This window comes from Anastrepha ludens, chromosome 2 (assembly GCF_028408465.1).
Source record: "Anastrepha ludens isolate Willacy chromosome 2, idAnaLude1.1, whole genome shotgun sequence".
Classification (NCBI taxonomy): Eukaryota; Metazoa; Arthropoda; class Insecta; order Diptera; family Tephritidae; genus Anastrepha; species Anastrepha ludens.
The window spans coordinates 54,675,875-54,820,053 of record NC_071498.1 but is presented as its reverse complement, the minus strand read 5'-3'; the positions used below and the strand labels follow the sequence as shown (position 1 = coordinate 54,820,053).

The 144,179-nt window shown below is 36.0% G+C and overlaps 3 protein-coding genes and 1 non-coding gene across 6 annotated transcripts; all 4 read right to left on the bottom strand.

The window, feature by feature from the left end:
• Positions 1-4,441: 4,441 nt before the first annotated feature.
• On the bottom strand, positions 4,442-48,402 carry LOC128871362 (esterase B1). 3 transcript variants are annotated; one of them, XM_054113332.1, is made up of 6 exons: positions 48,012-48,402; positions 47,514-47,905; positions 12,866-13,178; positions 6,916-7,627; positions 6,678-6,853; positions 4,442-5,165 (listed from the first exon to the last, which is right to left on the bottom strand). In XM_054113332.1, exons 2-6 carry the CDS (start codon positions 47,555-47,557, stop codon positions 4,716-4,718), a joined length of 1,695 nt encoding a protein of 564 aa, XP_053969307.1. In that variant the 5' UTR covers positions 47,558-47,905; positions 48,012-48,402; the 3' UTR covers positions 4,442-4,715. The 3 variants fall into 3 exon arrangements, with proteins under 3 accessions (XP_053969307.1, XP_053969308.1, XP_053969309.1); XM_054113333.1 differs by having other exon boundaries at positions 48,037-48,402; XM_054113334.1 differs by lacking the exons at positions 47,514-47,905; positions 48,012-48,402 and adding an exon at positions 13,307-13,380.
• A 17,058-nt stretch (positions 48,403-65,460) lies between these two features.
• Trnay-gua (transfer RNA tyrosine (anticodon GUA)) lies at positions 65,461-65,554 on the bottom strand. The gene is made up of 2 exons: positions 65,518-65,554; positions 65,461-65,496 (listed from the first exon to the last, which is right to left on the bottom strand). It is a non-coding gene; the product is annotated as a tRNA-Tyr (tRNA).
• A 736-nt stretch (positions 65,555-66,290) lies between these two features.
• LOC128862597 (uncharacterized) lies at positions 66,291-74,229 on the bottom strand. The gene is made up of 3 exons (XM_054101325.1): positions 74,217-74,229; positions 72,661-73,220; positions 66,291-66,404 (listed from the first exon to the last, which is right to left on the bottom strand). Exons 1-3 carry the CDS (start codon positions 74,227-74,229, stop codon positions 66,291-66,293), a joined length of 687 nt encoding a protein of 228 aa, XP_053957300.1.
• A 1,982-nt stretch (positions 74,230-76,211) lies between these two features.
• Positions 76,212-141,748, bottom strand: LOC128871346 (esterase B1). Its single transcript, XM_054113331.1, has 7 exons — positions 141,408-141,748; positions 132,774-133,011; positions 79,926-80,238; positions 79,683-79,833; positions 79,053-79,613; positions 77,339-77,514; positions 76,212-77,272 (listed from the first exon to the last, which is right to left on the bottom strand). The coding sequence occupies exons 2-7, from the start codon at positions 132,854-132,856 to the stop codon at positions 76,811-76,813; spliced, it is 1,746 nt and encodes a 581-aa protein (XP_053969306.1). The 5' UTR covers positions 132,857-133,011; positions 141,408-141,748; the 3' UTR covers positions 76,212-76,810.
• Positions 141,749-144,179: the final 2,431 nt, after the last annotated feature.

The following is a 144,179-nucleotide window of genomic DNA, read 5'->3' as shown; positions in this document are numbered from 1 at the left end:
TTTCTGGAACTCTATTTTCGGTGTAGACATCAAAGCCATCTTATAATTTTCCATTACTTCTTTCCGGCTGTTAAAATGATTTCCTAGTGGTTTTTAACTCGATCAAACAGAAAAAATAGCAGAGAGCCATATCAGGTGACGCCCAAAATGATGGATCTATGCGACGGTGCGTTAACGTGGAACAAAACTCAAGAGTTGTTTCTCCTACAAATACTTTCTTTTCTGGCGAATTGTTTCACGTAAACGTTTCATGACGCCAAAATAATAGCCCTACTTGACCAACTGGCGAACTGTTGTGGTTCGCCCGTATATCAATGAGCAAACAACAACAAGATGGGACGGGATCTTCAAAATGAAACGACTAAAGAGCGAAACAAAAGAAAATTAAATCAGCCTGGGATATGTTGAATGAATTCCAGTTCATCCAATTTTGCACGACGTAAGGACTAAAAAGCGACTTTCTGGTGTAGCTAAGCAACTTCTGGCACTTCTTTGAAGCCTCTAAGTCTTTCGGCTGACATTGGCAAATTTTCTAGTGTATTTCTACCATGAAAAATCTATTCATAAAAAATCATTTGCTGTTTGGAATCGGCTCAAAACTGTAAGAACAACATTCAAGACACACACCGCACATTGGAGGTGAAGCTCGGCCAAACACCCAACAAATTATAAAACGAATTTCTGGTATAAGGATCCTTGAAGCCTTTTGTGTAGCGCTTTAGTAATGCTGCTCTCAGAAATGAGAGGTTAATGAGTGCAAAACTTGAATCAAATAAGACCAAAAATTGTAGAAAGATCGAAATTTATGACCGAATAATTCGAAGAGATATGATTACGAGAGTTTGTGAAGGGCAAATAAAAACATGTTTTATTACATTTTTCTATCCTGAAAATCCACTCTGTTCGATTATTTAAGTAATTTTGCAATAGATAAACATCTACCTGGCACGTAATCTTCCTATAAATTTTGAGATCATCTGCTGCCACTAAGCGGTAAACTCAATCCTGCTAATATTACATCTAGAAGCGCATCCGCCAGCGACTATTATCATCAACTAATCACTATGGCTTCATTGGTCTGGTTTTTTTGGCTAAACGTGCAAGTAAATGGACTGTGCCTTGTGTTGCAAAAATTTCCAGAAATAATTTGTTTACTACGCGAAGTTATAAGTTTATAAGTTTCGACTGCGCCGCAGGCCCTTTAAATTGACTGTTTATCTTCTTCATCTGGTAAATAGCAACAGTATTTTCAACATAACGTCTAGTTTTTGGTCTCCCAGTCCTTTTTCTATTCTCGACAGAATCAGTTACTTCAAATTTTCCCACCAACCTTTGAATTGTCGACTGCATGGACTCATTCATTTCCACCAAAAGAGTTACGAATTTTGCGATATGTTGTTCTTAATGATGGACCGTTTCCATAAAAATTTAAATACTTTTAACAAGTGTTTCGACGAGGCTTTTCGCCTCCTTGTAGACAAAAAAAGAAGACAATCTCTCTTCGCTGTGAGTGTATTGGTTCCAGTTGGTTGGTTGACTACAATATTCCCAGGGATAGTAATTGGTTTGTTGGAAACTGATTCTAATTCACTGATAGCTAAAGGAGTAGTGAATTTAGAAATAAGGGCTGGATTACTCAAATGACTTTCGTTATTTGGAAGAATCAATATGTTCGGTAAAGTCGTCAAAAAATTTCTTCTCGCATCACTCTTTCTGAGCTCATAAACTTCCTTGCTAATACAAAATGTTGCCAATGCCATGGCATCCAACATTTTGCAAAAGAAAGCAAAAGTCCATCTCCTTGTTGGCCGTTGTGATGTGAACTGTGTGCCTATTTTATCCATGCAATCGACGCCAGAATTGTGTGATTTATAATAAATAAATAGGTATGGTTTTTTTGCTTCGCCTTCACAATCTTTGGTATAATGAACGAGGGAAAGTAAATTAACCACTCTATTCTTTTTTGATACATTGCTGCTGATTGTAACAAAGTTTTCATGAAAACGGGAAACAATGACGAAAGCATTTTTTCATTTCTGGTGGAATGCTGCGTTTTTTGGATCGTATGGTGCCAACTAATGCAAGTCATATAGCAGTGAGGCGCTTAACTCTATTCAATGTGACGAAAAAGTTATCGACAGTTGCTGTACGGCCGCTGTTCGTTTACCATCACATTTTTCCTTTGATCAAAGTTACGCTCCTCTCCTTCTAATCGACCTCAATATGGTTTTCATTCCAAAAGTTATTTTGATTGTGAATCACTTACCCATCAGATTTTTATGGCGTATTTTACCGAATTTGCTGGAATATATTGTGTGAATTTAGTTCGGTCTCCATATGGAAAAAGTTGTTCGTCAATAGTTATATAATTATCCTTGAGATTTCTATTTAAGAAATTCCATTTATCACGAATGGGTGCATGTATCGTGTGAAAATTTTGAATCGCCGATGGAACATTGCTGCTCGAAGAATGGACAAAGCTTTCGAATGCCAAAAAACTTCCTACATATTTTTGTGTGTCATCCATGGTCAAAAGAATATGAACAAATGCATCAAGATCAGTGCTAGTCAGATCAATCAAACTCTTTGTTTTGCTTCACTTCCATATCGATTTGTTTCCGAAATGATAATGAATGAAATATTGGATGTAAACAATTTTGAACAGAATTTTGATGCCTTGGCATGGAGCAAAGCCGCATAAATGTCGAATAGCCGCAAGTGGCTCATCTTTCCTCCACTTTATTGCTGTCAAGTATTTCATTTGGAACGATTACTTCCTCCAGCTCAATGTCGGATGCATCTTCCTCAGGCAAATAATCACCATTTCGATCGTCATCAGCGCCACCAAGTGGATCCACTACATCATCGTTATATTCGCCAAAGCCGAAGAAAGTCGGTTGTAATAATAAACTTTTACGGTACTAAAGAATGATACTTAAACGATGTCGTGGATGTTGTTAATCCACGCCAACAATTTTGAAAAATATGTTCAAATGATTACGTTTTACTCCTTCTCAGACCATAGGTACTTAATGTACAATATTTCATTACCAACTAAGCAGTGTAAGCCGGTCATAAACTGCAGACGCACAAACTGGCGTGTGTTTGAAACCACACTGGCCAACAAACTCCCTGGCGCGACATACCAAATTGACTCCGATCTACAGCTCGACTCAGCGGTTGACGAGCTGATCACAGCATTTCAACAAGCTGCGAAAGCAGCATGTCCTGAGAGAACAAGAAGAGGCAAACCGAAACCTACATGGTGCTCCACGGATATAGCAGACCTTAGAAAGGAGCGCAGATCTATGTATAACGACGCGAGGAGAACTAACTCGTGAGATAGATACAAAGAATGCCAACGAAGATTCAAGTATGTTATAAGGGCAGCAAAAACAGCGCCTTGGAGTGACTTCTGTCAAAAGATAAAAAGTGCTTCGGTGACTAGTAGGCTCTGGAAAGTCCTGTCAACGAGCCCAAGCAACCTTAGCTACCTCATAAAAGAGAGCGGCAATTGGACAACTAGCATTGCAGAAACACTAGAATTACTAATGCAGACATGCTTTCCAGGTTGCCTGAGTGTGTCCCACAGGACAACCGCTTCAACCTAACTTAAAATACGTTTTAATTCCACATTTTTGCCAAGATGAATTTTGAAAACCACAGTAAACAATATTAATATGAGTCTCACATAAAAATATTCTAAGTGAGTTATGGTAAAATATGTCAAGCTTGCCAATTAAAATGTCAGAAGGTCTGTCTGACAAAACTAGAAGTGCCCAAGGTCGGAAATATAAATAGCAGCCCATGTATGTGCTCAAAGACTCGGCACAGGTTGTCCAAGGAGTAGGCACACTTTGACGAAAAAAACGAGTTCATCCTTTGTGATACCAATGTGAAGGAAGACCGATGGAACCAAAGGAGAGGGCGGAGAGAGGTGAGGGAGGAGTGGCTAGGAGGATTGTGATCAAGTTCATCAGATTTTTAATGTCAAGGGCTGGTCAGGAGAAGGTGATCAGATGATTCCACCTCATCCTCCATATATCCGATGCAAACTCGGGGTAATTCCAAGTCTCGCGTACACACCTTGCGGAGAGTGCCCTGTGATAACACCCACGAAGTGGGAGGGCTTCGATTTTGTCAACCTAAGAAAATCATTCCAGCACCCCCGATCCGCACGTGACCAGAAGGATTTCGCGACCTTAAAAGTTGGTATACTTACCTAGCTCTCGCTGAGTTGGAGCGAAACCCATCCTTCCAGGAGCAGACCGCACATGGTCAAGGGGATCCCAATACTTTCCCTTCACTTTACATGTGAGGCTCGGTATAACTATTCATTAGTTCAAATCTAACCGGCGCTTTTCAAACAAAATTGGAAATTTCCTGTAAACAGCTTGTTGGCTACACAATATTCAAGCATACTGTATTAAGTAGTAATTAATTATTTTTATTATTTTTACTAAGTGTATGTACAAAAAGGTGTTTCGACTGAATATGTATAGTTTAATTGTGAACTGCCCTAATATTATTTGGTTCGGTATTTACAAGCAAAAAGCTCCATCCCAACAAACACTTATGTATATATACTCGCATATACCTATATGCATATGACTATATAATAATTCTTTAACTGCATAATTTTTGCTCTCCAAACAAAAAAATCATTGAGGTAGACACCCGCTATGCTGCAAATATTGCCACGTATTTAAGTCATCTCACAATTTTCCCGGCGCGTAGAATTCGCTCCATATTTTCAGTTTGTCCATACCAGGTAAATCGATGAACTCAACATTCTCACCAATATTCAGGCATTTGATTTCACCCACATCACGTGTGATCGGCTCGAATATCAGATTCTCCAGCATATCACAATTCGGATCACTGTTTGCTGCAAAACTTGTCCAAATATCGACCATTGTGCGTGTCACTTCGTGTTCTTTGGAGCCATGAACCGGCCGATGTGAGAACATGGCATAGTAGAGATAACACAGATCATCACCATGGCAGGTGCCACGTACATTGCGGCCACACAAAATATTACGAACGGCATTGCCTTCACGTGAATCATAGTCGAAGCGGTAGACGTAGGTAGGAGCGGTGCTGTAGCGCTGACGTGCGAGCAATGTACGATAGATGGGTAGCCAGAAGTCGCGGTAGGAGCTCAGCTGTTGAAGTTGAAAAGGGAGTGAGTTAATATATGTATTAAAATAATGTACAGAAAAGCGTATGGTATTTGAGAACAACTTCAGAGTAAAACTAATTTTGAAGAAAATTTAATGAAACTTCACGAATTTTTTACACAACATTTACTTATTATATTTGTATCTATAAAAGGGCTCAATAAAATTTCGAGTAGTTGCAATAACCTCTACGATCCGGGTCCGTAAACGATTGCATGCCCGAATCAAATGCTCTTTACTCATATTGACCATAACGGCTGCATTTAACCTTCAGAGAAGAAATGGTGTTATGAGGATGCCTATTGGTTTCAGTCCCAAATGTTCTTCTTCTTGATTGGCGCGGTTTTGGTCGAGATTAAAAAAGCGCGCCAGTCGTTTCTTTCCCGTTCTAACCGGCGCCAGTTGGGACCACCAAGTGAAACCAAGTCATTCTCCTCCTGATCTTTCCAACCTACAGGCGGCCTTCCTCTTTATCTGCTACGAGTAACTGGTACCGAACGATATGACCCAACCAACGTATCCGCTGTATCTTTATTCGCTGCGCTATGTCTATTTCGTCGTAAAGCTCATACAGCTCATCGTTCCATCACCTAAGATACTCGCCAGCATCAACGTGCAAAGGTCCAAAAATCTTCCACAAAATATTTCTCTCAAACACTCCAATACGTTAGGACGGGGGTAATGAGAGCCTTGTAGAGTGTTAGATTTTTTCGCCGAGAGAAGACTTTACTACTCAGTCGCCTAAGTAGCACTTGTTTGCAAGTGAGATTCTACGTTGGATTTGAAGGCTGACATTGTTATCGGTGTTAATGCTCGTTCCTAAATAAACGAAGTCCTTTACAACCTCAAAATCAGAACTGTCAACAATGACGTGGGTGCTGATACGCGAGTACACCGACTATTTGTTTGATGACAGGAGGAACTTCGTTTTTGTCCTCGTTCATTACCAGACCCATTCGCTTAGGATCAACTACTCGGCCATAAGTTCGATGTTCTCAGTTCGATTGATCAGATAACTTCTTGTTGTCATGTTTACTCGAAAATAAACTGTCGTCTACGCATAACGCAGGACTTATACCGGAGACCTTCATGGACAACTCGACGGATAAGACCCTTAAAAACATTAAGCTCACTAACAAGGGCCCTCAGAGATTGCTTGCACTTGTTAAATAAATTCTGCAGATCGGACAATGTCAGAACGTTCCTTGCATTTTGCGTTTTGCAACAGATTCTGCATCGACGCCTGATGCTTCCAACTAACGAACGAATAAACGGACGTTATTAGGAAAATAAGAGATTTCTAATAGGTGTGATTTGCACATTAACTGCATCTCTCCATTTCTTGAGTTAAGTTGTAGTCTCCATGCCTTGTCTGATAAAGAGAAAAACGAAAAATAATGGGTTCGGAAAGTTATAGCCACATATATGCATGCCCTCAAATACCGTACGCGCGCTGTATATTATATAGTTTGTTGTTGTTTTTAACACTCCACTCACATCCAAAAACTGCATCATTGTCTTACGCGAGCACTCCTCATCACCGAAATAAATCTCCTTGAGCCTGAGGCCACATGTCTCAGCCTTCTGTACATCGTCATGAATGTCCGCATCTGGTGGCAAGAGATTCTTGCAATTCCGCACTTCATCGAGCGTTGCTGGACGTCGCGTAATCTCTACAAAAATACGAATGATTATTAATTTTTATATCGTAATTTGCACCTAAGGTTTTACTCACCTGGATAAAATATTAAACCTTCGAAGCTGGTGCCTCCAATTATTATTGGTATATTATTGCTCCACGACTTTTTCATTAGCTCATATGGATGTTCATTCATCACACATTGTTCCGTCCAATATGGTTCTACAGTTGGCACAAAAGCAAATGGTATCCTGTGGTGTTTCTCGTCTTTTGTCAGTACCATTGCATTGCCACGCACTAAATCGGGTCCTTTTGTGTTTAACAAAAATTCACACACCTCCTTATCTACGTCCGCTCCTTCATAGCCAAGTGCCTTGGCCAGCCGATAAGCCCATCGCCTATTTGGTTGATTCGCCCAAGGACATAATGCGCTACCAGACATCACAATTCCTTTGTGTATCAAGCCTTTTGACTGTTCGCTGAGTATACAAATGTGTGTGGAAGCACCACCGGCGCTCTCACCGAAAATGGTCACATTGTTGGTATCACCACCAAATGCTGCGATATTTTCCTTTACCCACCGCAATGCCAGTATTTGATCTTTTATGCCTGCGTTGCCCGGTATGTTTACATCGGGATCGTCTAATGACAGAAATCCAAACGGGCCGAGGCGGTAGGCGATAGTCACAAGCACGATATCTTTGGACATCAGAAAGTCCGGACTGTACATGTCACGTGAGGCTTCGCCAATCTGAAAGCCACCCCCATAAATCCAAACCATAACCGGACGAGGCTTGTCGGGATTTATCTGTGAAAAAGAAATAATAGTATGTTGGAAATAAAATAAAGCATTCGTTACATATTTGGAAGTGGTATTTGAATATGCTGTTCTCTGGGAACTGATTGAAGAAGGAAATGACAAGCAGCAAGGAATCGCTAAGACACTCAATGGCCTTTACTTTTGACAAATTCAGCTTTAATCTACAAGATAGAAGCTGAAAAGAAGGCCCATTACCTGGATATTCTTACAGCATTAATGTGAAATTTTTTTTAATTATGTATGGATGACGAACAAACGACCACTGAGTTGAGGTTGTATCATATTAACCGCTTCAAGCTGGTGATGAATTTCAACAGGTGACAGCAAGCGTAGCAGATAAATGGGAACCACAGTACCTATTATCTTGTAAGTGCACCCGCTGAGGCTTTAACTTTAGACGATCCCTGAATCATCCTCGACCCACAAGTGGCCTAGATGATTTCGCGGTCTTAAAATTCCGTGTACTCGCCCAGTAATCACTGAATTGACGTCATGCCTGCCCTTCCTGGAGCAGACCACATTTAGTCAAAGGGATCCCAATCCTCTCAATTCAGGTGAAGCTACTGCATAAAAGGTTAGGCCATATATTTTTAAGACAACAGCAAGACGCATAAAAATAATTTAGTGACTTATGTATATACAGCACATCGCATGGCGCAGAAGCATCGCCGATGACAATATGCGGTGAATCTGCTCGAAAGAAGGCGAAGACAGTCCCATCGGCCGAAACGGTTGTGGGATGGCCGATTTTTTGGGATGCGAACAGCGTTATCATCATGGTTTTTTTAGAAGGAAAATTGATGAATATCTGGGCAATACTGAAGCGAGTTATTGGACCACTTTCAAAAAAAATTGCAGTAGACACGGCTGCATTTTGCGAAAAATAAGGTGCTGTTTCACCAAGATAGTGCAAAAGCGCATCTGCCTCCCTGCGACCTGTTCGCTAACATGAAGAAATGGCTCGCTGGAAAAAAATTTAATCCAAACGAGAAAGTCATCGTCGAGACAGATGCGTATTTCGGAAAGTTCGACAAATCATATTTTTTGGGCGGTGAAAAAAATGGCCGGAGCGTTGGGAGAAGTGTATCTTTCAAAAAGGGGACTATGTTGAAAAATAACAAAAGGTTCAAAAAATGGTGTCTTCATTTCTAACACGGGTACTTATTTATATTATATAGGGTGGGCCATGTAAAATTTGCTTTTTGAATTGGCTATAAAAAAAAACTAATCAATATTTTTTCAAACTCTTTTTTTTATTTTGAAGATTAAACATTGTCATTTATAAATGAAAAATAATATTGTTCAAATAACTGCCACAACTGGCTTCACAGTAGGCCATTCGATCAACCCAATTTTTAAGCACATTTTCGATTGTTTGAGCTCCAATTTCATGAATGGCAACTTCGATTTCGTGTTTTAAAGCATCAATCGTCTCTGGATGGTTCGCATAGCATTTGTCCTTAACAGCTCCGCACAAAAAATAATCCAACGAGCTTAAATCACAGCTCCGAGGCGGCCAATTGATATCGGAATTTCGGCTGATTATTCGGTTTTCAAAAACGGTAGCCAACAGTTCGAGTGTAACTTTGGCAGTGTGACCAAACAGTGACTCGTTGTGGATGCATTTGCTTCTCTACAGAAACGTGTGGATTTTCTGACAAATCCGACAATTTTGCTTATTGACGTAGCCACCGATGTGAAAATCAGAAAAGAAGACTCACCACTTTGGAAATAGGTTTTCAATATTTCCCAATTTTGTTCAAGCCTATAGCGTCCCATTTCGTAAATGTCAAACCTTTAAGTAAATTATGAACACATTTGACATGTCCTTTGTGTTATCATTCTCAAAAAAATAGGTGGTTCAAAAAGCAAATGCTATATGGCCCACCCTGTATATATATTATGTTATCCTACAAAATTATAAAGTATGTATATATATAATTGTAAAAATAATCGGAGATATTATACAACGCCGAGGAGACCGTTGATTTATAAACTTTGACAGATGGGAATATCTAGTAAAATAACGAACCTGATAGAAAATATCTACGAGAATACTAGATCTGCAGTTTGAACGGTGAAAGAGGTATCCGGCTATGTTGAAACCTGCACTGGTGTGAAACTAGGATGTCTCTTGTCGCCATTATTATTCAATTTACACATATATATATGTATATATAAATGATTGTACTATTATTTGGGGGACTATTGTTTGAGGGCATGAATACACGTCTTCTCCTTTATGCCGACCATATTGTTCTCCAGGGGGATAACCCTAAAGCCATGCAATCCATGATTACTAACCTGGAGGGATACTGCGCTGAATAGAATATGGAAGTAAACCCACATAAATCAGAGGTGACGATCTTTAGAAGAGGTGGACGACTTTCCCAGGCAGAAAAATGGCGGTACGAAGGTGAAGAAATTAAATTGGAGGCCAAATATAAATACCTTAGTGTCATTCTCACACCCAAAATGGCATTCGGCAAGCACTTTGAAGCCAGAAATACTTCAGCAAAAGCTGGTATTAATTGCACATGGAACGATGTTTTAAGGAAGCCATTCATTTCATGAAAATCAAAATCGAAGCTGTTCCAAGCGGTATGCAGAGCGATACAAACCTACGCAGCGCAAGTTTGGGTGTATGCCTTATTCGATGAAGTAAATAAACTTCAACGTTATTTCATTAAAAGAATCCTGAAACTACCCGAGTTCACTCCGAATTATGCAATAACATTAGCAACTAATTTAGAAGATAGCCAAATGTATTCTTTAGAACTAAACATTAAGTATATTTGAAAAACCATTTATAAATACAATTACAACAGACTCCCACACAAACTAACACAAGGCATCTTAAGTAAAAATGTGTTTCGGCTTAAGCATCTGAACGACATGGGAATGGAGTTCGGTCTGAAATTTTAAGAAAACATCACCTCTACAGACTGGCACATTCGCGGTGTGCAACTTCTTATCAAAATGAAAATAAAAGATCACAACATGGCAAGGCAAAAAGCACAGTCAAGCACGACGCGAATTTATAAACATTTAGACTACTCAAAATATAAAATTAACTGCATTTCAAACTAAAATAAATAATTGGCGTGTACACTTCTGTTAGGTGTTTGGCCGAGCTCCTCCTCCTATTTGTGGTGTGCGTCTTGATGTTGTTCCACAAATTTCAAACTGCAACTACAAAATATACGATTCCCACATTAAAGAAGATATGAGACTAACTGGCACTACAACAATTTTCAGAGCAAGATGTAGTTTACTAAAGCTAAATGCAACCACATATGGAAATACCCAGAAAATATGCACCCTCTGCAATTTAAACGAGGAAGAAGAAATGCCGCACTTCTTAGGAGGATGTCCGGTACTGAAGGAGATCAAAACAAGATACGTAAACGCAGCGAAGCTAAATGAAGCGGAAGCAATAGATATACTTAATTGCCACAATTGGTAAGGACTAACTTGCTTTTATACTCATAGAGAATTTCTTATTGCAGAGCTTAATTTTTGTTAATTTTTGAGCTGTGACAGAAATTTGTTATTTCTTTCTATATTTATATATTTAAATGAATTATTGTATAAATGATTGAAATGTAAGTTGCAATATTTATAAATAAATAAAGAATTACTACTACTATTACACTTTAAAGAACTAGGTAGGTAGGTATGTAGGTAAGATGGCAAGAGTACCCCATGTACACTACAAGTAGCACTTACGTGCCGTTTTGATACTATAATGTGGACCACTACCTGTGAAAGGATTAAGGGGGCGATAAAACCGTCTACAGCCATCCAGTGCTGTTGATGTAGCGGAGGAGAGAAAAGGGATCTAGGCTGAAGAATTTCATCAAGTCATCCCCATAGGGGACGCTGAGGAATCTCAAGCGCCTAGCCGCCAGAGCCGGACATTTGCAGAGAAAGTGTTCCACAGTATCTTTCTCTGCAGGATCCCCACAGCTTCTGCAATGGGGGTTGTACGGAATTCCAAGCTTCTCCGCATGAGTGCCGATCACCCAGTGACCAGTGATCACCGCAATGAGTTTGGAAATTGAATGGCGGGGGGTTCCCATCACCTTAAGCGTTCTGTTTATATCGTATTGAGGCCACAGTGCTTTTGAAATGGCACACGATGAGACAGACCTCCATCTGTCTTGCGCTTTTGTTAGAAAGAAATTGTGTAGTTTCCCTTTAACGACGGTCAAGGGGATACCGATGTCTGAGAAGGGGGCAGCTGGATCCGGTTCTTAGAGAACTAACTATGTATATACCAAAATTTTCAACATTCAAAAAATTTCAGAATTATTAATTTTTAATTATTAGTTTTTTTTCTTATTATACTTGAATCTCCTTTCTCAGTGCAAATTGGATCACAAGTAAATTAAGTTCTTTACTACTTTAAAAGAAAAATGTCTAGTAAAATTTAACAGTGACAAAATTTAACGCTATAAACATAAATTCAAGTATGAAATATAGTCAGACAAGGCCTCAAATCTAATGCTAGCTTTTTCTACACAAACATATTTTTTTCAAAAAGTTTTTCCAATTTTTAAGCAATGGCCGTGCTTTTGAGCTAAAGCAGAAAGTAATCTCGTTTTTTCGTAGATATATCGAGCTTCGATGTTAAACCCAGGCCTTTCAGGTGGTCATAAACAGTTGAATTCGATAAATTTAACCTCTCATCAATCTCACGTGTTCTTATTCGCCGGTTTGCAACAACTTATGCCTTTATCGCGTCTTTATCAACTTGAACCGGCCTTCCAGAACGTGGTGCATCTTCGACATCAAAATTGCCGGATCGAAATTTTGCAAACCAGTTCTGGCATTGGCGTATCTTCAGCACATCTTCTCAATACACATCGCATAATTTCTTTCTGGCTTGAACAGCATTTTTATCTTTTCTATAGTAAAAAACTAACACATGACGAAAATGCTGCTTATTGCTCTCCGTATTTAAAAGGGCACCGACCAAAAAATACTGCGTAAAATCAATTGAACTTATGGACACACGAGCCTTGCTATATCAGCTGTGAAAACATATAATGACAATGCGACTTAAGTGTGAAGTTAGCTGTGAAAAAATGCAATTAAATCCTCTGTCGGGAGAAAACGGAATCACTTTCCGAACAACACAATATTTGCGTATACATATACATACTTATAAACATATTTTGCCCAAAACAAGTTTATCAATTCCCAAATGCATCAGATACTCACATTCTTTGTAAAAACATTCAGGTACAAGCAATCCTCGGATCCTTTATATTTGCGAAATAAAGCATAGGTCTGCAGTGGTTTCTCGGCGGGGCCAGTGCCATCTAGAATACCATTCCATGGTTCAGCTGGTTTCGGCGCACGAAAACGCAACTCCCCCACAGGAGGTTTGGCAAAAGGGATGCGTTCAAAACTGAAATAAGAATCACCCCAAATGGTGAGACGTTTCACGCCCTTCACTTGGCCTTTGGTGGTCTTGACCACTTCGTAAATGCTGGTTGTGTATTTACTTTGGTGATACTTGAATTCGAGAACCCTGAAAATAAAATGGAAAATAAAATGAAAAATTAAATGAACATTAAATGCAAACGTTACTGAATTATTTATAGTGATTTTATGTAAAACTCAAATGAAACCAGTCACTTTCTGGTGATAAACACGCACATATTGTGTAAGCGATGACAAGCGAAACGTGATAATCGCAAATAATATGTGGCAATAAAATCGCAAATAAGGAAAATAAAATATTAATTTATACAATACAATCGCTTTGTGCTTTAGTTGCATCTACGACTATGTAGCGATGGCGATAGCAATTCGTATAGCCATTTGAGCTATCAGCGGTTTTTTAAATGGGCGCGCACATTTTTCTCCAAACTACGCCTTTTCAGTTTTATTTTTAACCCATTTACTGTAAATTGTCTATAGAAGTGTGTATTTGTTGTGCCGGCACTTCTCCATAAGTAGTCAGCTACTTGTCATGCCAAAGACTTAAGGCACAAACCTGAGCAAGTGCAGGGAGTTACTGATGACAAGTCATTAACGTGACATAAGTGTAAAAAAACATCGTAAAATACTACCTAATAGTGAAGCTAATCCCGAGATCCCGTCATACTAGGTATTTTTTAAGTATCTCGGTATGATTTATTAGTTTTTTTTTCAATTTAAGTGTGGAGTAGAGATTTATACAATAATAAAATTTGTTTGAAAGAAGATTATCATTAATAAAAATTAGAGAATTTCCCTACTGCTTTACTTCCAAAATACTTTACTATTTTACATACATATTTGACATTTAGCGAAACATAAAATTTCGTTTTCTTTGACTCAGATTAATGCTTTTACCCAAAGAAAAAGTTTAGAGACTTTTCTATCTGATCGATGCTCTTAAACTTAAATGTAAGTACAATACGATTTGAAAAATGTATTGATCTTGGAACTACATAGTTTCCGCAAAGCCTATTTGCTTTTAACTAAAAAAAAAAGTTTATATTCCAGCACCATATGAATATTTTAAGCCTTCTATATCTTAGTAAAATTAAAAGGCTTGAGGGGGTATTCTAGTCTAGAAATTTGAAAAAATCGAAATTTTTTTTTCAACATTCAATAGTTTAAGTATTCAAAAATATCTCCCTAAAAGGATTTTTCAAAATTCAAATTATTTTCGAAGTTACAACTATTTTAGTGACGCGACAGCTAGACTGGTTTGAGCGGACGGCTGTAACAATAGGCAGGTAACGTAAAACTTTAAATGTGTTTTTCTCGAAACTACTTCTTTCGATACGGTCGGCACGATATCTCAAGTTCTAATCAACCGATTTGCCTACAGTTTATCATGAATATTCTTTAAATATGTCTCTATCGCATGACGTACGAAAAACTGGAAATTTCAATTTTTTAATATGTGTAAACAATTCGAGAAAGCTTAAAAATAAGGGAAATATCGACCTCAAGTTTTGAGTAGCCGCCATTTTATGAAAAAAAAATGTTTCCCCTTTTTTTCTGCGATATACGATAATGACATTGATATTAATTAATAACTTGTCATCTTTTTTTTCAGATGACCACAAGGGTAAAAACCGTGACGACGAGGACACTGCCATTTGTTTTCCCCGTCCACTTCAAGGACGCATAATTCCATGAAAATTTATTTATGTTTTTAAATTCATTTTATGTGCTCTTAATATATAAATAAATAAATGATAAAAAAATGGATAGTAAACATATCAATAGCTTTTTTTTTATTCACCGTCAAAAAATGCTCGAAGTTCGGACCTCTAGAACCCCCTTAAAGAAATTTGGCCAAATTTGAGAAAGTTATATCTCTGATGAACCCCAAAAGTTCGGGATGACATTAAAAATCTAAAGTATTACTAAAATTTTGGGATTGCATTAAAAATCAATAGACTTTTATAACTTTCTCCGGATTTAAGAGTGCTATAACCCGGGATCAATCCCAGATTTACATGATTATATTAAAAATCAAAAGTATTACTGATATTTCAGCGGATTTGCGAATATTATAAGCCAGGATGAGTCCCGGAATTTCAGGACTGCGTTAAAAATCAAAAGTCTTACTGAAATTTCACCAACATTAAGAACTTTACAGCCCGGGATAAGTCCCGGAGACTCGGGATTTTTCGAAATTTCGGAATTGTATTAAAAATAAAAAATCCTACTGAAATTTTACCGACTTTAAGATTTCTATCACACTGGGATTGCATTAAAAATCAACTTTCTATAACTTTCTCTGGGGATCAATCACGGTTTTACGGGATTATATTAAAAAATAAAAGTCTTAGTAAAATTTTAATATACCGACTTTAAGAAATTTATAACTCGGAATAAATCCTGGAATTTCGGGATGGCATTAAAAATCAAAAGATTTATCAAAATTTTATCGAGTTTTCAAGAGAGTTATAACCCGGAATCAATCTCAGATTTATGGGATTATATTAAAAATAAAAAGTATTGTATTACTGAAATTTTATCGACTTTAAGAAGCTCGTAACCGGGGATAAATCCCGGAACTACAGGGTTGCATTAAAAAAATCCCGAAATTCTGGCATCGACAATCAATAAACCGCTACTAATATTGACTTTGTATCAAGGAGCTCTCTAGCTTTTATGCATGAGCAGGTAAGCAAGGTACTCGATTACTTAGTAAAAGTTAGCACAAAATTGCTTATTCGCCACTTGCCGTGCAAGGCAAATATTTTTATGCATTACAGGTTTTAATTTTGTTAATTATTTTATTGTTTTTGTCATAAAACACTATTGTATTGTAAGTAGTAAAGCAGTTTTAAATTTGTATTCACGTAAACAACTAAATGGGGCACAATCAACTGCTTCAGCAGCAACTATAACTGCCAGAAAATTGATGCAAACATATTTACATATACGTGACCTATTATCCCACCTCTATATGACTTGATTTATCACCAAAACTCATTGATATGTAGCGGAAATTATTTGTGCATTGTCTTATACAAGCAGACTGAAAATCTTAGCTTAACAGAAAAATTAGTTTGACAAGTGCACGGTAGTGCCGTCTGCAGGTTTTAAAAAAGGTCTATTGTTGATTGTGACTGGGATCAAGGTAGTGAGAAAGGGCTCAAGGATTCAGATCGATGAGTTCCAGATCGAACGACTGTTGTTGTTTTGGATGCTGTTTAGGACCGCTTTTCTTAAAAACACCTTCACTGATGCATTCTCGAACGACATTGTAAAGCTGTTTGCTTGCTTGTATGTAGCCTATTAATTCCGAGGCAGCTCAAAGAATTTATTTAATTAAAGTTTTACCTGATTTCAGTCCCAACAGCGATGACATTTGATCAGAATTTAATAGAACGGCTGCAGAATTGTGGAACGAAAAGTATAGCTTTTCGATAGGTTAGTCAACCAGCTCAACTATAGGTTAGTCAATGAGGCCTTTGACAGCAAATGATAATCAGCCCTATCATGCAATTTATCATAGACTGTTTTTCGTAGAAACTAAGAAATTATAATCATACAATTCAAATAGCTCCAAACATACATGAGAAATTCATAGAGTAACATACAACGAAGACACTCGTAACGTCAAATCTCAGAGTTTCGAACAATTTTTCTACTACGACGTTAGACTAACGGACAAAAATTACAACTAAAAATCAAAGAGGATTTAAGGGGGTATTCTGGTCTAGACGCTTTCATTATAGGTATTTTTAAAACTAAGATAAAAAAAATAAAAAACATTTTTACTATCCATTTTTTTATGGTTTTATTAATATTGTAAAAGTATAAAAAAAATAAATAAAAAAAAAAATAAAATAAATCGTGGAATTACTGGCCGGCGGAGTGGGGACTATATAAAAAACGGTGCTCCATAGTTGACATGATTCCAACACTTAATTTAAAACAAACAAATTAAAAAAATTCTTCATTAGTTACGATGTCGGTATCGGATTACGCCAAATCAAAGAGAAAAAAATTCACAAAATGGTGTCAACTTGAAAGAAAAAATTTTTTTACTCTCTTTTTTACCTTTTCCAATTTTTTTAAAAATACTTCAAACTTATATTTTTTCAAACCAGAGGCAGGCGCGATAGACAGATGTATAATAAAAAAATCGTATCACACTTCGAAGTAGAACTTGAAATATCATGACGACCATCTCAAAACAAGTATGTAGTCTTGAGAAAATCGCGTTTGAAGTTTGAGCAATAATTCCAATAGAATAACTGAGATCATAATATTTACTACTCACTCACTCTGGATATGTATATATATATTTCCAGGTATATATTATATAAGTATAAAGTATATATATGTATATGTATAGAATAAATAAATGTTGTGTGGGATACAAAAGATTTTCTGGAAAGAACGAGTCCTCAAGTCGTCCGGTAACATCTGCCGTTCATTGTGCGATTCGCTCCACTTGGCCGGCTTAGATGTCACGTCACAAAATCCGCTGTATCTCCGAAAATAATTCGAATTTTGAAAAGTTGAAGGTCTGAACTTTAAAAATATGCAAAAAAAAAAATCGAAAGGAAACAAAAAAAAAGCTGTAAAATGTAAGTCCTATATTAACTAAACTATGAATAAAAAGAAATATGTGAAGTATATGTACTTTTATGTGGAATTCCTTCTTGATTTGCCGTTTTTCATTGGCACTGATGTCGAGATTTACCCACGGAGGACACAATCGTGTTTTTAATGACGCCAATACATCTTTTAGTACATAGCTAAATGTCCACTGGCCCATTAGCACGTCGAAATCTTTACTAATTCAGTGTTAATAGCCTCCCTCCGCAAGAAACCGTAAAACAGGGGATGGTCGGAGAACTAGAGTTGTGGACGAAGACCTCGCTGTGCTTACGCTGGCTTCAATAAAACTCAAAACGTATGTAAATGCAGCTTTATTTAAGCGGTAATTTTTGATAAACCTATTTTAAACCGTATTTAAGTAAACTGTTTCTTAAACAAAAAGGCAATCATTTACATTGGTTCGTGCATATCGAGAGGGTTGCTTGCATCTCTCAATATTTTTCACTCAATTTTGATACTCCGTTTGCTTCTCTCACTTTCTTCCTCTAATAATACAACCGCACATATCAACGAATAGATTTCAGCTCACTTGATAAAAAACTTAAAGATTATTTGCTGAATTGTCTTGTTTACGTTGAAGTGAGCTGTTGTCGAAATATCAAAATTCGACATCTGAGTTTGGCAGCACTTTTTTCGTGTTCACATGCAACCCACGATAACAATTTGTTTGTATTCGTAGTAGACATTCGTGTTCGAAGGTTTTCTACGACGATTTCTATGATAGAGCTGAATCTTTCCCCACGCCTCGATGAACTATGGCAGTAAATGCAAAAAAAAAAAGCAATACGGCCAAAACTTCATCAAAAGTATGCTACGTATGCACTTGATAGCTGCTTTAGACTATTTCTCAACTTGTGAATACATACACGAAATTCTTTTGAATGTAGAAATTGCGCGCCACTGCGAAGAAAAAAGTTATAAAGTATCAAAGAAATCTATCTTCAACTTCAAACTTACACTTCTTTATAATAAAATTTAACATATGATACCATAAAACTGCATACCAAACATCCATCGAATTAGAAACCGTGGATTTGAGAGGGAAAGATTAAGGTATTTTTTCCCAACTTTGAATAAAATTTTAAAACTAAATTGATATGGTTTTTATTAGACAAAGAGCTATACTTTTCTACAAAAATAATAAGTACTCAAAAAAATAATCAAATAGTAATATGTTTCGTAGTTTGAAGCTGTTCGGTTAATCAAATTCTACTTACAGTAAATTTTGAAGTCTTCCATATGGTTCCACGTAAAAAAAAAAATATATATGCATACGATTTGTCTGCCGTTGATTGATAGATAGGGTTAGATATTGATAATATTCATAGTGATATTGACGATAGTGATAGTGATAGTTCTATACGACCTAGCGATGATGAAAGCGAAATTGACTATGGAGAAGAAATTATACCTCAATGGACTGAAGTCGGCATTCCACCTACTATAGAACCGTTTTCGAATCAAACGGAGTTAAATATTTTTCCACAGAACGGCGTTGAAGGATCACTGGATGTGTTTCTTCAAGATAATTTCTACGAAATGATGGTAACAGAAACTAACCGATATCACCGTCGAAAAATACCTTAAAAAGAAGAAAGCGATAAAATGGGCGGATCTCACTATTAGTGAAATCAGGAACTTTTTAGGACTACTAATTCTCATATAATAAAAACATTTTTCTAATAGCAGTCGCCCCTCGGCAGGCAATGGCAAACCTCCGAGTGTATTTCTGCCATGAAAAAGCTCCTCATAAAAATATCTGCCGTTCGGAGTCGGCTTAAAACTGTAGGTCCCTCCATTTGTGGAACAACATCAAGACGTACACCACAAATAGGAGGAGGAGCTCGGCCAAACACCCAAAAAGGGTGTACGCGCCAATTATATATATATATATTATATAATCCTATTGCGCCACCGTAGTCGAATGGGTTGGTGCGTGACTACCATTCGGAGTTCACAGAGAGAACGTCGGTTCGAATCTAGTTGAAACACCAAAATGGCTCTCTGTTACTTTTACCTATTCGGAAAATTGCATTTGGCCATGACAGGAAAACGTTTGGCGTCCGTAGGGGTCATCTAAAAGGCTCGTACCGACATCCTGAAGGACATTCCCGTGAATTACCTGAAACACTCTTTCGAGAAACTTTTATCTCGGGAAAAACAGTGTATGGATGCCGCAGGGGACTATTTTGAATAAATAAACTCTAAGTTATCGGAACAGAGATCCTGTCCTTTCTATTTTAGGTCAGTTTCTTTTGTTTTTTTTTGACTTCACCTTTTCTGTCCCAGTTCTTGAACCACTGTATGTCCTACTATATGTCTAGAGTGTCCTGAAGTAGTACTGAACTTTATTCACCAACTTATTATCTCAAATATAGTTCAACAATGAATAGTCACTAAGTTTTGATTATTTTTATTGCTATGTTTTTTACAGTATTTTTTCTTTGTTGCTTTTTTGTTTTAAATTATTACAAGCACGACTTCTGCACATGTACATATGTCGATATAAATTATTTCAGCTATTCCCAGTACAATGTTCACATACTATAATTACCCTGACTTTGCAAAATTAAAACTTGTTCGCACGCCTACCGTTTAATCTAAACCTATTAGCAATCCAAAGTTCACAAGCGTCGATAAGAAATCTTCAATTGAATCTCATTAATTATGACAGTTCCCAGCAAACATTCACAATCAGAGTCATGCAGCCATAGTCAAAGATATTTACAAAAAGCTGAAATCGTCACAATGTTTACTAGATACCTTTGTTTGTTGTTGTTAAACAAGTTTATTAAAATACTTTATTGTTATTAAAATCTTCAGAGTATGCAAAGGTAAATAGTGCGAATTCAAAGAAAATAACGACATATTGCGCATTAAAGCAATCGCTTGAATTTATGCTTCCAGTCGTCTAAAATAAGTACACAATATTAAAAAAGTTATTTGGTTGTGAAATTAAATGCTATTTTATATTAATATTTTCTAAAAATATTTATTAGTATTCCATTTCATTGTTTTCGGCATCGATTACTGTTCCCAGTCTGGAAAAAATAAAGTAAATCAATTTGTGTAGCAATGGAATTGTCAGCCTACTCCAAATTTTCGATTGTGACATATCTTTTTCTCTTCTTATTGATTGTCCTTATTTGTTTGACAAAAAACCAAATATTTTCAATAATGTTTAGATCTGGATTTTGAGATGGCCAAAGTAAAACAGTTTGATTTACTTCACTCAAAAATTTTGTAGATAACCAACCATTGGGCTGTCGTTGTTTGAAAAAAGGTTGCTCGCTGATGTGAATGCATGATTATTAAGAATGCCAATGTATCCGGCTGGGTTTAGAGTACAGTCAATGGGCACAAAGTCTCCATGCTCGTAGAAGGACATTGGTTTTTTATGAAAGGCAAGGCGGTAGGATTTGTTCGCTGGACTTATATCGATCACCTTACGTACAACAAAAGCTTTGATTTTTGTGCTTTTTAATCTGCCCCGTACTGTTGCTTCACTTACTGCTTTTCCAATCAATCATACGCAGTTTGCTGCGAGGACAAATAACATTTTTAACAACAAAAAACAAAGGCAAATTGTGACAATTTCAGTTTTGTGTAAGTGCTTTTAACTATGGGTGTAAATGCGTCATAATAAGCTCGTTTGAAAATCTGCAGTGATGGTGCTTCGCTTCTTTAAAAATGCGAGTGAAAATATAAGTCATATTTGGCTATTATTGGTTTCGTAAACGACTGATTTCGGATCAAGACTCTTTTCAGTCCAATAAGTCTGAATCCGAATCCTTTATGAATTTAAATGACAAATGCCATACAATATTTCGTCTTCTTTAAAATACCTTTACTGCCTCGCGCGTTGCGCTTATTTCACATCAAAATTCTGCCTTGCAAATTCTGAGAAACGTACGGATAATGAGAAGAAGTGCGCACCTCAGAAGGTTAAGTACTACAACTTACAGCCAGTGGCTTATTGACAAATTTATTTGTATCTTATTCAATTTTAGTAATGAAATCATGAAAATTTTGTGAACAATATAAATTCAACTTCCAAACTTTATATAAATAAAAAAAAAAAAAATCAACGAGTTTCAAGGATGTCAAGGATGCCGTTTTATAGCGACAGTAATCGAAGTTTTGTCGGTAAAAGATGGACCGCAGACAACAAATACCGGTTTTAGCTGAGTATCAGCGCACTTAGGCAATTAGGCAATCAGGGCAATTATTTATTGAAAAAAAAAGTGTTACATTCCTAACTCAAATATCAAGACAATAAGAGTAACTGCGAACGCATTAGTGGCAACTAGCACTTCAACCTGCCTTTCTTGTTCTTCTCCTTAAAAATTCCATTATTTGTCATTCAATGTTGTCATCGAAAATTTTTCTAATCTGCTTAAATTAATGAGAATTAAGTCTAGTTGGGGGCTCTCGCCTAGAGTTGTATTTTGGCTCTATAATATCATAATAAAGCCAATCCTGTTATGTGGAGTCGTTCTCTGGTGGAACTCACTGGAGAGGACGACATCAGTTTAAAAGCTAGAGAGAGTACAGAGGTCTGCACTCATTGGAATCAGTGGGGCGCTTCGAACTACTCCTACCCTGGCGCTTAATGTAATTTTAAATATGGTACCTATAGACATCGCAGGCAGAATTGCCGCTGCACGTACCGCAATCAGACTGAGGAGCTTGGGCTATAAGCTCAATCTCACATATGGGCACTCAAGCATCCTCAGAGACTTTGAGTTCGTCCCCTCGTCAGATCAGTGTGTGCTCACACTTAGTCCAATCGAAACTTTCTCCACCCACGTTCCACCAAGGGAGGAGTGGACTGGGGGCAACACTTGGGGACAGGGCCTAGTTAACCTATTCACGGATGGCTCGAAGCTGGACGGTAGGGTTGGAGGAGGAGTATTCTGCAAAGAGCTCCCCATCAAACTCAAATTCAGGCTAGCGGATCACTGCAGTGTGTTCCAAGCAGAGGTGGCCGCAATTTAAGAAACAGCTGACTGGCTACTTACTTACGTAATAACTGTTAAGAAGGTAAATATTTACTCCGATAGCCAAGCGGCAATTAGGGCCCTAGGCTCTATGATGGTGCATTCGAAACTGGTCAGGGAATGCCTGGTCTCCCTCTCGAATGCATCATAATTCTTCGATATAAAGATAATTTGGGTACCTGGTCACAGTGACATTACTGGAAACAGCGAAGCCGACGAGCTTGCCAGATAAGGAACTGTGAGGTAGAGTGCCCGCGAAAGGAGAGGATCGGGATCCCCTTTACAACCTGCACTCTACTCCTGGAAGGATGGGCTTTGCACCAACTCAGCGAGCGCTGGATAAGTACACAAACGTGTAAGGTGGCGAAGTCCTTCTGCCCACGTTTGGATAGGAGGCATTCGAAGGATATTCTGAGGATGACGAAATCTCATCTCTCAAATTTCGTGGGCATCCTCACGGGGCACTGTCCGCGGGATATACATGCCGTGAGACTCGGAATTACTTCAAGTCCTTTTTGCGTCAACTGTATGGAGGATGAGGTGGAATCATCTCAGCACCTGCTCCTCAGCTGGCCAGCTCTCGCGGGAATACGATTCAAGCACCTTGGTTCTCACTTCTTTTCTGCGCCTGCTGATATGGCAAGTATTGAAAACTAAAATCTGATGAGCTTCATCGGGAGCATAAAGAGGTTAACACAACCGCTGACTAGTCACCGTTCGTAGTCGACAAACACTCAACCTTCCCCATTCCTTTCCCCTTCGTCCTCTTTTTCCCTTCACCTTTTTCCCCCCTTTTGCAATGGTATCACAAAGGATGAACCAAACTTCTTCGTCCAAGTTGGCCCACCACTCATTGAAAACATATCATACATACATTTTTCTCAAACTAAATTTTAATAAATACAAAATTTTAATGCTAGGAGTATTAATTATAATTAATTATAATTATTCGTGGAAAGTATAGGAAATGGATAATATAGAATTATGCCTCAAAAGAACTTAGGCTGTTTAGAATTTCTTTCACATTTCTTTCGGAACTGACCACGAAAAGAATATTATTGTGTAAAATTTAGCAAGGCCAAGGATTCAACCCGGACCGTCACGCCGACAATGATGATGATGAATTTAGGACTTCTCCTCGAAAGTTATGGAAAATTATAAGAAGAACGCATGAAACCTGACTAAATAAAATGTCCATTTTAAATTGCATTGCACAAGAAACTTCTTTTTTAACAAGATTTGAGAATATATGAATTCTGATTTGGTAAAATTAAGTTAAGAGTATTAACGAATATGAAAATTCAAATCAATTCAAAGTAACTGTTTAAGCTACAAATTGATACTTGTGATCTGTTGATGAATTTCTGGTTGTCCCATTTAAATGGCGTGGAGGCACCAACAATATTCATTATATTTTCTGAAAGCACTTGTTTGGAATAACTATATCTGGAATCAAATTGAAAAAGTTAATGAAAAATTGAAAAAAGGGGTTATGCTAATAGCTCACAAACTGAATAAAAGGTCTATTTTTGAGCTGTGTATTGATATGAGTTACTTACATCCGGGTAAGTGTCACTTCGAACTGGAAAGTCTTACATATTCACAAACTCTCTAAGCCAGATGTAAGCTTGAGTTTAATTTGGGAGTAAATCAGTGAATCGATTTCGAAATGTTCAAGCACTCAATTAGCTGACGTCGCTTCAAAAACGATAATCACTTAGCTTCAATTCTGGCATCAATTGGATCTCGCAGGTACTCGTGTGCAAGCCAAGTTGTTTGCTATAAAATTGATGAGCCTAATCGTTAGCCGTGAACAGTGAACCTTTTCAATTTCACATTTTGTTGCAACTTGGCAATTTTATAGTATATTGGCAGGGGAGGGGGTGATATTTGGGTTGTTTGCAAACGCTTTTGCAAATTGAACTTTTTTTTTTTTCAGATTATTATTTATCAATTTTTTATGGATCTTTAACTCGAGATTTACCGATCATAGATAAAAATTTTGTAGAATTGTAGGGAACGAATTAAAGTTTTGGATGGATTAGGCACGTATTGCGCATGCCGAAAGAGCGAAATGCTAGGAAAGCTTTTATTCTAATACCCACTGGAGGAAGAAAAAGAGAGCGCCCACGAAAGAAATGGTTTGGTGACGTCGAATCAGATCTTATGGAAATGAACGTACACGAATGAAGAAATGAAGCCATGAATAGAATAAAGTGGAGAAAAATTGTTGATGAAGCTATAGTCCACTACGGACTGTGAAACGAAAAAGAAGAAGAATTAAAGTTTAACAATATCTGTTTTGAAAATGGCGGAACTTATTTTTATTACAAATATTCAAATAATATTTTTTCGTTCGGTTGTTTTACCCGAAGTGAATAAACAAAATTTATAAAGCAATTTTTTTTAAGCTGGCAGATGTTTTAAGAAATGCTTAAAGTAAAACAAAGTGAGTTTGGATTTTCTCAAGAAATTAATTTTTTTTAATTTTTGACTATATGGCTCATGTGGTAGTGCACGCAGGCTACTCAAACTTTTTCACAAAATACTATCGCGAAAAACTCACTTTGAAATGATAATTTGTTGTTTTAGTGTATAAATTCAAATGAAATAAATGTTTTTTTCATTTGTCGTTATTACCCGTTTCGACACCACCTAAAAATTGTATCACTTTATTTTATTTTTTCCAGTATCTAGACATAGTCCAAGTGTCTTTAACTAAAGCAGAAATTACGCGGTTTCAAAAATACCAAATCATGTCATTAAAAACTGTTACAAAATCTGAAATAATGAAGATAAGCTAACGTCTAATGTAGAAGGGGCACAGATTCAATTGCCCATTTAATTCATCCAATTTTGTTTTCGAATAATTTTTTTACAAAATGAAAATAAAATATGATTTTTAGTGACGGAAATCTTTATTTTCACCTTTACACGCTGCATTGCTTGTCTGCTTGTACAAGGTGGGGCAAAAGTAACCTTGCGATGTTTTTTGGCTATAATTAAAAAAAAAATGAAAAACTTTGATTCTTCTTGTGGATTATTTTTATTTGGTATTTTAGTTCTTTTTACATCAAGTCGAGAATATGATGTCATGTAAATGGCCGCCGCCACAGTTGATTGCCATTTGAGCCCTTTTTATGGCATTTTCCATCACTTTGACCAAAACTTCCGGCGATAGGTCCTCACATTCTTGACGGATATTGTCTTTAAGAGCTGCAAGAGTCTGAGGTTTGTTGACATAAACCCGCGGCTTCAAAAAGTCCCACAAAAAGAAGTCTGGAGCGGTCAAATCAGGCGATCTTGCTGGCCAGGGCAAATCGCCAAAACAGGAGTTTAGGCGCCCGGGAAATGTATCCTTCAGCATATCGGTTGTGGCACGTGCAGTGTGTGCCGTTGCACCGTCCTGTTGGAACCACATGCTTTCCAATCCCCTTCGAAGAAAAAAGGTCCGATGACTCCTCCAGCGAAAACAGCACACCATACAGTGACTCTGAGCGGGTGTAATGGCTCTTCGTGGGTTACACGCGGATTTTCAGTGCCCCAGAAGCGTAAATTTTGCTTATTTACGTACCCGCTAAGATGGAAATGGGCCTCATCACTCATGATTATTTTTGATGAAAAATCATCTTCCTCTTGGTGGTGATTAAGGATGGCTTGAGCGTATGTTAGACGCGATTGGCGGTCAGCACCTAACAGCTGATGCACCGTCTGGACTTTGTACGGAAATATCTTCAAACCTTGTACCAAAATTCGCTGTAAAGACCGTCGACTGATACCCATTTGCGTGGCACGTCGTCTGGTCGATGTCGACGGCGCTTCCATGACATCCTCGGCTACAGGAGCAAAATTCTCTGCAGAACGGCTACTCCGGGGTATGCCACGCCTGGCAGCATCTCTTGTTGTGCCAGTAACTTCGAGGCGAGCGGCTAAACGTCGCAGTGTTTCACCAGTAGGCATTGGACGGCGAGGAAATCTGCGACGAAATTCACGTTGTGCCAAAGTCACCGACCGATTATTGGTCAAATAAATAGTCAGCAATATTCCGCGTTCTGGAGCAGTGTAGCGTAACATTGTTTATTAACGTGTATTTCCCATGTGTTTACTACACAAACGTCAAAACAGAACTGACATTAGGGGCCAATCGCAAAATGTATAGCATTTTCTGATAGGAGGATTACTTTAGCGCCACCTGTTAGTATATACTGCGGCTGTCTAGTTCACGAGACCAAGAGGTCATTTGCAAATTTGATCAATATTCTGATAGGGTGATTAATTTTGTGCCACCTTGTATTTGTTGGGGTCTATTTGAAGTCATATGCGAACAATTTCGATACTACTATTCGTTGTTGTTGTAGTATCAGCTTACATTGTCAGTGCAATGTAGATTACCGGTCGTCTTCGTCTAACTCATCTAACGGTAGGCCAAGGAGACTTACTGTTTCGACAGGTTATCTCCAGCGGGGAGGAGTGCTAGATGTGTGGATTTGATGGGGCATGAGAAAAGGTGGGGGGTGAATTCACATGCTGGACACATGTTTACTATGTCGGGGCCAATTCTGGATAAGTAGGAGTTTAATCTGCTCAGAACCTGTACCCAGAACGAAATTGTGCTAAGGTTACTCGGGTCTCTAAGGGCAGCTGGAGCTCTTTATTTCCTATGGGTGGTGGTTGGACTTCGATTACGGCATTCGAGGGTCGGGAGCTTATGAAGGTGGTAAGTTTCTCCCGATGAATGCGGTTAATTGTCTGTCTAATCACTGTCCAGTCCAGTCGATTTGTTTTCCTGGATCTCGTTAGAGTACTTGAAGAGGTGTCTCCTGACGTGCTTGGGAGGTAGCTCTGGTTCAAGCGGGTGTTTACATGGGGGCAACCAGCGGTAGCACCCTAGTAGAAACTGTTTGCTGTGCAGTTTGTTGTGCTCCTTCAGAGGTAGCATCTGTGCCTCATTATGTAGGTGTTGTAGAGGATTGTGTATGACTAATTCTAGGCGCAGCGTAATTTAGAACCGACAGCTCAGTTCCTTTGAATGGTCCCAGGAATATTTCTGTGTCTTTGCCTCAAGTACTGTCGACTAGCGATTTGCCTTGTTGCGGTTTTGGACTTTAGTGGCAATTGCAGTTGTGTGCGCAGAGAAGGAGAGCAAATTATTGAAAGGTACTCCCAGGTGGGGTTTTTACAGTCGGTATTGGTGTGTCATTGACTTTAACCTTGAGTTGTAGTTTGACCTCTTTTGTCCAGGTGGTAAAGAGGGTCGCCTTTATATGCTAGAGTTTTTGGTCTCGAACTATTACTGACGAGTGCCGACCAATCAAATAATTTACGGACCACCTCTTCAGCCCTGCCGGGAGTGTCGACTGCATAATGTCATTCAGTAGCGTAGAGTGGCTGACTGTGTCGAATGTCTTCTTTGCTACTGTTCATTTCTACACCTCATAAAAACACTTTTTAAGAATAAATAATGCTTTATTGTTTTATAGATATGTGCATGTATGTATGTAGGAATGACTGGCGCTCACTTTTTCGAAATGCAAAAAATTATATAATAAAACGGTGATAACATGCAATTTATCTTTCAAATAAATTGCCTTAAATATCTAAATTCATATAATGAAATGTTGAACCAATAAACAACTCTATTGGTTTACTGGCCGTTTTTTTTTTCTGTATGAAAGTTCATATATTTAATGCATGCCAGTAAGTGGCTTATTTAATTACTTAATCGCTAGTTACATATATTGTAACAGTCATAACTTTAATTAAAAATTCTGTACAATCACAGCAGGTATTCGCATGATTCGCTTTGAAAAATCAAGTAAATTTCATTTGACAGCCAATTTGCATTCCTAGTGCACTTGGCATGACTAATCGAGTTCGGTTTATCTGGGTACCACTTCACTTAAGTATTGAAAAAAAAGAAGTAGAATTAGTTGAAAACTATATTGCTAACAAACTCGCAAACCCTGGATCCTTATAAAGTAGGTTCTGCGGTTTTGGCAAGACCCGCACCCTGACAAACGAAGAAAGAAAAGCTCACAGGGATACTCACTGGGACAATCTACAAAATTTGAAGTACTTCAATGTCCTACAATGTCCTACTTGTATAAAGGAAAACTTTGTAAGAATGTCATGAATTCTTATTTTAGAACAACATTAGGATTTTCACGACAATTCTGATGAGCCATTTCGGGACCTGACTATTTATTCAATGTAAAATACGCAGAACAAAGAACGAAACTGCAATGCTCATATTGAAGCATTACAATTATGAACAAACACAATTTTTGTAGCGTCAAACAAAAAAAAAGAAAGAAACAAACACCAAACTCAAAAATTTTCGCATTTTGAGTAAGAAAAAGCACAAAATTTACTGCCAAGAGCAAAACATCGGCAACACTGTACAACTAGGCTAGGGTGACGTCGCGCAGTCTCTGATGAGCGCAATCTTGTTTCTATGATTCTTGCATGTATCTATGGTTGTCAAAAAAAGATGATTTTAACCGAGCGCAAGGAGAGAGCGTAAAAACAACAAGTTTACTCTTTTACTCTGTGAAAAGAGGAAAGCGAAGTAGTGTTGGCTGTGACCAGGGTAGACTAAAACATATATTTAATATGATGTACAAAACTAGCGCGTACACCCTTTTTGGGGTGTTTGGTCGAGCACCTCCTCCTATTTGTGGCGTGCGTCTTGATGTTGTCCCACAAATGAAGGGACCTACAGTTTCAAGTCGACTCCGAAGGGCAGATATTTTTTATGAGGAGCTTTTTTATGGCAGAAATAAACTCGGAGGTTTGCCATTGCCTGCCGAGGGACGACTGCTATTAGAAAAAACTTTTTTTTCTCCATTTTAGTCTTTCACCGAGATTCAAACCTACGTTCTCTCTCTGAATTCCGAATGGTAGTCACGCACCAACCCATTCGGCATACACGGGAATACACTCTAACAAATGCGAATACATAAAATTGACTAGGATTAATGTGTTTTGAATTTCCCAAAATGAGAAAACGTATTCAATAGTCACAAATATAAAAATCCAAAATTACGAAAGACATTTCCACGCCATTTACATCAAAGAAAAATTATAAAAAAGTAATATAATTTGACTAAACTATGTTGAATTTTTAAATTTTTTGCAATTTAAATTCAGTCTCATAAGAGAACTTCCGGTTAGTTTTTTGTCTTTAATTTATTTGTCAGTACTAAACCTAGGAAACTTAAGATTACATTGCGATACTTAATGAGACTTGGTAGTGCATGACCAGTGTGGGCGAGGCATATAAATAAATTTTTTTATGAATTTGGCTGATAGTTTAATGTTAATAAAGTTTTTACTATTCGTAATCATCAGTCATAGCATTGCAGTTCGTTGAGAGCCTTAGCTTCCTCCACAATTCTTCTCCTTGCATCTCGATCCGTAGCCAGACTACGATATTTGATCACCCCTATGCTTCTGAGGTCGTCGTCAACATCGTCTAACCACCATTTCTGCGGCCGTCCTCTTCGTTTTTCACCAAGTATGCGCGCATGAAGAACTTTGCGAGCTATTCTTTCATCTTGCATTCTGCAAACGTGCCCTAGCCATCAGATGCGCTGCGATTTGGCAAACCTCACAACGTTTTCGCCTGGTAGGAATTCCTCTACCTCGCTGTTATATCTGATGCGATATATCCCATGTTCTTTTCGTACTTTCACTTTCAATGTCTACGTTTCGCATCCGTACGTTCCCACGGGTGGAATCCGTGTTGTATATAGATACTTTGATTTTCGTTTTCCTACTCAAAAGCTTGCTTTTTAATACATAGTTTAATGTTGGCAAAATATGTTCTGAACACGGTCTTGGATAGCAATCCTTCTATCCTCTGTTCTACTGAGAAGCAGTCCGAGGTATTTAATTTCATTCACGCTTTCAAATTCGTGATCGTCAATTCGAAGATCTGGCACTTTTCTTAACGTGTTAAGCCTTGCGAGGTACTTCGTTTTGTTTTCGTTGATCTTTCAACCGTAAAATTTTGCTTTTGATCGGTGTACTTGAAATACTTCTCTGAGAACATTTATATTTCTGGCGACCAGGTTATCAGCAAAGCCACATATTTGCGAACCATTGTTGAATATAGTGTCTGATGGATCAACCTTCTCAATTATGTGGTGCATGATCAGATTAAGCATGAGCGTAAATAGCGCATCTCTCTGCAATTACTCCTGATTCAACTTTGAATCGAATGCTTTGCCTTAAAAAAGCGCTTTCGAATAGGTCTCAGCGAGGGTTAGACTTACTAGCAAAGCTAATTTTTTCGGTATACCGTGCATGCGTAGGGCGTATTCAATTTCACCTCTTTCAGTACTATCGAATACTTTCAAAAAATCAATAAAGAAGCTGATAAAGATAGGTTGATTTTATACTAATAAAACTTTTCAAATATTTGGCAAACTACAAAGCTTTGGTCGGTCGTCGACCTTCCATTGCTAAAACCACATTGATACTCGCCTAATATTTGGTCGGCGTAATCATTCAACCTATGGTGTAAAACGTTCGTGAAAATTTTATACGCTGTACTCAACAACGAAATTCCGCGATAATTGTTACAGTCGCGTCAGTCACATTTTTGTAGATTGGTACAATTATGCTGATCTGCCATTCTTTGGGTATACTCTCAGATTTCCATACATGTTTTATATTACATAACAAGGCGTTCTGCAGTTCCGTTGATCTATTTTTGATGAGCTCGACAGTTATGCTATCTTCCCCACCATTTTTTCTTTGCCATTTTTTAGCAAATTTCATCAATTGTGCGTGGTTCGATCAAAATTTGTGCCGATTGAATTGCGTTAGATTGAGTGCTGTTGCTATTGATGTCATCGTTTTTAATATTTAGAAGGTCTTGAAAGTAGTTTTTCCATCTTGAGAGAACTTTTCCATCTTCTGAAATAAGGTTACTCTGCGCATCCTAACATTTGTTTAGTCTTGGAATGTGTTCTGATCTTTTGTGCTGTATTTTAAAGTAAAATATTCTCGCGTTACCGGGGCCACTTATATCTATTTGCTGTATTTGTTTTTTAATTGACTCTCTCTTCTTCTTTTGGTTAAGCTTTTTTGCTATATTTCTTTTTTTGTGGTATTCCATCTTGTGTTTGTGGTCCTGTGTTACGTGACATTATCCCTACCCTAGCAATGTTTTTGTGCGATTGCTTCTCCACATTCCTCAACATTTTTAATATTTTTTTTACATATGTAAGTTTTGTTTTCAGCTCGATTTTGGTAAACGCGATAACTGCCCAAGCGATTTTAGCTGGGCTGCTGGAACTGCTCAACGTCATTTTGCACAGTCGTATTAGTTTTACGACGATACCAAATTCAGACATCGCGGCATATAGGTAACTAATTTTTGTACTGTTGTATGCGGATTTCAACAACGAAAATATGGTGCATGTCGATTCTTCTTTCATGCGTTTTTTCCAAGACTCGAGGTATTGCAAATATCTGGTCTAGAATTTTCCAGGCTTAAAGCCGCATTGAGTTCACTGAATTGGTTTATGCCGAGCATCAGTCTCGATAGAACCATATAATTAGTAATCATTATTAATTTCATCAAGTTAATAAAAATCGACGACATTTGATTGCAACAAGACGGCGCAATTTGCCATGCAGCGCGCTAAACAATCGATTTATTGCAATATTCAAGTCACCACTGATGCCATACGGACAAATTTATTGGAATCATGTAAATAATAGCCACGGCGCACATACGAGGGGGGCCTTTTATATTTCGGGATTTGGCAAGGTGTTGCAATCTGGCAACTGATAGCTGTATCGCAAAGTTTGACATTTTTTGGCTTTTACGTACCCAGAACGTTTTGAAATACCAGTGCTATTTGTGTTGTTTACAGTAACTTAAAAGATTCATCTCGGTCCAAAGTGGAATTAAATCGTGAACATTTTCGTGCTACTATTTTTTACAACTTTCGACGGGGATTAACTCAGCAACATTGCATGGATGAACTTAATTCATTTTTTGGCGATGAAGCTCCACCAAGGACCAGTGTTTATCGATGGTATGGTGAATTCAATCGTGGTCGTAGTTCACTCCAAGACGAATTTCGTGAAGGTCGTCCAAAATCAGTTGTTGTTCCGAAAACCATTGATGCTGTGCGCGAACTGATATTGCAAGATCGTCATGTGACCTATCGTGAGATTGAGACAATCTTAGGCATTAGTGGGACCAGCATACATTCAATATTGCATAAACATTTGACTGTCAAAAAAATTTGTTCGCGTTGGATCCCACACAATTTGTAAATCGCTCAAAAAAAGGCTCGTGTCGATTGGTCGAAGGAAATGCTCAAAAAATACGATCGCGGGTCTTCGAAACACGTCTATGACATCGTGACAGGTGATGGATCATGGATTTACGCGTATGAGCCCGAAAGTAAACAGCAGTCGACTGTATGGGTGTTTCAAGATGAGCCAAATCCAATAAAAGTTGTTCGCGCACGAAGCACTTCCAAGCAAATGGTCGCCTGTTTTTTCGGAAAAACTGGACATGTCGCAACCGTACCACTAGAACAACGCAGTGCAGTAAATTCTGAGTGGTACACAACCGTTTGTTTGCCAGTTGTATTCCAAAAAATTAGGAAAACCAATCGCCAAAGACGGATCACTCTTCACCAGGACAATGCGAGCTCTCACACATCTCGAACATCGAATTAATGGGTCATCCGCCGTGTAGTCCTGACTTGGCACCGAATGACTTCTTTTTATTCCCGTACGTAAAAAACAAACTGAGAGGTCAATGTTTTTCGACACCTGAAGAAGCGGTTGCGGCATTCAGAATGCATGTTTTGGAGGTACCTCATTCAAGAGTGGCAAAAGTGCGTCGACAATTGGTTCAAACGCATGCAAAAGTGTATAGATCTTCATGGAGAATATTTTGAAAAACAATAAAGTGATTTTCGATGATTAAAATTTGTTTTTGTTCTCTAATCCCGACATATTAAAGACACCCCTCGTATGCCCTATATCAAATTAAAAAAAAAGATGCCATGAAATGTTCTAAAAATTTTAACAAAAAAAAAATCAGCCCAAAAATGTTCGGGTTTGTGTGATCATTTACAGTTCTCAAGCTCTTCAAAAGAACACTGGTGGCCCCAGCGCAACAACCGCATACATATGTACATGTATTTTTGTTTTTGTGAACTAAATGTAAACATTTTCATGAGAATTTCAACAAACAAGCAAAGCAACAGCAAAGAAGGAGATCACTTTCACAATCAAAACACAAAATCGCTAAATCAGCTGTTCTGTTGCCACGATCTTGAATTAATTCGCCCGTATGTTGATAATACAAACGTCAAGATTCAATGTAGACGGCATCTTTGTTATTAGTGAATTTAGCGAAATCAGCAGTTTTGAATGAGTTCAGCACAGAAAATAAGCAAGCCGCTGCGTGAAAAGTTACTCGTGTGTGAATCAATCAAAGTATATTTTAAATTTTAAATTAAATTAATTTAAATTAAACAAAATAATAAAAATGAGGTGACGTGTGTTAAATTGTGAAAACACGAATGATAATAAAGCCACCAAATGCAGTTGGCTTTCTTTGGCTTCTATTGACTTTGACTTATTCTTCCTCTTCTTTTCGCTTGTTCTATTTGTGCGCTGACGTCTCGTCTCAGGGATAGCGAAATCTTGTATTGTATTAGTTTTGACGTACACGACAAAAATTTGGGAATTTTCCGCACAGCGCCTTTAGTAAGGTAACCTTTTTTAGAATGAACGTTTTTACCAGCTTTTTCATTACTTTTGGTTCGCTGGCATTAGTAAGTATAAAATACCTTTATCAATACCCACATCCAGTATTATGCTAGTTCATCAATATGGCAACGTTGCTCACTTGTTGAATCACAAAACGCGGTAAAAAGCAATAAGAAATGTTATTGATAAACGTAAAGTATTACACAAGCAAAGTACAAAAAACAATGTCAATGTACGACAGGTGGGCCCTATAAATATACGCATACATATACGCATACGCGTACATATACATATGTAGATGTAGAAATTTGCCTGCGTTTATTTACTAGGCAATAGGAAATTAATGAAAGCGAAACGCCATCGAACAAATTGTACATATATTTAAACATAAAATATCTACAAATATCAGCATTTGCATGCACATTAGGGTGAGCTAATCTCCGTACAAAAAAAAGTCGGTACAGATTTGTTAATGGAATTAATAAAAATATATATATTTTTTTGGAACTTTGACAAAATATTTCAAGAAATACTAAGATTAATGTGAGATTAATGCGCCCACCGTAGCTGAATGGCTGTAACTACCATTTGGAAATTTAGAGAAAATGTAGATTCTAATCTCTGTGTTAAGAAAACAGTTTTTCAAATAGGGGTCGCCTCTCGGCAGGCAATGGCAAGCCTCCGAGTGTATTTCTGCCATGAAAAAAATCCTCATAAAAATATCTGTCGTTCGAAGCCGCCTTGAAACTGTAGGTCCCTCCATTTGCGGACTAACATCAAGGCGCACGCCACAAATAAGAGGAGGGGCTCGGCCAAAAACACAAAATAAGAGAGTACGCGCCAATTTAATATATGTACCCAGACATCTTATTAATTTGCCCCCGTTCATAAAAATTTTTTAACATTACTAATATCATCTAAGGTCATTTTATGAAGCAAATATTTTTAAAAACTGAATTTCTTTGAAAATAAACCTCGATTTTTGAAGGTATTTTCAAATCGATTCAGCTCATGTATATCTTAATAATTTTCTAAAATATTTTGGCCGAAGTGTTATAATACTTAGTCGTGCCATAAATTCTGTGACAAATTTTACAATGCATACGGCAAGAACAAATTAATAATAACTCAGAACTTAAGAAAACTTAATACTTCTAGAGTATTTGTTTCCCGCACGATCATTCGTTTCTCCCGAATGTCTGAAATGACAAACAGAAAAATAAGTGGCCATCTTTGCGAGATTCGGAACAGTGCAGCCATAAATGCCGATCGAGAAAGGATTCTCAGAAATCCCCTTAGAAAGCAGAAAATCATGCCTAGCGAAATGAATGTATCGACCAGATCCATGTCAAGACTAATTAGAGATGACCTCCACATGCAAGTTTTCCGTCGCTCAATTGGTCATCGTTTGGCAATGCGCTTGAAGGAAATTAGACTCGACAGATGCAAGCACCTTCTTCATTGGCACGCGATCAACGACCATGAAAATATTCTTTTCACAGATGAAAAAATGTTCACTGACGAAGAAGATTTTAATGAGCAAAACGACAAAATCTGTGCTAAAATTTCTAGAGACGCAAAAAATGTTATTTCAAGTGTTCAGCGTGGCCACCTTCCAGCCTCCATAACGGTTTGGTAGGGGGTGTCTGGTAAAGGCGTTACATCTCTTCATTTCTGCAAAAAAGATGTTCAGACCGAGGCAAGCGGTGTACCAAGAGGATGTCTTAGAAGGCGTGGTGAAGTAGTGGAGGAGTACTCTCTTCAATGGAGAGCGTTGGATCTTCCAGCAAGATTCCGCTCCTGCCCATAAGGCAAGAACGATCCAGCAGTAGCTGAAAAACAATATTCCTGTGTTCATAGCCGCAGAAGAATAGTCGACGGGAAGTCCAGATCGGACTTATATAGATTAAGAAAAACATGTATGTATATAGTTTAACCCTAGAACACACACCCGGGTTCAAATGTATCCACTTTCAACTTTGAAGTGTTGTAACTTTTGAACCGCTATACCTCTATACCGCTAACTTCGGATCTAGGAAGACTATTTAGTTTTGAGCTCAAATTCAAAATTTGAACCAGATCGGACTATTGGTTCAGGAGCTACAGCCTTCCAAACACATTATATACGTAAACACACACCCGGGATACGTTTGTACCCCAATAGTAAAAATCCTCATAATAATAAAAAAAAAAACATTTTTTATAATAGGTCTATTTATAAGTTCGTGCGGTTTTACAACAGATGGCGTAACTTGATTATTATTCCATCGATCCACATTTCCAAACATTCATTGGAGAGCTACTGTCGTAAGGCACAAACGTCAGTATAAGTTTTTTATTTGAAGCGTAAACAACAATATTTTTACCACACTTGAAAATGTCGAATTTCGTGCCAAATAATGTGTTTTTGCGGGGAATTCTTCTTCATTATTTTAATATGAAGAAAAAAGCAGCCGAAAGTCATCGTATCTTGGTGGAAGTTTATGGTGAGCATGCTCTATCTGAGCGAACGTGCCAGAAGTGGTTTGCACGCTTTAAAAGTGGTGATTTTGGCTTGGAAGACGAAGAACGCGAGGGTGCGCCGCCAAAGTTCATGGATACCGAATTGGAGGAATTGCTCGATCAAGATCCGGCTCAAACGCAAGAAGAGGTTGCAAAAACTTTGGGAGTTGATCAATCAACCATTTCCAAACGTTTAAAAGCCATGGGAATGATCCGAAAGGTAGGCCATTGGGTGCCGTATGAATTGAAGCCAAGAGACGTTGAACGCCGTTTTATGGCATGCGAACAACTGCTTCAACGGCACAAAAGAAAGGGTTTTTTGCATCGAATTGTGACTGGCGATGAAAAGTGGGTCCATTACGACAATCCAAAACGTCGGGCAACGTATGGATACCCTGGCCATGCTTCAACATCGACGTCGGCGCAGAATATTCATGGCCTGAAGGTTATGCTGTGTATCTGGTGGGACCAGCTGGGTGTTGTGTATTATGAGCTACTGAAACCGAATGAAACGATTACGGGGGATGTCTACCGACGACAATTGATACGTTTGAGCCGAGCACTGCGAGAAAAACGGCCGCAATACGCCGATAGACACGACAAAGTTATTTTGCAACATGACAATGCTCGGCCACATGTTGCACAAGTGGTCAAAACATACTTAGAAACGCTCAAATGGGATGTCCTACCCCACCCGCCGTATAGTCCAGACCTTGCGCCATCCGATTACTATCTCTTCCGATCGATGCAACATGGCCTGGCTGACCAGCACTTCCGTAATTACGATGAAGTCAAAAAATGGATCGATTCGTGGATTGCGGCAAAACCGACCGAATTTTTCACAAAGGGAATCCGTGAATTGCCAGAAAGATGGGAAAAAGTAATATAGTAGTAAGCGATGGACAATATTTTGAATATTAAATTTGTAACCATTTTACGTCAATAAAGTTTCAAATTTCGAAAAAAAAACCGCACGAACCTATTCATAGTCCTATTATTATTTTTTTATTTGAAAAATTAAAAATATTCATTTCACACATTATATTATTGACTTTTATTATAAAAATTATAAAAATGCATCTTATATCTAAGGAAAATCATGGCAAATAGAGCAATTTGTTGATGTGACCGAATGTTCAAGACACATTGGCTTCTTACTTTTGGCGCACAGCTTTCTGGTTTTTCTACGGCGTTTTTCCTCTTGTGCGTAACATAAATAGCAAGATCCGGACACAGGTTTTGGCGTGCGCGCTGCGGCAGATGTTGATGCTGTTGTTGACACCATTGCTTCCAGCGGTCGGTTGAAATATGCTTCAATAGCAATTTTAGTCGAAAAATTTCGCGTCACTTGACGATTTATGGCTCTGGCTTCAATAATGGGCATACACAATGCTTCAGCCAAGCTGCGCAGGATCTGCTTACGCTTGTTGTTTGTTCTCCAAGGCAACATAGGGTTATTCAAATCGCAGACAATGTAGGCTGCAAGAGCTGTAATGTCCAACATGTTGAAGAACATCGCTAGTGGCTATCGTTTTGTTTGCCTTTGTGTTGGATATTCCGCAAACATTTGGCCCATTCGATCAACACCACCTTTGGTACGATTATAATATTCTATTATTTCAGGTTTCCCACTGTCAGCTATTTCAGCATCATTATGCATGGTCGAAAGCAAAATTACTGCTTTATTTTTTTTGGGAACACAAAAGCACATTGTCACATTATTTTTGAAGCCAAATGTCGTTGAACCAATTGTCCTGTTTTTGTGCTGCTTCATTTCTTGAGGAATATATGATTTGTTTTTGCGCAAAGTTCCAACGATCGTGAGCTTCCAGGTGAGAAGCAGTTCTGCAACTGGCAAGGTCGTAAAAAAATTGTCCATTGTAATGTTTCGGCCACTTCCTTGGTATTTGGCAGACAAATCCTTCACTACTCGTTCGCCTTGGTTCGTTTCCCTACCAGTTTCTGCTTGGCCAGTATATATTTGTCCATGCAGTGGATATGCATTTGTGGCATCGCAAAACCACCAAACCTTTACACCATATTTAGCAGGTTTTGACGGTATGTACTGCGTAAACCGTGTGCGTCCACGGTAAGGAAATAATTGTTCATCAATCGTCAAGCATGAGCTGGGCTTGTAATGTGCAGCAAGATTATTGTTCATCATCGTCCACAACTCACTGATCGGTGCTGCTTTATCAGTTAGTAAGCGTGTTGCACGAGTGTTTTTATCGTCAAATCTTAGGAACCGCAATATCGAACAGAAACGGTTGACTCCCATTGTGGCGCGATATAAAGGATAGTTTTTGACGCTCCATAAATCTCGAACATGTTCTCCATTGCTATGGCTCGCACCAATCATAATAAGTATGCCAAAAAATGCATACAGCTCTGTTATTGACACAGGCGTCCATGACTTAGGAGTTGTGTTTGGATGCGCATTGTTGTAAGCATTATAAGTTTCTTTTGCTAACTTATTTGTGTGGCGCATAATTATATCAGCCATTTCAACGTTCATGAAACATTTGAATGTTTGCTCTATTGACAACATTTCAGTGCATCTAGCTGGTTCAGAACGTTCTCTTATAATATTTTGTCTGAGTACCTGACGACTTACATTTGGTTCTTTCATCCACTCAGTACCATCACGTGCAACAAATTTTTCGCCACTAGCAGGTAATTCATTATTTTCTTCTACTTCTTCTTCTTCATCGTCTTCTTCATCATCCTCATAGTCCGTATAATCAGGTAATACTTCTGCGGCACTTTGCGAAACTTCAGCATCGTCATCAGCAATTTCAATGTCATTGAATTGAATTACTTCTTCATCTTCTGAGTCAAAGTCATAGGGAGCGTCATCGTCACAAATTTCATCAAATAAAGATTGTATATTATATATGATTCTCGCTGTTCCTCAGTTAGCCTGCATAATAAAAAAAATTAGTATATGTTTACATTGTTGCTTATTTTACATTTTTTACCTTCTATATGCTGCACTTGATAAATATTCGTTTCTTCTTGAAGTCAATTCGTATCCAGTTATTTATAGTTTCAGTTATATTTATTTTCACTTATATTTTCACTTCTTACACTTTTGAGCACCAAAACAATAATGAAAATATCAACAGGCAGCATTTATAACAACACCTCGGGTGAAAACAACCCTTGCAGCTGCATATAAAAAACAAAAACCAGTTATACCAGTGTATTTGCTACCTACGTACCCATACCTTGCGCGACATTTTTGCACATATCTTTTGAACCAGGTAGAATATTTCAATGAAATAAAAACCAAAATGTGTATTCGTTGTTACTCTACAAAGTATATTATTATAAATTATATTATTCTGTTTTGCATTTATCAGGACAACAACAAAAACAAAAATCCACTGTTGCATGTCCTGACTTTATTTGCCCATATCGCTGGAACCAGTAGGAATATTCGAATGAAACAAAAGACAAAATACTTGTTATATATTAAAATATACATTTCAAAAAAAAAATCATAGAAATCGGTTGAATAAGCATTAAAAAAACCGCAAAATAAGGTCCCGGGTACAAACGTATCCCGGGTGTGTGTTTACGTGGTATTTTCTGGGTGTGTATTCTAGGGTTAAGAAAAACCACATAATTCATTTTCAAAAGCTTTTTAAAAAGCTTCATGAAAATTCCAAAAAATGCTATACAATTTTTTAGGATTTTCTTTTATTTTGTAGTTCACAACAAAGTCTCCGAATTTAGGAGTTAAGAAAATTTTCCCGACCGCCTTGAATTTTTTATTTTTCAAAGAAAAAAATAATACTTCAATGCATTTGTTTAGTAATAAATTTTAGAACACTAAAATTAATATATCTCCCTCATTAATTTTGACTAGGCTTGAATTAGCCTCACCCAAGAAACCTTAAGGGGGAAGTCTACTGTGAATTTTTCAAAAAATCGATTTTTTTTTATTAGCTTAAAAAATACTTTGAACCCTCTTAAATAAGGTACAATATGTGTTACAGCTGGCTAAATTTTTCTTCGTTGAAATTTCGACCTTTTCCCGAAGCGCTCCAAAGCTTTAAACGCTGAAAACTGAAACTTTAAACGCATTTTTCTCGAAACTAAGTTTTTGTATACGGTGTACACGATATCTCGAGTTCTGATAAATGAATCAGCTTAAAAATTTAATTATATATTCTCTGTAATAGTGTCTCTCGTCTGACATAGGATTTTTTTGATATCGTTATTTGTTAAATTGTTATAAACAATAGTAACATCAATTTTAGGCAAAAAAAAAGAAAAAAATTTCAAGAATTTTTTTTTCAACGCCAAAATTTTTTATCGACATAATCCTACGTCAGACGAGAGTCAATACTATGTATATGATAACAATATTTTGTTTTTTTGTTTTAGATCACCGAAACGTAAGATTTCATGTACACCGTTTAGGCACCTAAGAAAAGCGGACCTGCGCCTGCAGAAGTGCCACAGCGGTCATTTTGAATATTTTGACTTACAATTTTTTTTTCAAAAACTTAAATATATAATAAAGATAAGAGTTTAAATAGATTTTATGTACGAGCAATATTTTGTTAGAAATAAAATCCGGAAAATAAGCCTGTTTTTTCCCTTGTCACAGTAGACTTCCCCCTTAATAGTGCTGAATTTGAGGTACATAATCTCTATTCCTATGATTAAGTGAAACTTTTGAGTATTTTAATTCAATGTTTTGCATTCATTACAACCCGGCCGCTGTATATTGAAATGAATTGTTGCGACTGCCTTTCGATAGTGCACGGATTCGTAACCCATTATGGGCTGTACTAAAAATTTGTTTTCTAATATCGTTGGCAACACGGCAGGGAATGGCAAACCTCTGAGTGCATTTCTGTCACGAAAAATCTCTCCACAAAACAGCATCTGCCATTCGGCGGCGGAGTAAAATGTTTCTCCGTTTGCAGAACAACAGCAGGACACACAGCACAAATTGGAGTAGCGCCACGGAAGAGTAGATCGATACCATTCATTTAGTTTATATGAGATATGATTAAAAAAGCCTTGGTTTCTTGCTGTTTTATAAAAAAAACTGATATTTGTAATGTAATTGAAAGTGGTGGAAACATCAAATTTGTGTGGCTTGATCTTTCGATCTCGATTTTTCAATTATATAGGAGTAAATTTTCATATAAATTAGATTTCTTGTTTGGTTAAGATGCGTACTCTTGAATTCCATGATGCTGCCAAGTGGCAAGAATTATTGAAAAGACGACTAAAATATTAGAATATGGGTGTCAAATGAAAGGTGAAACTTAATTCAGTAATATATTTTTGGAATAGAGCTGCCACCTGTTTTTTTCGTATAACATTTTTGTTCATATAACAAATCAATAATTTAATATGTTGCAACTCCATGCCATAATGATGCCACCTAATTTTTTTGTATGTACTCAAACAATAAATTGGCCATTTAATATGTTTTAACAGCAATTTTTTGGTGAACAGTGATGCCACCTAATTTTTTGTGTGTAAAATATTTACTAAAATAATAAATTGACCATTTAATATGTTTTAATAGCAATTTTTTGGCGAACAGCGATACCACCTTTTTTTTTTTTTTTTGTTTGTATAAAATATTTCCGTGAATAATAATATGAATCATAGGAGCCAATATTTCGTTCCCAATATTTTCAAAATTTGAAAAATCTTCATTGCCTAGCACCTGCTTACTGCTGAGAGCCATAGTTATATATTTTTATTAGAGAGCCAATGTATTATATATCTTTTAATGTTGAGAATGTGTGCAAATGACTTCATACGTTAATAAGGAAATTTAGGCTTATTAAATTTTGACAACATAACATTTTTGTATCAGTAGCATTATATTATATGTCATAATTTGCTGCAATGACAGAAAAATTGGCAAAGGAGCTGCAGGTTGGTAGTATTGAAAGTGAAAGTTGATGAATGAAATCTTATACGCCATTTGAAAAATTGTGAATTCTGTCAACTCATCCTTTTATTTTTGCTCTCCTACTCTTCCAACAACCTGTAGCTCCTAAAATCAGATAATTCTTTTAACCGCTTATTCCATGGCAGTAACATAATTGGAAAAAAATCGCTGCCTTATTTGCTACCTTTCATATAAAAACTCTACAATTTTCGTTAAATGAAACCAATTTAAGTTAAATTGATAATTCTGCGTGAAATTTGCCTTTATTTAGGCGACGCTATCTGTGATATGGTATCAAATAATTTCAGATAAGAGCGCCACAGTTCCTATAGAAATGTGCTAGTAATCATTCATAATCGCTTTTTGACAATCATAGATTGCAATACAATTTGAAGGTCAAAAGTATGGCTGACATATGAAAACTTTCAAGTTTAAGGTTTGAACAAAAACTAACATTATACGACTCAGATTTTCGCTTTCGCGAGGAAGATACATCGGTGCACAAGTTCGTAGTCCCACTAAAAAAATTGTGCAAAAAAGGTTAGAAATTTGCTAACTCATTTCACGCATACCATATTTTCCAGAGGTGCACTGAAGAAATTACGATAAGATACGAGTTTGCCCAGTAAAGATATTTTGCTAAAGTGAAATCGAAACCAATATTTGAATATACTTTTTAATACAATTACATTCAAATTATATTCACTTGGCACGTTTTCGAAAAAAATGTTTTAGGTAGATTGTTTCGTGTTTTTTCATAACAACTGATTTTGCCAGAAAACTCACACAAAAGTAGAGTCTCGGTCTCCTAACGGATATACCTTTCTTAGGCAGACTCCTCCCATAAGCCGGCACGTTTTTCTGTACCGCAAAAATATTGATTTCCTAAATGTTTCTCTTTTAAGCGGACAACCGTCTCATAATAGAACGCCTGATATTTCAGTTCTCGCTAAAGATATTTTAGTTCTCTCATAAGCGCACAGCTTGCAAACTCTGCCTTGTAAAGGGTTTTCTAATAAGAGGTGTAATTTTGATAAAAGATCAATGGTTTCGTTGCTTGTGTGGCACGTAGCGCCGCCTTGTTGAAAATAAACATTGACCAGATCAATACCATCCAATTCCGGCCATAAAAAATCGTCGCCGATAGCGCAATCCATTCACCGCAACTGTTGCTCCAGCTTCATTTTCGAAAAAGTAAGGTCCAATGACTCCGCCGGACCATATTCCGCACCAAACAGTCACACGTTTAGGATAGAGAGGCGTTTTAACAATAACCTTGGATTTTCTGAGTCCCAACTCCGACAATTTTGCTTGTTGACGAAACTACTGAGGTGGAAATGGGCCTCATCACGCAAGATGATTTTTCAATGGAATTCCGCATCGTTTTCATGCATTTCAGTGACCCAATCAGCAAAGACCCGACGTTGTTGATGATCGGCCGGCTTGAGTTCTTGTGTTAACTGGACTTTATAAGATTTAAAACCCTAATTTTTATGCAAAATACGGTGCAACGACGTTTGTGGAATGCCTAATTCCAAAGAACGACGAGGAATGGACAACCCGGGTTTTCTTCAACACTTTCGGCTACAACAGCAATATTTTTGGTTGTTCTTGAGCGACGTGCACGAGTTTTATTCTTCACATCACTAACTTGTCCCAACAGCTTAAATTTCTTCACCAATTTCTGTATTGCGGTCCGATAAGGTGCTTCACGATGACCCAAAAATGTTCGAGTTTTACGATCCGTCTCTGCCAAACTTTCACCATTTTCATAGTGAATTTTAATAATTTCAATGCGTTTTTGAAGCGTGCAACGTTCCATTTTTATTAATGGCGTAGTTTCTACTTGTCAAATATCAAAAAAATACAGTTTCAAAAATGGCATTTACCGAAATAGCGGGCTATTCAAAATAACACTTGGTATTGGAAAACTCTTTAGTTTTTAAAATCAATAATTTTGTTATATACTGTTTATTTCATTCATAAATCCCACGCTTTAAGTACACAAACAGTGAAATGTTGTTCATGGAAAGTTGTTTTTGAGAAAACAGACTTCCCTAAGGACGATAGGATGGTTATACGGCAGAGGATGAGCTTCCACTATCGACAGTTGCTCAGTTTACCAATATTTGTAATCTAGCTCAGAAACAAATTAAAGTTGACGTCGAAACTATCTTAATTTAGGCAATCAAGCCTTCACAAAATTATGAAGAAGTAAAAAATATCAACTTTCGCCGGCCAACGCTTCTGATGATGAACTGCAAAACGAGATTGACAACCAGTTGACTTTTTATAAAGAGACTTATTTAGCAACGAGAAAACTAAATGCTCTTTCTTTATGTCACAAATAACACAGTGACTTTAAAGTCCTTGAATTGCGTACTGATCTGCAAATATACCTCCAAGATATTGAAATTCAAGAAAAAACTCACGAAGCTAAAATTCCGGACTTTTTTAAATGAATTTGTACTACTTGCAATCAGCTGCGTTACCAATACCACCCAAAAATGATAGAATACAAGATGGAGCCTTCCGAATTCGCCGTGTCGTAAGAATCCATAAATAAACAAGCAAAAGTAAGAGGAATTTCTTGTTTCTGAAGAAGAAGAGTAGGCGAAAGCAATGGAAACAGCCAAACGCAGGAAATTATACGCACACACGCATACTTTCTTGCCAAGCCGTCTTCTGCATAAAAACGCAAACAAACTGCATATGGAGGCTTTATATTAATTTGTGTTTTCGCAAAGTACTTAGTCTGTTAACAAACGGTTCTTCGTTTTCATTAGTTTGATTAGTTTAAATCTCACAATACTACCAAGCCATTCACTGAATTTTCACAAACATGTAATTTCTCCTACTTTTGCTTGTTTTGCTCATTTGTTTTGTATTGCGAAGGGAGCTGCCGTCAGATTTGCCAAAATCGCGAAAAATAAAGTAACTGTTTTTTAATGGCGGCTCCTTAGATACTCAATTCGCCTTGGATACCACCTTTAATAGAGTCGTCTGCATATCAAAATCCATGCATAACAAAAATTCTTTTTTTACATTTCTCGTGTTCCTCTATCGCAATGAAAATTCTGTTTATTTTATCAAATATTTATGTGTATATCTGCTCTGGTTTTGGAAATAAAACTGATTAAATATCAAAGTTCAGTCAAAGATTATTTTAACTCACGCTTTTCTCATAAGCGGACGCCTCCCATAAGAGGACAAATGTTTCAGTCCCTTACCATAGGTGTTCGCTTAAGAGAGAGTATACTGTACTTTATTTACCTTTCTATTAATATTTAAATATTTTTTAACAACGAATTGTCTAACAACCCGAGGCCGAGTACGTCCAAGGTTAACCTGGCATGACCAAGTCATAGCCGACCTGAAAAAGCTACGAGTTAGGAGCTGGAGATCCATTGCTATGAACCGCGCAGATTGGAAGAGGATTGTGGAGGATGCTCAAGCTCACCCTGAGCTGTAATCGGTACCTGATGACGATGATGATGAATTTTGTGAACAGTTAAAAGTTGTTGAGATAAATTTTTAAATATAAGGTTAAAGTATAATTTTTAAAATGAGTAAAATTCAATTTTTCAAATTCAAATTTTGACCTTAAATATTTGCCCCCCTTTTATATTTCGCATTTTTACCGCATTTCACAGTTGTAATCAGCATAAAAAGTTCTCTCGCAGTTTTGGTTTTTTCTATATCACAATGGATCCTATTCTTTACTGGTCCCTTCGTATCAAGTACAATTTAAATATTGCGTACCTTGGTTGAACTTTCAGAGATTCTAGGCACACCCTCGTATCCAATGTGTTCAGAAAGTGACTTAGCCAGTTAATTAAAAATTTCCATGGGAAGTTTACTCAAACTTGTATTTTTTGTAATATTCTTAAGTTAACCTCCATAAATACTTAATTTATTCTCAATATAAATATATCCACGAGAGCGGCTTAAGCCGGTGTGCCCGTGTGTTATTTGCTTTTTCTTTTTTTGGTTTGTTTGTTTCTTAATTTACCTACTTTTTGATTAAACCCAGAACCGGTTACTGAAGAAAGAGCAAATAATCGACCATCCTAGCTCACATAACTACAAGTATGTATACCTGTATGTATGTATGTATGAACATATGTGCATATATCACCTACAATGCCGCGCACAAGTGCTGTTCAAACCTTTATGGAAAGTTTAAATGCACAAGAAACTCAAAAACCACGAGAAAGAAAATCAAAAGCATACAAAAAAAATTCAGCAAACAAAATAACAAAAACAAAACTTTGTGGCAAATTATTACAAAATCTAAACATTGTAATTTGCCACCTGTTGTGAGCGTCCACTCTTGTATTGCTGCTGGTGGAATAATCGGTGTCGGTGTGGGTCATTGTGCAAATTTTTTTAGCGAAGAGCGGATGTGCACATATCCAAACAAACTTACAAATGTAGATATGCGAGTAGGTACCCAAATTTTCGTTGCTGTGCTAGCTCTTGCTCTGTGGTTTTTTTTTTTGTTGTATTTGAGTGTGTATGAGTATGTAAGTGCATGCGTGTAAATAAAAACGAGTATGTACATATGTATATGTGTTGCAATTGGCGTTATACTCACTTAAAGGTCAACTTTACTATGTGCATAATTGAGAGCGACTCCATGTTGGGTAAAATCTTTATTCACTCCACGCACTCAATGACAAGGAAAATTGCAATTAATTTTGATTAACGATTTCTTAAGAGAACTTTTTGGCGTTTTTCAAATTGTAATTATTAAACTTTGTTTATATGTTGCTTAATTTATTTCTCGATTATTATTTACAATATTTGAGTCAATATCGGCTGCTTTTATCACGAAACTTTATTTTGGTAATTTTAGTTTTTAAATTTTTTGTTTATATATTTTTAATAATTTTTCAGATTTTATATTCTTTTTAGTATTTCAGTTTTTTTATTTTAATGTATTTACTCTTTAATCCTTTCCTTTAGTATTTTTTCATTTCTGATTTGCTATAGAAGAAAGCGGAAAATAAACACTCGTGAAACCACAAAAACAGGCACAGAAAGAAAAAAAAAAAAAACAAACAAAAAAATATATATCAAGACGCTGATTCACGTTATTACAAAATCCACAAAGTTACCAAAATGAGTACAAAAGCCAACTTATTGTGTAAAAAGTTGGAAAGTGTGCCAACGCGTCACGATCAGATGGCAATTAGCTAGCAAACTGGTTGCTTATTTTATATTGTTGTAGTCTTATTACGCTAACACCAGTGGCTGAATGTTATATTCACGTATTTGTCTTTCGTTTCTTTTTACTCAAATGATTTGTTGGCAAAAGTGTTTGAAGCAAGCAATAAAAACACAGGGCAACGCAACTCAATCAAAGGCTGTAATAAAATGGCTAAAACACCAAATAGCACTTGATCTCCAAACCTCTTTCGCACAACGTAAACGAAGTATCAGCCAACACTGTGAGCTGTTGGATTGTAACTGAAACTAAGCATTCAATACAGCGGTGAGTGAAGGCCGTGAAATGTCCCAAGATGCATTTATTCGCCCACCCCACTCAATGTTGGAGCAATGGCCCACTGAGGCATTTGCCCAAAGCGATCAAGCAAAGTGTGCCATAGGTATGTATGTAAGTGGAAAATAGTTCTCTGCATTGTACTCGCGTAGTGTAACACAAGTTGAGCGCTGAACTGCCTCAATTGTTTGTGGTTATTGACTTTACTATACCTGTACACTCAATCATGCATGCGCTCTGCTCTCGCGATATCTTTAACTCTTTCGTTTTTTCGCTCTTTTCCGCTCTGGCCGTCTTTTGCAATCTCTTTACCGGCTTGTGTTTGATATTACCGGCTGCTTTTTATTAGTCGGCCATCTGTTTTGTTGTGGTTTGTGGATTATGTTAGTAGCGCTTGCCTTCTGCTACTTATTTATGTACGCGATTTGTATCAGGCGGCAACGTATTTTATGTGGATCTTCTCCAAAAGCTTTTTTGACTTAAGCTGAGGTCACAGTCAGTTATCAGTTGTAAGTCTATTTCATTTTGTCAGGGTATTAGGAAAAGTGTTTAATGACTTGCATGCCTCATACAACCTGATTATTTCTCGGTGCCATAGGGAGACATGAGTAAATTAAAAAGGCTTTTCCTTTTGATTCCAAACATTTATTTTGCGTCGTGCAATAGAAAAATAGCAGGCCAATTTACAAATAGAGGCAAATAGCCCGGCAACATGGCATTAATATTTTATTAACACGCGCTCATATGATCCTATTTGCTATTATATATTTGAGTAGCTATGAAAATATACTTAGAAGTTCAGTGGTTCAAATTTGTTTACTCGAATTGTTCGAAAAATATTTATAAAAAAAAAAATTTTTAAATAAAAACACGATCGTTCTTTAATAAAGAATGTAATTGTGAATATACTGATCAAATGTAAAAAAAATACTCATGCTGGAGTTCGAGTTATGAGTCCGTGATTTAAAAAAAGTAGTTTCAACAAATGCGCGTTCAAAGTTTTTGGTACGGAAATCATTGAAGATAACCCGATAAGGGTTCGCCTATATGCCACAATGTCTGAGTTCGGTATTCCCGTAAAACTGATTCGACTTTGCAAAATGACATTGAACAACACGTCCAGCTCTGTCCAGCTCCATGCATTTGCTGCTAATATTGACATCATAAGGAACTGCAAGCGAGATGTTACCGCAGAGAATCTAGTTGACTGGGTCGGGCGGTTACCGAGGGCCATACGAAGTAGGAAAGGGGCAAGTATCCACTAGAAAAGATACAAGGTGTTTTGGATCCAGCATTTCAGCGAACAACTATTCCTTTGAAATTGTCAAGAATTTATGTATCTTAGCACCGCCGTCACAACAACAAACGATGTAGCCTGTAGATAAACCGACAAATCACGCTGGTGTCACTATGGCCTTAATAAGCAAAATGTAGCAGAGACCTCTCTTGCCCGACAAAACTAAATAACACTCTACAAAAAGCTCATCTTGCCCGTCCTACTTACTCTTTGGCGCTGAAGCATGGGTTGTATCGCAGACTGATGCAGCAGCTTTTGGAGTACTCGAGAAGAAGATACTTCGGAAAATATTCGGTCCTCTTCGTGTTGGCGATAACTTCTACCGCAGAATGAACGACGAGCTTAATGAACTCTACGACGGTGTGTAAATAGTAAAGCGCATCAATATTCAGCGCTTGCGCTGGCTGGGCTCCGTCGAGCGTATGGATGCAGAAGCTCCATCAAAGAAAGTGTTCGGATGGTAAGTTAGAGAATAATGACGTAGAGGGGAAACATGCATCCGATGGCAGAACCATGTCGAGGGAGCCCTATAATCGCTTGGAGAATGCGATCGCAAAGCAGAGACGCCTGGCGACACTTGTTACAGTCGGTATTAATCCGGCAACGGGTTGCGATAGTAGATCAGGCCGTATATGCAGGAGCGGCACCTTTTCCAAACGATAAATCAGCCGGATGCCTTAAGTTGCTGCCAAAGATAGTCCTTGCTGGCGAACCCACGTTGTATTGTTGCAATCTTCCACAATTTCTTCCTTTTGGACCTCTCGTTGCCATTCATCGCGCGCAATTCTGAATTCATACTGCAATTTACCCAGTAAAACCGTTGCTCAATCTTCTCTAGCGTTTTAGTGATACCCAGATGGCCACCACTTGACCCATTGCGGAATTTCTCTAACACAGATGTAATTCTGGATTTAGGAACTATAATCAGATTACGCGAATGGTTTCCGTCTTCGATTTTCCATGCCCGGTGCAGATCTCCATCAATGACTTTAAGGCTATTCCACTGTACCGAATATGCCTTAGTCACAGAACTTTCTTTCGCTATCTCAGTTTGGGATGGTGTCTTTCCAGCGACTTTCTCTTTCGTAATCTTTATCAGGTCAGCATCATACAATTGATTTTTCCTTATCGCATTTGGTTCACACTTCCAAGTGCATTGATCTGGTGTTAACTATACGCTCTGATCTCTCGACCTCGGGACAATCCTTACACTTGATATCACCAGGTCGCCGAGGTAGGGAATCAGCCTTAGCCTGTTGTTTCCCTTTACGATGCTCAAGGTTTTTCTCCGGCGTCTGTTGCTTCCTTCCGCCTGAGCTCTTCTGTGGACTGGTATTCTACAACTGCTTCAAATATGTCCAGCCTTACCTTTTGCTATTTGAAAAGGAAGTGATTGCTCTAACGAGGGTCCCAACTTATTAGAGAACTTGTTTCGTATTTAACACCACCTTTCTTCATTACCTGATCAGTTAAATCTAATATCAAAAATCCCGTACTTCTTTCTAACTCTTTGAAATATCACTTTTTGTGCAAAGTAACTTTTGCAATTTTGCACGAAAGTGCAGAAAACTCTGGATCGGATTGCCACTTGGTGCTGTGCGAATGGGCTATAGGCAAATCCCGCCAAGACTGGTATTGTCCTGTTCACTAGAAGGAGGAAGCTTAATGGACTCGTTCTGCCTAAGCTAAAAGGAGTCAGAATCCAGTTATCCAAGGAAATTCAATATCTTGGAGTAATCCTCGATAGTAAGCTCCTATGGAAATCACTCGTTGAAACAAAAACATCCAAAGCACTGACAGCTTTCTGGCAGTGCAAAGGTGTCTTTGGGAAAACGTGGGGTCTTTCATGCTACCCAAGGTCTTTCGTGCTACCAGAGGCTCAGTTGTGGGAAGACTCAGAAAATGAGCCCGGCAAACACTGTTTTCGCATTTTTACGGATGGCCCCAGGATCGAGCATGGCTCCGGCTCTGGGGTCTACGTGGAATCCAGCGGGACAAAACTGCACTTTGCTCTTGGAACGCATACATCTGTGTTTCAAGCGGAGGTGTATGCAGTTCAAGAAGCGATGAACTTTGTTGTGGAAAAGCGATGGAGAGGCAGATCTATATGTATCTGCAGCGACAGCCAAGCTGCGCTTATGGCCTTAGACAGCCCTCCAACCATATCAGGGGTAGTCAAGTCCTGTAAAACCACGCTGAACTATGTCGGTAGACATAATAGCCTGATGCTAACATGGGTCCCGGGATACGTGGGTCCCTCTGACTCCTTAGCTGATATGGGATCTGAGGCCGACTTCTTTGGGTTCGGGTACTTTTTCCCCCGGGCCCGGAGGTTTCAGAGGGACCCGAACTCGAGGGTAATTCCAAGAAATTTCCTGCTTGAAAAAATATAGTAAACAATACTTCTACCATTTCTCGTCATCATGGACTCAGTTATTACTGGTATTGAGAATCGGGTTACTGCAATTAAAAACATAAACAACATTTTTTCATTCCTGTGGCTATTTCCTAAAATTGAAAAAGCAGAACTTCTGACAGCAGCTCTTAATTTTGCTAAAAAATACCCTTCTGATGTGTCGGAAGCAATCTCAATTGAGATGTGTCACTTGAAGAGTGTGTACAAGGCGAATTTTACTAGAAATTCGGAATGTTGTATGCCTCCGTTCGACTTGTTGAATGCCATCACAGCTAAAAACTTGGATACTCTGTTCCCGAACATCTGCAGTGCTTTGCGAATATTCTGCACCCTGCCAGTATCGGTTGCCGGCGCCGAAAGATCGTTCAGCGTTTTATCAAGGATCAAAGACTACCATCGTTCTTGTTCAACTCAGAGTCGAGTAACAGGATTGGCAACTTTGTATTTGGAATCTGAGTTAACAAGGAAACTCGACTTCGATGATATTATAAGAGCTTGTGCCTCAGCTAAAGCAAGAATAGTTTTCTAAAATTCATTTTAATCAATATTTCATAATTAATTCTATCAAAAATTTTATCAATGAGTTTTTCATTGTTTAAATTTTATATCACTATAACATAATACGCATTTTGATATATAAAAAACATTTGAAGGGGCCCGCATCTCAAGTTTCCCCCTCGGCCCGAATACTCTCTCCACGGCCCTGCCTGTGCGTCTGCCCCGCCTTCACTCGAATAAGGTTTGAGGTCTTTGTCACTGATGTGTTAAGAAGCGACCATCTTGGCTCCTTGGCACCACAAGATCTACTCAGATTTCTTCGGAGATCGGGTAGACTTAAAGAAAATTAAAAGGGAATCTAAGTCTAGTACAATGGACTCAATTAATGTCTGAGTGCTGCACTTGCTAGTTGTCCTGACAAAAAAAAAAAAAGCTTTTGCAATATTACTGCAGATTATCAGCCTGGGAAGTGATCATTTTTCTTGTACGCCTGTGCCTGCAATAATAACATCACGACATATTGCAAAGTTTTGGCTATTTATTTCTTAACTTAATTTTTATACTCCTACAAAAACCACATAACTTAAAGTCTCACACATAGCTAAAAACAATTCAAAATTTTCAAGTTTTTTTTGCAGTAGACTGACAATTTTCTTGCAATTTGATGGTGACCTATTTTTACACTCAATCCAATAAATTACAAAAAAAATATAAGTGCAAAGAATAAAATAAGGAAATATTGTTTTTGTAATACCGCCATCACATTATATGGATGCGCGTTGAAGGAAACGAAACGTCTAACTGCTGGATACACACAAAAAAACTAAAGAAAGTGACACAACTGTAAGTAAATATAAAATGTAACCGATTTGGAGTGCTGTTTTTGCAGGTCGGGTGCAAAAGAATGCTTCATATCGTCCCCTTTCTGTGTTAACCTAGTATCTACAAACTCACAACTTTTAGTAAATCGATAAAAATGTTTAGAGTTACTTAACCTCTATGAAAAGTTATAACTTATTTGATACGATACTTATACTAGATAAGATGTTTTTGAATTCGAACATGTAGATATGAGAAAAATCAAAACGCTCTGAAAAAAATTCTATAATCAATATGAACATTGTATGTTTTGTTTTACGTAACAGGAGTGTTAAGGAGTGTTTTTCACTAAAAATCTCAATTTCGAAAGAAATTATGTTACGAGGTTAACACAGGAAGGGGACGATGTGTTGGTGTTATCATGGAAAAGGAACAAAAAAGCGATGAGAACTTTTTAGATTCCCTAGTCGCAATACTTATATAAAAGGGACCTACAACTCATCGCTTCGCTTCTCGCTATATCTGCGCTCTGCTCAGTTGACACAATATTTGTATGTGAAAGCAACAACAAAGTTATCGAACAAGATTCGCTGCTAGCTAATATGATTATACCTCATTAAATTGCTTTAACTCACTATTTTCAATGCTGCCCACTTCCTTTCAACAGAGTTTTATTGGAACGACTTCATATAGGGCGACTTTTGTTGCTTCATCAGTGGGAATTCTCGTTTGGTGTTGGCCGTCGTGTTCATACATCTTGCAATTGTTGTTTTTAGTGTAAAGTCAACAACAACTATGCGAAGAATGAGAACACAAACGATGTTGACAGAGCACGAGCATCATATGTAACGAGTTGGAGGAACAAATGTTTTCCTGTATGAGCGCGAGCTTACTAATACTCTTTAAGAGCTTCTAAATAAGTATAATTTTTGGTCGCTCTTTTCCAGCACTACCAATATATTGTAAACACCAGTTGCTTCATCTATTCGTAACTTGGCGACACGAAGAGGCCTGAAAAATTGTTTAATCTCATACAACTTTACTTTCAACATAAGCTTGTAGGTGGGCCACCCTGTGTTTTATATCTATAAGCAGTCATTGAACCTTAATTACATTATATTACTAAGGTTTTCCAAATTCAATTTTTAGTGCTTTGCTTTTGCACTAACAATAAAGCAATAATTGCAGTGATATATTTTTAAAAACTGCGCGATTATACCAAAATTAGTGATAATAATAAGCGTTAAAACAAAGAATTATGTGTAAAAAGCAACCAACTAAAAATTCTCTACTCAACTAAAGTTAACAAAACATAACTATAAATAATCGTGCAGATATTTTCAATTAAATTTTTTCGATCCTGATTACCGCATACTACAATAAAAAACAAACCTAATCAATTTCACTTAGTTCACCAGTTATTATCGAAATCAACCGAGTGTGAATTTTCAAATGTTCAATAATTGATGTAGTTAACTTATTTCGAGCTTTGAATTTTCAATCAGTTAATTATTTTTCCATTCAATTCATAAGCACATAATTCCGCATGAAAATAGCTGTACTTTTTTTTATTGAGCACTAATTTTTAGTTATATGTATTTATTCGCCTGTAACTGATAATTTACAGGGAGAATGTCATAACTCAAATGGTTAGGTAATGAGAAAACTGTTTACAGATGCTTATATATCCCGCTCCTTTCCGTTCCCGGAATGCTTACTTTTGAATACCAATCCAACTGCTCTCCAGACCGGAAATTTGGATGTAAATCAGCAGTACTCCATAAATGCAGAGGCACTGAAGTAGTGCAAAAGTTATACAAAATACCACACAAAAGAGAGAGCAAATAACAAATATGAATAGATAAGCCTGACGGATCCTAGTAGCTTCACTTGCCGCCAAGAGCGACTTGTTTGTAGTGCTTCTGTTTCGACTAGTCGCCTTCAAGTGTTTGATGGTCTGCCGCATCTGCGATTTTCTAGTGGGTTTCAGTCTAGAGCTGCTTTAGAGATGTCTCCATTAGGCAAAAACCTGTATGTATGGCCAATCCATTCCCACTTCCGCTGCCAAATTTCTAGGTGGACAGCTGTTTGTTTTGTCATAGCCCAGAGACTGCGGTTGGAGACAGTGGTAGGCGAAAAAATGTACATTATCCTACGAAGGCTGTGGCTAATAGAAACTTGTAGGTCATTTATGTCGCACATAGGCGTATTCCAAGTCTCGCATCCATTTCAGACAACTGACTTAACATTGAACTGGAATATTTTTAGTTTCGTGCGTCTCCAGAACTTGTTCAACATACCAAACACTGCACGACCTTTCGATTTTCGGTTAGGTGTATCAGCTGCCGAGCCGCCGTCTTTATTGACGACACTCCCGAGATAACAAAATTGTTCTACTTCTCAGCATATTTGTCAAAGTGGAGCTCCTGTGGTATAGACTTCATCTTTATTTTGGCGATGTGAAATTTAGTCCTGCTAGAAGCTTGTCCCATTATTAGATATTAGATCCAGTACCAGGTTAAACAAGCGCACCCCGGAGACAGCACACATCCTTGCCTTACTCCTGTGCGCACGTTTTCAGGTCTCTCTCGACAGCTGGCGCTAGTATCTTGCGACAGAATTAAGCTTCTTCTTACATTCTTGAACAATCTTCCAGATTTGCATCGCGTTCTCCAGGGCCATCAATACAGCCTGACTGTCACTGAAAACTCCAATTTCCCATATCATAGAGATACTTATTACGATATTATTATGATATTATTTATTACCATCGGGTCCAGATCATATTTCATTCTTGGACTCATCGGTACATAAAATATCCGTCTGAATGCATTCTGGATCGCTCCGTTGCTCACGCAATGGAAATCTGACATCAAATTTCCTTCCAAATGAAACTATGGGTATCAGGTCGACTTTAGATGCCAAAAACAGTGGAAACCCAAAGTTCCGTCTTCTTGCCAGAAACCATATCTATGGAGTCTACACATTGCTTTCAGTGCCTCCTGTTGTATCATCAGATACAAGAGGAGCAAATCAAGCCTAGCATTTAGAGCATCGCCGGAGCTTGTACTCATGGCACCCTTAATGCATAAACATACACTTCTTTGAAGCCTGTACCGTTCCCAGAGTGTGGACTTAACCATGCTCCGTCGCCACCAGACCACAGAGTTGTAGGTGATGATTGGTCCGATAATTGGTGTGCATATCCATAGGACCACAGCAGGTTTCAGACCCCAGGTTTTACCAAAGGCTTTGCGGCAATGCTGAAAAATGCTTAATCCGCGATTCACCTTCAGTGAAATGTGTGTTTCCCAAGTCAGCTTCTTATCCAAGATTACTCTTGAATATTTAACTTTATCGGAAAGACCAAGCGGCACACCTTTCAGTGCTGGAAGACTAAGTCCATCCAATTTCCGTTTTTTCTTAAACAAGACTAGGGAGGTTTTGTTCGGATTGACTTAACACTGTTCATCAAACCATTTTTGAAGTGAAACTTCTTAGGCGTCGATGGACGAGCGAGAATGGAGAGTAAATGTTCAAGGCCATGCAACGTTTTGGGCATTTTCGTTCCGCGAGAGGGAAAAAATATATAACGTAGAGGAAAAGGAGAAAGAAAGCTATACCTTATATATATCTTAGACCCACTTTAAGCTATTTTTCCTGAGTGTTTCCTTGTGGTTGCTAATTTCTAGTGAGAAATAACACTGCCTACTTTTTGGCGCTTGTTTGTTGGTGCAAACTTGTAGGAAATATATTTTTGGTGCCTACTTTTCGACGTTGTATTTCCTTGGTGCCTACTGTTTGGGGCGTTTTTAGTACGAATTTGAGTTTTGGCGCTCATTTCCGTTTCCTAGCTACTGCTTGTGGATACTATAAAGTGCTATCCATTGCGGCGTCGGATTGCCGGATGTGCCGTTACTGCGGTCCTGAAATCGGTGTGTTTGTGCGGGTGTTAAACGCTCGGAGTAGCGCGCGTTGTTGTCACGGTTTGTGTCCGGCGTTTACCTACACCGGTCGACCCGTCTCCGTTTTTTGTAAATTATGTCTATTTGTATTCTCTGCAAATGTTGTGAATTTATTTAGCTATATATTCTTTCTCTCTCTCTCTCTATCTCATTCTCTCTCGGATCCCTCCCTCTTTCTGTATCTGCCTTGAAAGTTTCACTTCTTTCTCTACACGCACTTTTTTTTTTGATTGCTTCGGCAAATAACTAAGAACTGCCTTGTTGGTGCTCTTTGCTACCATATTCCAGTATTCTAAAGCATGATTTGGATTGAGCTCACTTTCATTTGAGCATTCAACGCAGTCTGAAAGCTAGTTTTAATTTCTTTACCTGAGTGAAGCTTTCTGAAGCCTTATTTTCCCGCTTGAAAATATTTTTGTACGCAACAACCGCCAAGCATTGCCCTAATCTAATTTTGATCAAATAATTTTTGTTTCTCGTATCAGTTAGTACGAGGGTCGTCTGAAAAGCCCAGGCAAAGTTTGAAAGATGGTTCAAGTGACGTGTACCGAGGCTATGTTTAGTTAGTAGCCTCTCTTGTAAGAACAAACACCAAGCTTCAGTCCGATCGGTCTATTCCTTTGTGTTTGGTATTCATTTTAATCGAGGAAATCGAGTGATTTGCCTCTTCCATCACCACAATTGTGGTCGCACAATTAATGGAAATGGGATTCCAATTCGTTTCACATCCCCCCTATTACGCAGACTTGGCTCCCTCGAATCTCTCGGACTATTTGCTCCCCAATTTGAAGAAATGGCTGGCGAAAAAAAATTTTTATTCACACGGCGAAGTGATTGCAGAAATGAATGAATCCATTATTCCGTATTTGTATAATCCTAAAAGGAGACTATGTCGAGAAATAAAAAATGTTTACCCCGAACAATTAAGTGGTTTTCATTTTCGCACTGACTTTTCAAGCGGCTCTCGTATACTTGTGGTATAATTATGAGTAATGAAAGAAAATTAGCATAATTTCTCCCATCAAATTCAAAAACTTTAATTTTTAGTTAAGACACTCTTAGAAGAACATTGACTTCGCTGCAAATATTAAATTCGTCAGTTAGATAGTTTACCAAAATATCCTGCATTTGATACTTCGCTTTTTTATTCATAACAACTGTTATTACGAGCCATGCAGGAAACTAGTTTGGCAAGCTGTCATGGACTGACGTAACGTTAGCTGCTTTGTGCGATTATTTTTCAATTAAAAAATCTTGGCTATTTCAGTGACAGTTCACGTTCAAGGCTGAGTGCGTCGATGTACATACATATATATATACATACGTACATACATACACACGTGCATACATACATACATTCATACAAATATACTTACATACATACATGTGACGTACGTAAGTGGGTATTAAATGGTATTAGATTAGTGAAGACATACGAGTATTGCACTTGCGGCAATTCTACACAAACTTGTTGTGCTATGGGATAATGCTAACTTTGCGTTTATATTCATTTCCAATGTTTTACTAATAATATTAAATACGAGTTTATGTATAAATGTAACTCTATATGACGCGTGACGCAGTTCCTTTCATACAAAGTACGAGAACATACTTTTATATGGGCGATAAAGCCTAGTTCGACAAATTTCGTTAATAAACGCCTTTTTTATCATACGCCAAAGTCAATAATCTCGTTCCATTCCCTCAAATCTTTCGATGTACAAAATTAATCTTCCAATTTTGTTTCCGAATAACTATTTTACTAAACATAAAAATTGTTTTGAAGAACGAAAATTTTTTAGTTTAACCCTTGCACGCCCCATTGCTTGCCTGTTTGTACACTGCAGCTGCCTATTTCACAAGTGTCAAATATGATTGACATAGGCCGCCATTTGGAAAATTATAAACCTCCCGATGAGATGATTTGGAAGCTCAGTTTAATTTTAACGGAATTTGCATCGTGTTTGCAAACCTGACGAAGGGTGCTGATACGAGTACAAGAATGATATAAAAAAGATTGCGCCTATCAGAGAGTTCGTGACCTCACACTAGTCTAATTGTGCAGTTTTGCCCACCCTTTGCTCTTCGCAATAAATTTAGTGCATTTGATACACAAAACGCGAAATTTCTCCAATTTGGTGTTTGTGCCTTTTTTTGATTTGGAACTACCAAAACTGTAGGTTAAAAAAATTATATAATTTAAAACAAAAGTCTAGAAAGGGTTCCTCCTTACAGCAGTTCACCGGAAGAGAGCTGCAACACGGCGACGACAGGGCCTTGATCGCAGCTTGACTATCGGAGAAAATATTAATGTTTCCCTCCCATCAGCGATCCCTTAGCATTTTGCATGCTTGCAGGATTGCGAAGACCTGTGCTTGAAAAACGCTGCTCGTTTCCGGCAGTTTAAACGAGACCGAAATATTGGCTGATTTAGAGAACACTCCCGCGCCCACTCCAGATTGTATCTAGGATCCGTCAGTGAAAACAGAGGTACCTACATCCGTAACGACTCTCTCCTCTTTGCAATCTTGCCTGCTCGGAAAGATAGCCCTAGCACAACCTTCAAAACCCAGTTTGCGGATGGAGAGATCAGCGCGAAGTACAGAGAAGGAAGGGGAGATCTGCTTCAAGATGCTACTATGTCCTATAGGAAGTTGCCCCCAGAGGGCAATCTCCCTCAACCTAATAGCGCTCTGAGCAGCAGCTGTAAAGGGTTTTCCAATAAATGGTGTTATTCCCGTAAGAGATCAATGGTTTCGTTGCTTGTGTGGCCGGTAGCGCCGGCTTGTTGAAAATAAATCTTGTCCAGATAAATACCATCCATTTCCGGCCATAAAAAAATCGACGCTTATTTGTTTTTAAACAGCCGAAGATGCTCTCTCCCTTTCAATAATATTCGTAACAAAATCACATCGGTAAACAGATAAAAAGAAGCACAATGCAAGCGGTAGTTAGTATAGCAGTGATCTCGCACGCTGAATATTACTGGGTACTTCTTAGTCTTTTCAACATTACTCCCAGATTTTTTTTGAAGAAATAAACATTATACCATTATAACCAAGATGAGTGAGACTAATAATATGAGTGAGGAAAGCAGTGATGATTCTTCAATACGATTTATCAACAGAAATTCTGGGTTAAGGAGACGTTTATCGTTTTCCTCGGATTCATCGAATTGCAATAGTACTAGCCCAACAAACACATTGATTGGGAGGAAAAGAAGTCGTAATCCTGTTAAATGGACACGAAATTTACAAAAGCATAACAGGATAAAAGGGTTTTTTGTCAACAAAACGTTTGGAACAGTCTATCATTAACATAAAAGTAGCCGTCACAGGGTTTCCAGTAAATTGGCTTAAAATACGCTGGATAAAGTTAGAAAGGTCCAAACCCTATCTCATACAATTCAAATGTGACTATACTGAAGAAACAGAAGAAAATCTTTAGTGGTTTAGACCGCAAAGTTTGAAAAATATAGATCAGCCTTTATTATATCCTAAAGGCACAACTGTGACAAAAGAAAAATGGAGAGGCATGATGGACCTGCTAAAATTCATTCCTCCTGTTAAACACGATTACTAGAACTTGTCAACAAATCGAAATGACGAATCCTCGCATACAGGTGATGAAGAAAACATTATTCATAATATTGCTGAATCATCCCATTATTTTATAACCGAGCTTCCAACATTCATTTTTATGGAAAAGCTGTGATAAAAATGTATAATAACTAACTTTTTCTGTAATAAAAACTTAAAAATGAAAAGCCTAAATTTAACTTTATTACTTTTTTCAGTTGACAAATCGATTAATTGTTGGCTATTCTTTCTTATTAATTTTATATGCCGTTAGATGAAAGCTATATCTGCAATTCTGCATTCCACATTATATATTTGAATTCATATTATCAAAGGTATTTTTAAAAACAATATACAGGGTGGCTGATGAATTTTGCTACCTTAAGAAACTCAAATAACTTTTTTTTTAGTGTATGGAATTCAATTATTTTTTTTTCAAGTTGAAGGTCATTAAATTTTATTAAATGTAGCTTAACTAGTTTTAAAAATAATTGAATTTAAATGCCCCCCATGCTCGTTGACACAAGTGCGACATCTTAGTAAAAAGTTGTTCATTGCTGCTTTGAGAGTTGCGACAGGAATAGCCGCAATTGTTGCCCGAATGGATTGTTTTAGTTCATCCAAATTTGTTGGCTTTGTTTTATAAACTTCTTGTTTACATAAGCCCCACAAGAAAAAGTCAGGTGCAGTAAGGTCAGGCGACCTGGGGGGCCAACGAAATTCGGAGTTTCTTGAAATCAGTTTATTGGGAAATTTTCGTCGCAACTCTGTCATAACAGTCTGGGCTATGTGAGACGTTGCCCCATCTTGTTGAAACCACACAGAGTTGAAAGGAATTCTCTTTCGGCGTAGTTCTGGATAGAAAAATTCTTTCAGCATTTTCAAATAACGGTCTCCAGTAACCGTAACGGTGTGACCATTTTCTTCAAAAAAATAAGGCCCGACAATACAACGTGAAGAAACCGCACACCACACTGTCACGCGAAGAGGATGCAATTCCGTCTCGTGGAGTATCTGTGGGTTAGAAGTACTCCATATTCGACAATTTTGTTTGTTCACATTGCCGTTTAAATCGAAATGGGTCTCATCAGACATGAAAAGGCAGTTTAACATGTTTTGGTCTTCTTCCACCATTTGCAGGATCTTCTGGCAAAATTCCAAGCGAATCGGCAAGTCTGCTGCATTCAGTTTGTTAACCATTTGAATTTTGTAGGGAAATAAGTCTAAATCTTTGTGCATTATTGTTTGCAAAGACTGTCGGCTGACACCAAGTTGAGCAGATAAGCTTCTTGTTGAAACCCTTGGATTGCTTTGTATAGCTGCAGCTACAGCAGCGATCGTTTCCTCCGTCCGAACTGGTGGGTTTCGATGATAAGGCCTTCTTGCGACTGTTCCTTGCTCAGCAAAATTATTCACCAGTCTCATTATGGTCCATCTGCTCGGGGGATCGCCGCCAAACATCCGCCTGTACTCTCTCTGTACCAAAACTACGGACTCCAGTGCGTGATAGCGGCGGACTATCCAAATTCTTGTTTGCGTGTCCCAGTTATCCATTTTAATAAATTTTAAAGATCAATCTGCAAATTAAAACAAAAATGGAACAGATAACTTAAAAAGAAAAAAAGTTATTCAATTTTTTTTTGGTAGCGGCTTTCATCAGCCACGCTGTATTATATATTTGTCATCGCGCTTCTCAACTTTTCGTTTTATGGAGTTAATCGATGTGTGCACTGAGCGGCTCAATTAACAAAAATATATTAAATAACACATTTTTAATTAATAAATTAAATAACTAAATTTTTTTTTTGGGGTTTATTTTTGCGTATCCATAATGCATTAATACAGGTTTGACTGTACTTCACTAATTTTGCGCTGAACGATCATTGCCATGTGCCGCATTTATAAATTTTCTTTTTAAGAATACTCCAGAGGTTCTCCATTGGATTTAGATCTGGACTAACTGCGGGTCACTTCAGCACAAGAACATTTTTCGACGCAAAAAACTTCTTTGTCGATCAGTTTTGCCAACGCCAATAAATCTGAGTCGCTAGGGCCAATATAAAAAGTATCTAGAAAGTCGCTAACTCCATCAGGGGCGGATCCTAAATTTCATTCTGAGAGATAGATTTAAATATTTTATATTTACTTGAAATGAATTAAAAAGTAAGTAAGCTAGAGGATAGTAAACAATCAAGCCGATATCAATTCAATTGTTTCACGTACAGAACATAGTAAAATCCGGGGATTCCCCGACCGCATTGCTCTTATGTGATGAGTGGTAAAAATAATTTGGTTACTCATTACAATTGTGTGAAACAAGGTGTAATTGAATTGAATATATTTTATTATTTCCTAATACAACGTATGATTTTTGTTACTTTCATAACAAATTTTAAGGTAAAAACAAATTTAAAATTTGAATTATAGATCGATAATTTATCAACGATAACACACCAATAGGTAGTGCGTTATTTTACCTATAGTCAGTAAATTGTTACTCTAGGGTATGGAAGGTAAAGGGCATTCACGGGTAATCAAGTTGACAGAAAAGTATCTATTGCCTAAAACGATTTTGATTTGCTCTCCAAAAGTCGCCAGATAAGTCGCTAAATCATTTTTGTCATCAAAACTTTTTTTTTTGTCGCCAAAACTCAAGCAAAAGTCGTCAATTCTAGTGACAAAGTCGCTGAATTGGCAACACTGCTGTTGATACGTCCAAGAGTCACGGTGAAATACTTCTGCTATATTCAATAAATTAATATTCAAGTCTTCTACGTAATTGCTTGCGTTCATCTTATGCGAAATAAAACAAATAGGTAAAAGCACCCCAGGTCATAAGAGAGCCACCGTGAAAGTTTCGGGAGTTACGCGTTTGCCGTAGCTCGCAAATGTATCGCACCCTAAATACAAAAGGGTCACAACTCAAAATTTTCCACACTCGAGCTTGACTTGTTTACAGTAGGACAGAAAACAAACTATTTGACATATCACGCTGAAATTTGCCATGTAAGCTTATAGCAGTCCCACCAAAAAACAAAAAATTTATTTTTGCCATATGTCATCCGCGGACCGTTTTATTGATAGCGTCTCGTTCATATTTGAGCAGAAGGTACATTTTGAGTTGTGACGCTTTTGTATTTAGAGTGCGATATCTTCAAAACTTCTCACAGCCATCAGGCACATCGAGATGACATTTTTTTTTCAATGGTAAAAATGATGGATTGCCATTCATCAACCTAGAACTTATGATTAGCGCTATGTTTCGTGGTTTGATACTTTAAATTCGACTCTTCACTCAAAATTTGCTGTATTCTACTCTTCGTAATTTGGTTAGGGCTAATGTTTTTATTGGCAACCAACCGTCTCCGTATTCCTCTCTTATACCTGCCGTCAATCTTAGCCTTTGGACCAGTTCTTTTAATTTTTCCATATCCATCGGGATTCTTCAAAAAGTCGATTCACTTTTAGCGCAATGCTAACGCACTCCTCGGTAGATAGCTGCGCTCCTCTTGGCACAGTGTCCTAAAAAGTTATTTTTCCCGCATTAAAATTATTTATTTCGTAATGGAAAATTCTCAACTTACTTTAAGACATCTTTTAAATTTTGGAATGTGTAAAAAAATGTCTCACAATTGCGACAACAAGAAATAAAATCTTAACGAAAGCACTTGGCCCTTACAATTATTTCCTTCAAGAAACCCAATTTTCTTCTTCTTCAATATCTACAGAGATATTTATACATTAGCTTAGATACATAATTTCATTTTAATATTTAGGGCTATTACACATAAATTGTTATACATTCCTGTACAATATAATGAATAAATCTCATTCCATTGTTGTAATTGATTTTCTGTTGAGGTAGATATCCAACTTTCTGCCCATGGTTTTGGTGGTCTTCCTGGTCGTCTTCTTCCTTTTGGTATTCCATCTCGAGCTATTTTTATCAACCGATTGCTAGGGGCTCGTGTCACATGTTCGTTCCATGCTCGTCTTCGAGCACTTATGAATTTTACAATGTCGGTCACCCCTGTCTATGTTCTTATCACCTCGTTTCGTATATGGTCTAGTGTAGTTTTTCCAGCTATGGCCATAAGGGCATGCGCAGCAATTGTTTCGTTTTCATGTTTTCTGCACGAGCTTCTGCACCATAAATCAATATTGGCTTTACAATTGCTTTGTAGATTCGCATTTTTTTCCATGCTCAAAACTCAATTTTCAATTGAAGAAAATATTATGTAGCCATTTTAGAAGAAAAATTATGAAGTTAGTTTGTCGCATAAAGCTCTTTCGCTTAGTATACAAGCGGACTACCGCATAAACAAAGCCCTGTGATTTATTTTCGATGATAATCTTCACTTTACCAAAAGCCATTACTCTAGTAGAATGAGCCGATAACAGCACAACAATTTGTTTTCAATAAAGTAGATATTGAAAAAAAAGATGAACACAAATTTAGTCACATTCCTTCGAGCCGGATTTGAACCAGCGACCTATGGATTTCTACTTAGCATTTATCTTTCTACAGTCCACCGCTCTACCAACTGAGCTATCGAAGGTTACGTTAAGCCTGCTCGAATCTGGTTTATGCGGCGTGCTACACTAGTGAATAAGTATGTACAAGTGTGTGCGTAGGTATGCATATATGTATGTATATAAGTGTATTTTATTACTACATATATACCTTTTTCTGCTTTCATATGGCTTTTGCTTTTATGTGCATACGTATGTATGTTTGCTCGCATTTTCTTGTAGCTGCATTTCTTATCGGTGGCAAAAACGTGATTTTATTAAATTCGTAATTTTTTCGGTAGCTATCAAAATGTATACATACATACATACATATATGAAGGCAACCAAATATATTTTCGCCTATCAAACTCGCCACTATATTGGCAAACTACAAAATTTGATATAAGCAGAAACTGAATCGACTAATTGCATTCAAATTACAGTGGAATCCGTTTATAATGACATCGAAGGGAATCGACAAACACGTCATAATAAGCGGACGTCATACAAAGCATTTTGTGAAAAAAAAACATTTTTGCGTAAATATGTAAGTATGTACGAGTATATTAATAGAGAAACATAGTATGCAACTAATGAAATCAAAATTGCGCGTTTATTACGCACACATACAAGTGCAATTTTTAATGAATATAATCTGTAATTTTTGTCTCCTTTTGGTTTTTCATTTTATTGTAAAAATAGTCTCTAATACTATTGTGTACAGAAGTCATCGCCATGGTCAAATAATCGTTTTCAATAATCGGGATAATAATTCTGCAGCTTTTAATGCCTCTTCTGCGGTTCTTCTTCGACTTCCTCTTCGCCATCATTTTCAAGTTGTTCCTTATCATTAATGTTCTGTACGATATTGTCATCGGTGGGTTCTTCGGATGTGAGCTTGCAGAGCAATTGAAGTCGAGGATACCAAAATACGCGACAAAAACGTTTGCCTCTTCTTGTAGCATAGGGCAGCTTATAGGTATTCCAAGCAAAATTAAACTGATGCTATTCACTAAGAAAACCAAGATACCAAACTTTAATCTCCCAAAATTAAATGGCGTTAGTCTTACGCTAACCCAAGAGGCAAAATAATTAGGTGTCATCTTAGATCCTAAACTCAGCTGGAGGTTCAACGTAGAGTACAGGTAAAAACAGCGAATATATCACTTTAAACGTGTAAGAGAATGTTGGATAAAAAATATGGGGTATCCAACCAAAACTATCCAATTGGTCCTACACAGCCATTGTAAGGTCAATACTAACTTATGCGGCACTAGTCTGGTGGCCCGCAATAGAAAATAAATACAACCAAAACCAAGCTGAACAAGAGACAAAGAACAGCGTGTATCTTAACCACAGGAGCGCTAAGCACCAGTCTTACTAAAGCGCTTAATGTATTAACACATCTATTACCATTAGACTTACATATAAAAACAATCGCTACTCGCAACGCGGTGAGACTCAGAGATATAGGAAGCTAGACAACAAGGTCGTACGGTCATAGCAAAGCAGCCCTCGCTGCTCAAAACCAGGTCAGACTACACAGTCCCCGACCTTAACTTCAAGAAAGACTTTACGGTACGTTTTCCACCGAAAGTCGAATGGAGTAAAGGGAAGGTGATTGGTACATTCGACATTGAAATCTACACTGATGGTTCTAAGATTAACTGTGGTGTTAGAGCTGGCCTCTGTTCGGAGCCGCTCAATATATCCAAATCAGTCCGACTTCCTGACTATATCAGCGTGTTCCAGGCACAACTACCTGCAATCAGAGAAGCATGCAAATCGCTAAAATACTACAAAGAAATTGGTGCAAGAGCAGCTATTTTTTCAGACAGTCAAGCAGCTATTGAGGCTTTAGAGTCCAACTCCATTTCAGTGCAGAAAGGAACCAGAGCTGCTTGGCCACTGGCTTCCAATTATTCTGATATGGGTTCCCGGTCATAGGAACATAGAGGGTAATGAGATGAAAGATGAGCAAGCAAGAAAAGGTTCGACACTAGACATAACAGAGGCGGTGGAGGTTGCTACCCCTTTTAATACAATAAAAATATCCATTGCTTCGCACTACTATGACTTAGCCGAAAGAAGGTGAAAGCAAATAAATACGTGTAGTACTACAAGAAAAACATGGCCATCGTACAACATCCAGAGGACGAATTATCTGTTAGGATGCTCTCGGCCAAACATTTCACGTATAACTGCAACCCTTACAGGTCACCGGAAAGTAGGGAATCACGCAGCCAGACTTAACCTCCCGTTCAATCCCATCTGTAGAAGCTGTGAAGCGGAAGGGGTGAGAGAAAGTCTCTTCCACTATCGATGCCAATGTCCATGTCTAGCTAGGGCACGACTTCGCTCTTTCCGCAAGCCCTTCTTACAGCAAATTAATGAAATCTTAGACGAAATGGAACTGACTTAAAAAACAAAAACAAGCAAGACATCATCACTCGAGAACAGTGGTCGTAAAATGGCGCTAGTCGCTCATTACAAATATTTCAGCAGAAATACTCAACCACTACAACAACAAGCATCGAGAGCGATAGGACCGAATGGGATCAAAAACTATTTCGACGCATAAAGGCCAACATTGCGAAGGATTTAGAAATAATATAATTAATGTGAGTGATGAAGTTGAGTTTGTAGTTAAAATATACCCCCTGGTTTTTAATTCACTAATTTCTTTAGTGGCGAGTTTGAAATTTAGTAAGATGGTGGAACAATACTGAAAACTTTTGCATAAGAAGTACATTAACTAATATTGAAGAACAAACGATTACGCACACAACAATTGCATAAGAGATTCAACTCACGCTGGAGACATGATGAATCTTCTGGACATTTAATTTCGTAATAAATTTTCAGACCATCTACGTATAGAAGAAAATTTTATAATGCAAAACAGGGAGAAATGTCTTAAATGAAGATGATAAATAGTAGTGGAACTAGGACACTACCCTGAGGTACACCAGACGAAGCAACAACTCGTCCATAAACTAAGCTGTTAACAATCTTACTCTGAACACGTGGGTGAATAAAATTCGTTCTTTATGTATGTCGTTCTGGGCTCTCCCGAAGTAGTACAGAAGGGAAAGTTTTCCCAAAAGAGGAAGAGGAGGGATTGTTTTAGTGGCCACACAACTCGACGCAGTAGACGATGGTCTCTGTTAGTGCGAAGGCATTTTGGGCCCTATCTTGGTAATGGTAATGGTTGTACGGGGTATGGCAAGGCCTTTATGCACTGCGACCAGATTGATCCATTGTGCGCCCCTAATTACCTAATCGTAATGATTTAGTATACCGAGGAATCGAACCAGCTCCTTTGGAGGCAGCAATTGTTGGTCTTCCTCCTCTAGTAGGTACGAGCCCAAGATTCTGTGTCTCCTTTGGCTTAATGCCTCACAGTTGATGATTAAGTATAGACTCCTCTTCATCACAGCACAACCTGCTTAATCTTGTACTAGATAATCCTACTGTGTTAAAGTGGTTATTACGGACAAAATGACCTTCACAGAGTAATCTGAGTCCCTTTTTATCTAGGGTGAGAGCAGGTTTTGCTCTGTTGTCATTGAAGTTCAAAAACTTTTTGGAGGGATTAAGGCCGCCTGTGCAGTACCAGTATTCACTGATTTTATTTAGTTTAGATCCATGTTTTTGGTTCCTGTTTTATATTATTTTAGTTAGAGCCGCAAAATGGGGTAGGTCACATAAATAGCCCTTCTGCCCTTTTTTTTTTTGGCATAAGAGTCTGCCTTCTCGTTTCCTTCGTACCCCTCATGTCCTGGTACCCAAATCAATGAGACCTGATTATGAGTGGCAAGTTTGTTGAGTGCATTGTTACATTCTATTAGGACTTCTAACTTGAATGTGAAGCTATCCAAGGCTTTGAGAACCGATTGGTTGTTCGAATGTATTTTAGTTTTTACTTTCTCGAATACTCTTTTGGATAGGATTTCCACTGTTTCCATTATGGCGAAGAGCTCCGCGTGGAAAATTGTGGTATCTGTACTTAGTGTTAGGGATTTGTGTGCTCTAGGCCCTAATATTCCTGCTCGTACTCCTTAGAGCGTTTTGGAACCATCTGTGCACCATTTTTGTTAGTCATCATTTATCCATGTTGGGTTAGTGTTCCACTCTTCCCTAGCACGTTGGCTGCCACGTCGCACGTTTTCATGTGACACCTAAATGTTACCCTGACGCCACGTCGCACATTTGCGTGCGACACCTTAATGTTACCCTGAGGCCACGTCGCACAATTTTGTACATTTTAATATGGAATTTTACATAGAATTTGGATTCTCTGGCCTGTGGTGAACATTTTGGTGTATTTCCCATGGCCGTTGTGTATTTTGAATGGTATTTTTTTGGATAATAAAAAAGTTGTAAATTCAAATGTGTTTTTTTATAAATTCTTTTAAAAATGAATTCATTAATGAACAAAACAAATATAAAAATATATATGTATGTAAATTCAAATGGAAATCAGTAGAAAAACAATAATTAGGAAAAACAATATTTAGGAAAAAAAATACACATAGTTGCGGTTTATTGGGCAGTAGGTGGTGGTCCTTTTCAAGCTCTTTCTGGCTGTTACTCTACAAGCAGATTTTTTTGACATGGCATAACACAATACACAAGCACGCACATTGTTTTTCCGTTGACGTCCTTTCTTTTTTCTATAAAATGTTTTCCTTTTGTTATGGGTTCTGGAGACATGAAGTCCAACAAAGCATTTGAAGTCTCCTGCCGGAACTTGGTTATTGAATTTTGTTTGTTTGTAGCCTTTTTATATATTATAAAGGCATTTATGAAAGACATTCCTAGTAACAGTTCAAAAGCCGCTTTGCGGTACCGTTTAACGCCTCTTCTGAGAGTGGTGGCGTAGGCGGTCATTTGATCGGATATATCAACCCCTAATTTGGCTTTGTTGTAATCAATATCAGCAAGAGGTTTTTCAAAAGCTCGTTGCCTTCGCTTCCTGGTGGAAAACTTAGTAAAATAAACCAAAAATATCAAATACAACTCAAAAACTACAAAAAATTACTGTCGCACATTTTCGTGCGACGTGGCTCCACAACATGTTTTATGATCTCCCAGGCCATGTCGCATGAAAATGTGCGACACAAAAAAACCATTATAACTGCAAAATTAGCGACCAAAATAAAGTCGCGAGTAGTCAAAACTTATTTTTAGGCACTAAGAAACAAAAAAGAACATAAATAAGTTGTTGGCCTCAGGTGACCAAAATTGTTAAATGACACTGCTACTGAACGATCAAAATTGTAAAAAGGCTTTGGCAGCCAACGTGCTAGACGGGAAGATAACCTTGTATCTCTTTATAAAATTGAGTACGGATTCCGTGTGGTCATTCGCCTGGGTTATGCATACTGCATGTTGAACCCTGTTCAAGATATTGAGGCGTCCAGTAAGATCTCCTGGTTTAAGTTTTGCTTTCATATGAAGAGAGAGTTCCTGCATATGGGCATTTTCACGGTAACGGACGCGACATTTGTACGCTTTTAAGTGCGTCCAAAACAATGAAGGCAAAGTAAAAGTTTATATATATTGATATTGTTTTAAAGGGCTGACGGAGTGCTAGATTTTAGTATATACGGGAAAGATCTTTTACAAATAAGTACGTAGTTATAAGCAATTATAAAGTGATACGGACGCGACAAAAAATAGAAGTTTTTTTGAGGTGCATTCAGAAATATACAAAATTCAGCAAATTAAGGATTTTTATATATATACAATATATATGTTAATAAATGCGAACAGTTGACTGTTATTCGTAGGTTTATGAAATATGATAATTTTCTCTTCGTTTTTTTTAATTGAGTATAGAAGAAATACGGACGCGACATAGCGGACGCGACAAAATTTTCCATGAGCTAGGAAGTAAAATTTTTTTCTTTATAACACTTCAATTTTATTGAAAATAAAAACTTAAGTAATATTGCAGTAAAAACGGCTTAAAAAATTAAGAAGAAAGTTATTAGTTTTTAGGATGGTCTATTTTAATTATTTTCTTTAATGAATAGGCGGTCCGAGCAACTTCAATACATTTACTGACGAAATATGAAAACCAATGCATACTTTTAACTCCTTTGATATTTGGAACATTTTGCCATAACTCTGACAGTTGATTAGAAAAACTATCAATTTGTGTTCCAGAGATATACAAAATTTTAACTCCATCAATGTTGTTCTTAGCACATTCATAGAAGCATAAGGCATCACCGAGAATGATATTTCTTGCTTTAATGATTTGCCAGACTTTTCGTTTAACTACGGCACCTATTCCGTCTACAGCACCTTTGCCATGTGAAGTGGCGAAAAAATTCCACTCTAAGATTCCGCAATGAAATTCAGCTGCTAGTCTTGGAATACTAGAAAGAATAAATTTATTTTTGAATTGGGAAGTGCTTCCATCAGAGAAAATATAAATGCTGGTAACTCCTTTGTACTGGTTTTGTAAGATATTGATAATTTTGGAAATAAAGCAGTAAACGTCGAATTTACTGTGAGTCAATCTATCACTGATAACAGCATAGGACTTGGTTTCACCAAGAACCCAAGCTATGCACGTAAACACTGTTACTTGGTTATAACTAAAGTGGGCATCTTGAATTTCGTTTTGGCATGTCAAGCGATAATTTTCAGCAAAATCAACTTGAATAACAATTTCATTAGCTGCTAAATTTTTCTTTTTAATTTCAAAGTAATTTTGTTGGTGACGTTTAATGGAACAATGCATTTTAAAAGCTGGTAGCTGCATCTCTACATCATGAATTAAGTCGCTTAAAGGACCTATAGTGTAGTTTAAAGTTATGCGATCGTCTACTTTTCTCCACTGTTTCCATTTGATTTGCGTATCAAATTGATTAATAAACTGTATTGGAACTAGATCGCCTTTAATATCGCGTACACAGCTGTCACAAGTATTAGCCATGCACTTTTCATTCATAACGTCGCAGCAAACTCTTGTAAGAAATAAATCAGCTTTGGCAGGAATCTGCGGTATAATCTTTGCACAGCCTTCTAGTAAGAAAATAAAATTTGCATGGTACTTACAGATACACATATTGTGTCGTAAATTATTGATTAACTGAATGTAAGTCGGCTTAGAACGAATAAAAATAGTTTTGCAGACTTTTTCCTCGGTATATTCTGATTTGAAGAGTTGATATGCTTCTGCTAAGGTCATAAGCATAAAACGTTTTGAGACTACTTTCCCATTGATTAGCATTGTATCCTTTCTCCCAGGAGCTTGAACGCTGATTCCATCTTGCAAAAAGAATTTTTCAATTAATTTTTCACGCATCAGGCTTTTTGATGACTTGGTAGTATTTTCATCCATCGTTTCTGTTGGCCTAAGATATTTATTGCATAAAGATTTGAGGATAGCTATTTTTCTATTCAGGTTTCTAGGTAACGCACGCTCAACTTTTTTTATTGCTTTTCCCATCGTTTGCTTACAGCTGTAAATATCGCAATTCAAACTACCAATATTATTTACGCTCTTTTTTTGACGCAAAACTTGCTGCCTAACACGGTCCTTTTCTTTCTTCTTTTCTAATAAATTGCTATCACTTTTCATTTTTTGCGATAATCTTTTTCGGTACTCTTGATTTCGTTTAGCTTCTTTCTTCTTGTATTCCTGCCATTTCTCGACGTCTTCTTTCATTTTCTCCCTATATTTCGTTGTTATTGCTTTTCTTGTTTCTTTTGCCGTTTTTGCCATCTATAAAATTTTAATCTTGTGCAATTTCTACGACTTTATTTAAAATTTAAGGTTCGCGGTAACGGACGCGACAAATTTCAAACACCAATAAATTTTATTAATCGTTTTTATCGAGACTCAATGGCCACTTTTCTTAAGTGAAATAAGTTATTTGCTTAAAGTCTGAAAGCATTTTATACTTCAACACTTTTTGCACTAATGAGAACAATAAATGCTATTTTCCGGTAACGGACGCGACATACGAATATAAGCAGAAGTAATAAAAAAAAACTACCGTTAATCGATCTCCACTAGGTCTCTCTGCTTGTTAAACATTACGTTACTATCAGTAGAAGATTTTTAAATTATAAAAACATCATAGTATTGCTTTGAATAACCGAATATTACAAGGAAAAAAGTTGGTATATTCGGTCAAAAGAGCTAGATTTTTGAAAATTTTGTATATTCGTTGTATATTTCGGCTCAAAATTAAAAGAAAAGAAAAATTATTTTATATTTATAAAGTAAACACATTTGAGATTTATTATTCATCAACAAAAAGTTTTCAGGAATAGTTTGAGTTTTGCACTCGTGGTTGACCTTTTTGTGAAAATGCCCATATGCCAGCTTCCTCTGGTAATGCTAAATGTAGCGGTGGCACATGCCAGCAATTGGGGTAGTTCCCTCTATCTCACCCACCAAAAATAAAAAGAAAAACAAAAATCTCATCCTCTTACCATCTTCGCCTTTGTAGTCTATTTTTCTAAGTTTTTTTCTGCTAAACAGCTGAAATCCCCAATGCAATGAGTTTTTTATGAAATTATTATTTTTTTATTATTCTGTTATTAATTTTCAAACAATTATTTTATATGATTTCAAATACATATATATTAAAATATTTAACAATTATAGCGTCACATTATCCGGAGACAGTAAAAAATATTTTAAAAATATTCCGAAATACACAAATTGTTCGGTGCGCTTACTTAGAGGACTCATCTGTGCGGTTGTGATCTCAAAATGTATACACACAAGTTTTCATTGCCTTATCTACGTATTGCAGCACGTTGTTATGTTGCTACACTAAATTTAAAAGTAAATATGCAGACATACATATATTTTATGAGGGAAGTTTCTCGCGCACTATATATCTTTATATTTTTTGTACTACATACGAATATATTCTGTTGCAATAGTTAGTTGTTGCGTTTAAGGTTTGTACGATTTTACATTGAGTACACTTTTGAAAAGTGGCCACCTAAAAGTAGACTACGTGAATAGCCAAGCATTCACTGCATAGTTTTGTACTGGCAAATCTAGTTTTAGTTTTGGTCTATTTTAGGCGGTTATAAATTTATCTGCTCGTGATATTTGAAATTTGTTTCTCTCGGCTTTTTTGCACATATTACGTGGCTTTCTAGGTACGTACAATAATTACAAAAACTAACTTTACTTCAAACTCTCTTCATTTCATTTCTAAGCTTTCGGCTTACTTGGCTTGCATGCAGACTTGTTGCGTTTTTTGTTTTTTTTTTTATTACTTGATGAGAAATCACATTCTGTTAAATTTTATGTCACATTATTTAGAAAAAAGGTACTTCTGTTACAGGATGCATATTTTAAGTATTTAACGGTCTAGTTTTACTAAAATAGTTTTTCTTATGTATATGTATATATGTATGTACGTGGGTACTATTTTTATATTTGTTTTTTTTTTTTCTTTTTTGTTTGTTTTGAAGAAAATCGTAATTTCAAATTTGTCTTTTAGTTCCATAATTTCCAGAATTTGAAAATTTAGTAAACTTAGATATCGAAACTAAACTACATGAATCACAATAAAATTATAGCTGTAGAGGTAGTACTTAAATAGCGAAACTTTCATACCTTTTTATAACTTTTAATAAAAGCTGTCAAAAACTAGTTGCTCAAAGCTTTCATTTGCCCATCTTGGTTGCAGGTAAACTCAAAAACGTAAATGTAGCTTTGTAGCAATTTGCAGTTCAATACGATTTTCATATACAAATGTATGTATTCATGCGCTGAGCTTTCGAGCAGCCGAAAGTTTACGCTGTATTTTCAGAGAACTTTCAAACTTTCATTATAAAATCACAAGTAGTTACATATTAAGCCTATGGAATTTGTATTTACTTATGCCAAAAGATAATTTGAATCATCTTGCATTGCACCTAAGAGCTTGAAAGCTCCATCGATAGAGTATTTGGAAGACCTTTCGCTAGCAATGAAAATATAAATATATCAAAATGAGTTACGCTCAATAAATCCATACAAAAATATTTTCAATATATCTAATTTTAAGAAGGAATTCAAATTGAATTCTTAATATTAGTATTGATTTTCTTATTTACTTTGTGTTACATAGCAATGGTAATTAAATTGGTAGTCGGTTTCAGGTGGTCTACTTTCCGTTAGTTCAGTACTTTTATTGAAAATATTCGCTAAATATAAGTCCACTTGGAATCTCGTTAATGTGAAGCCTTAGTAAGCAATGGCAACTAATTTGGTGATTTATAAAAGTTAAGATTTTTGTTTAGTTTAGTTAAGCTAGACCATAGACTTTGCTAAATTGGTACCATAAGCAATAGAGCACTAAGAAATTTCGTTTTGCATAAGCCTTAAAGTCAATTTTTTGTCCTAAAAAAAGCTCGATGTCATATTTGGCTCAAAAGAAGCCTCACTAAAAGGTTGAAAAATTATGGTTTATGAAATATATGTTAATGAAAGACTGTTGCTTATGTTTTATGTAAACCAAAATACCTAACTTACTTAGAAATTTATTCCTTAGAGTGCAGCTTTTTACTATGAAAAACTTGAGAGATGGAAAATAAATTATTTTTAGTCATTTTTATAGGCAGAAATCACAAAATAGTCTATACAGAGTGATTCACTCAGTTCTGAATTTTGGAAAAAAATGTTAGAAAAATAAATGAAGTAATCCACGTTATTCCGTTTATTTTTTACAATAATTTAATTTTTTTTTTTTCAAAAAAGCTGCTTCTGATGAAAAGACTGTACTTCAACTTTCCGCATTGAAAAAACCGGCGTCTAATCGGCATGTACTGATTTCTTAATATTTTTGTAATCTTTTGAAAATTTCACTTCGGTAAAAAGCTCCACTGTATACCTATAAAAGCACCAACAAAGCTCCTAAGCCCTTAAGCTTGAATAGTTTGAATGACACCTTCCAAATCCTGATCGTACTCCGTGCAATATTATACTATTTTGCATGTTTATAATAAAAAAGTTCTATAAAGCAGCTTTAAGCTCTATAAAATTTACAAAAAACTTAAAGCTATAAAATTTTGCTTTTAATGAATTTTTTTTCGTTTTCACTGTTTCATTCAATGAAACAATATTTTTCTAATCTTTGGTAGAGAAAATTATCAAAGATAATCAATTCTCACCAAACACTTGCAAGATAATCTCTGTTTTATTATCAAAATACGTTTTAATAAACGGCATATAACAATTTGCCATGCAAAGGTTCCATTAGCTTAGATCTGATCTTAAGATTTTCTAAAATTTTATTCTTTAAAAGTTAATTTGTTTCTCTCGAAACAGCTCAAATCAGTTGATCACAGCGAAAGAAGCTCTCCCATAACAATAATTTCTTCATTTCGGGCACATCAATCTCCTTCAAATCATCGGAAATATTAAGGCACTTAAGTTTACGGTTCTCCAAATCAGCCTTCGCAACTGGCTGCCATAGGTCTGCGCGTTCTGGATCATAGTTGGGATCCGCTCGCGCGGCAAAGTGCGTCCACATGCCCACCAATCGTTCAATACATTTATACTCGCGTGTATGAAACTTCAGCTTACGTGCCACCGAGTTGTAAAATAAGTAGGAAAGGTCATCACCGTGACATGTGCCACGCACCTTCTTACCACAGCTGAGTATGCGCAGGTGATTGAAGTGTTTCGAGTCGAAATCGAAACGATACAAATAGGTGGGTGCTGTAGCGTAGGTTGCACGCGACAATACTGTGCGATAGATGGGGAACCAGAAGTACTCATGCGATACCATCTGGCGGAGAATGGAAAGTTTGCATTTTTAAGTAAAACGATATAAATCATCCAGCGGCTAACTTACCAACAGATACTCGTTTAATGTATCTAAACTGGGCTCTTTATCACTATAATAGGTTTTACGCAATTGCAATCCATATTCTTTACAGAGCTCGCTCTCGCGTTCCATGCCGAGCTCAAGTGGCACCACAAAGCGACAATCATCAAGTTCGTTAAGTAGTTTGGGATTTGTTTTGGTCTCTGTTGGTGAGAGTAAAAAAGTTTTGCAAAATCCGAAATTAGCCAAAACAAACGGAATGAAACAAAAAAAATTATATTTGTATTGCTAAAGTGTAGAGTTTAATTTGATGGTAATAACTGGGATGGAATTCATAACGAGAAAAAGATAGATTGGAATGGAGTAGAATGAGATGGGATGTAGTTGAATGAAATGAAATGGAAAAGAAGGGTCTGAAATGGAGGAACGAAACGATATTGAATGAACTGGATCAGGATAACCAAAAATGGAATGAATAGAATATATCTGAATTGAATAGAAATGGAGTTGTAATTAAAATACGTATTTTTATTTTTATTTCATTTCTCATCTTCAAATGTAATCATTTGCAATGTATTGCAAGTGCAATAGTAATTGTAATTGTATTTGTAATTGCAATAGTAACTGTAACTGTAATTGAATAGTAATTGTAGTAGTAGTTGTGATTGTAATTATACTTGTAATTACAACTTTAATTGTATTTGTAATAATAATTGTAATGTTATTTGTAATTATAAATTAAGTTGTGGTCGTAGCTGTATTTTTAATTGTAGTTGTACTTGTAATTGCATTAGTAATCATAACTTCTATCATTGGGGTAACTGTATTCTTAGTTGTAGTTGTAATTGTAAAAGTAATTATAGCTTTAATTGTACTTGTAACTGTATTTTTAATTATAGCTTTAGCTTTAATTGTATTTGTAACTGTGGTTGCAATGGTAATTGTAATTGTAATTGTGATTATAACGTTAATTGTATTTGTGACTGTAGTTGTAATTGTACTTGTAATTAGAATTGTAGTTATACCTATAATTGTAGTTGAAGCTATATTTTTAATTGTAGTTGTAATTGTAATTGCATTAGTAATCATAACTTCAATTATTGTGGTAATTGTATTCTTAGTTGTAGTTGTAATTGTAAAAGTAATTATAGGTTTAATTGTGATTGTAACTAGATTTTTAATTATTGCTTTAGGTGTAATTATAATTGTAATTATATTTGTAATTAAAGCTTTGATTGTACTTGTAACTGCGGTTGCAATGGTAATTGTAATTGGAATTGTAATTATAATGCTAATTGTAGTTGTAGATGTATTTTTAAATCTATTTGTAGTTGTAATTGTGATTGGAATTATATTTGTAATTATAACTTTAATTGTTTTTGTGACTGTAGTTGTAATTGTACTTGTAATTAGAATTGAAATTATACTTATAATTCTAGTTGCCGCTGTACTTTTAATTTGTAGTTATAATTGTAATTGTATTTGTAATTATAACTTTATTTGTAATTGTAAGAGGAATTTGCATCGGAATCGGAGTTGAAGTAGAATTAAATTAAATTTAATCATAAATGGAATGTAATTGAAGGAAATTTATTGTAGTTATAATGAAAATATTCGTTAGGTAATGAACGTAATTGAATGAAATGAATTTTCACCAGAGTGAAAAAAATGGTATGCATTCTATCAACAGTTTTGAACTAAAAGCATGAAACGAAGGTGAATAGCATAACTTTAAACTTACCCGAATACAACAATAGGCCCTCATTGGACACACCTCCAATAATCATCGGTATGTGATTACTCCAAGCGGTGCGCATCATTTCAATCGGTTTCTTCGGCACCACACAATGATCTGTCACATATGGCTCGATCACTGGGCCAAAAGAGAAACCAATGCGTTCACGTTTCTCCTCATCAGAACATAAATCGTCATTAGCCTTCACTATGTCGGCACCTTTCGCTTTACGCAAGAAACTAAAAACATCCGGATCGTTATTCTCTCCCGTATAGCCAGCGGCAACCGCCAGCCTATATGGCCAATTGCGTTGCGGTGTCACTGCCCAGGGTGAAAGCGCATTGCCAGACATGGAAATCGCTTTGTGAAAGAGACCACGTGTTTGATCGGTGATCATCATATAGTGAACAGAGGCACCTCCGGCGCTATCACCAAAAATTGTAATATTACTGCTGTCTCCACCGAAGCGTTCGCAGTTCGCTTTCACCCAACGCAGTGCCATGATTTGATCCTTGAGACCAGCATTGCCGGGCACATCGAAAGCGGGATCTTCCATACAAAGAAAGCCTTACGAAATAAATAAATAAATAGATTAGTTTCACATAGACTCTCTATTGCTAAAAGCGATAGACTAACCAAATGGACCCAAACGGTAAGTTATTGAAATAATCACGATGTCTTCGCGCAGCAAATAATCGGGACTATAGAGCTCACGTGAGGCCTCACCAAATTGAAAACCGCCACCATAAATCCACACCATGACCGGCATTGGTGTTTGAGGATTCAGCTGTGTATGAAAGGAAATTATATTGATACTTACACATACACATACATACATGTACACATATACATCATTTTTATGCAGTTAATTCAACTTACATCTTTTGTATACACATTCAGGTAGAGGCAATCTTCGGAGCCTTCCGTCATTTGAAACACGAAATGCTTTTGTAATGGCTTCGGCCCGCGTGAGGTGCAACTGCGCACTTCTGTCCACGGGTCCGGCGGTTGTGGTGCTTTATAGCGCAGCTCTCCTACCGGTGGCTTAGCAAAAGGTATTCTTTCAAAGCTGTAATAGGAATCACCATAGATGGACTTGCGTTTCACACCTTTTATGGGTCCATAAATTGTACTGACGATAGTTTTTTCACTGGTGCGAAAGCGCCTTTGTTGTACTTTAAAGTCGACCATTCTGAACGAAAGAAAGAAAAGAAAAGAAGAAAGCTAATAACTTTTTTTCAAAATCTAGAAAGAGCTTGGTTTTGAGGTGTGTTAAGTGAGACATATTTTTATGGCGAAAAGATATTAAGCAGTTGTTAAAGTACAAGTAAAGATACATGAAATTGGAGCACTTGCATTTTTAATTGAAATAAGTTGAGTATTGGAATAACCATTTTATTATATTATATTGTGCCTGATATGTCGCTTATGTCGAGTGTTTTCTGTCAAATTAAAGAGACCGGGTTTTTTATCAAAAACTTTAGAAGTAGTTTCGGATGTACACTGATAATAATTCCATCAAAACGTCGCTCATTCGGGAGACGATTGTCATGAAAGTGAAGGCATATTGGCAAGATACAGCTGCTGCTTGCTACGGTAAGCTCATAACGTTGCAAAGGAAATCAAGCACCAAACGAATATTTTCGTTTCACTTATTTATTATTTCTTATTTTTTTGTTTTATTTTTAAATACAGTTTTTCATTTATTATTCTTGTATTTTTCATTTTTTATTTCTTAGATGTGACATATTTATGACCTTAAAATTATGGACATGTAGTGAAAATCTATGGTGAACAAATGGATCAGCCCTGAAAACGGTGATTGATGGACAAAAATCGAGGAATATATTCAATTTCAAGAGTTCACTTTAAAAATTAATCAGCAGGAATATAGCAGAACGAGCTAACTATTTCTTTCAAAGCTTGTGCACTCTGCGCCAAGAGATCCAAAAAAGTGGTGAACATATCAAGCCATGGGTTCTGTTTACTGAAATTTCCTATTGAGAGGTTTTTAAGATCGCTCTTTACGAATCTGGCACTCCCCATGTAGCACCAAAGAACCGTTTTGATACCATTTTGAGACCTCTAACGGGCAGTTATCTACAGCCAACCAGAGTTGTTAAAACAAAGGAGAACATTGATGGGACTTAGGTTGGAGTACTGCCACAGATTGTCGAAGGAAAGAGCACTCAGTGACTTTAATCGTCTAGCCATGATGAAAAGAATTGAGAGGAGTGCTCAATAACAGACCGTTATTCGGCTCTGAGTGAATTTGACAGAATTACCAGATGAGCTGACGGAACAGGGGATATGTTTACAATAAAACTGAGATTGTGTTGGTGATATATGAAAAAATCAACCAATGATACTTCGCTGCTGTCTGAACAACGACTCATTGGACGAGTGTGTGAAATTATCGTGCAGAATTCGGCTGGCGATAATTGTGTAATTGGTATACGAAAACAAAATCAATAAAGGCTCCGCCCACGTTGCTTCGTTGCCAGCTGAACAACGACCGATTGGACGAATGAAATGATCATGCACAATCAATGCGGCTACCGCATCCCCTGTGGCGTGGCAGCCGAATTTTCCCTCACAATTTTCTTTTTCACCGTAGCTAACGAGCAAACCATTTAAATCTATCATCCTTGCGTCTAACTGTCAAACCCGGACTTTTACAGAGAAAGTGTTTAACAGTATACTTCTCAGAAACGTCTCCACAGCTTCTGCAATGGGGACTAAATGGTAAACCTTGCTTTTCTGTGTATATGCTTATCATCCATTGACCAGTAAACACAGCAACGAGTTCAGAAATTGTATTGGGTCACTAGAACTTCCTGCGTCCTGCGTCTATTGTACTTGAATCAAAGGGTTTTCTAATTAGCACATGAAGAAATGGAGCTCCATCTGCACTGCACTTTTCTGAGAAATAAGTTGTGCAATTCCCCTTTAACAAAAGCCAGGGGATGGCGCTGACCGGGTAGGAGACTTCTGAGACCAATTCAAATATGGAGTTAGATTTTCAAAATTAAACAAGACAGATTTAATATGGCGGATGACTTTTAAAAATAATTCGATTTTAATTAATATTCGTATGGCAGGGATTTTGGTGGATGCTGAAAACTTCTGATCCGAACGCAATTATTATAATATACTGGTTCTAAAGAGCAAAAAAAAAGAATTAGTTTTGAGCTTGCCGATATTATAGGCATAAAATAAGTGCAAGAAAATATTTGAATACATAAGTAAATAGAAAAAAAAATTTAATATAAAAAAATAATTAAGAAATAAAATGATGATAAAAAAACATAAAAAAAATGTGTAAAATACTCAAACTCTGTAAAGTTACTTTTGGTTGTGTGTTGGTAAACAATTGATTAAAAACAAAAAGTTATCCAAAAATAGTACGCACCGCCACCTTCTCGGGATGGATCCTGAAAACTACATTTGTTGCAGGAGAACTGCAGGCGTTACTCGTACAAGAAACGCAATACTGATTTCAGATTATTAATTGGCACAGAAAAGGTAGACACCTTTTAAATTTATTTTTAACTGTGAGTCTAGAAAGTTGGAAAAAGTGGAGTAAGCTCCTCATAGCATATACTGCAGGGAATGAAATGACGTCAAAATCATGTCATTATGGTGTTCCAAACATTTTAAGACTAATACGTTTGATACCTAATACCTAATGAATACCTAATGAAAGATGTAATCTTCATGCAAAAATTTCATAGCAAGAATCAGTTCAAAATGACTTTAATTTTAAGAATTGACATTCCTTTGAAGAAAAATCCTACATAGAAGACTTAAATAAAAGGTAAAGAAAGTAAAATAACAACTTGCCAAAAATACAAGTGCGTACCTGATTTTCATCAACTTTCAAAGTTAGTATCTACCAGCAAAGGAAAACTTAATAAAATTACTTCAAATTTGCCCCTAATGCAACTTTATGTATGTATAATCAGGTAGTCTAGTACAACTAAACAATTAAAAAACTGGATTTCGGTCAATTTCCGTTACTTTTGAAGATCTTCTGGCCCAAAGTGCAATGTATTAGAAAATCTGAGCAGGCCTTCTCTGTTAATTGATACTCTCCTAACTTTGTTGTAGAATAATTATTGAATCGTTTATAAATATTAAATACTATTGAATAATATTTGAATAACAGGCAATAAAAATTGTTTTGAAGTAGTTGAAATATTTGCCTAAAAAGGCCGTTTGACGTATTTGTATACCATAAATGATAATCCCTGTTCGAAGTGTGATAATTTGGCGAACTTAGTTATTCAGCGGTGACTCATTAACAATAAGTGCGTGATTAATTGCTGGTATACACCACGCGCCCTTTTTTATTTAAATAACGAAACGTTTTCCCTGGAACATTCAACGAAATCATGGAAACTGGAAATTCGCGCAATGTCAAGCGCTGAGGAGATTTTTCTTGCCAAGAGAGTAAATACACCAAATTTTTAAAGAAATGTCGTTTGATCTTGAGGATTTGCAACTTTTTTTAAATTATTATTTAAAAAAATTGCTCAGTTGCTTATACATACAAAAAGCGGAGACCTGTGAAAAAACTCCCAACCGCAAGGCCCAGTGATGGTAGTGACCAATGAAGATGTCCAAAAATTCGAAAAAAGAGTAGGTACTAACAGCTCGAATAATTAAATTGTAATGGATAGCAGAAGAATTACAAAGATGGTAGACTTACAAGGTTTGACTACGGTGAAAAAGAAAATTGTGAAGGGAACTTCGGCTACCACTTCACACTCTACGATTATTATATTATTTCACATGTATTTACACATTCGTCCAAACAGTCGTTGTTAGATGGCAGCGAAGTGTCATTGGTTGATTTTTTCGATTATCACTAACACAGTATCAGTTTTTTGTAAACACATCAGCACAACAACAGTTCATCAGCTGATTCTGCCAAATTCTCTCAGTGCCGATTAACGGTCTGTTATGGACAAGAATGATAGAAACAAGATTGCGTCCATCAGAGAGTGCGTGACGTTGCGTTTGCCGAGTTGTGCACTGTTGCCAACCATTTGCTCTTCGCAATAAATTTAGTGCTTTTTTATATCCAAAATGAGAAACATTTAAGTTTGGTTTTTGTTTCTTTTTTCTGTTATAATTTAAAGCTACCGAAGCTGTAAGTAAAAAAAAAACTATATTATTGAACAAAGGAAGCTAAAAAAAAGTTCACTATTATAAGATTTTAGTGCTAATGGAAATTTGTTGATTCTCATAAAATTTGAAAGAGCAAATTTAATTTTTGCCTCTTTTAAATTTATGCAAGAATTTTAAATATTCTTCTCTCAACTCCTCTTAAGATTAAAAACCTTTTTACAGATTTTAAAAAGCGTTTGAATTTATTGAATGCGAATTAAAACCATGTAATTGTTGTTTCTGGCCTCATTCCTTAGTGGGATATAGGGCATTAAGAGGTGTAGGGCATATCATGGTAAAAATAGGCAAAAAAATATCAGGAAATACTGAAGAAACCATAATGATATTTTTTTCAAAAAGAGTACCTTATCTAGTTACATAACCTCAAATATAGCAATAAAGGCGTTCCCTTAACAAAAGAGTCTCGCTTAACAAAAAAAATTCATAAATTAAATTGTACATAAGCATAACACATTTATTTAAAAAATCACATATTTTAAAGACAATTTGTCACGCATTCAAAGTTCTTTAAGTGATTCAATAAAAATTTATTGGGTTATTTTCTTTGAATGGGCATTTTAGTGCGTTTTTACCTCCAAAGCTAGGCAACACTGCAGTAGCGAGAGAGAGATTTGACTGCCGAAAGCAGAAGAACACCAACAACACCTGCAATCGCGGGCAATGCCACCAGATGTTAAAAAAAAGTAAAGCTAAATAAAACTGAGTGAATTATTTAAATAATTATTAAAAAATTTATATTTTACAAAATTATAAACATGACATTTTAATTAGAACAGCTAGAAAAATGTCATGAAGAAAGAACTAAAACTCCGAGACTAAATAACAAAAACAAAATGCTAAATCGAGTTACGAAAATGGTAATCTGGCTATACTGGAGCTAAAATCACGTAACTAGTTGTCAAATTCGCTGAGCGCAAAGTAACGGGACCACGATAGGCGCCATCTCATTATTCTTTCCATCATGCTACACGATTATTTCACACCTATTCACACACTCATTCAATGAGTCGTTGTTCTGATGACAGCGAAGTGTCATTGGTTGATTTTTTTGAATCCATCTCAAGTTTTTTGTAAACACACCAGCACAACAGCTCATCAGCTGATTCTGCCAAATTCTCTCAGAGCCGATTAACGGTCTGTTCCACACTGTTCTGAAGCACACTTTTTCAATTATTTTCACCATTGAGGAACTTAAAATTAGCGGAGAATAAATTAGAAAAACTTTACAAAAATATTTGCACATGCCAAATATTACGAGTACGGCGTTTTGGGTTCCGCGAATGCTGACGCCGCTCAACCAGAAGTAATTTCCTAACATCGCTGCTAAAGATTTTCTAAACTTCTGTCAAAGTGATTTGGACGGAATTTGCAACCATTTTGTGACTACTGATGAAACCTGAATTCGCCGGTATTATCTGTAGTACAAGTTATAGTCGATATAATGGGTAAAATGGAGAGAAAAGCAATCAAGGGAATCCAAAGGTGACAAGTGGGCGTCGAAGATTATGCTACGATTTTCTGAGATAGCAAAAGAATTTTATTATTTTATTTTATTCATAACATACTTTAAGCGGCTATAATGAATGGTACAACGCAAATTTATTGCACGCAATTCATAAAGTTTTTTAGTTGCGCATTTATCAGCCGCCACTCTTACTTCTGTTGACTCATTGCTTCGCCTAAAGTTGATAATAAAAATTCTGGTATCACACTTTTACATGTAAATATTTATATATTGTATTAAATAATTCATACTATTTGCCGTCATTAGCGTTCATAAAATAAAACATTTGTTATAATAAAGTAAAAAATCCCATAAAAGTGTTATCACTTGAATATACCTACGCTGACAAATACTTGTAGTGAACATTAATCAAAGCGTTATTAAAAATGTGTTAGGAAGGGCTTTGTTGTGATACGAGTACTTGGTATAATGAGGAGTGCACTATTCTAATCTATGCATATATACATACATATGTACATATAGTATAGTATTTACAGACAAATTTGACGGCACATATCTTATCACTTCAGCAAGCAAATCTGGCCGCTCGCACTATCATAATCTCACAAATATTTAGACATGAAACGAACTGGTGTTTCATTTCAGATTGCTTTTTATAGAAAAAAAAAAACAAATTACGGAATATTTAAAATAGAAGATAATTATAATTAGAAAAAATTATATTCTATAAATTTCATTACTTTTAATTTAGTTCTTTTTAGTCTGCCACCTTGAACAAAAAGTTTCCATAATGTATTCAGAAAATTCAAATTACAAGTTGGTTCCTCAAAAGTGTTATTATCACCTTCGAAGAAATCCCCATCAACTGCAACGGACTTATGTCAGCGTTTGTTCCAGCTTTCGAAAAATTTCTGAAACTCTATTTTCAGTATAGCCATCAAACCCGTCTTCCCTTTGGCTGTTAAAAGGCGCTCCCCATGGTGATATTTTGACTCGATCAAACAAAAAAAATCACTGGGAGCCATATCAAGTGAACTCGACAACTGTTGGACGACATTTATTGTAATTCGTTATTTATTTGGTTCTGAGTGGATTTCCCTCAATTATCAGGTCAGTCCACAAGTTCGTGCGTATTTTACCCATAATTTAACTTTTGTACGATTCTTGCATACAAAAAATTATTCGCGGAATATAATGGAACTATTTATATTTTCTTTGATATATTGTGCATTCAACACGTGATTTTAAAATTAAAATGAAATCTTCGAACGCGTATAAGAGGCATATTTTGTATTTTTTTATAAAAGTGGTAAAAATCCAACAACAGCTGCTGCAGAAATAAACACTGTTCACGGAGAGGATACCGTGAGTGTAAGGACTGCGGAAAAGTGGTTTTCAAAATTCAGAAGTGGTAACTACGACGTGGAGGATGCCCCGCGCGCTGGTCGTCCTAAAGTCTTTAACTCCGACGCCTTGCTCGAACTCGTGGAAGCTGAGCCAAATTTAACAGTCGATATGATAGCTGAGAGGTTGAATTCATCGCATGGAACAGTTCACAGGCACCTGGTTCAGTTGGAAAAGGTTTCAATGCTGGGATAATGGGTTTTTTGAACCGCATCGTTACTGGTGATGAAAAATGGGTCCTTTACAATAATCTTGTTCGCAAATGCCAATGTTTAGATAAACATGAAACACCAGAACCGACCCCTAGAGATGGCCTTCACCCCAAGAAGATTCTCCTGTCTATTTGGTCTGATATGGTGTATTATGAACTTCTGGAAACAAACCAGACAATAACTGCTGATTATTATTTCCATCAACTATCAAACCTGAATGCACTTAACAAAAATCGACCGTCTTTAGTGAATAGACGCAAAGTTTTGTTTCACCACGACAACGCAAGACCTCATCACCAAGGCAAACACTAGGCAAACTGAATGAGCTCGGATCGAAGCGTATTTTGGCTCCAAGGACAAAAAATTGTTTGAGCAGGGAATTAAAAATTTGCCTAAACGTTGGGAAGACATTGTAAATAATGATATTGAATAATAAATACTTTAAACATCTTTTTTATTAATTTTAAAATCACCTTTAAAAACGCACGAACTTATGGACTGACCTGATAATATTGTTGAAGTATGTGCTATTAAAAGACCTTAATCTTACTCTGTGCTATTGATTAAAAAAAATAAATAAATAAAATTCACTATTTTTACGGAATAATAACAAATTTTTCAAATAGCTCTTAAGACACTATTCTTGCCTTACTAATATTCATAAAGCGGTTTCTGCAACTTGTAGCAGTTATTGTATTGAATTTGTCAAATAAAATGTATAACATTGTAGGTTAGGTTAGACTAGGTATCGATAGGCACGCCCAGAGAATGGGTGTGTAAACACATGACTTCTGCAGAAGTTGTCCAGACGAGGAAGAGGAAGAGACGATGCCGCACTTTCTGTGTCATTGTCCTGCTCTATCCAGACGTAGACTCGTCATTTTGGGCAAACATTTCTGTAACGAATTAGAAGACCTCGGATCTGTCGAAATCAAGTATCTTGCGAAATTTGCGAATAGTACACATTGGTTTCAGAAGGGATAAGCGCTAGTTCCCCACTCGGCACCACAATGGGCCATGAGCCTGAGTGTGTCCTACAATGGACAACCGCTTTAACATAAACTAACCTAATAATATTGTAAGTATGTATTTAAAAATTTTGTTTCGTTTCGAATGATTCACATCTCTTTTTTAAAACGAACTTCACTTGTATGGAATAGTATTGGAATTCGAGTTTGAAAGAATGATAGTAAATAATATGGATATTTTTATATTTAAATAAAATATGATTACTTTTACACCCCTCGAGATGTATTAGTTAGCACCATAACATTTTTACCACCTTTGGCATTTATTTTTGAAGTGAAACTTGTTTCCGCGCGTCAGAGTATACCATAATTTCAAGGCCAGGACACACGACCTAGCGTTATGAAAAACCGTCACGAAATGTATAAGCCTACGGCATACAAGTTTTTCTCTTTCTCCGCTTTGTGCGGTGCTTCGTAGTCGTTAGTAAAACAGCAGTACCGATAGCTAGACGATCAGTTACAATACCATTAAGGGGTTATACGCAGTTATGACTTTAAAAAAAATCGATTTTTTTTATTGCATTTTTGTAATGTACATATATTCAAAAGTATACGCACGAAATTTGAAGTAGATCTAAGCAATACTTTCGGAGTTATACCTAAATATGTAGAGATGCCTCGACACGTTTTAAGGTAGGTATTGAAACTTTAAACGTGTTTTTTTCAAAACGGCATTTTTCAAGTCGGTGTACACGATATCTCGAAAACGGCTTGTTTGATCGGTCAACCGTTTTAACTCAATCTTTAAAGATACATTTTCTAGTAATTAATCGTTCCTTTTGTAAATCTGATACTTATTTTCCATTTTATAATCAATTTACGACCAAATTTTAACGTAAAAATCGAAATCATTTCTTTTAGAAGCTGCCATTTTGTGAAAATTCACTATTTTGATTAGCCGAACGATTAATTACTAGATAATCTAATATATTAACAAAATTTGTTTGGTTTTTTGATTTCAGATAATCCAATCCTGAGTTACGATGTACACCGTAAATCGTCTTTTTTTAAAGGAGGTTCCAGAAATCGCCTGCAGCGCGCTCTATAATCAACATTTTCATAAATAAAAAATTTTGTTACGTTCTTGAAGGATGCTTTGTAACCGCCAAAAATTTTCAAATTAAAATATTCTGAAGTTTCTTCAGGATAAATCCTTGACAACCCGTCTTTTATTTGCTTCATAACTGCGTATAACCCCTTAAATCACAATAAAACTATAAATGCAAAACGTACACATTTCCCTGTAGTTTGTGCATGTGCCAGTACCATACACAAATCTCAGGGCGGTTCGTATTCTGAAATAGTCTATGAATACGATAAAGAGCAGTCACCACAATCGCTAGTGTATGTCGCACTGTCACGTGTTACTTCTATTGATGGATTGTTTATAATTACACGCAATGATGATTTGAGATTCTACCATGGCCGGAGACCATCAACGGCAATAGCATCATTGCACGCAGAATTTCGAAGACTGTCGATGAATTGTTTGGAAACTCTTGATCAACAAATGATTCAATTTACACAACAGAGAGCAGAATTGTCGATATACTCTTTTAATTGTCAAAGTCTACGTGCTCATACTACTGACGTATTGAATCCAGTTATGGAAAAATGGAATGTGGTAGTTTTTCATGAGACTTGGTTGCGTGAAGACGAGGAAATCAGTTTACCGAATTTGAACTGCATCATCTAGTGCAGGTAAAAGAAGTAATGCTCGAACCGGAGGAGTCGCTATCTACCACAACAAAAATGATACCGTGAATGTCCTCACACCACACTTACGATTTACCGCTGTACAGTATCAATATCAAATGCAGCTATAACAGAAGATGTAGGTGATATCTGGATTTCTGTGTGCCATGCGATAAATGGACAAAACATAGTAATTGTGGGTATCTACATAACTCCGAATTCACATATCAACGACACTATCGCATGGTTTGTATTTTATTTATTATACCTGGTTTGTTATTACGATACACTCGTGATTAGAGTTGGGTTTCGGGAATTTCCCGACGGGAATTCTCGAGAAATTCTCGATATTTTTCCATCCCGAATCTCGAGAATTGAAATTTTTAGCATTTCGGGAAATCCCGAATCTCGAGAATGTTTCAAGATTTCTCGAGAAATCCATTTTTTTTTTTATTTTTTGTTGTCAAATATTAAGAGAAAAAACAATTCTTTCAAAAGTAAAAGAATACACATACATATGATTAATACCTGGAAACACCAAACTGTAACGGCCATTATGTTACAAAGAATCGCACACTACATACTGTTTCGCAGAATCACATACAATTCACACCATAGTTTCAATTGCTATGCGAAAAGCCACAACAGTATAACTGTTCCATTTGTTTGTTTGTTTTTTTTTTTTTTTTTGTTTTAGGGTGTGGTCCAAATATTACTTATTTTTAAGTTTTGAATCGACGTATCGTTGACTGTGAGTACCGGTTAGTTACTTCCTTTAAAAAACAAAATTTAAAACATTTTAAATTTTTAGCATAAAAAATCATGAGTTCAGAATACGAATACGACCAAGTGTGGCAGCTTTTCAAGCGATTTGACGACGAAGCAACATGTTTGAAATGCAATAAAATCATTAAATGGAAGTCATCGTCAACATCTGGACTTCACCGTCGCATGGGGAGGATACACAACATGAAGCGAAGGGAACATGAGGCTCCAAAAGAACAGCCACCAGCCAAGAAGACCCGAACTCTTCATAACTTTTTCAATACTTCTTCCTCGCCTGAATCGCTTGAACAAATTGTTGCAAAATTGGCTGCAAAAGATGGAATTCCAATAAACGCGATAACAAAAAGTGAGTTCATTCGTAATAGTATCAGCCGCTTAGGATTTCATCTTCCAAAGTGTCACAAAGCTGTTCTGGGTTTGGTTATGAAGTACTGCACGAAAGTAAAAAGCGATTTGAAGATCAAAATTGAAAATTTTAAATCTGCACAGCGTAAGTTCAGCTTGAGCATCGACGAGTGGACAAGCGTGCGAAACCGACGTTACATGAACATCCCTATATATTATGACGATGGACAATCTGACAACCTTGGCCTGGTTCGCATTCAGGAATCATGTCCCGCTGAAAAAGTATATGAGCTCGTAAATGCAAAGCTTTCAGACTTCAATATAAAACTACAGTCCGACATCGAGGCTATTACAAGTGATGGTGCCAGTGTCATGATCAAATTTGGGAGACTATCACCAGCGCATCAACAGATTTGCTACAATCACGGCATACATTTGGCGGTCATGGAGGTAATGTACCAGAAACGAAAAGTCGCAAACAGGATATACGATAGTGACGTAAGCGATGGAGACGATTCGGATGATAGAGGCTCCGATGAAAATGAAAACAATGCAGCCAGTACTTCATTTTCCGACATTAATGCGGAAAACGCTTCCGAAAGCGAGGACGACAATATCGTGTTTGTTGCTGACAAGACGGTCACTATAAAGTCTGCATTTGAAATCGTAAAAAAGGTTCGCAAGATAGTTTTGAAATTCAAGAACTCGCCTGTACGGAATGCCATCTTGCAGAATTATGTTAAAGAGGTCGAGAAGAAAGAGCTTTTCTTGCTGTTGGATTGCAAAACACGTTGGAATAGCCTGGAAACTATGCTGGCCAGATACATTTGCATCAGCAAGCATGTTCGTAAGGCGCTCGACACTCTTAATTTCAATTTTATGGCCACTACTGACGCAGAAGAAAAGTATTGCGAGGATATCATAAATGCTCTTAAACCTATACGTGTTGCTGTAGAAGCACTTAGTCGCCAAAATGTGAACTTACTTGCTGCGGATTCTATTCTCAAATTTTTGTTCACAAAATTGGAGAATCAGCACACCGAATTGGGCAATGAATTCTTATCCAGCCTAAAAAAAAACTTAACAGCTCGTAGATCTAGCCGTTTGTTATCGGCCTTTAAATATTTACACGATCCAGTTAACAGCTCTAGTGACAAATCTGAATTTTTCCACACCTGTTCTAAAACAGAATTGATAAAAGAAGCCGAAAACTATTCTATTCGTCTATTTTCTACGAGCATTCAAGAAGACCAAGCAGTGTCTAGTTCTGACGATGATGACGTATTTGCAACCAACAACGTCGATGAAGAAGATATGGCGAAACAGCTTGAAAAATACGTTCAGCAATGCTCAAAACTGAAAGCAGACATTGCGCAACATGCGGCGAACCAGATGTTTTCGTCGCTTAGAAACGAGCTAAAACTATATGAAAAAACTGGAGAGAAAACACAAAATGTTGAAAGACTGATCGGGGCTTTTAACACTGTTAAGCCAACATCGACTCAAAATGAGAGGAATTTTTCTACAGCGGGTAATTTTGTGTCCAAAAAGCGTACGCGATTGTCAGACGAAGCCATTGACAGTCTGTGTTTTTTAAAACACCATTTTGGGAAATAATGTTTACAATCACTTTTTTCCCCTATTTTTATAAGTATAATCTTGAATTATCTTTGTTTTGAATTTTTTTGTAATTATTTTTGTTTCACTTTTTTGTTTGCAATAATTGAAATAGTAAGTAATATTTTCAAATATTTTTTTATGTAATTTATACTTTAATAAAAATAAATAAAAATAATATTTTATGAAATTCATTGCTCTTACACTGGTTTTAGATTTTTTTTTTTAATTTTTTGGAATTTTTCCCGAATTTTCGAGAATTCTCGAGAAATCTCAAAAATTATTTTCGGGAAATCCCGCATCTCGAGAATTGAAATTTTCGTTATTTCGGGAAATCCCGATTCTCGAGATTGGGATTTTCTCGGGAAATACCCAACTCTACTCGTGATGGTGGCAAACTTCTTCCCCAACGCTACGATCTGAAACCTCTCATATTAACTGAAGATTTCAATGTACATTTCGCATCGGACACTTCCATGAAATTAATAGAATTTTTAGAGCATCAACTGAATTTACAAATGAGTAATGACCGCTATATTTCAACAACAAAATCAGGAACAACGATAGATGCCGTATTTTCTCGTTATATCGAAACAATCGAGTCATGAACATATGGTATATATCCTATTTCAGTTACCATAAACCGATTGTATCCACTGCTGTTATTGCTTATGGATGCAGCAAAAGCAATGAAATGCAATAAAGCGCCAGGACCTGATGGCATAGTTGCAGAAATATTGAAACTATTGGCAATTGAACGCCCTCTTTTGCTGCTAAATATGTACAACGCATGCCTAAAAGAAAGAATTTTTCCAAGAAATATGGAAAAAACAAAAACTAGTACTAATCAGTAAGGGAAAGGGATACCCAATATTAGCGTCCGCTTATAGACCGTTATGTATGCTGGATAGCGCAGGAAAACTCTTTGAGAAACTGATAAAGCATAGGCTTGGCGAAGCCGTAGAGAACAGTGGTGGCCTCTCTGACAGGCAGCATGGTTTTAGAAGTGGCAGATCTACCTTAGGAGCCATCCAAGATGTAATAGCTAGCGTAGAACATGCCCAGGCACGTAAGCGATTCTCCAAACGCTTAGTATTACTAGCCACACTGGATATTAGAAATGCTTTCAACAGTTTAAGTTGGGACGACGTAATTGAAGCCTTAAAGGTAAAATATAAGATCCCGAATAATTAATAATTATAATCGATTGAAGATTATTCGTAGCTATCTAAGCAATTGCGTGCTCTTATACGAAACGCGAGAAGGGTGTAAGACTAAACAAATAACAGCAGGTGCGGCCCAAGGATCAATACTCGGACCTGAACTTTGGAATATAAGCTACGATGAAATCCTTCGAATAGAGATGCCTGAGGATGTGCATTTAGTGGGATACGCCGATGACATTGTAGCTGTAATAATCGCCCGAAACACTGGCGAAGCCAGAAGGAAGTTAAATCAGGTGATGATCCGAGTTCAGACATGGCTAGAAGGCCATGGACTAAAGCTGGCCACAGAGAAAGCAGAGCTAATCCTTCGAACGAACAGACGTATCCCATTAGAAGTAGATATACAAGTACTCGATGCCACGACAAAAATCGACAAAAAGAGTGGTCAAGTACCTAGGAGTGCAATTAGACACAAGGCTAACTTACTGGGCGCATATAAACCATGCTGCTACAAGAGCTGCAAAAGTAAGTGGCATGTTAAGTAAGCTCATGGCTAACCTTGGAGGACCAACGCAGAAGAGTGGGCACGACGAACTCGATTCTCTTATACGGATGCGAAATATGGGCAGTGCTAAGGGTGCACTGCCGGCGAAAAACTCTGCAATCTGTGCATCGAACCTGTGCTCTCAGAGTGGCTTCGTCATACAGAACAGTATCTCAAGCAGCGGTGTTAGTTATCAGCGGAACCATCCCTATAGATATTCTAGCACAAGAGCGCAAACGGAGATGGGAGGCAAAAAACACAGGAATCCCAGTACCACGCTTCCCCGATATTAGAGTTCAAACGCTCACACTTTGGCAGGCAAGATGGAACTCTGAACGGTATGGTAGATGAACAGCGAGACTAATACCCAGCTAAAAAACTGTGTAGAAAGAAAGCACGGTAAGGTTAACTATTACCTCACACAGTCTTTGTCCGGACATGGGTCCTTTCGCAAATACTTGTGGCGAATGGGAAAAGTGAGCCAACCAAACTGCATACATGGAGATACTGAGTATGATGATGCGGAGCACACCTTCTTTAAATGCGAGAGGTAGAACATAGAGAGAACAGCTCTACAACGAGAATTGGTGTATTTACACCTGAAGAAATTATCGAGAAAATGATGATAGACTAAGAAAAATGGAATGCCGTCGCAAATTTTGTGGAGGATATTATCCGAAGAAAGAAGCGCGAAATGGAAAGTTATGCTGAATAGCATTGAGCATAGGTTTCTAAAAAAAAGGCGACCCTGGACGCAGGATGAGTAAGTAAGTGTCCTTCTTAGGACGCTGTCTTGGCCGTCTACCTCGAAGCAATGCGGAATCAGTCCCGAGGTGGAGGGAAAAATCCAAGAGAAGAGGAGGGATATTTTCAGTGGAATCACCACACACGTAGTAGCGACGGTTACTATATGGTGCGAAGGCATGTTTAACACAACCTCACCGCCAACAAAAAAAAAAAAAAAAAAAAAACAATAAAAAAAAACTGCTGCTATTGCACCATCAATACCAAATGTACAGGCTATTGAAGCACGGACTATGTAATGTACACATTTCAGAAATAAATGCATAATAATATAATATTATCCACTATTATTGTATGTAATTTTATAAAAAATCATTTCAATCCTCATTAAAATATTTAAATTTAATCCAGAAATTAAGAAGTTTCACTTCAAATATGCGCACATAGTGCGGCTGACCATTTTTTTTGTTTCAAGTCTAATTTTTTTTTTATAAAACAGAAACTACTTTATTCCTATTTTAAACTTTATATACAAATTATAAAAAGTGCAAGCTTTTCATATCAGTTCCTCGATTCTTAATTAGAATTTTTAGAAATATTTTTGGTATGCAATTTCATAGCTTCTTGAATTTTGTGTAGTATAGTAAAGCGTAAATTTGAAATCATTCAAAATTCTCGCCGATTTTTTATAATTTTTTTCGCTGACAATAAAAAATTAATGTCGTTAAAAGTGCAAAGATCGTGGAATTGTTATGAAAGGTTAGTGGAATTTTTCTAATGTTTTTACAAAGTTTGAAGCTTGGATTTTTATAGCTCTTCTGAGACAATGAACAACACTTTTGTAAAAAAATAATGAAATGTGTAATTATGATATAATTGATGTGCCATCGTTTGTCACTGGCTGTATATTAAAGTTTCTTGCGAGATATACCTATAAAGTGAGACTTTCAGCTACTAGTCCATAGATGTCGCTAGGAGTATTTTTAAACCTTCCCAAATGTCTTGCTTTTTTCGTCTGCCATCTGTCAACAATATTCAGGTCATTGTTTGTTACGTTTAATACAACAATGCGTTTTTGTCGCTCTTTAAAATGTAGAGTTTCGTGCTTTCAAACTACGATTTGCGGACATCGTAAAACCACTTGAGAGATGCTGCTCTCCCGGTTCAAAGTTTTTTTGCATCGAATCGCTACGGGTGATGAAAAATTGGTGTATTTTTCCAATCCCAAGCGTAAACGAACGTATGGTCCGCCCGGCCACAAGTCAAAAACAACGGCCAAACCAAATCGCTTCGGCCGCAATGCAATGCTGTGTGTTTTCTGGGATCAGCGTGGTACGATTTGGTACGAGCTATTAAAACCAGGTGAAGCAGTTGACGGTGCACGCTACCAACGACAATTGGCCGATTTGAAGAGCGCTATACACCGAAAATGCCCAGAATATGTTGATCGGCGTCACAAAGTAATTTTTCTTGATGACAAAGCACCGCCACATGCACCACCACATCGAACAAGAGCGACCCGGGAACTGGTGGAGACGTACGATTGGGAACCGCTGGTGCATGCGGCTTACTCACCAGACTTGGCGCCTTCCGATTATCATTTGTTTGCTTCGATGGGCCACAAACTTTCCGAGCAGCGCTTCAATTTTCACGAAAAAGCCAAAAAATGGCTCGATGATTGGTTTACGGCCAAAGACGACTCATTTTTTTGGCGCGGCATCCACAAATTGCCTGAGAGATGGGAAAAATGTGTCGCTAGCGATGGTTATTATTTTGAAGATAAAATTTGTAACCATTTTTTGTTAAAAAACGTGTGAAATTGAAAAAAAGTCTCATTTCATAGGTATACATGACCGGTATGATTTGCTGTAAAAAGAGGTTAAGTTGCTGACATCACCTTTTTACCATGGCATCATGCATTTTGCGCTCTATTTTCAGTGCAGCCCAATTCGAAGCTTTCAGTTTGATTTACATTACGTCAGTCTTTTTGCTCGCAATAAAAAAATTGCATGCGATGCACGAAACACGAAAATGCTATAAAATGTAACTGCGAATTCGTCACATACCACAAGATTTCTATGTGCTTGCAACACATGAATTCCGTTTGTGTAGAAATCACTCGCATGCATTTTTAAACAAAATACTCAAAAATACTTATATTTAGAATTTTATTAAAACAAGCTTGCTGTATTATTTGCATTATCAATTTGTATTATTTCGACAAAATCACGAGGCTTTGTTTATTTATATTTTGTGGTTGCCGAAAAAAACTATTTATTTAAGCTAACCATGGCCAATTTCCTACACAAAAACCAGATAAGGATTGGTATAAAAAAATGTATGTCATTTTGCAAGACTCTTTATATGTTGAAAACCACTTATAACTTTTTAGCAGGTTTTATTTCAGAATACAAAATTTTGTCGTCACTAAAGAAAAATTATATTTTACTTCCATTAAGTATTGAAATGCATGGTTAAGTTTTAGTTATGAATGCTTAGTAGTGCAAATATTGTATGAAAATCCAACCATTTATTGATTGGCAAGCAAAAACTGCTAAATTGTGTTATGCTTGTTTTGTCAAAAGTGCGCAGAAATACGCTAAATGTACAATTCGATCAGAGTAAGAGTAAAGGTTAGAGATCTCTTGAACCGCAAATGCCAAACTTTTTTCATGTTCTAGTAATTAATTTGTTTTCACTTTAAAATTGAACATCTTATCTGCCAACTTAATGCAAATATTTTGTATTTAATTTATTTAATTTATTTATGTATTTGTGTTTATTGTATTTTGCTGAAGATTAAAAAGTAAAAAGATTAGCTAATTATCATTAAATTTCGCCAAATATGAAAAATAATGGTTTTTGTTGTACATTTTTGAGACTTGGAGGTCAGCAATTGCCGATAACTCAGAGTTATCGCTACGGTTGCCATAGTCAACAGATTTTGCGCATAATAATGTGAATTACTCATAAATTGAAATTGCCAAAAATAATTATGTTTACGCGTCGCATTTTTATTTAGTATGTTTTTTATAGCATTATTTAGCACAATTAGCGAAATAAATTTTACTGACAAAAACTTTAAAATATATTTAAACTATAAACGAATGCTGGACTATTTTTTATATGGAAGAAAACACCACACGCGGCCAGCAAACAGAAAATTGTCAAAAATTATCCCGATTTTTGAGCCACTTAAAACTTGCACTTTATTGTTACAAAACTTCATGGGCTATAAAACTGCATGCCCGAAAATTTTCCAATAATTTCTGATCAAAAAGTTTGAAATTTTCTTGAATTTTTTTGTTGTTTGAAATTTGCACAAAGTTTGGAACTTGTAAGAGTGGGTATACACTTTCTAGGTCTACGCGGTAAGTTGGTGTTATTTATTAAATTTGAGGCTCAGGGACTTGGACGGAGCTTTTCCGACTACTTCAGGTCCGGTATTAGATGCTCTGATTAGTCTACCACCACTTGATATTTTCATCCAAGGAGAGACTTTGAAGGCCATCTGCAGGCTGAAACACAATGGGAATTGGTACGACCCCTGCCCGGCATTGTATAACACAGAAGACATAGCCTTCGATTCAACGATTTTCGCCATGCCTCGTGACTCAACGTCATCCAGAGTCGTACCTGAAAAGAGATGCAGTGTGGTGCTGCCAGAGGCTCAGTTGTGGTCAAACTATGAAAATGAGCCCGGCAAACACTGTTTTCGCATTTTCACGGATGGCTCCAGGAGTAAGCACGGATCCGGGTCTGGTGTCTACGTGAAATTAAGCGGGACAAAACTGAACTTTGCCTTGGAATGTACGCTTCTATATTTCAAGCGGAGGTGTATGCTATTCACGAAGCAATTTGATGTGCAAAACAGGCCTCTTCATATCTGTATGTGTCTGCAGCGACAGCCAAGCTACGCTCATGACCTTAGACAGCCCTCCAACCACTTCGAGGCTAGTTGAGTCCTGTAAATTCAGGCTCAACTATGTCGGTATACATAAAAGCCTGATGCTAGCATAGGTCTCGGAATACATGAGTATCGCAAGTAACGAGACCTCTGACTCTTTAGTTAGGATGGGCTCTGAGGTCAACTTCTTTGGCTCGGAGCCCATTCTGACACCTCATTCTACAGCCATCAGAATCACGCTTAGCAAACTGGTTACTTCAACCCACTAGCGAGCTTGGCAGGCTGAGAGAGGCTGCAGATGGACAAATTTGATCTTACCTGTCATTCCGACGGTCTGTCACAGATTCTCCTGCCATTAAGCAGAAGGGACTGTAGGCAGCTGGTTGGACTGGTGACTGGTCACTTTCTACTATGTGCGAGGCACAAAAGGTAGACATCTCAGACAGTGCACTCTGCCCAGCATGTGGAGAGGAGGATGAGACGGCGGCCCACTTTCTGTGTGCCTGCCCGGCCTTCATACGAATCATTCTTGACGTCGTTGGTACTAATGTATTAAGAAGTGACCACCTTGGCTCCTTGGCACCACAAGATCAACTCAGATTTCTTCGGAGGTCGGGTAGAGTAGCCGGGTATTATATTTGTAACTAATATTGCTAATTTCATCGAATACAGTTGGTACTTTTCAGTCACGGTTTATTATTTCGTTGCAGACTTAGTACGGTGTAATGCGCAGTACTTAGGATTAAAGCCTTTGAAGAGGATTTCAATATTTGATTTCGTGGCTGAGCTCCATACTGGAACCCCATATACCCATATTAGCTGAAATATAGATTTGTAGATCGAAATTTTGTTATTTAGTGATAAAGCAGATTTTTGATTGAGCAGCCAGTAAAATTTGCGAAGTTTTAAAACCAGTTTCTTACGCTTCAAGAATATACGTTATGTGGATGCCATCTATCCAGAAGTTTTCCTGATCGTCTTGAGGTATTTGGGAGTGATTTAATGTTACTGGAGGGCACGAGTCTTTACGGAGCGTGAAAGTTATCGGTACTGATTTGGTTTGGTTGACTTTTATTGGACACCGGTTCAACCGGGTACTGAATTTTTCGAGGTTGTGTTGCAGTAGAGATAAATCAGTGGAGGCAAGATCGTTCTTGGTCATTACAACCGTATCGTCCTCAGATGTAGCGGTGTATGTGCTTTTTGTCAAGGGTAGGTCGACACTAAATAAAGTGTGTAGGACCGCACCCAGACCACTACCTTGAGGCACACCTGCTTCAATTTCTTGAAGACTAGTTACTTCATTGTTAATTTTCTCAAGAAAGTATCTGCTCTTGAGGCAACATTTAAGCACAGTGTGATAGCAGTCAGGCAGATTCATGTCAAGTTTATGTAGCAGGGCTGCTTTATCAAATGCTTGATTTATGTCTAAAAAGACAGCTGCGCAGTATTCTTTCTTTTCTGGCGCTTCTCTAGCGAAGTTATTGACAGAATAGACCTGCGCAATGCTTGAATGGTGTTGACGAAATCCAAACTGGTGTATGGGAATTAGTTTCTTCTGTGCCATAATCGCCTTTAGCCTTTTTAAGAATAGTTTTTCAAAAGCTTTTGATATCGTAAGTAGTATACTTATTGGCCGATAGGAGGGAATTATATCTGGAGGTTTACGTGGTATTGGTATGCAGATAATTTGGGCTACTTTCTATTAGTACAGGAAAATACTCAGTTCTTTAACTTGCATTAAAAACGTAGGTGATAAATTCCTAGCCGCATAAAGATAGTTATTGTAGAATTTTATTTGTTATGAGGTCATATCCTGATGCTTTATTAAAAAAAATATCAGAATTATAAAAGAGACGAATCAATTGTTAAAACTTATAAATATTTAAGTCCCTATGCTATAATTATTTAGCGCATTTCTTTATAAATACGTTGTTATAAGTATGTATATACATTCACTTTATATATCGGGTGTTTTTTTAGCTGCATGAGAACTATCGGTTTCGCTAATTATGCTTTGACAACTGAAAATGGCAAATAGTGTTGACATATTGGTTGGGCAAATCATCATGAATCGTTTAACGCCAGAAAAACAATCCCGATTTGTGGAAATTTATTAAAACTTACAAAAATGTCTTCTCAAAGTTCATAGAGCATTTCGTTCATTTTACGTGTGGTTTATGGTACACGCTGGCTCCATAATCAGTGCTTATTTCTTATGGAACTGAGGTAGGAGCTACAGTTACGGTGAATGACCAGCACTATCTAGCCATGCTGACTGAATTTTTGTTTAAGGAAATGAATCAGCCAAACATCGACGACATTTAGTTCCAAGAAGACAGCGCAAGAAATCAATTTTGTGACAAGTTTCTTTCCTGAAGTGGTCTTGCTTACTAACCTTCTTATTGCTGCGATTTAACGTATCTGGATTACTTTTTATAGGGCTATGCTAAGTCCTTAGTTTACTCCAACGAACCAGCAACTCTTAAAGTATTGGAACTGAATTTTTTTTTTTTTTTTTTTAAGTTGATTATTTATTTGGTATTAATAATGTTATGTACTAAAATAAACAATAGTTTTAAGTATATTATATGATTATACAATGACTCTAGACGAGTTCTCAAGTACATGACGAGCTTCTTATAGATATATATAGTAACATTTTATTAATTGATGGTATTTTAGATGTGTCTGCTTTAATTTGAAGCTTTTATAATATTTTATGATTGTATTGCAGAGAAAAAAACCTGTAAAAAACAGTGCATTCTTAGCTTTTTTAATAGAAGATAAAATGGTTTAAAAGGAAGATATGTCGGGTATTTGGCATGAAATAGTGTTTATGTTTGTGTATTGTTTAGCCACCAGCATTTTTTATTAATATCAAGGGCTTCTATTTTGTCTCTGGGGGAGATGTATGTATCAAAACGTTGGTTTTCTCTGTTAAGGGCTTTTGACGTGACTGTTTTAACGTTGGCTCTTCTATGAATGTGATAAATTATCGGTATATGGTCCTTATTTTGTATAAAACCGTTCTTATCAAGATAGAGGAATGTTTCCGGTGGTGTAAACTCAATATGCAAGCCGCCCTTCACGCCGTGCGCCCAGATTTATTGGAAAAAGTAGTAAACAATTGGACTGATCGAATGGGTCAGGAAACTCGGAGCAGCGGTGAATATATGCCGGATATCATACAAGTATTAAAAACAGTGCCATGAAATTATCTACCAAATTTTAATAAAAATAAAAACAAAATCATTCTAACATTATTTGAGTTTTGTATTTATTTTGTATCATTTTAAGTTCCCAAACATAAAAAAACACCCGATATATAGCAAATTTTGGTGGGCGATTACACCTATCGACTAGGTTGGTTAATTTTTTTTCCTAACTTTAGCTGACTAAAGCAAACACTTTTTTATATGTAAGCACAAAAGAACAAATGTCAGCAACAACAAGCCGAGTCACCGCTATTTAACTGCATTAAACTGTTCATTGTGGGAAACAGAAAATGATAAATAAATATATTTAGCGTTGGTGTCAAATGAAATTAGTGTACGAAAAGATTTATTCCACTGCTTTGCATATTTAATTTTTTATTGTACCTTACATGTAAGTACACATACATACACATATGACACATACATAAGTACAAGGTGACGCAAGATGAATCACCCGCACCGGCGATTTAAAATTTTAGCTAATAGCGTCGTTGGTAAATCATATTTGACTATCAACTAGACAGCTGCAGTATACAAACAGTCAAGCAAGGGAGCGCATAAAGGTCAAAATAAGGACTTCCATTACTAAAAATAATAATTTTTGTTTTTTTTTAGTAAAAAAATTATTCAAATACAATTGGATGACTAATTTTGTGCCACCTTGTATATGCAAATATGCATGCACACACTTTGTCTTCTAACGGGGAAAGTGATATACGTTGCACTGAAAAAAAAGTAAATAAATAAAGCACATCATGCGGTTATTTCATTCAATTATTCATATTTTTTTTTTTTTTTTGTTTTTCTTGCACTTCTCTCCGAGAATTTTAATGGTGTGGATTTCATTGCGCTCGTACAAACACCGGTCAGCTTTTATTAGCGTAATAAAAGGGGGTAAGCGAAAATATGTGGAAAGGGACAGTAAACGCGAACAATCTGAGAAAAGTGCGGTAAAAATGGCTCCTCAGTGCAATGTCTCCTTTATAGCCCCGTTTGGAGAGAAACGCTGACGTTATATTTTTCATGAATGAGTTATGTGGTTTGAGCAGAATTAATACCTTCGTACATACATACATACATAATTGGCGCATACACCCTTTTGGGGTTTCTGGCCGAGCTTCTCCTCCGATTTGTGGCGTGCGTCTTGATGTTGTTACACAAATGGAGGGACCTACAGTTTCAAGCCGACTCCGAACTCCGTGTACCTTCGTACACTAGTCAGAAATCGGAAATTGTGGGATTTAATTTCTTCTGAATGCGAAAAATTGTAAGAAATAATTTTTTGTTTGTTAATTTAATGGACGAAACACAAACTTAGGTACCAAAACTGTCAAATCTCCTCGGAAAAAGTGCTGTAACTCCGTCAATTTTGCTCTGATTAGCCTCAAACTTTGACATATTACCTTCCAGTAAGAGTGCTATAACTGGCTCAGCTTTGCTCTGATCGGCTTGAAATTTCGACCCGTAATTGCAGAAGCGTCAGCCTTTCTAAATATTCAAAAATCATGAAAATCGGTAGTCAAAACTGCTTTGAAAAAGTGCTGTACCTCCCTCAATTTTGCTCTGCTCGTTTTTAGATTTTCTTTCATTTCACAATGATTTCTTTGTTAGTCGGCAAAGGGTAAGTATTCCTTCGATAGAACTCTTTCTGCTCCACAAAACTATGTTAATTGTATCTTTGAGTTATTTAATTTTTCTTAGTTTTGAGGCTTAGAAATGGAATACGCAGGAGACAAAAATCAATCTTTTCGACACCTGCTTTTCTTTGCTTCTCGTCGAGGTCAAAAAGCTGCCGAAGCAGCCCGGGACATTTGCGACGTGCATGAAAAAGGTGTCATAGGCGAGTCTACAGCACCGAAATGGTTTGCAAAGTTCAAAAATGACGACTTGACTTCGATGACACATCCCGCAGCGCACTAATATAAAGGCGTTAGCAAAAAAAGTTAACGCACAGCACATGGAACGAGTTCTTCCCTTCGAAAACTTTGAATACAATTGAGTAGAATACATGAGTAGGAAATTTGTACAAGGCCGGATAGATCCCTAGTGTTGCTAACACAGGCGCAACTTGGCTATAAATCAAAATCTGGATTTTCATATTTCGTTTTTAGCCAGTTTATGTAAGGAAATGTAATACGCAAGTAAAACACGCGAATCCACAAGTTCGCGTGACATTTTGAAATTTCTGCCAATTCTTCTTTTTTGCGTGAAAATTTGCTGTTACTATATTAATTGCACATCGCAAGCCAGAGGTGCGGCTCACTTATCGAAGAAAAAAAGAAAAATTATTTTGCTCTAAATTTATTCCACCTCTCTCTTTTTTGTATTAGAAGCTCCATCATTGCCTGAACTTAAATTTGACCCTGGGTGTAGGCGACTAATGAAATGGCAAGTGTTTTAGTGCATCGTAAAATAAAAGTCTAACATTCACTGCTCAAATGTCAGTTGCTTTGAGTGACTTATAGTACATATCTAGATCTCGCATTTACGTATGTAAGTATGTATGTGTGTTTGTACACATGTAGATGTGACTGTTTGTTAATATCGTTTGTGTATTAAGGCTGCACGTGGCTTTGCCGTTGGTAGCTACTATTGCTGGGGTTCGTACAACTGTTTTGTACTTTTTTCTCTTTTTCTTTTGACACACAGTTTTATGGCGCACCACATGACCAATTTGTACATTTTTATTTGCTACGTTTAATAGAAACTTATTATTAAATGATGCGGACAATCAACCGAATTGAAATGATATCGAATTTGGTGTAAAGAAATTAATTAAATGGACAAAACAGAGAGACTAGAGAAACGGAAGAAATGATGAAATTTATTTTGAAAAGTTTGGAAAGGAGCAGCCAACTTGTTGAATGTTGTCAAGTGCTTTCAATAGTGTTTATTGCCATACAATTTTTAATATTGGCAGTATAACTTAAGAATTTCGGCTTTTCAGTTTTGAGAATTTAAATAATGAAGACCTGTATAATTCATTTAAGCAAGGAATTTTCAATTGCTATCCATTATTTTCGTTCATCTTTCAAGAAATTTTCAAATTCGTAGACAGAAAAATAATGAGGCCGGTTAAACAGGCTTAGCGCAGTGCACAAGAAATCTTGTGCCGGAACTTTCCTAGTCCACTACTAAAGCTGGTAACTATTTTATTAGTAATTAGGCTTACCTTTACTTAGTTCCAAAAAACTTGCACAAGTCATGCAGGGCTAAGTAAAATAGATAATGTGGAAGCCATAAGACCGAAGTTATCGATGGCACGAGATTGCATGCCACTCGCGGTTAACTCTCTCTCTCTCTCGCTCTCTTAGCTTCACAGTGTGAGGTGTACCATAGCTTCATCAACAATCCTCCTCCAATTCAGTCTCGATCTTGCCTCATTTCTCCAATTACGAACGTTCATCGCTTTTAAGTCAGCTTCTATGTCATCAAGCCATCTCTTTCTTGGTCGACCTCTCTTCCTTCCTCCAATTGGACGCAAAGTAAACACCCTTTTTTGGATTCTTTCGTTGGGCATTCTTATGATGTGGCCAACCCATCTAATCCGATGCGCTTTAATAAAACGTATAACATTTTCACCACTAATGGGGTTTTCAATTTCATTGTTATAACGGATGCTATACGTGCCGTTTTTAAGCCGAATACGACCGTAGATTTTTCTCGTTACGGTTCTTTAAAATCGCAATAGCTGGTTTATATTATTAGCTTTCAGTGTCCAGATTTCAGCAACATAAGTAAAACCGGACGTATTAAACTTTTATACATCTTGATTTTCTGCATTCGTGATAAAACCTTTGATCTGAACAATTTTATATTTGCATAGTACGTCTTATTAGCAGATTTAATTCTTTCATCTATTGCAATTGATGTGTCTTTACTCGCTGATAGAACGAATCCTAAGTATTTGAATTCATTTACACTTTCAAAAACAAAATCATCTATGGCTAGATTATTGGCATCCATATTACGTGCTGAGCGAAGCATAAACTTAGTTTTTTTGGGCGTTGACATTCAGACATTCAAGCAAATAGGCGACACGCCCCTCGTAACTCAAAAAGTAGTGAAATACCTAAGCATTCAACTTGATTGCTGGCATACGTTCTAGGCTCATGGCGGCCACAAACTCAATACTTTTGTGCGGCAAAACCAAACACAAAGCACTGGAGGCTGTATCAGCCTACCACCTCAAGCGCAATAGTTTTTGTGATCAGTGTGGAGATACCTGCCAATCTCATGGCCCGGGAACGAATGAATGCGTTGGATTCCAACAAAAGCAGCGCTGTGGGGCGCAGATGTCAATTCATGAAGCGGTTGCAAAGCCCATGGGACACTGAATGGAGTGACAGATGGACGTTCCAACAATAGGCAAATGGGTTCAAAGGCATTTCGGAGAAGTAAACTATTTCATGACTCAGCTCCTCTCGGGTACGGATACTTCTGGAAGTACATATACTTCCCGGTGCATATGCTGCGAAGCACCAAGCGATGATGCCGAACACACGGTCTTTACTTGCGACAGGTGGCTGGTGGAAAGAGATGCTTTGAGAGAGCAGATTAGCGACATCGTGCCTGCCGATATAATCAGCACAATGCTTGAACGCGAGGATAGCTGGAATGCGGTTAAAATATACATTAAAGACGTATAACGGTATTACGAAAAAAAAGGCGGACCTCGACACAGAACAACAAAGCGAAACCTCACAGACAGAGACATTAGCCACCGTAAACCATGAAGGTGGCTATAAATATGGTGGACACAGACGAGGGTGAATCGAACTGGGCCGTTTTATGGACACTGTTCTGGGCCCCCTCGAAGTAATGGCGAAAGCAGTTCCGGGAAAGGAGTCTCCCTAGAAGAATAGAAAGTATTGTTTTACAGGCCGCACCACTGAGCCAAGTAGACGACGGCCGCTGGAAGTGCGAAGGCATGAATCTTACCTCACCCATAAAACAAAAGTTAAATAGAATAGGTACATTTTTTGCAATAAACAAAAAACTTTTGATGTTACTCTTTGAAAAAAAAATTACTGTCGCTATGAATAATTTTTTTACGATTACGAGGGAATTTAGCACTACGACTTGAAAGATATGTTGTTCCCCTTGTGTTATGATGAATCAATCTCCAATGCTCTGTTGGAATTCTTGTGATCATTCTGAAATTATTCTTATTTAATTCCATGCAATTTTAAATAATCTTTTATTGGTTTTAATTGCGATAAGCCCAGTAGAATGTTCTGATGTGATCTTCTACGTCTTTCCTCTATTTTCTGAACTAGAGACGAAAAGTCAGCCTTTCCTAGGCTACAACATAGGGTTTATAAATGGGAAGACTGCTCATTTCCTGGCTAATTTGTCTGCCATTTCGTTCTCAGTAATCCCACGAACTCAGAGGACATCTACCTGGTTATTTTGGCATAAGATATTCAGCTTATCAAGACATTCCAGCACCAGTTTGATGTAACCTGGAAAGAGCTGAGAGCCTTGATGGTTGTCTCGGTTTAATAGGGATAGCTATGCTTCTGTTGTTATAGTTACGTTGAGTGGTAAGTGTGATCGTTTAGTCTTGCCGTTGCGAGAATTCCACTTGAAATATGCTTCTATTCTTGCTTTACGCTTTCGCGTATTTTTTCGCCGGTCCTTAGACACCTACCACTCACTGATCCTTCCTCGGTAAGGAATCTGCCCGTATATCATGTTATAGTTCATCTTGTAAGCTTTGGCTACTCTCTTCAAGTCATTTTATTGTCCAGTTCAGTCTTGAAGTGTCTCAGAAAATTGAATGTCGGTAGCATCGTGCTCTATGTGATTGAGATCTCAGAGCTCATTTCACCAAACATTTCAGACTTACTGCGATTTTGATGGACGTCTGACCCAGTGGTTAGAAATATTGTTAGAATGAATTTTGTTTTCTAATTAATTTTTGGAAAGAAGAATTCGGTCAAGATGGCTGGATAGCGCTCCGTAACGGGAGCTTCTTTCCCATTTCGAAAGAAATAAGGACCCGATGACCCCGCCAGTGCTTTGTGAACTTCGCGAACATATTTATTTATCTACAATTTGGAAGCGTTGTTCTGGCGTTAAACGATTTACGATGACTTACTAAACCCGACTCAAAAGAAATGTCAACACAGTTTGCCACTCTCAGCATATTTATCGATATCGAAACTTCTCATCCAGTTCAAAAAACACTCAATACGAAGTGTGCCCGCCAATTTGATGTACACAAAGAATTAGCAGCTTTTTGTGTTATCATTGGCAGTGAAAAGTAGAACTGCTAATTTATTCATAAAACATGTACAGAACAAAAAAAACTGCATATGCAGTTTAATAGCCGATTTAAGTCTGTTATAATAAAAAGCAAGTTTGGAATACTAAAATTTTTCATTTGATTTTTGATATTTTTTGCAGATGGAGTTGGATATTTCTTTCATAAAACGAAGAGTGCAGAAACTTTGCATGTATTATTCGCTATCGAGTAAGATATAGCGAAGAGTTCGATATTCGTATAGAAAGAGAAAATGCAGGAAGATATATAGAGCTAACGAAGGAGATGGCTTTGTCATATTAGCATAACGCCAAGAAATAGAGCCACTAGCACAGCGTTTTACAGAACACCGGTGGGAAAGAGCAGCAAAGGAAGACCGCGGAAAAGGTGGCTGGACTCTGTCGTAAATGACCTATGGAGAATGCGCATTGTCAATTGGAAGGAGCTGACTAATGATTGAGTTAAATGAAGGAATGTAGCTGCAGAAGCTATGGTCTGCCCAAGACTATGCAGCTATTGATGATGATAAGGAATGTTCGAAATAATTGTATACACAGCCAACCATATGCTTCTGCTCGATAGTTTGCGCACTGTCTCCGAAAATTATATAATCAGCTGCAAAAGTAATGTCCGCTGGTCGCCTAGAAGTTGCGATTCCACTCCATTAGACTACTTTTATGGGACACTATTTTCTACTAAATATGGCTAATCATGCTGACTTTTGAAGAGTCGATACGTTGCCATCAGTGAGATAAATGCAAAAATTTGCAAAAATTATGTGAAAAATGATATTAAAAGCCATGGAAGTAATTTAGATGAACTTGTTTTCCATATTAATGACGAGGCTTGACTTTATAATTAAAAAAAGTTCGTTGCAAAAATCTTCGTGTGTTTTTATTTACTTTTATAGACAAATTGATTTCCATGCGCGTGATGAACAACCCTGTGCTTCTAAAAATGAGTTTGTTGGTCATTGAAAAAGATCGTGACAAAATAGCAAAAACATAAGACACACAGGAAATCAAAGAAAAACAGAAGCAAGAAAAAAATTTCAAAAATATAAAGCAAGCATGAGAAACAAAATTTAGAAGAGAAAAATAATTTAAATAAATAAAATAAAAGTTACTACAAAATAAATAACCAAAAATGAAGACCTTCTCCGCGCAACTTTCACCAAGGAATTCCGAATTTTTAAAGTACATATTTTAACAAATATTAATTACAAATACTTTGTTGTATCTAAATCCAAATCATTTAAAATTCTTAATCCAGAATTTACCTTTTAAATAAAAAAATGTTTTTACAAAAAAAAATTTTTTTTTTAATTTTTTTTTTAATTTATTTATAATTCATAATCCAGAATTCACAAAAAAATTGTTTTTATAAAAATGGTTTTCATAAAAAAATTTTTTTACAAAAATTGTTTTTGTAGAAATTTTTTTTTCCAAAAATGTGTTTTTACAAAAAGTTTTTTTATTGGAAAATTTTTTTTTGTTACAATTTTGTTTTTAATAGGACTATGAATAAGTTCGTGCGGTTTTACAACAGATGGCGTAACTTGATTATTATTCCATCGATCCACATTTCCAAACATTCATTGGAGAGCTACTGTCGTAAGGCACAAACGCCAGTATAAGTTTTTTATTTGAAGCGTAAACAACAATATTTTTACCACACTTGAAAATGTCGAATTTCGTGCCAAATAATGTGTTTTTGCAGGGAATTCTTCTTCATTATTTTAATATGAAGAAAAAAGCAGCCGAAAGTCATCGTATCTTAGTGGAAGTTTATGGTGAGCATGCTCTATCTGAGCGAACGTGCCAGAAGTGGTTTGCACGCTTTAAAAGTGGTGATTTTGGCTTGGAAGACGAAGAACGCGAGGGTGCGCCGCCAAAGTTCATGGATACCGAATTGGAGGAATTGCTCGATCAAGATCCGGCTCAAACGCAAGAAGAGGTTGCAAAAACTTTGGGAGTTGATCAATCAACCATTTCCAAACGTTTAAAAGCCATGGGAATGATCCGAAAGGTAGGCCATTGGGTGCCGTATGAATTGAAGCCAAGAGACGTTGAACGCCGTTTTATGGCATGCGAACAACTGCTTCAACGGCACAAAAGAAAGGGTTTTTTGCATCGAATTGTGACTGGCGATGAAAAGTGGGTCCATTACGACAATCCAAAACGTCGGGCAACGTATGGATACCCTGGCCATGCTTCAACATCGACGTCGGCGCAGAATATTCATGGCCTGAAGGTTATGCTGTGTATCTGGTGGGACCAGCTGGGTGTTGTGTATTATGAGCTACTGAAACCGAATGAAACGATTACGGGGGATGTCTACCGACGACAATTGATGCGTTTGAGCCGAGCACTGCGAGAAAAACGGCCGCAATACGCCGATAGACACGACAAAGTTATTTTGCAACATGACAATGCTCGGCCACATGTTGCACAAGTGGTCAAAACATACTTAGAAACGCTCAAATGGGATGTCCTACCCCACCCGCCGTATAGTCCAGACCTTGCGCCATCCGATTACTATCTCTTCCGATCGATGCAACATGGCCTGGCTGACCAGCACTTCCGTAATTACGATGAAGTCAAAAAATGGATCGATTCGTGGATTGCGGCAAAACCGACCGAATTTTTCACAAAGGGAATCCGTGAATTGCCAGAAAGATGGGAAAAAGTAGTAGTAAGCGATGGACAATATTTTGAATATTAAATTTGTAACCATTTTACGTCAATAAAGTTTCAAATTTCGAAAAAAAACCGCACGAACTTATTCATAGCCCTATACATAAGTTGTTTTAGAAAAATTAGTTTTCGCAAAATTTTTTTTTTGTTACTTATTGTTTTACAAAAATTTTTTTTACAAATTTTTTATTTTTTTACAAATTTTTAAAATAGAGCAATATGTTCCTCAAACGCCTCTAATTTTAGCGCAATTTTAAATTTAATTACAATTAATTAAATATAATTTTAAAATTATATAAAATACGAGTTATAAATTATAAATTATATAAACTCTGTCCAACTCCCATGAAATAAGAATTTTCAAAACTGCAAAAATTTCAAAAAAAATTTCTGCAAGTACTCTTGCGAATTCTCATACGAGGTGTGCCTTTTATATGTCGGGATTAGAGAATAAAAACAAATTTTAATCATCGAACATCACTTTATTGTTTTTCAAAATATTCTCCATGAAGATCTATACACTTTTGCATGCGTTTGAACCAATTGTCGAAGCACTTTTGCCACTCCGAATGAGGTACCTCCAAAACATGCATTCTGAATGCCGCAACCGCTTCTTCAGGTGTCGAAAAACGTTGACCTTTCAGTTTGTTTTTTACGTACGGGAATAAAAAGAAGTCATTCGGTGCCAAGTCAGGACTATACGGCGGGTTGGGTGCTCAAAAATGCAGTTGTTTGAGCCGATGTGTTAGAGCTCGCATTGTGCTGGTGAAGAGTGATCCGTCTTTGGCGATTGGTTTTCCTAATTCCTTGGAAGACAACTGGCAAACAAATGGTTGTGTACCACTCAGAATTTACTGTTCTGCGTTGTTCTAGTGCTACGGTTGCGACATGTCCAGTTTTTCCGAAAAAATAGGCGACCATTTGCTTGGAAGTGCTTCGTGCGCGAACAACTTTTGTTGGATTTGGCTCATCTTGAAACACCCATACAGTCGACTGCTGTTGACTATCGAAGTCATACGCGTAAATCCATGATTCATTACCTGTTACGATGTCATAGACGTGTTTCGAAGCCCCGCGATCGTATTTTTTGAGCATTTCCTTCGACCAATCGACACGAGCCTTTTTTTGAGCGATTAACAAATTGTGTGGGATCCAACGCGAACAAATTTTTTTGACAGTCAAATATTTATGCAATATTGAATGTATGCTGGTCCCACTAACGCCTAAGATTGTCACAATCTCACGATAGGTCACATGATGATCTTGCAATATCAGTTCGCGCACAGCATCAATGGTTTTCGGAACAACAACTGATTTTGGACGACCTTCACGAAATTCGTCTTGGAGTGAACTACGACCACGATTGAATTCACCATACCATCGATAATAAACACTGGTCCTTAATGGAGCTTCATCGCCAAAAAATGTATTAAGTTCATCCATGCAATGTTGCTGAGTAAATCCACGTCGAAAGTTGTAAAAAATAGTCGCACGAAAATGTTCACGATTTAATTCCATTTTTGGACCGAGATGAATATTTTAAGTTACTGTAAGCAACACAAATAGCGCTGGTATTTCAAAACGTTCTGAGTACGTAAAAGCCAAAAAATGTCAAACTTTGTGATACAGCTGTCAGTTGCCAGATTGCAACACCAGGGTAGCCAAATCCCGAAATATAAAGGCACCCCTCGTACTTCTTTATTTATTACGCGCAGTGACACACTTCGCTAGTTGAAAATAGCCCAATTCATGCTTTAGTCATTCAAAAAACTGAACTTATTGCGGAAACTACTCACCAAGCGGAAAATATGTGGTGAGCAAAAATAAACAAAAATTAAAAAAGCCAAAAGCAATAAATAAAAAAGTCTTCGAAAGCGCAAGCAAAGCGTGTTACAACCAAGGGCATACATCCACGCGTACATAAGAGCATATATTTTTGTATTCACATGTACATATGTAGGTACGTACATAGTAAGTACATTCATAAAAATCTAAGCATACGCTGACTGACTTTTTAAAAAGCCCAATTTTTTTTTAGTGTTTTTGCAAAAATTAAACTTAAAATAATTTGGCTCTTTGCCAACAGTGATGACAAAAAATGACGCCAGCAACAAAGGAATCACGAAAAGTAAATTCAAAAACAATTAAAATGCGACGTTGGGGATTCCGGCGTGAAGAGAGGCTTGTGTTATTCTATTTAGCTATTCAAACAAAAGTGGGCGCATATAGGTACATATATACATATAAATACTTACGTACATATACATGTAAGTATATTGAATTGTCCAAAAGTCGTGGTGTTTGCAAACCAGAAAAATATTCACAATAAAATCGAAAGCGCAAGGCCAAAAATTTATTTTTAAAATTCTATACACGACATTGGTGACATGACGCTAGTGCGTGTGAGCAATCACAAAGCAAAAATCATAAATGTAAATATTAGAACGCAGGTGCCTGTAAAATATGTATATCGAGTCGGTTGAAAAAGAAAATTTTTTAGTGACCATTCTGATACATTTTTCACAATGTGAAAGCACACACTTCCGGATATTTTGCGCAAGTTGTTTATTTTAAAAATTCATCAATTTCATAAATTTAATTTCCTTCACTTTTTCTATAACTTAAGCCAAATTTTTCATTTTCATTCATTGAAATAGTTACCATATAAACCTTCGTGCAAGCAAGAAATGTGTTAATTAAAATGTGTTACCATTCGAGGTCCAACCGAACCGATAATGTGCCATTATGAATTATTTTAACGGTAGGAGCTACAAAAGAGCTTACTTTGTTTTAATTTATATTTTATTTATCCAAAATGTGTGCAAGAACAGTAAAAAGAGTTTCAGGCCATTATAACACCGTACAACTAAAATCTTAAGTAAACAAAGGGGGCTCAAAAAGTTCACGAACTGATGAGAAAGAGTACGAAATTAAATTTAAAATAATTTTCTGATATTTTAAAAATAATCATTTCCGATATATTCGCTACTGTACCTGGAACATTTATACTTATATACTAATCCATAAATAGCCATTATGAAAAATCTGAGATTTTTCACCTTTTCCTGAATTGCAAAAATTCCGGGACTGGTCGATTCAAATCCGCGGACTTTTTTACATCTGATGTAATTAGTAAATTTTTCGTCTGAAAAGAAAAAAATAATTATGTGCAACAGTGTAAAATTAATTTTCATCTCAAGCTATTTGGGATCCCGAAAATCCCGGCACTAGTCCATTAAAATCCAAGGAGTTTTGGCCATATTTTTTGTGTATCAGATGTAAGTAGTAAAGCTGTCATGTCGGCTTTTGGCCTTCCGAAAACCCGGTCGTCTAAAATACCGGAGGTTTGAGCATATTTTTTTGCATAAGAAAAGCAAAAAAGCTTTAATTGCAACATTGCAAAATAAATCTTCATCTCGAGCTATTTTGAATCTCTAAAATCGTGGGATTAGTTCATTAAAAGCCTGAGATTTTTGAGTACTATTTTTTTCATATCAGGTGCAATTAGTAAAGTTTTCATCTCAAAAGAAAAGAAAAGTTTTTTGCAACATTCAAAAAACTCTCTCCTATTTTGTATTCTGGAAATCCCAGGATTATTCACTATATCTTTTATATCAGATGAAAGTAGTAAAGTTTCATGACCGCTTTTTGAATTCTGAAAATCCCGAACCAAATCGATTAAAATCATGTAAGTTTTGAACAAGTTTCTTTTACATCAAATGCAAATAGTAAATTTTTCATTTCAAAAGAACAAAAGCTTTATTGGCAACATTGTATCTAAAATAAATTTTCATAACGAACTATTTTGAATCTCGAAAATCGCAGGATTTTTTATATCAGATGCAATTAGTAAAATTTTTATGTCGACCTATTTTGAATCCCAATAATCCTGATAACCCCGCTACTAGTGGACTTAAATTCCGTAATTTCTTAGTATAATTTTTTTACATCAGTTGCAATTAGTAAACATTTTCTTCCCGAATTATTTTGAATCCCGAAAATTCCTGAACTAAATAATTAAAATTATGTACTTTTTGAGTATAATTTTTTACATCCGTCGCAATTGATAAAATATCTGGTCAGTCCATAACTTCGTGCGTTTTTTAAAAGTGGTTTTAAAATTAATAAAAAAGATATTTAAAGTATTTATTAATCAATCAATATATTTATTTTCCTTCATTATTTACAATGTCTTCCCAACGTTTAGGCAAATTTTTAATTCCCTGCTCAACAAATTTTTTGTTCTTGGGGCCAAAAAACGCTTCGATATTTCCCTTTTTATAACTTCTTTTGAGGAGTAGTTCTTGTTACTCATATGCGATTGAAGTCTGCGGAAAAGGTGTTAATCACAAGGTGCAATATCCGGAGAGGTAAATGCGGCATTAGCTCCCATCTGAGCTCGTTCAGCTTGCCTAATGTTTGCCTTGCGGTATGAGGTCTTGCGTTGTAGTGGTGAACCAAAACTTCGCGTCTATTCACTAAAGACGGTCGATTTTTGTTAAGTGCCTCATTCAGATTTGATAGCTGATGGGAATAGTAATCAGCAGTTATCGTCTGGTTTGGTTCCAAAAGTTCATAATAAACAATACCGGCCATATCCCACCAAATAGTCAGGCGAATCTTCTTGGGGTGAACTCCATCTTTAGGGATCGGTTCTGGTATTTCATCTTTATCAAAGCATTGGCGTTAGCGAACAGGATTATTGTAAAGGACCCAATTTTCATCACCAGTAGCGATACGGTTCAAAAACTTTCATTTCTAAGCCGTTGCAGCAGCTGAGAACACACATTCACTCTCTGCTGAAGATTGGCGACGGACCTTTAAAATATTTGCTGCCAGTGTGAAATAACCAAGTTTTTCGATTTATTCCTATTACTTCCTCTAACGACTACCCTTGGAAAATTCTTTCTCTATAATTTAATGTTTCATATCCATTAAGCAAAATTTAAAAACTCAGAGTGTCTAGTTTGCTGAGTTTTTAGGCTAGTAACAGAAGTTATGCATTAAAATTAAATAGACAAAAAACAAACAAAAAATTTGTTTGCCTACTTAATCTTCTTCGATAATAGGTTCAAGAACTCTCGTCCGCAATCGACGCCATGTTGCTGTTGAAGCGGTGCGAGCATTCTCGGCATACATTCTTAGACATATGTATATCGCTTCATACCCATACCCTAATACTTATTTCAAAATTATTACTGATTTCTGTTTTTCAAATGAGAATTAGGTGGCAACGCCATTTAGAAATGTTTTAGAGATAAAACTTTTTTAAAAACCATATGTTGAGTAACCATTGTCCTAGAGTCAATTCATTTTTCTACGTTACTTCTATTTTATCATTAAAAGTTAAGTGGCAACACCAATTGAAATTATACTTTTTTCGCTTTTTTTAACCATTTTTTTTTTAATTGTATCTTGGGTAACCATTGCCATAAGGTCATTTCAATTTTCTATATAACTTCTTTTTTGCCATTAAAAGTTAGGTGGCAACGCCACTTGAAAGTATATTCAATATTTTAAGCGCCTTTCATCTGATGTGGTATGTTTATTTCAGTAGTTAAGTCAACTTTGCCTTACGGTTAAATTTTCAAATCAAAATTAGGTGGCAACACTAACGGAATATTTATTTTTGGATAAACATTCTTCTGGTATATTTATATCAGTAGTTAATTCAACGTTACGTTACGGTTATATTTTTGAAATCAGAATAAGGTGGCAACTCTAACAGAATATTTATTTTTAGATAAAAATTCTTTTTTTGATACCCAAATTGTAATATTCAATTTTGTTGTTGATTTTTTTTTAACACTAAAATTTTGTTAGCAACCCCATTCAGCAGTATTTTGCTTTAAGTTGATATGAATATTTTTTGTCTGGTATCTATATCCGTACATAATGTGTATATGTATTAGTAGCTAATCCAACTTTGCTTTTAGTTCATATTTCTGTAGAGAAAGTGATGTTTCAATTTCTATTTTCGCATTGAAAGTTAAGTGGCAACGCCATTTGAAGGTATGTTACATTTTTTTAGCACCATGCATTTGTTATATTGTATATATTTCAGTAGTTTATTCAACTTTGGCTTACGGTTATATTTTTGCAATCAAAATTAGGTGGCAACGCTGTCGGTATAGTTATTTTATTAATTCATTTTGTGATACCCACATTGCTATATTGAATTCAGTCATGATATCTACATATGTACTAGTAGCTAATTAAACTTTGCCTTTAGTTCATATTTTTGTAGTGAAAATTATGTGGCAACTTTAACAAAACAGTCATTTTTGTAATAAAGTTGTTTTAAGTATACTCGCCTGTTGTAATACTTATTTCTGCCCTTTTAATAAATTATTTTAAATATTACGCACAAATTTACTACGCCCAAAACTCTTTTCAATAAAGCAAACGTTTTCAATAGAAAATTAAAGGTATGAAAATTCAAATTTTAAAAATCAAATAATAAATAAATTATAAAATATTTCATTCAATCATAAATAAGGCTCTCTGCCTTGACTCATAAAAAATCTGTAATGGAAGCCCTATTGTTCTCTTGCAATATACTCGAATACTTGTTGAGAGGCGAGTTCGGTGAACATTTTATTTCACGTTCGGGACCGTTCGGGACCTGTCAATTGGCCAATCAGATCGTGCGATATAACGCCTTTAGATTATTTTTTGTGGGGCTATGTTAAAGCTCATGTCTATTCAGACATGCTTGCTTCAATAAACGCATTGGAAGACAGCATTAAAGCATTTATATATACAAATAAAAACACGAAATACTAAACCGTTTCAACGAAACCTAATCACTTTCATACCGACAATTTTTTACATACATTTTTTCCCTTTACATAACCTTAATTATTATATAAAAGTGGATGAGTTAATATCGAAGCTTGTGAAGACCTAATAAAACAAAAAATAAGCAAGAAACAAATAAACAAAAACAAAACCTTTCCTTCTAGCCACACGCGCTTGCATATTCATGACCTTGAACTTTTTTGTACACACACACGAACTCGCTCATTGAAATTTTCTTTTGTGCAAAACTAAATGCATGAATGTAAGTGAGTGCCGTTCACCAATGTTGCAACAAACAATAGAAAGGCAAAACGCTGTCTACTTTCTATAGAGCAGTACACATAAACTGCAAGTATCTATGTGTGTGTGTGTGTGAGTATAAAGTACATGTCTATTTACTTTCTGCACAGATAGTGCTTGAGCAGAAATATATGTGCATTTGTGTATGTTCGAGGCCATTGTCCTTTTTTCTACATTGAGGCAGGAAAAGCTTTTCGCAGCAGTCACTCATGTACAAGTATATGAATGAAACTGCATCTTTTTCTCTCTGTTTTCATACTATTCTTGGTATTCGTCCTGTTGGGCTTTCAATTCCACGTTGCCCACGCGTAGATGAGACAAAAAGCTTTGCTCAGCATCACCCGAGTAATATAAACATCGGAGTAGACATACAGAGACACGAGCTTTTAGGCTCCAGAGGTCATCCAAAGTGGACTGTGCGAGGTTAGGAGTAAATGTGTTAATATATGCGTACTAGAAAATATTTGTACTGAAGCAATTATGGTTGGTATTTGAAAGTCAATAAATGTTTAATTATGTAAAACATGACTATGACAATGGGGAACTCTCTCATAAATTTCTGAGAAATTGCTTACGAGTATTTTATGTAGTTAAAAAAATAGTATCATATAAGGTTAGTTAAATGTATGGCTCTTAAAAAGAGTTCCGGCTAAGTCCGTTGCGGTGTACAGGAAGGAATTTCTTATATAATTGGCACTTACATCCTTTGCTGGATGTTTGGCCAAGCTCCTCCTCCAATTTTTAGCATGTCTTTCGACGTTGTTCCACAAATGCAGGGACCTAAAGTTTTATGCCGTCTCCGAGTGGCAGATATTTTTTTAAGAGGAGATTTTTCATGGCAGAGAAGGTACTCGGATGTTTGCCATTACCTGCCGAGGGGTGACCGCGGTGAGCGCTGGGTGAGTACACAAAAGTGCAAAGTCACAAGATCCTCCTGACCACGAACAGTTCGAAGGCGATAGGGCGAACTTCTGAGGCTCACGAAACCGCAGCTCTCGAATTTTTGTGCGTGTCCCTTCCGATTATTGTGCGTTAGATATCCCTGGGTTAAACTTTGTATTGTTCTTTCTGAAGCAGCTGGGTAGTAGATGATGTAGAATCATCTCAGTATCTTCTCCTCAGCTGTCCTGCTCTGGCTAGTCTGACATTCAGACATCTTAGCTCTCAGTTTTTTCGGTATTCATCATTATACGCTCAAAAATGAGCTAAAACTTAAAGCTAATAAGTTAGAAAAACAGATGAAAATGAAACGGATGAAACAAACAAATGACCTAATGTTCTGAAGAAAGAGTCATATGATGTCAAGCACCAGTGTTTAGGCAATTTTTTTTTTGTCTCACAACCCTACTTCATCTCCAGCTATGGAGCTAAGATCAGCACTCAAAAATACCAGATTGTTCGTGGGCTCAAGAAAAAAGGTGTTTCTCCTTGACGAAAGATTTCACAGTTTCACATTAAATATTTGTAGTCCAGCTGACAACCATAGATCACGTTAAATACAGCTACAGTGTAGTACCAAAGTCTTCGAACAACACCTTGCTTAAACTGTATTTACAAAAAACAGTACTAATTAGCAGACATTTTTAAAAAGTATGAATGAAGATTTGTTAATTACGTATTTTTTCATTATCATTATTTAATATTATTTATTTATTATATATTTTTAAGATGTATGAACGTAGAGAAATATATTAGGTATTTTTCTTAATATAATAACCAAAAGTATTTCATTTCATTTATTTTTCAAAAGTTATTAACCAAAAGAAAAAAAGTTCATTTTCTTTAGGTAGAGCCTTCGTATAATTATGAGTTAATAAATAAAAGAAATAGCTTTGTGCAACAAATTAAATTTTCAGTATTTTTTTGGATATCCCTTATTATTGATAATGTCTTTAAGACGACCTGCTATGAGTTTTTATTTATAGCTTGGCTTGATTTTTGACTAATGTGATGAGATCTGTTTTATTCTAAAGCACATTCCATATATGCTTTGTGGAATTGAGATCAGCACTCTGTGGTGCCATTTTTAGCAAGGGTGGTGTATTTTATACCAAGTGCATCCTTTTATTATGAGCCATATGTTGAGAGTCGTTATCTAGACGAAAATACAAATTTTATTTTTCCAAATCTGTAATTCAGATGTCTTTTTATCGGGTGTTTTTTTTAACTATGGTTTGACAGCTGAAAATGGCAAATTGTGTTTACATTTCTGTTCAGTAAGGTTTGCTGGCCACCATAGCCGAATGGGTTGGTGCGTGAATACCATTCGCAATTCAGAGAGAACGTAAGCTCGAATTTCGGTGAAGCATCAAAATTAAGAAACAGTTTTTTCTAATAGCGATGGCTCCTCGACAGGCAAACCTCCGAGTGTATATCTGCCATAAAAAAGCTCCTCATAAAAAAATGTATCTGCCGAGTCGGTTTGAATCTGTAGGTTCCTTCATTTGTTTGGCAAGTCATCACGAATCGTTGAACACCAGAACAATGGTTCGAAATTGTGGAAATTCACTTTTAAAAAAAGTCTAAGTCCGTTTTACGTACGGTTTACACGTTGGCGGCATCATCGGTGCTTATTTCTTTCGAAATTGCTAAGAAGCTGCCGTTACTGTGATTGTTGATCACTATCGAGCCATGCTGACTGAATTTTTCTTTCCATAAATTAATCAGCTAGACATCGACGGTATTTGGTTTCAACAAGAGCGCACAACTTGCCATCCAACAGACCAGCAGACATTGATGCCGTATGGCCAGATTTATTGACGAATGTAATCAAACATTGGACTGATCGAATGGACCATGTAATTCATAGCTGCGGGGGATATATGCCGGGTATCAAATTAAAAAAAAAAGCCATGAAATTATTTACCATATCGCACCTAAATACAAAAGGGTCACAACTCAAAATTTTCCACACTCGAGCTTGACTTGTTTACAGTAGCACAGAAAACAAACTATGTGACATATCACGCTGAAATTCGCCATGTAAGCTTATAATAGTCCTACCAAAAAACAAAAAGTTTATTTTTGCCATATGTCATCCGCGGACCGTTTTATTGATAACGTCTCGTTCATATTTGAGCAGAAGTACATTTCGAGTTGTGACCCTTTTGTATTTAGGGTGCGATATTATAATAAAAAACATCATTTTTAACAATATTTCTGCTTCGTACTATCATTTTAAGTTACCAAACCCTTAAAAAAACTTCCGATAGAATTTCAATATACGTTCGATCATGCATTATTGCGACGGTTCGTATCTCCTTGCAAAAAATGATAGAAGAAGTTTTTTCTAATAGCAATACAATTCAATGGCAAATCTTTGAGTATATTTTTGCCATGAAAAATGTTCTTATAAAAATATCTGCTATTCGGAATCTACTTAAAATTGTAGATCCCTCCATTTGGAGCTCTGCCAAACACCTAAATGTACGGACCAAATAATAATTTTTTTATATATCATTTTGTTAATTACTTCCAAATTACTTTTTCGGACAAAATTGCTAGAGATGAACAATTTGCAACAACAAGAGGCATAGGCAATAGCGAAAAGTGTAGTATACGACGACTTGATCGCAAGTGAATACTCGATTAGCGTTAATAACTGCTGCAGGAATTTAAAACTAAATTGGATTTAGCTTTTATGTGAGGCATACATATTTACCTAACACATCAAACTGTTTAAAAATTCTCAATACTAGTGCAGTTTTTGGCAGCAAAATTCAATCAAAGTGCTGCACGAAGACTTTAGTGGTAAAATGTATATCGAAAATAGAAAGTGATTTCCAAAAATGTACTATAATTGTTTTCTATGTTCAATTATTTATATTTCTTTTGATGCAGTTAATGTTCTTTATTTGTTTCCAGTGAAAATGATAGCTTTCTGCGAATATATTAGGTCAACCTGTACATAGCGCCTGCTGCCACTTATTTTACTTTTTATTCTACGTAAATTGCATTTTCGTATTAGGCAAACAAGTAACTTTTTGAAATTCACGCTACTTGTTTATGTATTTTTTTACTCGATTTTACGGTGTGCTGCACATGCCATCAACAGCATTATTGCCACTGACGTTTTTGCCACACTTGTTCTGCCAATGGTACATACAGACATATGTATGTAGATATGTATTGTAAACTAGTTTTATTAATAGTTCGCTTATTTAGATATCCACTGCTCACAGTTGCTCGTGGGCGGCATTTTTTAGATTTTTTTCTTTTGTTTTTTTGATTTTGTTTTATGGCGCTTATGTCAGTTGCAGTGAGATCATGATTGCTGTCATGATGCCGACTGCCTTTTTCTGACCTTCTTTCTACTTTTATTTTTCATTGTCTATTTCAAGTGCGAATCGTTTAGATCTCTATTTTTGACATCAATTAATTTTGGCTTTGGTTTATATTGTATAATATTTGTCGCCGTTCTATTATGACGCTCACTTGCACATTCAATTGCATTAATAGGTCTGAATGGTATATGTACGTATGTGCATATGCGCGTGCATATCCACAAGCTAAACTAAGCATGACGAAAGAGAATGACAATATTTGTGCTGGCAGAAAATTCAATCAATTTGCGAAAACAAAAAACAGAATTTTTTTTCTTTTGATTCTGTGAAATTTCACAATTTTAGAAATGAAGAAATAAAAAAAAGACAGAGAAGCACGTGTAGAATAAATTGAATTTATTATATAGACAATCATCCAAATATGTAAAATAGTAAAGTAAAAAGGTGCCAGTGCGATAAATGAGTACAAAAATAAATTGGTGGGGTCAGAATTATTGAATTTGATCATAAATCTTTATTAGGTTGTGTTGGGTATACATATAAAGTAAATTTCAAGTCGGTCAATTTTAATTTGCATAATATTCTGTACGTTAACTTTTGACGTGAATGGGTTTTATAAAAACTATGAGTATGAGACATAAATACATTTTCTTAGAAGCGTTAAATGCTTTCAATAGGGGGTAGGTACTTCAATTTGGTGCTAACTAGTAAAATCGCGACATGTGCAACGTGGCGTAAAATCAATCACCCAATTTTGTTTTTTAGCAAACTTTTTTACTAAAAAAAATAGTTTTGAGTGATGAAAATCCTTATTTCGACCTTTAAGCGCTTCATTGCATGCCTTTTTCTACTGAAGCTTTCTAGTTCACAAGTGTCAATTATGATGGAGTTCGTGATGCCATTTGCAAAAATTTTAAATCTCCCAATAGGGTGACTAATTTTGCGCCACAGACCCTCAGCAGGCAATGGCAAACCTCCAAGTGTGTTTCAGCCATGGAAAAGCGTCTCATAAAAAAATATCTCCCGCTCGGAGTCAGCTTGAAATTATAGAACCCTCCATTTGTGGAACAACATCAAGACGTACACCACAAATAGGAGAGCAGCTCGGTCAAACACCCAAAATGGGTGTACGCTCCAATTATATACGTATCTATATAACCAATTCAATTACGAGTTCTGCATAATGCTGTTGCAGATACTGCCATTTGATCTTTGCCAGGACGTCGCCATATTAAAAATACTAAAAACGAGAAAGAAATATTTAAGCTACAAAGTAAGCGGTAGTAGGCCAGTTTGGAACTTGTGGGTGAGCAATTCCTTGGTAAGTTTTCCAAGTATTTTGGACATGATCTGAAATTTTTCTGAAAATTGGTTTATCTGAATTCTCTAGTGTAATAAGAAGAAAGCGCAAAATATTTGGAAAAAATTATAATTTTGAGATTTATTCAATGTTGAAAACCTGGGTATGGAGTTTTTTAAATAAAATATCCATGGATCTTTTTAACATTTTTTTTTATTTTTTTTGTAATTTTTCTTAAAAATTCAGAAAAAATTTCATAAAATAAAAAAAATATTTTTTTTTGAAATTTTAAATAACCACCTCTTACCAGTGATGGTAAATGGTTTTTTGAAAAAAAAAAATTCCCAACTTTTCCCCACGCTTCAAAAAATATTTCCTTCAAAATTCCCTACATACTTTTTCCTGTGTTTACACTATAATGAGGCACTTGCAACGTCAAAATTGAATTATTTGCTTAAGTTTTGGGCTTGGTGCTGTTTTGACACTCTATAAGGCACTTTAATAAGAAATTTATTTATTTTTTTTATTTATTATATTATAAACACATATATAAAGAAAAATTCAGTAAAAAGACTAAAAATTAGACTTTTTCATTACATTCAGTTCTGTTTAAAACAAGACAGAGTTTCTATTTTTTCAGAATCCGGCACGATTACTTTTAAGATTGGGATTAAATGGTCCACCACTTGCAGCGCGACATTATGCTCAGCGAAGAACATGCTAAGTAGTATTTCGAAATTTCTGGAACCATTTGATTTACTCGGATTTTTCTTAAAAAAAAACTGTTAATTTTAGGTGTCTTCTTTATTGTATTCATATTATTTTGGTACGTTTTTGCTTCGGCGTGCTTCTGCAAATCAGAATTGCCGCAGCTCAAAACTTTGTCGCACTCAGCGAATTTGCATTGAATGGATCCTTAGCCACAGCTTTCAACTAGCCACTAAAATTGTCGTCGTCAAGCCACATGTTATTGAACTTTTGTTTCCGATACTTGAATTTTTCTCCTGGTGTTCCTCCGAAGAGTCAGTCGAAGAGGAGGAGATCATTTCTGTAAAATATATAAATTTTAAATATAAAAAAAAGCTAAAACTAAAATAATTGCAAACTTAATTCCAAAGTGAAAAGCACCAGAAAACGCGGGACAACTAACAATATTCGCGCGAAGAAAAATCGCGTTAGCGTTAACGAAGAAAAATGGCAATGCTGCCGTATTAACGCTTTAGAAGTATGCTGCCATAAGGAAAAAAAATACTGGCATGAAATCGTACTGCGGCTTTTTATTTGAAATGAACTTTTTTAATTTTTTCCGCTATTTTTAAACTTTTTCTGTCCCTTTTGAAAATTCCCTACATTTACAAAATTTTAAAAAATCTGTCCTTCTTTTCGACAAAAATCCCTACATGTAGGGAATTTTCCCTACATTTACCATCACTGCCTCTTACTTAGATTTTAATGTTTTCTGCAAATTTTAAGATAAAACATACTTTGTGGAGAAAGAAATTGTTCTTTTGTTAAAAAATTAGGAAAAAAATTTAATGAAATTAGCAAAAACTTTTTTTTTAAACATTTCTTACTTAATTTTTTTATTTTTTTTTTTTGTAATGTTTAGGAAAAAATATACGTTTTGCAAAATTTTTATTTTTTTTTATTTAAAAATTACAAACAAAAATTGTTGTCACTTTTGAAAAACATCCTTTACTTAAATTTTTAATTTTTTTTGTAATCTATAAGATAAAGATAAAATAAAATTTACTGTTTTGTAAAAAAAATTCATGGAATAAAAAAAAAAATTAATTTTTGAAAAACATCTGTTACATAGATTTTTTCTTATTTTTGTTATTAAAAGCGGATATTATACACAGTAATCTCTGTAAGTTTCATAGTGGGTTTCCCATAACTCTTCGTGTTATATTCAAATACCTACAGTGCGCCAGTGAAAAGCACCAGGTATCTGGCTACTAATGTACGTTGAGTCGATTCAATCGATTTGCTATTGAATGTAATATTCAAGTAGATACTTTACGCGGGCGACCTAAGCTTTTCTCTTTGCTTGAAAAATGCTTCTAGAGTTCAATTAGAAATCAATAGATTGTATTTATGGTGTTGTCGATCTCACCCACATCTCAATATCAAAAAGTGTTATCACGTCCCGTTCTCCAAGCAACGTAAAAGAGTACGAACCTTATAAAGTCTCTCTGGTACCCCCTTCCGTCTATTCTTGGTGTTATCTTCAATACCTCTTTTCTATTCAGTAACCACATCAAATTTATCGTATCTAATTATATGCTTCGTTGGGCTTTGTTCGTCGAAATGCTCGTAGTTCTAATTTCACACATTCCTACACTTAAACTACTCTATACAACTTTTGTTCGTCCAAAGCTTGCATATGCTGCATTCATCATTATCACAAATTTGCAGTGTCTTGTCAAAATTGATTGCGTCGCAGCAAGCACAAAATTGTAAAAGCATGTTTCGGTTTGGGTTCCATACATACGTATAAAAGCCTTAAAATACAAATTAAAGATATTTACCTCAATTAACAAACATTTAGCACATTTAAATTCGCAACACTCAGAAAGTAGCCGATGAAAATTACCGAATTATAAAATCAGTTTGAATCATTTACTTACTCTATCAGAGTAGATTTCTTTCTAGACAATCAACAGCCATGTTTTCCTAAGCCGGATTTCTAGAATATTTTATTTTGGTCTGAATGGATTGTTTTATATTGTATAACTAGCATCACCCAGTGGGCTTCGCACCACCATACATAAAATGTGTTTTTTATATCGCAAGAAATTTTTCATATTAAGTTTTCTTTATAGAACTCGTAAAATGTTTAAACAGTTGAATTAGTTGATTTTTTTCATTCAACATACTTTCTAAAGATGTCACAATAGCCTTTTCTGTACTTTTTTAAAATTTGATTGTGGTGGTCACCTATATACAGGTAAGGTGAAAGAGCCGATAAAAACTTGTAATTAAACTTTGATTCTTTAATTTCCATTTCAATTTTTTACGCTAAATAAATTATGCTAAAATAAATAAAGTTAAAAATGTTTTTCCAGTTCCTTGAATGCTCCAGTTTTTATTATATTTTCGCCCAAAATTAATATTAACATAATACACTTACAACCACAACAGTACAACAGAAATGCTCATAAGCGGCTGTGTATTTGTTATTGTTTTTCCCATACAGGCATTTCGTATGAGAGGAAACCATTACTCACATAAAATATCATAACTCAGGAACGGCTGCACCGATTTCAATCAAACTTCACACAAACCCCCTCCTCAAAGATAGAAAAGAACTCTAAAATTTTTGTGTCAATCGGTTCGGCGGTTCTTGAGTTATAAGATTACCAAGGAAATGTAATATATAACGACAACTTGAAATAACCCAGGATCAGCAGTGTGGTTAGGAATTTCAGCTGATATAAGGCTATCGATTTGATCCGGAGTTATTTTATGTACCAGCCAAATTAGTATATGTGCGTGCGGCAATCCCCTTTTCTGCCATTCGATGGAGTACATATGGCAACGCACCTCCCCAAATACATATAATTTCACAATTAAATCCAGAAGTGCTTTACATTTTTGCCGAAATGGATACTCATGTGGTTCAAACACATCCTAGGGTTATCCAGGCCCACGTTTCGGTCTATATCTCGAGACCCTAGTTACGGAGGGGCATTAAAAATACTCTATACTATAGAATCATCAACAGCTTCCATTTGCTACCCATATTGTACAAACACATCCTAGGGTTACCCGGGTTCACGTTTTGGCCTATTTCTCGAGACCCTGTTATCCGATTCTTAAAATTTTAAAACACAAACCATCTACTGAATAGTCCAAACAAAGCCTAAAAATTTGGTTTGGATAGGTGAGCCCGTTCTTGAGTTATAAGATTACCAAGGAAATGTAACTCCTTTTTATATATATAGATTTGACGTTAATAATTTTAATGAGAATATGAAATGTTTAATTGGAAATTCAGGAAAAGAAGTAATAAATACAAGCAACTTATTCCGGCCGAAGAAATAATTCATTTTTTTTACAAATCCTGCAGTATCTGCAAAACGTGGACCTAGCAAAATGTCTTATATAGTATCTTATTAGAGCTCAGACGATAATATCCAAGGCGCTTTCATTAAAGGTGTTGGCACTAGACCGACAACTATATTTCGTACGCTTGATTGTCAAAGTATTGGCAAAGTAGAAAACAAAGAATGAATTCGTCTTGTTTCATTCTGGGCTGGCAGCCACATGGACACGGCGAAAGAAAAAAAAACAAATCAGCTAATATAATTTACCGATACCATCTTTAATAGATTCGCCTTGATAATATCGCTTACGCATCTTTCAGCCAAAGCGTCACCCTACTGCTTGCCATTATAACATAGGGGTCACATTTCTCCGTTGTTGCTCTGTAGTATAAATTCTCAATTTGAACAAAATGGAGTAAAAATAAAACTTCCCGAAATATTTAGATCCGAGCGCCTCCTAGGGGATAGTTTTTTAACATATCTGAGTTTGCATTAAAACTGCCAAGAAATACGATTTTTCAAGAGCGCCGTTTAGTCAGCTAGTTCTCGGAAGGTTTTTTGTTTGGTAATAATTTTAGTATCTGTAGCGCGCCCAATGGCCGACACTTTGACCTAAGAAGTACAATTTTTCAAGAACGCCACCTTGTCAGGTATTTATCGGAAGATTTTTTGTTTGGTTATAATTTTAGTATCTGTAGCGGGCCCAATGGCCGACACTTTGACCTAAGAAATACAATTTTTCAAGAGCGCCACCTAGTCAGCTATTTCTCGGAAGATTTTTTGTTTTCACAAAATAGTTTAAGTACTTTTGGTGTGCCCAATGGCCGAAAATTCGACCTAAAAGATCTTTTGTGTCCTTATATTGTACATGTTTTAGAAGTAGTTAATATTAGTCCTTTGACTGATACTACTGATACCATTAAATGTTTTACATCAAGCACTATTTAACCTTTGTAGATGTCCACTGCCTCAGGTTAGAAAGTGGGGTCAAATTCTTTGAATAAATTTTCTGCCTTGTGGCCAAATTTCAGAATATCTGCAATTCATTCGGATCCATTTGATCTCGATGAAAGATGTGCAGCCTTGTCTTAGCCAAGGCATACAGTTATATCAGATAGGATATGTGGTTTCATCATCCTCTAGACAGAGTCTACACTCTCTCGCCTTAAATATGAATCGAATAAGTCCATGAGTAATATTTTTGGAAAAAATTCCATGTCTTCTCTTCTTATTTCCTATTGCACTGCTCGTATCGTCGAAAGAAAAGATATAGGTACATAGATTTTTGATATTACTTTCGATGCACAGGCATAACGTCTAAAATTGTTTACCTATTAACAAATTTAACCTGTCAGTTTGATGATTAACAGTTGCTAATTGTGTCTAGTGATTTCTTGCTGATTATTGGCATAAATCAAGCAAGGGAAGGTGAATAACTCAGAAGTCTTATTAAATGATTCAGGAAGGTGAACAAGCACTAATTCTGTGTAAATTGAAAGTAGTTTGTTGCTATTTCCGAAGGCATTCTATTTGGCACACTGTTCGAACTAAAAAAATACAAAAATTTAATTAGATCTGCGCACCCAAATCAAATGGACTTATTCTGAACATAGCTGCAGATCGCACAATAAAATTCCTTTTATTTCATTTCTCTCCTTAATCTCATTAGCTTAATGTTTATGTAGAATAAACAAATATGTTTTGAATCAACAAATAGAACTTCAGTGATTATCCAAGAAAATGAAATTGAAGTCAGCCAATTTTATGTACATACACACGAACATATAAGTATACAATACAACGTATGCACACAACGAGTGGTCGCGTAAAAAGTTCTAATATCTAAATAAAAACAAATGATCAGCACAAAAAACCACCACAGCGTGTAAATTTCGTTGAAATGCCAGTATTTATAGTTCTAGCGAAAATAATATGGCAACAAAAGTTTTTTTATTCACAAACATATGAGTCCTTAGTAGATTTAACACGTTGAGTGCCATGTTAGACTAAATGGGTTTCAAAAGGCTAGTAGCCAAGGAGTACATTTGAAGAAACCGTCGGCTGACACAGCAATTCCTTTGTTAACTGACTCTTACATAAGCCGTAACGGTGTCTTGCGGAACTACATACCGCTCGCTTGCCGCAAGAGTGTCACATACGAAAAAAGAAAAAAAAAAACAATTTTTTTAGATAACTATGCAAAAGCTATCACCAGCTCTTTTTTATGATTGTGCTGTGTTCCCACGGCACGTAATTCGGTCTCTAAATAATTTGCTAAATAAATGCCAGTCACTGTAGACGAGTGGATTGGTGCATGACCACCATTGGGAAGTGCGCAGGTTCGAGAATTTTCGTGCATGAAGCACCAAATGATAGGAAAAATTGTTTCTAATAGAGGTCATCTCCCGGCAGGCAACGGCAAACTTACGAGTGTATTTCTGCCCTGAAAAAGCTCCTCATAAAAAATATCTGCCGTTCGGAATCGACTTGAAACTGTAGGTCTCTCCATGTGTGGAGCAACAAACACGCAAAAAAGGATGTAGGTTCCAATTATATGTATACCCTATGATCAAAAAGTGCCGGCAATGTTTAATTTAAACGAACCGATCCATATTTTTTTCTTATGTTGGTAGGACTTTAAGACACACATTTGTTACTTTTTAGCGCCATCAGATCATTAGGATCTGCCTGGCTGACCGTAAATGTGGGCAAACAATTCTTGGATTTAGCATGATGATAACGCGCCATCGCACCGAGCCAAAATTGTGCTGGATTATTTGACTAAACACCTAGTAAACACCATCGTGTAAGCAGCGTATTCACCTGACGTGCGACTTCTTTTTGTTTCCCAAGTTGAAGTTAACACTTCATGGAAGGAGATTTCAGTCGATAGAGGAGATCAAAGAGCATGCGAAGCTGAAGGTCATTCCTTCGCCGGTCTTTCAGGGGTGCATGGAGGACTGGGTTAAGCGTTGGCACATGTGTGTTACTTCAGACGGGTCATATTTTGAAGGAGATAAAATAAATTTGCCTGAAATTTAACTCTGTTTTATTTTATTTAAACATTCCCGATACTTTCTGATCATAGGGTACATATAAATATGTAATTCGCGCATTACCTTGTTTCCAAGACGCAGTCGTAATTCACTTTGGCAGCTCTCCTTCTTAATCTTCACTTTTATTTTCCGACTTTATTTTATAGCAAAGATCGCATTAACCGTTTAATTTTTTGCACGATTTATAATCTTATAAATAATTTCTTGGCTTAAATAAAACACTTCTGATAACTGTTGTACACTTTTTCCTATTTGATAATTATAATTATTATGGATCGACTGAGTCACCTCAAACGATCTCCGTTTTCCGGGCACTTTTGGGCTGCTTATAATCTATGTACGGCTTGATATTTTGACTAAGAAACCACTCTTCCAATCGTTCTATGACTCATTGATGACTAATGCATGTCTAACAACTGTAAAAACACTTTCTTGTTAACTGAGAGAAGCATTGGTTTTATTTTTGTATTTGGTTTTTGCCAACTTTGGTGGAAAGTTCACCGTTACGAAGTACTGATAACTATGTTAGTTAATAAAATAATTTTTGAGGGTTCTCTAAATGCAATAAGATCCGATGGTTTTAGTTAAAGGAGTGCAAATGACTAGAAGATTTTATATTATATCAGAACATTTTCTTGACATGATTTTTGAAAAATTCTAGCTCTAATTACAATTAAGAAAGGGTTTGAAGCATAGTTCCGTAATTGTATCCTGAGTATTTGTGTGACAAAGATTTAAATTAATGCCGTTTTAGCACCACGAATGGAAACGAAAGTAAAGTTTTAAGGATGACTAAAATTTTGACACCGACGGGTGCTCGATTTTTTGTTTGTTTTATGTTGTTTTTTTTTTACTAACAGATTTTGAATTTTTTTAAAAACTATTTATAGAATCACAAATAGGCTTATTTATACAGTTCTCGCGTTCTCCCTACTTTTAAGGTACTAATTTAAGAGTATCATTTTAATAAAAAAATTAAATTTTTTTAGAAGCCGCAATTTCGCCTTACGCCAGCACTTTGCTTCGATTGTACCCTGGGTGCAATGTCAGTCAACAATTTTTTTCTAATTTATTTTAACTGAACCAATTGAGAGACATCGAGTCTACCGTGAAAGACTATGACTAAATATATTACTGAAGATCGGCTAATATAGCTTTAAAAAATTATTGTTTTGAAGCAAATAAATCTGAACAAAGGCAAGTTTAAAATAAAATATAAGTACATCACTTGGTAGGTCAATAAATTAATTGTTATTCCCGGATAAGTTCTTCAAAACTCATTTTTTGGCTTGCTGACTAAATGTAGCCCCTAAGTGCAACAAGAATATTTGTTTTCATTACTTTACTGTACGCTATTAGCTTACTATAGTTCGAGGTACGCGCATAAAGTGTGAGCATTTTAAAAAACAATAAAGCGGAGTTTTCAGCCAAATAGGTAAGTTTTTTTCCTGTTTTTCTGCAAACTTTTATGGTTAACCACGTACAAAAGATAGAGAATCTGGGCATCGAGCGACTGCCTATACGAGTTTACACCCATCTCTTAAGCATAAAATTGAACTTACATAATTATAGTAAATAATAAATTCTTACAAACTTTTTTATTACAACAAAGTTTTTTAATTTCTCGAATGAATTCAATAGTTTACTTACTTGAAGCCCAGCTTGATTTGATCGATCGTCTGCATAGCTGCCATGTTGAAATTTTTTCCAAGGAAATTTAAATATTTGTTCATATAAACACTTATAACTGCTACAGTTGGTTACTTCTCCAGGAATATTTATTTAATTCAATCACATTAAAAATAGAATTGTTAATTGAGGTACATTTGTATGCTTGAATGTGTGTTAGGTATCACTCGGCGAAGAATTAAATCAGTCGGTGCGCGCACTGAAAATTGAAGACACACATAAATTATAATGAAAAGAATTTGATATTTCAGCAAGTGGCTTAAATGCACATATGTACATACGTATTTAGATAAAAAAGAAGAATCGCGTGTGTTTGTAAGTGCACACACTCATATCCATATACGCGTGCAAGCAATTTATTGATAATAACCTCTTTAAGTTTCTGTTGTTGTAGCAGCCAACTACAATGACAAACTTTAATTCTGGGAATGTATTTGAGTGCGACATGTGCTTTTAGGAGCTGCTGCAGAGCCCGTGCTTTGTGCTTTTCACCGATTTTGGGGTTGTTACTGCAGTCCTTACTAAATGCCTCTGGATGACTGGGTGTATTGTGAGTGTGTTGCCGCAAGTTTTGGATACTTTTGATGTGATAAGCAGGCTTTCAAAGTTTTCGAACATTGATAATTAGATATACATTTGTACATTAGGGTGCATTATTATATCGTTTATTTGAAGTCTAAGTTAGGTTAGGTTAGGTTGAAGCGGTTGTCCTGTGGTACACACTCAGGCTCATAGCCCATTGTGATGCCGCGTGGGGAGCTTTCTCTATTTCTCCTAAAACCAGTGAGTGCTTTTAAAAAGTTTCAGAATACCTCCTATTTCTGCGAAACTGAGATCTTCCAATTCATTAAAAAATTGTCTGAGCAAATCTCCGTCTGGATAGAGCAGGACAATGGCACAGAAGGTGTAAGATTGTCTCTTCCTCTTCCTCATCAAGACTACTTCTACAGAAGCCATGTGCTTGCACACCCATCCTTTGGGTGTGCCTACCTATTAGACAATATCCCGTTATGACTGCAATCAGTGTGCTAAGCAAAGAGTCGGCCACAGTTGAAGGGCGATTTTGCAGGTGGCTTCATTACGCCATCTTTCGTTTGCTTTCCTCACGATTTCTTCAAGGATAAGTAGCTTACATGTTTGTAAGAGTATGCCTAGGTCATTGTCTGTGTAATCATCGGTCAACTTGGTGCTGAGTCCCGCTAGTTCATCGGCTCTGCAGTTACCCTCAATGTCGCGATGGCCAGGAACCCATGCTATCCTTAGGCGAAATGACTCAGTCATCTCGTTAAGAGATGTGCGGCATTTCATGGCTATCTTGGCGGCTCTCGACTGTTTTGTGAGGGATTTATCGCCGTCTGGCTGCCAGTGAAATTATAGAATGTACCACTGTCACGGCTTTCATTATCAGGTCAGTCTGAAAGACACTACTGTAGTTGGGCAGCCGAAAACTGAAGGAGATCCCCATATTCTCGGATTATACACCTCCGCCCACCCTACCATCGAGCTTTGAGCCACCACAGACTGGCCCTGTCTTACCACGTCCCTGTTCGCCCAGTTAGCATTCCCTCTATAAACGAGACTAGTGCCTTGTTTACTCCCATTTCCGTTAGCGAAGTTGTAATAGCCTCCGTATATATATTGTTGAAGGCACCCTCGATGTCTAGAAAGGCTGGGGGATATAATTGAGTCGTATCGTCGCCTTTAAGATTAAGGCGAGTATAGGTGCGATCATATATCTTAATAGTTTACCAAAATATTTTAGCCTCAGACTTTGTCTACAATAACTTTGAAAGAAATAAATTTTATAACGCCATTGAAAAATTAGCAACTTTTTTGTTGAGACACCCCAATGTACATTTGTAGCATATCAGAAATTAATAATTTTTTTGGAGTTTAAATGCGTAGCAATTCGCATTACATTTAATTTAAATAATTAATTTTGAACAAATATTTTTTTTTTGTTATTAGAAATGTTTAGAGGAATTATTTATAATTAAGTGATTAAAACGATAAGTCTGTTGAATTTTTGAAAGTCATTCGAACCGTTCACTCATGCGTATGTGATTGAGATCATTTGCGTAGCTATACAAATGACCTAACCGAATGAGCTACACCCATTCGCACCAAGACTCGGCAGCTCGGTTTCAAGGTAGAAGAAATAAGTCTAAAGGAATGTGTAGCTTATTTACGTAAATTTTTTCAAAATATTAAAATATTTTATTTGTTATTTAAATATTTTATTTGTTATTTAAATATTTTATTTGTTATTTAAATATTTTATTTGTTATTTAAATATTTTATAATACGACGTAATTGATTGAAAATATTATATCAGGTTTTGATTTATTTAGATGCATGTGTATATTCAATATCTTTAGAATATTACTTAGGGGGTGCCTAAAGACAACACATTTCAGGTGTATATCTGCTTATTAGGATGGCACAAAAAAAAATTCTCGGTACTACACCCTAGACTTATTCAATAGCCATTTTTAACTCCCAATTTTTTTAAATTTATTTCTTTAATATTTATTTACTCTGCCGCCAACGCTTTGAAAGTTAACGTTAAACTACCATGGGGGAAAAAATAATTACTTTTTCATAAAATGTTTATAAAACATTTACAAGCCGATATTATATAATCTAAGCTTTTAATTTTCCTTCGCAGATGCCCAAAAATTAAGCTTTATTAAAAAAAAAAAAAAAGTATATATTAAAATATTTTTTATAAGGTTTCAATGTCTTTTAAGTTTTTAAATTTTTTTAAATTTTAGGGGACTTCAGGGCGCATATAAAGAAATGTTAGAAAAAGTGTAATTTAATGTTTGTACTTTTGAAGCTTCTTAATTTTCTTTCCGAAGGGAAACTGATTTTCAAAAGTAGAAAGTGATTTTATTAAGTTGAAGCAGAAAATAACGTGTATAGCTTTGAATTCAATTATCATTCATTACAATTATCAACGGAGTCATTAATATATATTATGATTTTTTACCATGCCATTTCTTTCAACACTATCTCTTTCCTAATTTGACATAAACAATTAAACTGATTAAACTGCAGAAACAATAAAATGTAATATTAAATCCTAAAAAAATATTCCTATCAAAGTAACCAATAGCCAGTCGAATTTTCCAAATCGATAACTTCAAATGTACGTTACAGTGTCTTGACGAAAAAGATGAGAAAAATCTTTGATTGTTAATATTAGCAGCAAAAAATTGTTAATCTTTGTCTTTTGCATATAAATGTTGGACTGAAAATCTACCGAAACAGCGTATTTACAACAAAAACGAAACTCAAAGATTTTTGGATTGTCTACTTCAGCAATTTTCCCACATGAGAGATTTCATGTCAAGTGGTCCAAGTATTTAGGGCATCCTCGTAAAATCAAATCAATCGTAAAGCTGTTTGTTTTCAGACTTCAGTATACGAAAAACAAAGGTAAATTGAAAAATTAAAAAAAAAACAAATTGTAAAACAATAATTAAAATTTTGAAAAAAAATTTAATAATTTTGAAAAAAATTGAAAAACTTTCCAAAAAACTAAAATAAAAAAAAAATTTACTAATATTCAAGGAAATTCAAACACTTTGGAAAAAAAATTTAAAATAAAAAAAAAGAATGAAAATTAAAACAAAAATGTTTTAATTTTGAAAAAAATTGATAAATTGTGAAAAAAAGAAAATTTAAAAAAACTTTACTAATATGAAAAAAATTGAAAAATTTTGGAAAAAATTAAATTGTGAAAAAAAGGAAAATATTGAAAAAAATGTAATTATTTTAAAAAATTGTGAAAAAAAAGGAAATTTTGAAAGAAATTTAATAATTTTGAAGGTAATTGAAAAATTTTGGAAAAAAATAAAATTTTGAAAAAAATTGAATAACATTGAAGGAAATTAAAAAAAAATTTAAAAATTGTGAAAAAAAGAAAATTTTGAAAAAAATATAATAATTTTGAAAAAAATTGAAAAAATGCGAAAAAAGAAAATTCTGAAGGTAATTGAAAAATTTTGAAAAAAAAATTGAAATGTTTTGAAAATTTTTAATAGAGTTTTTAAATTGAGATATCTTCGGTTCTTTTTACAATTTAAAATTTTTCAAAACATGCGAATTTTAAAACCAAAAAATTGAAAAATTTTGAAAAAATTGAAAAATTGTGAAAAAAAGAAAATTAAAAAAAAAAAAACAATGTAATAATTTTGGAAAATTGGGAAAAAAAAGAAAATTTTGAAAGAAATTGAATAATTTTGAAGGTAATTGAAAAATTTTGGAAAAAATTAAAATATTGAAAAAAATTGAATAACATTGAAGGAAATTAAAAAATAATTGGAAAATTGTGAAAAAAAGAAAATTTTGAAAAAAATATAATAATTTTGAATAAAATGCGAAAAAAAGAAAATTTTGAAAAAAATATAATAATTTTGAATAAAATGCGAAAAAAAGAAAATTTTGAAGGTAATTGAAAAATTTTGAAAAAAAATGAAATGTTTTGAACAATTTCAATAAAGTTTTTGAATTCAGATATCTTCGGTTCTTTTCACAATTTAAAATTTTTCAAAACATGAGAATTTTAAAGCAAAAAATTTAAAAATTTTGAAAAAATTGATGTTTTGAAAATTTTGAATTGAGTTTTTAAATTGTGATATCTGCTGTTCTTTTTACCTTTTTTTAATTTTTTTTTTTTGGATAAAATATATTTCTAGAAAAAATTGTTCAAGAAAGTTTACCATGAATCCAGTAATAGAAGCCATATGAATGAAATTTTGTTTCATGTCTAATGATGATGAGAACAACCCATTCCAATGGGCGACTCCATGTCAAAAGATCTAAGAATGTTGGACATTGTCGTAAATTTTTCTGAAAATTAGTTTATGGAAGGCTTGAAGTAAACTTGAGTATGAAGTAAACTTTTGAAAAAAATAAATTTAACAATTCTGAGATTTACTCAATGTAGAAAATTTTGGTGTGCAGATTTTGAAAGTAAAATATCTTCGGTTCTTTCTATTACTTAATTTTATTTTTTTTAATTTCAGAATAAAATATTCGTATAATTAATGGAATATTGATATCATTAAATTAATACAATAAATTAAAAAAATATTTTTTGTTGAGGTTTATATTTTTTGCAGCCTCAGATTTTTTCTAATTTTTTTCATTAACAACTGAGATTGTGCTCAGCAGTCCTTGAAAGTTCCATTGTGGGACTCCGATAACTCTTCGAGATATATATAGAAATATCCAAGTACAGCAAATCGGTGAAAAATCAGTACAAAATACTGTTCTAGCGGAGCGCTAGCTTACGTAATCATGTATTGCGCCCATTTGCGAATCGATCGAAGCATTGCTACGTACATTAATAAGCAGAAGGTACTTTTGGATGATTCACTGGAATATAACTCAAAAAATTATGTGAGTCCCGTGATAAAACTTTGAGGAATTACCGAGAGCTGTCTCAGCTATTGATAAAAAAAACTTTTTGTGTCAGCCAAGCAGAATTAAAAACGTGTATGTTTAATAATAAAAACCCAAAAAACCAAATGACCGATACATTTTGATTTTTTTATTACTATTATTATTGTACAATAATATTTTTTTCAAGCCTTTCGAAAACAAAAAAAAGGGTAAAAATACAAACTCAGTTTTCAAACCTGCACCATTTTCTCAAAAAAAAAAAAAAAGAAATGAGAAAAAACCGCCACGTACGATTATAGCCATTGATGTATAAGTAGATTAAGAATTTTTTGGGTTTTTGCTCACAGATGATTTTTCACCGCTGTATCGTGGCCACCAGGGTGCATCAGTTTTTTATGACGTCATTTTATTAATATTAATAACTATTGTAATTATTAATATTTTTTAATAAAAATTTGTGTCAGTATAGTTGAATATATGTTAAATAAATTAAAATTTGTCCGATCCTCAAATAATCATCTTTACTTATAAAAAAATTCATGAGAATCACTTAATTTTCACGCACCCACAGTGGTGTTCCCCCTTAATAGTTCTAAAATTTATGAAATGTTTTTTGTTCTATTTCACAGTTTAATTCTTTTTTATAATTTTTTAAGAAACAAATGCTTTAACAATTTTTTGTTTGTTTTATTATTTATTATAAAAGAAGATATATATTAGTCCCATTTTTATAATATTGTACAGAGCTCACTGTCCAAACTACTACTCTCTACTACATTAATAAGCAGAAGGTACTTTCCACTGATTCACTGGAATATAACTCAAAAAATTATGTGAATCCCATTATAAAACTTTGAGGAATTATAGAGATTTGTCTCAGTTATTTATAAAAAAAAATATAAAAAAATGATGTATTTCAAAATGGCCAACCAGAATTAAAAAAAAATGTATTACTTAAAAAAAAAAGTTATAATACAATAATTTTTGGAATTAAAAAAACGGCTATGTACGGCTGTAGGCAATACATGTACAAAAATTAAAAAAAAAAAATAAAATCGGTTCATAAGTCTTCGACAATTCGAGGTCACCGTGTTGAGAAAAGTCGTTTTGAGAAAAAAGCGTTTAAAGTTTTGATTGGCCGCTTATTCTATTGGGAATAACTTCGTCAATTTTCAAGATTTTAAGTTAAATTTTGTTTTTAATATTTTTGAATATATCTACTTTAATCAAATGCAATTTTTTTTTTTAAATCACAGTGCTGTTCCCCCTTAAGATTTTTTAACGCATTTTTCAGAAAAAATTATTAAAATGGTAAAAACACTGGGACCACTTGACGTGGAATCGCTAATGGCGGAAAATTTCTGAAGTGGTCTATCCAAATGGACATAAAAATCTTTTGAAGTATGTATTATAGAATAGTAATAGCATTCCTGTTTTCTTCAAATATATTTTTACCAAGAGACTAGTAAGGAATAGAGTTTTGGCTTATACACAAAATAAAATCTGCTTGGGATGATTCTTCTTAAGACAGAATGTGAAATGGTATGCAAAATAAACATGTTGGAACTAGGGAATTGGGAATTGGATGACTGTGCCATTGTGTCCACAGAGTGTCAGGAAAACAGTTCCTTCAAATATCTATTAACAAAAGTTTTAAAGTTGTTTTCGTTTGTGATAAGTGTAAGAAGTAGCGGAAATATAAAGCTATTTATGTGTTTTACTTATATTTTATAGTTATTTTAAACGAGCAGCGCTCGCTTGCTTTGGGCATACTCTAACGCACCAACCCGAGAGCTGCTCGCAGGTTGCGACATACTGGTATTATATACGACACATGAACGAATCGCTGCTTGTCATTTCTTAGTTTTATTCTTAAACAGTATAAACTTTTTAAATACAAATTACAAAATTATGTTTTTGGTTACATTTTTGCGAAAAAACATCCGAGTGTTAAGTGGTTAACTAACTAACAAATGCTTCATCATCCAGTATTATAAAGAGTGGTTAAATTTCAAGGGTCGATGTTGAATTTGAACCACACCTAAACATCAATGACACCATTGGACTTCTTTCTTTGAGATTATTTGAAAGAAAAGGTGCACGTCGATAAGCCAGCAACAATTCAAGAGCTAAAGGATGAGATAATTCGGCACATTAACGGCATAGCACCTCAATTATGTCTCAGCGTTATCGAAAATTTGGACCATCGGATGGAGGTGTGCCGCCAAGGCCGCGGCGGCCATTTAGCCAATAGTTTGTTCCGTGCGTAATTGAGCCACACCAATATTATCATAATAAAGATAAATTGCAATAATTTTTTAAAAAAGTTGTATTTTATGCAAAATCAACACCGGCCCTTAAAACTTAACCACCCTTTAGATAAGGAACTATTTGCATTTCGTAGTCTTTGGAGGTGTGCCGCCGAGGCCGCGGCGGCCATTTAGCCAATAGTTTATTCCGTACGTAATTGAGCCGTACCAGTATTATCATAATAGAGAGAAATGACAATAATTTAAGAAACAAATTGTATTTTATTCAAAATCAACACCGGCCCTTGAAACTTAACCACCCTTTACATAGTTTTTATTAATTATTAAATATTGTTTGCCAAATAAGGTGGCTGTTGTAGATGGATTGCCGGCTGAAGTATTTGGATTAAAAATCCTTTGCTGACCTAAAACCTTCTAAATTATGCACAAAGCAGTCGAAACAACAACAGTCGTCCCTATGCAGGCAATGACACACCTCCGAGTGCATTTCTGCCGTGCAAAAGCTTTTCATGCAGCAACTTATGGACATTTACATAATTTTTAGTGCTTGTATATTTATGCATATTTATATATAGGAACAAATGTTTATGTACATATGTGCACTTAAATCTCTATCTCTAGTTGGCTTTGCATTCTACACATACACCATCACAAGTTCATTATTCAACGAAAGCTTTCTGCCCATGTATCCTTGCAAGGATAGAAAGCTCAAGCGCGTTTATCAATTTTATCAATAACAATAAATGCATTTGAAAACAAATTCTTAGAGAGAGAGAAAAAAAAACCTTCTTTGGTTGCTTGCTAAATTTATGAAAATTATTATAATTTAATTATATTATAAATTATAAATTCGTTTCCATAGAATCACATCCACTTTTAAATATTTCTAGCTAAATATGCGAGTATGGTTCACCTTTTATTTTGCTCTTTAGTATTTTGCAAATATTTTCACTAATTTATCACTTCCTTTTGTACGCAATTTAGTTCAATTTATTTTTATTAAATTTTTCAATTCAATTCGGGTTTTAAAGTAATTCCAGTTATGTGCAGCTATTTGGAGCTTTTTCATCACCGTAGTACAATTGTTGGATTTTGTAAAATTCTTTTCTTTTCTATATGGTTTGTTGCATTAAGTATTTGTAATAGCTAAACAGATGGTTGATTAGTTGATTGGTCTGTTTGTTGAAGCGACACCGCCACCACTCGAGAGCGTACCGTAAATTGTAACACAGAAGATCAACCGCCTAACACGATGGCAACTCATCAACTGGTTGTGTGCCCGTGTAATTCTACAGCTGCCTTGCTGCCGCCACAGCATGTTGTGATTCGGACATGTGTTTGTGTGAGTATGTGTGTGTGTGTGGGCTATGTTTTTGTCGCTCAAAAAGTTCTTATTACTCAACGCTTTTTCGCTTGCCGCAAAATATCCACACTCAGTTGTTGGTATGTGTGAATATCTAAGGTTCTTTTTATTACTTATCTGGACGTAGGTATACATACATACATACTCGCATATAAATACACGAGTTATGCTGTGTTATGAAGAATCAGCTGATTGTTAATTTTTTGAGAATGAGCGAGTGAGAGTTAAGTGTTAAGTTTTTTGTTTGTTTGCTGTGCCTCTCGATTTGGTTCACTTTGAAAATTTGCGGTTCGTTGCGGTTTTTATTTCTTGTCAGGCCACATGTAAAATATTTATATAATTTATACTTATATTTTGGGCGCTTGCAACTGATAAAGTGATTAACTAGGTGCGTTATGTGTACATACATACATTTGAGTACCTCACCAAAAAAAGTAGTTCTTTTATTTTTACTTAAGAGCAACAATTACAAATAATTCAAACTCTTACACAGTACATAAAGCACTGGCTGCCAGAGCCTTCAGCTTATAATTTACTTATACTGAGATATATACGAGTGCATGTGTGAGTGTGGTTGTATTTCTAATTAGAATGTTAAAATGCTGGATAGTTATTTTAGGAATAAGAGGGGGAAGGGTCATTTTCCAAAACCTTACGTCAATTCTTCTTTTTAATTGGCGCTATAACCGCTTACGCGATTTACGTTAATTACTCATTTTAATTAATGCCATAAATATTTATTCTTTTATTCATTTATTCATTGTGTATATCGCTTACCACAGATGTCCTGAAAAGCCCCGGGCCTAAGACATAGATGACAATAGTTTTATTGCATTCACCTCTTTTTCAGTTAGTACTAACCTTAAAAATATAGATAGATAGATAAACGATATTCTATTCAACAGCTCGTGAGTTATTGTGCTCAGAGTGGCGCTGCTTTCTTATTTTCAAAACAATGGATCAAAAATGAATTTCGTGTTTTAATTTTACACTGCTTCTTGATGGAAAAAATACCGCACAAACGAAGCAATGGCTCGAAAAGTATTATGGGAATTCCGCTCCATCAGAAACAACAATCAAATGATGGTTTGCTGACTCCAAACGTGATCGTAGCGACACCGAAGATGCCCCACGCAGCGGACGTGAAAATGGGGCGGTAGCCCTAGAAAACATCAAAAAAATTCACAAAATCGTTTTGAATGATAGAGAAGTGAAGTTGCATGAGTTAGCTGACATTGTAAAGATGTCAAAAGAATGTATCGGCTTTATGTTGCATGAGCATTTGACTATGAGAAAGCTTTGTTCAAAGTGGGTGCCGCGGTTGCTCACTGTTGACCAAAAACAAGAACAAGTTGATGATTCTGAGCATTGTTTGGCCATCTTTAAAGATAATAAACCAGAATTTCGCTTCGATGTGTGACATTGGGTGAAACATAGATCCATCACTGTACTCCGGAATCAAAACGATCGTCATCTGAGTGGATAGCAACTGGTGAATCACGTCCAAAGCGGTTGAAAGCACAAAAATCGGCTGGAAAGGTTATGGCGTCGATATTTTGAGTTGTGCATGGAAATTAGAATTGCAACAAAACATTCGCATATGGTAAAGAAAAAAAGTTGTATCATCAAAACAACGCACCGTGGGACAAGTGAATCGAAACAATGCCAAACCTACACGAATTCAACTTCGAATTGCTCCCACATCCACCGTATTCGTCATACTTGGCTACCAGCGACTACTGGCTGTTCGCAGACCTAAAAAAATTATCGCTGGTAAGAAATTTCACTCGCATGAAGAGGTTATCGCTGAATCTGAGTTCTATTTTGGAGGCATAAGATAAATTATTCTACATAAGTGAAAAATGTTAGAGCGACGCTGGAATGATTGCGTTGTTCTGGATGGAAATTAATGAAAATTAACGTTAATGAATAAAGCTAATTTTTAAGAACAACAAAAATTAGATGTTTTCTTCGTTAGGCCAGACACTTTTCAGCTCATGTGTTACAGAGGTCGGAGTTAGGGTTTAGTACGTAGGTGTACTGTTTCGCAAGTCCAGTTTAGTAGTAATACTGACTGTGCGTGGTCCCGAATGAGGTGCACCCTTAGCGATCAGTATGAATCGTGCATGCCGTCTATATTTGCGGTAGCTATGTAAGTTTCCCCCTACAGAAAACAAAAAAAAAAAAATTAAAAAAAAATAAATAAATAAATAAAAAAAAAATATTAAAAAAAAAATAAATAAATAAACAAAAAAATATAAAAAATATTTGGAAAAATGTTAAGATTTACGCGGTATAGGCCGATTTGCAAATATCGCTAAA

Coding starts and splice junctions, on each gene's coding strand:
- LOC128871362 (XM_054113332.1), bottom strand. CDS start 47,557: ATGGAGTCGCTCTCAATTATGCACATAGTAAAGTTGACCTTTAA. Junction 13,179..47,513: donor ATAGTAAAGTTGACCTTTAA/GTGAGTATAACG, acceptor TTTTATTTTCAG/GGTTCTCGAATTCAAGTATC. Junction 5,166..6,677: donor CAATGATGCAGTTTTTGGAT/GTGAGTGGAGTG, acceptor CAACTTCAACAG/CTGAGCTCCTACCGCGACTT.
- LOC128862597 (XM_054101325.1), bottom strand. Junction 66,405..72,660: donor CAGAATATACCGAGGAAAAA/GTCTGCAAAACT, acceptor TTGCTCTGCAAG/CTCACATCCGAAGAACCCAC.
- LOC128871346 (XM_054113331.1), bottom strand. CDS start 132,856: ATGAACAAATATTTAAATTTCCTTGGAAAAAATTTCAACATGGCAGCT. Junction 79,614..79,682: donor TTACCGTTTGGGTCCATTTG/GTTAGTCTATCG, acceptor TTATTTCGTAAG/GCTTTCTTTGTATGGAAGAT. Junction 77,273..77,338: donor CATTAAACGAGTATCTGTTG/GTAAGTTAGCCG, acceptor ATTCTCCGCCAG/ATGGTATCGCATGAGTACTT.